General features: G+C 41.9%; 1 protein-coding gene across 2 annotated transcripts; it reads right to left on the bottom strand.

Moving 5' to 3' along the window:
• Positions 1-59,972: 59,972 nt before the first annotated feature.
• Positions 59,973-124,393, bottom strand: LOC114647664 (CMRF35-like molecule 3). Of its 2 annotated transcripts, XM_051924528.1 has the most exons (5): positions 123,913-124,393; positions 110,233-110,415; positions 84,218-84,367; positions 67,483-67,512; positions 59,973-61,152 (listed from the first exon to the last, which is right to left on the bottom strand). In XM_051924528.1, the coding sequence occupies exons 1-5, from the start codon at positions 123,950-123,952 to the stop codon at positions 61,109-61,111; spliced, it is 447 nt and encodes a 148-aa protein (XP_051780488.1). In that variant the 5' UTR covers positions 123,953-124,393; the 3' UTR covers positions 59,973-61,108. The 2 variants fall into 2 exon arrangements, with proteins under 2 accessions (XP_051780488.1, XP_051780487.1); XM_051924527.1 differs by lacking the exons at positions 110,233-110,415; positions 123,913-124,393 and adding an exon at positions 105,716-105,859 and having other exon boundaries at positions 59,977-61,152; positions 84,218-84,550.
• Between the last annotated feature and the right edge of the window lie 16,186 nt (positions 124,394-140,579).

Genomic DNA, 140,579 nt, shown 5'->3' with positions numbered 1-140,579 from the left:
CTCTCTCTTTGTCTCTCTCACACACTGTGGCCCCACCAGGTTTGCTAACACTACAGTCTACAGCCTACAGCAAATATCCCCCTCTTTAGCAAGGCAGTTTCCCCCCATTTTGAGAATCTCCCTTTCTACAAAACTGTATCTCTTAAGTATTATTTAGTAGTTTACATATTTAATAAACACTGTTTCAAAGAACAGATCACTGTTCTATTGTAAAAAATCAGGTCAGTTCACTCGTACAAATAATTGATGTAAACAGCTTGGGTTACAAATATACTGAAATATTTTAACCTATTCTGATGAAAAATCCTTGTTATCCAAAACACCTTAAAACATTTGACTTCATAAACAATTATGCTGACAAGAAAACTTAATGAACTTATTTTTTCAAGATATTAACATTTAATAGTTGTTCAACCTCCCATTTGTATAAATCTCTCATAGGAAACACCAGGAGTGGAGCAGCACTGTCTTTCAGCCTTAGAGTGTATTAGAGACCAGCCCAACCCCAACTCCGAGTTGCTCTCAAGTTTTCTCTAGGCCTCCAGACAGCCTTTGAATAACCCTGTACTGAAACACCAGTAAGATGTTGTGCCGCTACCATGCTAAGCTGGGAAGGAGCACTTAAACAGGTAAATGAACACTTTATTTCTTCTATGTCTTTTTCCATGTCCACGATAGACTGAGTGGTTATGTCTATCATTTCTTTTTCCCACCACCATGGAACTTGGCCTATCACAAGGCATCATTCATAGTAAGTGCTTGTGTGGATAGAAACAGCGTGTATGTGTGTGCACGCACGTGTGCGTGTGTATGTGACTTATTTGTCAGATTTCTGATAGCAATGCTGAATATTTTTTAGGAATTTGTTTTTAAATGATGGTGTTTTAGAATTGTCAACATTAATGGGTCAGCCTGTATTTAAATTAAACTAACATCACAGCACAGTATCAAGGTCACCATAACAAATTTATTACAAAATATTTATTAATAGAATGAACATGTTATGTAATTTTTTAACCCGCTTACTCCAGAGCCTATCCCAACTGCCATACGATGTGGTCACCAATTAAAAAGCACACACAGTTAGGTTCAGCATCTCAAAACCTGACTGACCAGTTCACTAAAAAGATGGCCTATAAAACTCCCTGCAGTAAAATGAAGAAAAGTGAGTTGGCTGTGTGAAATGAATAGTCTTGACACACACAAAAAGGTTTGGGGCAGCCAACCATATATTGTCCCTGGCTGCAAAAGGGTTTTGATATAGCACTCATGTGCACTGTTTTGAGTTGTCAACTGAACTGACTGGTGGAGGAAAGATGGCGGCTTTATAAGCCGAAAGGCTGAAGTGATGTCATCTGGCCAGAACCGGAAGTGATGTCAGTCTGAGCCCCAGAACCAGAAGTGACTTCAGTTTGGGGGCCGGAACCGGAAGTGACATTGAATCAGGCAGGTTTTCCCATATTTGGCCTGTAGCAATAACAGAGGTAGGTTTAGTGCACCCCGCCACCCCCTGGCCTGGCAGGTAATTACCTCCACTTGGTCCACTCAGCTCACTCCTAGTCGCACATGAGTGAAAGCTGTGAGTAAAGAATGAAGGACAGTTTTAGGAGAGATGCTGGATTTGGCACTTGGATTCTAGAAAGGTTTTAGTCCACATTTTCAGGTAACAGTTACCATACAATAAGAAAAGGACATACAGACATTGGATAAAAATAAAATAGCACAGCAAGACAGGAAAGGGAAAATAGTCATTTGTAATTGTTTCCATTTTCTGACCTTTTACAACACTATTACTTCTATTTTGAGTTTTTATGGACTTTGGGTTGGTGCAGATAATGAAAAGTGAAGGCAACAGACTGAGAAAAATCCTTGCAGGAGACCAGGTGTGATGATGCGGGTTCTGCTCCATGCTCCCATCTTCTGTTCTGGAGCCCTTGAACCCAACACCGTCGATAGTTATAACCGAGATGAGCTAGACAGTGAGGCAACAACATAGCAAGGGGATGATGTATAAATGTGCACAGTGCTTTTATTTAAATAAATCAAAACAACAAAACAAAGTCCACAAAGTGCAATAGTGCAGTGCTTCCAAAGTATAAATAAATAATCCATAAAAACAAAAGTGGAGGTAAAACAATAAATAGAAAAAAAAATCCTTTAAAAGTTGAGGTTAAAACATTGCTGGAGGCAGTCCTTTCAAACAATTAAGCCCAGTGCTTCTTTTACATTAGCGTCTCACCTGCTTCTCCCGTTAGAGCTCTGCAGCAGGAGAGACACTCTCTCTGTCTACAGCTGTCCGTCTATCTCTTTCACAGGTCCGGAGGCTTCCCGATCCCGGCTTCGGTAACGCTCTCATCCCAGGCCTGAGACTTGGAGTCCTTGCCAACCAGGACGCTCACCTCCAAGCCTCCCGACTCCCGCTGCCGTCCCGGCCTTGCGCGGACAGTCTTTCTTCTATTCACTGGTCACTCCCGCTACAAGCTCACTCAGCGGGAGCGACCACTACTACGACTCCCAGGTGTTGGCCTAACACCCAGGCTTCCCTTCAGCTGCCTGTGAACATTCACTCGCTCACCCGCTCGCACCGTCTCTTTCTCCTCTCCTCTCCTCTCCTTGTTCCTCGCTCTCCAGCAACCTCTGTCTTTTCTCTTTCTGTTCCTTTCTTTTTCTTTTGTTCTTGTTCTCGCCTTCTAGCCCGCTCGTGCTTCTATAAATGGCAAGAGGACATAGCAGCTGCAACCCATTAGCAGCCCCAAAAACAATCATGGATGTGGGCAGTCTCTCACCTGTGCACTTAGGCGAGAAACACCCACACCGCAGATCACCCTAAGACGTTACAGCCACAACCACTACGCCCCCTTGCTAAGCCTCGAACGCGGTGATTATTTATTTAAAAATGGCCTTTTGAACGGGAGCTGTAGACCCACAACACCACACCAGATTACAACTAGAACACTGGAGCAGAGTGGCACTAGTGGCCAAACTATTCCAATGAATGCCCAGAAGCAAAGTTTGAGTGTTGGCACCAGATTGACAACTAAGAAGATGAGATGAACACAAACTGCTTTGTCACCTTCTATTTTGCAGAACAGCCCACACAGTGAAACAAAGACAGAGAAAAGGACTAAAGGCTAAAGATGAAGACATGAAGAAGAGCTGAAGAGACAGCAAGAAAAAGACACTTACTGGGGTTTAAGTGAGTAACAAGTCCACAAGTCATACACTACTAGGACTAGTTGCAATATGTATAGATTTAAAAAAAAAAAACAAAAACAAAACTTTGTTTGGGACCCATGGTATTCCAGCATAAGGTAATAAGGTAACTGCAGAAAATTTACATCCTAAGAAGTGGAAACTGTGCAAACCAGTTAGGAATGCTAAAAATAAGGGCATTAATTTTGTGCTCATAAAGTGTAGATTCTAGGCAATAATTACTTCATTGGGATAATTAATATAATTAATACTATTATTAAGGAAAAGGTATAATGAGTAAATTAGTGAACTTTTTAAAAGAGCAGATGCAGCTGGTATACTTTCAAGTCATATGGGCTCCGATATGTACTGTAGGTATACTCTAATTGGGAAAACACAGAAGCCCTGCTGTGGGTGTCAGCTGTGGTACAGGCACAGAACCAGTGGGCCAATTCTGGACTAAGGTGTTTAGCACAGCATGTATGCATATGGTGATCAAACGATTCTAGAGGCGGCCTACAGGGGGAACGATGAGGGTTGCATAGCTATGATGTCTCCTGGTGGTGATGCCAATCAATACTGGTAAAGGCTGATGGCTGTCAAGGGTTACACCATGGGTAGAGAAGCACAACCCCAAGTGTATAAAGAGTAGCCACAAGGGTTGGTTTGTGACCAGTGCAAGCAGAGGCATATATGTTCTCACTTGGGCAGAGGTGGTTGGCACTGGCATCTGTGGTATGTTACTTTTCAGATTTCAAAGTTAATAGTACAGCTGGACATACTTAAGTGAATAGATTAGGAAAGTCATCTCATTAGCAGTTAGACAAAGAACCAGCCCAGATTAAGAAAAAAAATCACGCAATAGATTTAAACGGTAGAGGGCTAGTTTAATGGAAGGTGTAGACTTGTCTCATTTTGAACCACCAGATCTGATGACATACGAAAATTGCAAAAAGCTAAAGAAGCAGATGAAGCAAGCCAGAGCAGATAAAAGTCATCACAATTTTGCACACAGCAAAGCAACCACTGCAACGCAAAACACAAGTTATGCAAAAGACTCTTGAAAACAATTAAGGCTGTTTAATGATATCATAAAGACATTGAACAAAAAATCTATCAGAGGTGGAATGTTGTGGAGTGATATTTTGTATATAATTTGATAAATATTTTGTATGTCTTTATTTGTAAGTTCATCCATCCATCCATCCATTTTCCAATCCACTGAATCTGAACACAGGGTCACGGGGGTCTGCTGGAGCCAATCCCAGCCAACACAGGGCACAAGGCAGGAACCAATCCCAGGCAGGGTGCCAACCCACTGCAGGACACACACAAACACACCCACACACCAAGCACACACTAGGGCCAATTTAGAATCACCAATCCACCTAACCTGCATGTCTTTGGACTGTGGGAGGAAACCGGAGCGCCCGGAGGAAACCTTCACAGACACGGGGAGAACATGCAAACTCCACGCAGGGAGGACCCGGGATATTTGTAAGTCAAACAAATCAAATGCAATATTAGTATTTCAGAAGAGATGTTTTATTTCATTGATGAGAATAGCAATGCTTTCATGTTGTACTAACCAAATTCCCAACCAATCTTTAGGATTGACTGTTGTGATGTAAGATTTTGCATATAACTTGATAAATATTTTGTATGTCTTTATTTGTAATTTAGGCAAAGCAATGTAATTTAGTGTTACATTAGTGAGTGTTTACAAACCCCCCTTTAGGAATGGGTCTCTTTGAATTTTATGACAGAGTTGGGGGAGGATGTGCCATAAACCAGTCTGGCGAGTGTTTCTCTGCTAAAGTCTTTCAACCCCCACAAGAAAGCCATAAAGACATATGGTTTTGGGGGTGGCAGGTTTTAAGATGTTGTATTTCCCCATTGGTCTGAAGTATGGCTGTTTGGAATTGGCTTGGATCAGAAGCTTTTAAGTACCATGATGTCCTATTGGCTGTAGGGGTTGGACAGAGAATCTATAAATCTGCTTGTTCAACCACATTCTGTCTCTCTTACTAACTAAACTTATGATGAAGAAGTATCTCTCTTACCAAACTGATGAAGACCATCACACCATGAACTGAAGAAGACAACACAATGGAAAGCACAAGTCAACAGCCATATTGAGGCAGGCAATGCAGCCTGTTCTGAAGAAAAATGAATGATGCTTTAACTAGAGACATTTTAAATAACTACAAGTCTGTGTGCCGCCTGAAACTATACATCACTATTTAATCAGGTTGTATGGTTGCCAATATTCAAATTTACTTTGCATATTCTTATTATTTATGAATATTATCAATAATACATTATTTTATGTGTAACTTAACTCCTGCTTGTGTTTTTACTACACCTAATTGCCTATAGATATAGAAGAGAAGGTGGGAATAAGTTATATACTATAATACGTTATAAACAGTGGTAAGTCTGTGAGATTAGGCATTTTGACAAAGGCTACTTATTAATAATACAATAGGGGAAAGTAGAGCAACATATTACTCTACCAAGACAAAACACTGACTCAGGATGTGAAGTTTATTGCAGGGCTGGGGGAGTGGCCTCAAACCAATTTGGCAAATGATTCTGTGCAGGGCATTCAATGAAACATCCCCAGCGATAAGACTACCTACAGTAGCTGGCAAGCTTCAGTTATACAAATGGTTTTGGGGGCAGGTGAGAAGTCAGTGTATGCACCCATTGGTCTGAAATATTGATATTTGGGTTTGGTTTTGAATCAGAGGCCAATTTGCATCACAACAGCCTATTGGTGTAAGGATTTGGACAGAGAATGCATAAATTTGATCGCTTTACCTATCCCTCTCTCCTTCTCTCTCACACCATGGCCATAAAGAAAAGACCACAATGTTGAGCACAACTTGGCAGCCATATTAAGACAGGCATGAGGCCCTTTCCTGAACAAACCTGACTAAAAATGATGACTTGACCAGAGACATTTAAGTAACTACAAGTTTGTGTGACGCCTGAAATTATACATCTAGTATTTATCAAGTTGTACGGTTGCCAATATTCACATGTACTCTGCTTCATTATTATTATTATTTTTGGAATATTATCAATGATACATTATTAAGTTGTAACATAACTCCTGCTTGTCCTTTTACTCTATATAATTGCCTGAGCTTATAGATGTAGTAGAAAAGGTGTGGAGAATTTATGAAGTACAATACCTTAAAAACAGTGGTACGTCTATGGAATTTGAGTCATTCTACACAATGAACAATACAAAAGGGGAATGTAGATAAATATACTGTACAACTCTACCAAGACAAAACACTGTAACATCCCCATGGCCATGTTTAACAGATGAGGTGGTCTGCTTTGAATCTCAGGCAATGCATTTTCATTTCCACACTTGCCATCTCTATGATCACAGGTTCATTTTTGTCTCGTCTGTCCACAAGACCCTTTTCCAGAATTCTGCAAGCACTTTTAAGTCCTTTTTTGCAAACTGTAATCTGGCCACCCTGTTTTTGTAGCTAACCAGTGGTTTGCATCTTGAGGTCTGTTCATGAAGTCTTCTGCAGATAGTCATCTCCGACACGTCCATGCCTCCTGAAGACCGTTTCTGATCTGTCAGACAGGCATTTGGGGCTTCTTCTCTACCACAGTGAGGGTTCTTCTGTCACCAGCAGTGGACGTCTTCCTTGGCCTACCAGTTCCTTTGCGATTACTGAGTTCATCAGTGCGTTCTTTCTTCATCATGATATTCTGGACAATTTATTAAGGTAAGCCTAAGATTTTACTGATGACTCAAATGGTTTTGTTCTTGTTTTTCAGCCTTAAAATGGCTTCTTAGATTTTCATTGGCACAGCTCTTATCCTCATGTTGAAGAATGGCAACTACACACTCCAAAGGGTAGAAGCAAGCCGAGGATCATATGAAGCAATGAAACACATCTGAGGAATCACAAACACCTGGCACGCCAATTGTCCTAAACATTATGGTGCCCTGAAATGGGGGACCATGTAGAGAAAGTGTTGTCATTTCTAAATGCTGTGACCAAAATGAATGCAAATCCCCTTAAATGAAAGTCTGAAATGTGCACTTTAATCAGGTCAGAATTGTTTGATTTGTTGAAACTGTGGAGCAGAGGGGGAAATCAAGTTAAAAAAAGTGTTTTTGCTCCAAACATAGTGGCGGTCACTGTACAGCATACATTCTCTAAACATTTTCCCTTTCTGAATAGGCTATTCCTAAATTCTGAAACCAAGATAGCTATGAAAGCCAGGTAGCAGCACTAAATTAGAAATACACTTGTAGGTTGCCAAGTTATTTCTTCTTCTTCTTTTGGCTGCTCCCGTTAGGGGTCGCCACAGCGGATCATCTTCTTCCATATCTTTCTGTCCTCTGCGTCTTGCTCTGTTACATCCATCACCTGCATGTCCTCTCTCACCACATCCATAATCCTCCTCTTAGGCCTTCCTCTTTTTCTCTTCCCTGGCAGCACTATCCTTAGCATCCTTCTCCCAATACACCCAGCATCACTCCTCTGCACATGTCCAAACCAACGCAATCTTGCCTCTCTGACTGTCTCCCAACCATCCATCTTGAGCTGACCCTCTAATGTCCTCATTTCTAATCCTGTCCATCGTCGTCACCCCCAATGCAAATCTTAACATCTTTAACTCTGCCACCTCCAGCTCTGTCTCCTGCTTTCTGGTCAGTGCCACCGTCTCCAACCCATATAACATAGCTGGTCTCACTACCATCCTGTAGATCTCCCCTTTCACTCTTGCTGATACCCGTCTGTCACAAATTACTCCTGACACTCTTCTCCACCCATTCCACCCTGCCTGCACTCCCTTATTCACCTCTCTTCCACAATCCCCATTACTCTGTACTGTTGATCCCAAGTATTAACTCATCCACCTTCGCCAACTCTACTCCCTGCATCCTCACCACTCCACTGACCTCCGTCTCATTTACACACATGTATTCTGTCTTGTTTCTACTGACCGTCATTCCTCTCCTCTCTAGAGCAGATCTCCACCTCTCCAGGGTCTCCTCAACCTGCTCCCTACTATCGCTACAGATCACAATGTCATCAGCAAACATCACAGTCCATGAGGACTCCTGTCTAATCTCGTCTGTCAACCTGTCCCATCACCATTGCAAATAAGAAAGGGCTCAGAGCCGATCCCTGATGTAATCCCACCTCCACGTTGAATGCATCAGTCACTCATACCGCAGACCTCACCACTGTCACACTTCCCTCGTACATATCCTGTACAACTCTTACGTACTTCTCTGCCACTCCAGACTTCCTCATACAATACCACAGCTCCTCTTGAGGCACCCTGTCATATGCTTTCTCCAGGTCCACAAAGATGCAATGCAACTTCTTCTGGCCTTCTCTATACTTCTCCATCAACATCCTCAGAGCTAACAACATATCTGTGGTGCTCTTTCTGGGCATGAAACCATACTGCTGCTCACTAATCATCACCTCACTTCTTAACCTAGCTTCCACTACTCTTTCCCATAACTTCATACTGTGACTCATCAATTTTATCCCTGTGTAGTTACTGCAGTCCTGCACATCCCCCTTATTCTTAAATATCGGCACCAGTACACTTCTTCTCCATTCCTCAAGCATCCTCTCACTTTCCAAGATTCCATCAAACAATCTGGTTAAAAACTCCACTGCCATCTCTCCTAAACACCTCCATGCTTCCATAGGTATGTCATCTGGACCAATGGCCTTTCTATTTTTCATCCTCTTCATAGCTGTCCTTACTTCCTCCTTGCTAATCCATTGCACTACCTGATCCACATCATCCAACCTCTTCTCTCATTCTCTTCATTCATCAGCCTCTCAAAGTACTCTTTCCATCTGCTCAACACACTCTCCTTGCTTGTGAGTACGTTTCCATCTTTATCCTTTATCACCCTAACTTGCTGCACATCTTTCCAAGTTCAGTCCCTCTGTCTAGCCCACTGGTCCTTTTCTCCCTCTTTAGTGTCCAACCTCTCATACAACTCATCATACGCCTTTTCTTTAGCCTTCGCCAACCTCTCTCTTCACCTTGTGCCTTATCTTCTTGTACTTTTGTCTACTTTCTGCATCTCTCTGACTATCCCATTTCTTCTTTGCCATCCTCTTTCTCTGTATACTCTCCTGTATTTCCTCATTCCACCACCAGGTTTCCTTTTCTTCCTTCCTCTTTCCAGATGTCACGCCAAGCACCCTTCTTGCTGTCACCCTTACTACATCTGCTGTAGTTTCCCAGCTGTCTGGTTAGCTCTTCACTGCCACCCAGTGCCTGTCTCACCTCCTCCCTAAACTCAACCTTGCAGTCTTCCTTTTTCAACTTCCACCATTTGATCCTTGGCTCTGCCCTCACTCTCTTGTATTGTTGTCCGCATATTGATTTGGCAAAATTTTACACCGGATGCCCTTCCTGATGTAACCCTCCCCATTTATCCGGGCATGAAGAAACACACTGGTTTGTGCATCCCCTGTGGCTGGGTTGTTGCCAAGTTATTCAATGATATAAATACAATACAATACAATACAATGGTCCATCGTGGGTGCCACCCTGAGCTACTTAATGCTCAACCTCGGTCTCCAAAGCTGGAGCTACTGATATTTCATCATCCATGCATAAGAAGTCTTTGGTCAACACACCCTCCATTTCCAATCAGTTTTTTTATACTCCATGGACTTTATGTTTGTGACTGAAACTTGAGAATATGACATGGAATTTATACACCTCAACAATCTTTGTTCAATGGACTGTTCATTTGTTATTATATCACAGTTATCCAACTATGGTGGTGGTCTTGGAGCTCTGTATAGGAATAAGTTTGACTGTCAGCATGTGAGCACCTTCTCTTACATCTCTTTTGAGTTGCAAGTGATTAAAGTTGGCTGGATTTATACTTTCTACTGTGTTTTCATTTATCATTTACCAGGCCTGCTAGCTCATTTTTAATCTCAGTTTTTTTAACTTTTTATTTACAATTTACAATTTATTTTTGTATAGCCCAAACTCATACATTAAGTGCCACAATGGGCTTTAACAGGCCCTGCCTTTTGACAGCCCCCCAGCCTTGATTCTCTAAGAAGACAAGGAAAAACTCCCAAAAAAAACCCTTGAGGGGGAAAAAATGGAAGAACCCTTGGGAAAGGCAATTCCAAGAGAGACCCCTTTACCAGGTAGGCTGGGCGTGCAGTGGGTGTCAAAAAGACAAGTCAATATAATACAATACACAGAACAGAACACAAGTAATCCTCAATACAGTATAATGGTACAATGAAAAATATTACAAGTATAGAGCAGAATTCAACAGTAGATGATATCACATAATACAATTTGGATTTGTTCAGAGTCCTGGAGACCTCAGCCATCAAGCTGCCTCCCCCTATTGGCCATTCCACAGTTGAGTCAGAGCTGGGCCAGCCAATCCGATGAAAGAACCCCAGTTAACAGCGGTGTCACACATCAATGTCAGCTAGTCATGACATGTTAATAACACTAGAAGCTTAGTGTGTTTTAGGCAATATAACAGACTGTAGGGCCAATCACATTTACTTCTACACTAACTACTGTGCTGTCAGCTGGTGCTACTGTATAATTATGAACTTGTGCAGCGTTGTAACATTAACGGATGACAGCTTTTCTCACCTGTTTGAAATAAAGCTGATATTTTCATACATTACTTTGCATCCTCCTCCAGCTCCGCGTTCTTTTACTTAATCCTTCTTTAGCACCACTTTTGCCCTTTCTTGTATCTTTGGTGTCCATTGTAAAATGGTTAAATGCAGTGACTGAGTTAAAAAGATGGATGGATGGGTAATGTCAGTTTCACACATGTGGGGTTGTACCATTTGGGAGCGGTCACCTCCTTTTCCCCTAGAATGGATACCTGCCTGTCAAGCAGGATTATACCACCTGGGGAGGGGTCATCTTTTCATACTGTAGGTATGAGAATTTGAAAGGGTGCACACAGCAGCTAATTGGACAACTTTATAAAACTCTGCAAGCTGATACTAGTCTTTTAAAAAATAACTGTTGTAATGTACAATATGTTGGTTATTGTTTAATGATGCCTCCGTAGATAGATAGATAGATAGATAGATAGATAGATAGATAGATAGATAGATAGATAGATAGATAGATAGATAGATAGATAGATAGATAGATAGATATGAATGGCACTATATGATAGATAGATAGATAGATAGATAGATAGATAGATAGATAGATAGATAGATAGATAGATAGATAGATAGATAGATAGATAGATAGATAGATAGATAGATAGATAGATAGATAGATAGATAGATAGATAGATAGATAGATAGATACTTTATTAATCCCAAGGGGAAATTCACATACTTCAGCAGCAGCAGCATACTGATACAAAAACAATATTAAATTAAAGAGTAATAAAAATGCAGGTAAAAAAAGACAATAACTTTGATAACTTCAATTCCGAGTGGAATTGAAGAGTCGCATAGTTTGGGGGAGGAACGATCTCCTCAGTCTGTCAGTGGAGCAGGACATTGACAGCAGTCTGTCGCTGAAGCTGCTCTTCTGTCTGGAGATGATACTGTTTAGTGGATGTAGTGGATTCTCCATGATTGATAGGAGCCTGCTCAGCGCCCGTCGCTCTGCCACGGATGTCAAACTGTCCAGCTCCATGCCAACAATAGAGCCTGCCTTCCTCACCAGTTTGTCCAGGCGTGAGGCATCCTTCTTTTTAATGCTGCCTCCCCAGCACACCACGGCATAGAAGAGGGCACTCGCCACAACCATCTGACAGAACATCTGCAGCATCTTATTGCAGATGTTGAAGGACGCCAGCCTTCTAAGGAAGTATAGTCGGCTCTGTCCTTTCTTGCACAGAGCATCAGTATTGGCAGTCCAGTACAATTTATCATCCAGCTGCACTCCCAGGTAGTTATAGGTCTGCACCCGCTGCACACAGTCACCGCTGATGATCACAGGGTCTGTGAGGGGCTTTGGCCTCCTAAAATCCACCACCAGCGCTTTGGTTTTGCTGGTGATCGGTTGTAGGTGGTTTGAGTCGCACCATTTAACAAAATCCTTGATTAGGTCCCTATACTCCTCCTCCTGCCCATTCCTGATGTAGCCCACGATAGCAGTGTCGTCAGCGAACTTTTGCACGTGGCAGGACTCCGAGTTGTATTGGAAGTCCGACGTATATAGGCTGAATAGGACCAGTCATTATGATTTATTGAATGTAGACCGAAGGACAAATTAATCTTTTTCACCATTTAATATTGAATGCACAAAGTGAAAGGGGTTGAGTATTTGTGAATCCACTGTACATACACCACCACATACCAATTTTCTTCAGAAGACATTTAAATGCCAGACAAGTGAAAAACAAATTTCTTGTCATGGATTTCAACTTTCCTGAGTCAACTGACCATCCTAGTCTTACCATACACATTCCACAATGTACACCAAAGGCCTGCAAACATTGTCAATGAGAATGAAGTGTTACTAAAATACTGACACTGTGTTCATTTTAGCAACAGCACATTGACTCCAAGCTCTTGTGCTTGAAAGGACACAGGAAAGAGAACAAAAAAGGACTCCACGGTGCAGGTTGCTCATTCTGCTCCTCCAACCTTGGGGGCATTGAACTTTTTCAAGCAGGCTCCTTGGCTATCCTTCTTGAAACTTTTATGGCTAGTAAAGCCTTTTATAGATGGTCTGTATCCATGACAACATTATTCATTAAAGTTAATCTGCAATCTGATTGGCTGATACAAATAAGATAAAGCCACCTCCGCCTCTTTTGAGCAAAGACATTCCATTTGTTCTTTCAGCTGACCAGTTTTCAGGTTAATGGTATAGAGTTTACTTCTGTGCTGCCTTATTTCACAGTTTGACTGTATTTGACTTGAGGCCGTGCCTCAGCACACTTCTTGAGATAAGACAAACAGCTAAAACTTGGATTTCCTAAAATCTTTAAAGAAAAACTAAAGTGTGATTTTAATATGGGGATTTTCATCAGTAGAATAAAACATATGTTATTTTCAGTTGTATACACTAGAGATGTGAATCAGTATAAACCCTTAAAATCAAACATGGTCCCCACAAAAAAGTCGCATAGGTTAAGTCTTCTTCGCAAAAATACGAGGGTTCGACCATAGCTTAAACTAGCGTTTCTCAACTTTTAAGTATTTGCGACCCGAGTTTTCATAACAGTTTTAATCGCGCCCCCCTAACATTTTTTTGAAAGGAGCCCACTAATACCAATTTGTTCTTTTTTAATTAATGATATATTATAGATGCATATTTTCTTATACCTACTTAACTTTTATCGACATTTATCTAACTCTATATTTATTTTTCTAGTATCAGAATGTAGTTTAAGTTAATTTGTTTTGGTTTCAATTCATATTTTCGATTCTTGTTTTCTTTTTTTCACATCTTCGCGCCCCCTTTTTGTTACTTCGCGCCCCCGTAGAGGGGTACGCCCCACAGATTGAGAACCACTGGCTTAAACATTGATAATTACTAAGCAGTAGCATGAATCTGAATCAAAATACAGTGGTGTGAAAAACTATTTGCCCCCTTCCTGATTTCTTATTCTTCTGCATGTTTGTCACACAAAATGTTTCTGATCATCAAACACATTTAACCATTAGTCAAATATAACACAAGTAAACACAAAATGCAGTTTGTAAATGGTGGTTTTTATTATTTAGGGAGAAAAAAAAATCCAAACCTACATGGCCCTGTGTGAAAAAGTAATTGCCCCCTGAACCTAATAACTGGTTGGGCCACCCTTAGCAGCAAGAACTGCAATCAAGCGTTTGCGATAACTTGCAATGAGTCTTTTACAGCGCTCTGGAGGAATTTTGGCCCACTCATCTTTGCAAAATTGTTGTAATTCAGCTTTATTTGAGGGTTTTCTAGCATGAACCGCCTTTTTAAGGTCATGCCATAGCATCTCAATTGGATTCAGGTCAGGACTTTGACTAGGCCACTCCAAAGTCTTCATTTTGTTTTTCTTCAGCCATTCAGAGGTGGATTTGCTGGTGTGTTTTGGGTCATTGTCCTGTTGCAGCACCCAAGATCGCTTCAGCTTGAGTTGACGAACAGATGGCCGGACATTCTCCTTCAGGATTTTTTGGTAGGCAGTAGAATTCATGGTTCCATCTATCACAGCAAGCCTTCCAGGTCCTGAAGCAGCAAAACAACCCCAGACCATCACACTACCACCACCATATTTTACTGTTGGTATGATGTTCTTTTTCTGAAATGCTGTGTTCCTTTTACGCCAGATGTAACGGGACATTTGCCTTCCAAAAAGTTCAACTTTTGACTCATCAGTCCACAAGGTATTTTCCCAAAAGTCTTGGCAATCATTGAGATGTTTCTTAGCAAAATTGAGACGAGCCCTAATGTTCTTTTTGCTTAACAGTGGTTTGCGTCTTGGAAATCTGCCATGCAGGCCGTTTTTGCCCAGTCTCTTTCTTATGGTGGAGTCGTGAACACTGACCTTAATTGAGGCAAGTGAGGCCTGCAGTTCTTTAGACGTTGTCCTGGGGTCTTTTGTGACCTCTCGGATGAGTCGTCTCTGCGCTCTTGGGGTAATTTTGGTTGGCCAGCCACTCCTGGGAAGGTTCACCACTGTTCCATGTTTTTGCCATTTGTGGATAATGGCTCTCACTGTGGTTCGCTGGAGTCCCAAAGCTTTAGAAATGGCTTTATAACCTTTACCAGACTGATAGATCTCAATTACTTCTGTTCTCATTTGTTCCTGAATTTCTTTGGATCTTGGCATGATGTCTAGCTTTTGAGGTGCTTTTGGTCTACTTATCTGTGTCAGGCAGCTCCTATTTAAGTGATTTCTTGATTGAAACAGGTGTGGCAGTAATCAGGCCTGGGGGTGGCTACGGAAATTGAACTCAGGTGTGATACACCACAGTTAGGTTATTTTTTAACAAGGGGGCAATTACTTTTTCACACAGGGCCATGTAGGTTTGGATTTTTTTTCTCCCTAACTATTAAAAACCATCATTTAAAAACTGCATTTTGCGTTTACTTGTGTTATATTTGACTAATGGTTAAATGTGTTTGATGATCAGAAACATTTTGTGTGACAAACATGCAAAAGAATAAGAAATCAGGAAGGGGGCAAATAGTTTTTCACACCACTGTATGTCTTATGTTAATACGTTTTCTTGGATAATCACTTGCAATTAATGCAAGTATCAAATGATATCTTAATGAGATCTTAAAAAGTAGTTGTTCCCTGAAAAGTTTTGCTTATGGCAATTGAAAATTAATAATCAGTTATTACATGTTTTAGGACAGCATTAAGAAAATAAGGATGTACTGTAAATTTTCATATATGGCAATTTAAAAAAAATCTAAATTTGAAATATGTTTTAGCTAAAAGTAGAAGTAATCTTTGTCTTAGTTACATGAGTAAATAAGAAGAAAATGTGGGAGAAAAAGCTATATTTTCATGAAATATTCAATCAGAATAAAGCGAATAGGTTAAATAACCAACATGGTTAACTATTAAAATTAATTACAGTTGTTGAAAAAGAGAAATAAATTGCAAGTGATGTAAAAGCTTTGTTAAATGATGAGGTGATGGTGGTCATACTGACTCTCCGCGGTTTGAAGTAGGCAGTTTGTATACAGGGGCACAGCACTGTTAACGTTGAATCAGTACTATTTATACAAGCAAGTGACCCAAATAAATTAATATTGAATTTGGATATCTTGCAGCATTAAACCGCTCCACTGTCCACGTTTGTATTGGTCCCAAAGCGTATTTTGAGGTCCTAAAGCACAGGGGGCTGAAAATCAGAGGTGGCAGTGCTGAATTCTGGCACAAATCAAAGGTATAAAGTATTTTTAATAATGAGAAGAGTAGGGTTAAGAAAGGGTATTTAGTGAAGTATGAATATACAATGAATACATATATTTCTGAGATTTATATTAATTAAAAGGCTATAAACCTGCCATCTAGGTGTTGTTACATATTTTTCAAATTATGGAGAGTGATGAGCAGCAAACTTTAGAAATGCTTAAAACAAATACATTGCAGATAACATTAGTTCAATGTGAAATGAAGCGCGTCTTTTTAAACATTCATTGTACCTTATTCATTTAGGGACATGCACCATTATTTTATGTTTGATATCTTAATAATAATATTTTGTTGCCTGAAAAGTTTTGCTAATGGCAACTGAACATTGTCCATTATTACGTGTATTAGTAGAGCATTAAGAAAAGAGATAGTACAGTATATTTTCATAGATGGCAATTTTAAAAACATCAAAATTTGCAATACGTTTTAGTCGAAAGTAGGAGGAGTAAACTGGGATACTATGGAAGAGTCAGTTTTTTGGGTAAAACTCGGGAAGCAGAGGATGATGGTATGAGGAACCTTATCAGAACTTTGTGATGTTAAGAGTGGTGTCCCCCAAGGGTCAGTGCTGGGGCTGCTGCTATTTTTAATATCTATAAATGTTTTTGATAGGAATATAAACAACAAGCTGGTTAAGCTGGAAGATGGCACCAAAACAGGTGGATTATCAGATAATCTTGAATCTGTTGGGTCTTTACAGTGGGACTTGGACAGCATACAGGCTTGGGCAGATTTGTGGCGTTTGATATTATTTATGTTCACTTTCAAAAAGTGTTTGGTAAGACCCCGCATGAGTGGGTGTTCATGGTGTGGTGTGTAAATGGGTGAATGGGTGAAGAACTGGATAAAACACAGAAAGTAGAGGGTTATGGTGCAAGGAACCTTATCAGAATTGGCTGATTTTAAGGGTGGTGTTCAGCAGGGGTCAGTGCTGGGACCGCTGCTCTTTTTATTATATATAAGTGATTTATATAGGAATATAAGTAACAAGCTGGTTAAGTTTGCTGATGATACCAAGCTAGATGGACTGGCGCATCAACATAATCATTGCAGAGTGACTTGGATAACATACAGGGCTGGGAAGATTTGTGGCAGATGAAATTCAGTGTAAATAAATGTACAGTAATCCATCCATCCATCCATTATCCAACCCGCTATATCCTAACTACAGGGTCACGGGGGTCTGCTGGAGCCAATCCCAGCCAACACAGAGTGAAAGGCAGGAAACAAACCTTGAGCAGGGTGCCAGCCCACTGGAGGGCACGCACGCACACACACACACACACACACACACCAAGCACACACTAGAATCGCCAATGTACCTAACCTGCATGTCTGTGGACTGTTGGAGGAAACCGGAGTACCCACAAACTCCACGCAGGGAGGACCCTGGAAGCTAACCCGTGTCTCCTAACTGCGAGGCAGCAGCGCTACCCACTGCGCCACCGTGTCGCCCATGTATAGTAATACACATAGAAATTAGAAATGTTAATGGGAGATCTGAAAATCGAAAGTGAGAAGGATTTAGGACTCATAGTGGACTTGACATAATCAGCGGCCAGTGTTGAGAATGTCAGGTTATATAGCACCCTGATATGTAGAGTACAAGTCTAAGGAGGTTACGCTGAAGCTTTATAACACTGTGGCTAGACCTCATGTGGAGTATTATGGAGTTTTGGTCTCTGAACCACAGAAAAAACATAGCAGCGCTAGAAAATGTCCAGAGAAGAGCGACTAGGCAGATTCCAGGTTCTCAGGATATGAGTTATGAGGAAAGACCAAAGAAGTTGAACCTTTTTAGTTTAAGTAAATAGAGATTAAGAGCTGACATGATTGAAGCATTTAAAATTATGAAGGGAATTAGTCCAGTGGATCGAGACGGAGACTTTAAAAAGAGTTCATCGAGAACACGGGGACACAATTGAAAATTGTTAAGGGTAAATTTCTTACAAACGTTAGGAAGTTTTTCTTCACACAAATGACTATAGACACGTGGAATAAGCGACCAAGTAGTGTGGGAAACACAAAGATATTAAAGACACTTAAAACTCGACTTGATGTCATTTTGGAAGAATTAGGTGGATAGGATTGGTGAGCTTTGTTGGGCTGAATACTGTTTTTTGTCAAAAGTTTCTCTAACATTCTAATGTGTTTGGCGAGGGAAGATCCTATAGATTAGAAGTCTATAGGAATGTAAGAAAACAAATCATTTCAGATCAATGTATTATTGTAGCATATGGCAATTATTTTGCTGGCACCTTTATTGAAAATGGCTTACAAAACTAGGCTAAAGTGCAATTGTTTCTGTATATTTTTTATGATTGGAGCACAGCTTTTATAAGTGGCTTTATCAAACTTACACAGTCATTCAAAGATGAGGACTGAACTTGCTAATTTCTTTAGTTGCACTCACTATGAAATATTTTGTGACTCCTTTCTGATGAGGTAACCGCTACTAAAACATAAGCAGAAGGGAGGATTTGGAAAGCAACATACTAACAGGAGTGGGGATCCCATTAATAATCATAAGCAAGTTATAGAGTGGGAATCATTTTCTATATTAGGAGATTTCAGAAGTTAGTCCTGCATACATTGTGGCTGCTACTGTGTTTTTCTAAAATGATTTTAATAAATAATCATAAAAAATATTAATGACAATGACTGGCAGAATGACTCAATAAGCCGTACCAAGGAAAAAATGAATATTAATAAATGAACCTGCCTTTATTTATATTCGCTGAATTGTCCATTTATGACAGGTAGATTACTACTTCAAACCTGTAGAAGATTAAGTAGCATGAATTTCTTAAATACATACATATTGCAATATTGCATATTATATTTTTGGAAACTCGTCCATCAATCCATCCATCCATCCATCCATCCATCCATCCATCCATCCATCCATCCATCCATCCATCCATCCATCTTCTGCTATTTATCCAGGTCTGAGTTGCAGGGGCAGCAGTCAAAGAAGTGATGCCCAGATGTTCCATTTCTCTGTCCTCTCCTGTGACTCCTCTGGGGGTTATACTGAGGTGTTCCCAGGTTAGCCAAAACATATAATCTTTCCTACATGTCCCAGTTCTGCCCCAAGGTCTCCTCCTGGAGGCATCCTAATAAGATACCTGTGCCACCTCAATTGCTTCCTTTCGATATGGAGGAGCATCAGCGCTACTTTGAGCTCCTCCCGGATATCTGCACCTCTCAGCCTGTCTCTAATTCTACGTTTCATTTATCTTGGGTGTCAGAGCTTGAGTCACTTCACTCCCAAGTTGACCATGTTCCAGTAAAACCTACGAAAAACCAATATGGACATGTCCAGGAAAACCATTGTTGTGCTTGCTCCTTTGCAATCAATATTAGTAGATAACAATACATCGCACTGTATTTTATGTATTCTAAACATCATAGCACCAAATCCAAAGATAGAAGTTGGACAGTACTGTGTGAACGAAGTGGTAACAGGCAACATAACATGAAAGCTTTCACTATAGTTCAGTGTATGTCACCATTTTGGATTGACATTATAATCTGAAGTTGGACAAATTCAGACTTGACAGACCAGCCCCAAGGTTTTGAGTTAGAATTCCGAGTTGTGGGGGCATTCCGGTTGAAAATTCCGAGCAGGAACTCGAAAATTCTGACTTCCCACTTCAAATGGATAGCAGCATAAGGTTGTGCTTAGACATCCTACAAAGGAAACTTATTTCCATTACTTATATCTGCAGTCTAGTTCTTCTGGTCACTACTCATGGCTTGTGACCATAGGTGAGGGTAAGAATGTAGATAGACTTCACTTTTCAGTTCTGCTCCCTCTTCACCATGACTGTCTGGTACAACGCCCATATAACTGTGGACACTGATAATATCCACTTGTTGATCTCCCATTATCCTTCTTTCTTCAGTCATGAAGAAGATCCCAAGATGCTTAACACATTGACTTCTAGACCATTTATTACCAGGATGTTGCAGTACAGGTCTGTGCATATATGATAAATAATCAAAACTGTAAAAGCTGTAAAGATGTGTATTGGAAAGCAATGGTTTTACAGTAATCCCTCCTCCATCGCGGGGGTTGCGTTCCAGAGCCACCCGCGAAATAAGAAAATCCGCGAAGTAGAAACCATATGTTTATATGGTTATTTTTATATTGTCATGCTTGGGTCACAGATTTGCGCAGAAACACAGGAGGTTGTAAAGAGACAGGAACGATATTCAAACACTACAAACAAACATTTGTTTCTTTTTCAAAAGTTTAAACTGTGCTCCATGACAACACAGAGATGACAGTTCCGTCTCACAATTAAAAGAATGCAAACATATCTTTCTCTTCAAAGGAGTGCGTGTCAGGAGCAGTGACTGTCACAGAGATAGAGAGAAAAGCAACACCGTGGCACAAAGCTGTTGAAGGCGGCAGCTCACACCCCCACCGTCAGGAGCAGACAAAGTGAGACAGAGTTTGTTTTTCAATCAAAAATCAATACGTGCCCTTCGAGCTTTTAAGTATGCGAAGCTCCGTGCAGCATGTCATTTCAGGAAGCAGCTGCACAAAAGATCACAACGTGAAGATAATCTTTCAGCATTTTTAGACGAGTGTCTGTATCGTCTAGGTGTGCGAACAGCCCCCCTGCTCAATCCCCCTACGTCAGGATCAGAGAAAGTCAGCGCAAAAGAAAGAGAAATGTAAGCTGGGTAGCTTCTCAGCCATCTGCCAATAGCATCCCTTGTATGAAATCAACTGGGCAAACCAACTGAGGAAGCATGTACCAGAAATTAAAAGACCCATTGTCCGCAGAAACCCGCGAAGCAGCGAAAAATCCGCGATATATATTTAAATATGCTTACATATAAAATCCGCGATGGAGTGAAGCCGCGAAAGGCGAAGCAAATTAATTTAATGAAAAATGTAAAAAAAAAAATTAAAAAGAAAATATTTTCACCAGTATTTTGACCCAAAGTCTGCATTTGAATGATAGTCCTTGAAGCATGTCACAACGCAGAGTGCAGGCTTTGATATGCGCAACACATTTCTTTGTGCTGTACATTTCATACTTGTTTGCACAATGTGGGTGGCAGAATGTCCATATAGTAGTGCCCTGACAGTCGTGACAGATCGGAAGGCCTGTGATGAAAGAACTTGAATTACTGTGATTCTACATAATGATCGCACTTTTCACACTACCAGACAGTATCATAAAGACTGGCAGAGCTTGTATTATCTCATTAAACTATGGTTTTATTAAATTTGATCAAATCCATCCATCCATTTTCCAACCCGCTGAATCCAAACACAGGGTCATGAGGGTCTGCTGGAGCTAATCCCAGCCAACAGAGGGCACAAGGCAGGAACCAATCCCGGGCAGGGTGCCAACCCACCGCAGGACACACACAAACACACCAAGCACACACTAGGGCCAATTTAGAATCACCAATCCACCTAACCAGCATGTCTTTGGACTGTGGGAGGAAACCGGAGCACCCGGAGGAAACCCACGCAGACACGGGGAGAACATGCAAACTCCACGCAGGGAGGACCCGGGAACCGAACCCAGGGTCCCCAGGTCTCCCAACTGCGAGGCAGCAGCAATACCCACTGCGCCACCATGCCGCCCATTTGATCAAATCAAGTATTACAATTCTCACTAACTTTTGGAAAGTTTTACAATTAATCAAAAAGAGCAGTTAAATGTCTGAGGATACCAGAATAACATAAACAAGCTCAGGGCGAGAGAGAAATGAAAAGATCCACCATTGTCGTTCTCCCTAACAAATTACATCCAACCTGTTTGAATGCACTAGTGCATGTAGCAATGAAGTGCTTTGAGAGGCTAGTCAAGGATTCCATATGCTTGTCTCTGCCCCAAGAACTAGACCCATTACAGTTCACTCCAGTAGATCTACAGATGATACCATCACCTTTATTCTACATACAGTACTGACCCATCTGGACGACAGGAAAGGGAATTATGTGCAAATGCTGTTTATAGAATACTAGCTGTCCCCCATGGCTCTGCCCGCATAGTGGTGAAACAGGACAAACTTTAAAAATCAATACAAAAATTAAAAAGACATAATAATTTGTATTGAGAAGAATTTATATTGATGGCTTTCGTATCCGAGGGCCTCTTGACATACAATAAGTTTGGTTTTACTATCGGGGCAAGAATGTAGCTGTGAGCTCTTTGCCAAAAATGTAAAAATGTTGGCAAGGTATCTCTGGCCAAGCAGAAGGTAGGTACGCTCCAACGTCAAACATTGCCACAGTATCTGATCGTGTTCAGCTCTGATAGGAGAGCGCCCCCCGTGTGGGGAGAAGAACACGTGACTGTGATATCTCCGCCAATGAGCAGGTACCCTCTAAAACAAACTTAGCTGTGATCTTTCTCTCAAAAACATCAAACGTTACTCTTTAACAATCTATAGATGATAATGTCTGCCGAACAAACAGGTATCACTAACTAAGTGGAGGCAAGGTGAACTCCAACACATGGCGAGAGGTAGAGTGACTCGAACGGAGGCTGGCACGTGAGTGAGGATGGTCCAGCCTGGCTCCCTACTCCTGATGTCCTACCTTCCCCTTCCCTCGGCCCGCAACCTGTCTCTCGGATTCGTGTGAATAAATCGGTGCCACAACCGAACTATGAGAAGTCACAAAATCAACCGGAATGCTTACGCAAATTACAGAAAAAAAACCCGGTCTAAATCATCTAGTTTTCTCGTGAAAAGTGGACAGACAGACAGACAGATTTTATATACTGTATCTATTATAAAAAAAAATCCTGTGGGAGGGAATGACTAGGAGACGATATGTGATCTTCACGTTAAGATCACAGAAGACAAATAAAAGACCCGCGAGACGGCCAGCAAACAAAATCAGTAGTGTAAAGGCACGCAGCACACACAGATACAGGGGTCTCAGTGCATATAAAGCGTATAAAGGACAATACATTATAAATGAAACGTCGACGACTAAAAGATTGCATTAGCGCAAACAAAAGGAAATTAATCAGCAGAAACAGGTATAATTGAAAAAATAGCAGGACAAAGCGAGGTCAGAAATAAAAGGCAAAGAGCAGAAAACAGTTTTTTCACCTTTGCATCATTCAATGCACGAAACGTAGATTTACACAATAATGGACCATACGCTATGAGAATCTGTGGTCCCGCAACAGTTAAAGCAACGACAAGTTGAATGTCAAAGAAAACACAATTCGGTCAGGTGTATATTTAGGATCACGGAGAAGCGATCACAACGTGAGCAGCAGAGACATGAAGTGGCAAAAAGGACAGCAGATGACAAGGCTTTAAATTGATCAACGGGCAGCGCGACAGCAGCTGTCAAAGTTCACAACACGAGCAGCGTTATACATCCTTCAAGAAAGAGATTTAACCACGCCCGGGGCCGTAAACAAAGGACAATTATTGTTTTTATACCTTCACGCGAGACAAGGCAGTGAGCCATCATTTAAAACAAGTCCACAGACATCTAACCTAGCAGTTGTTGGATTGCTTTTGGCAGACAAGCATCATGTGCTCCCACCTCTTAAAACAACGACATGCGACAAGCAGAACAGGCAGCTCGCCAGCAGCAAAAATACAGCAGATGATCCAACGGCATATCCTTAGCGTGCGTTCAACCGCCCCCCCAACCCCCCCCCCCCCCCATACACAACGCGAGCAGCATTATACGTTTGGCGAGAAAGAGATGTAACCACGCACAGGGCCGGAAATAAAGGACAAGTATTGTTTTTACAAAAATTTTTAAAGTAAAAGTGAAAATAATGCATATGTAACAATTCCCATGAAAATAACAATCTCTTTAAATTGTATATCCGGTAAACCAAACACGGGGGTGGGCGAGCGAAGCGAGCAGGGGGCAGAGCCCCCTGGTATAGAATATAATTCAGCATTTAACACAAGAAACTGCTCTAAACTCATCTCCAAGCTCAGGGACTTGTGTCTGTGCAGCTGGGTTTTAAGCTTCAGGACAGACAGACCCCAGGTGATTCATGTTGGTGGCCACACACAACATTGTCCCTCATCCTCAGGGCTCCACAGGACTGTGTTCTTAGTTCTCTGCTGTACTTTCTCTCTATATACTGTACTTATGGCTGTACATGACAACATTGACATTGTTGTTGATGACACAGATATGGTAGGCCAAATTTCTAACATCAATGAGCAGGGTTACTTGGATGAAGTGGACAGTATGTCGCACTGGGTTCAGAACAATAGTCTGCACTCTTTAAAATAATGGCTCTTTAATGGCATTTTATGGTTCTTTACTGAGTTGTGTGGTTCCTCGTTGAACTACTTAATCCTGGAACAGGTTCTTTACATATGAAGTTGGTTCTTTGTGCTTTGAAAAACTTCCTAACATGTACATAAAAACCGAAATCTTTAAAGTATGGTAGGCAGCCTAGCAGGACACTAGCAGATTAAGAAATCCTGGACTTGGCCTGTGTGATTACATGAAGGAAGAGTCTTTTAAAATCACGACCCATTGGCATTTCTGAAATCTGTTACTATCTATTCATAGTTATTTACTGTATGGACCCACTTACAGCTCTAAATAAAAGTTCTTTTTGGAACTTTCATGTGGATGGGTCTTTAAGGCATTGCACCTTTAGTTTTCAAAGAGTGTACAGTACTCCTAAATTTCAGCAAGACAAAGGAGGTGATTGTGGACTTTGGGAGAAAGCAGTAGAGGCACTACTGCCCCCTCAGAATAAACAGGACTCGACTTGGGGGAGTCGGGGCAGTTTCTGATATCTCGGTGTCCACATCACAAAAGACCTGACTTGGTTCAAACATTGACACCTTGGTGAAGAAGACATGAAAATGAAAATGACAATGACAATGTTTTTACCACCTTGGACACCTCAGGAATTTTAACCCTTCCAGATACTAAAGAATTTCCACATTTCTACCATCAAAAGTATACTGATAGGAAGGAAGTATTAGCACAGCATGTAGCAGGACCACAAAGCTCTGCAGAGAGTGGTGCGGCCAGCTGATCACATCACTGGGTGTGCACTCTTTAACTTTTAAGGACATCTACATCAAGCCATGCTGGACCAGGTCAAAGAAAATTATCTGTGACAACCAGCCATCCCAACAATGGCCTTTTCTCTGTGTAGCACTCAGGGAAACCACAACATTGCCTGAAGACCAGTTCAGAGAAGACTGAGGAGGAGCTTCTTTCCACTGTTCATCCACATCCTAAATGAGGACAGTCTCTAGAGCTAAAGAATGCCCTATTGTCAGTTCCTGTATATCATGTGATTATATTATTTATTATGGATTTCTATAATATTAATGTAATGCACACTACTGCTGCCACTGTACATAATGATATTTATAGAGCTGTGTATTTACTGTTTATTTTCTTTTTGTATTCTTCTTCTAATTCACTGTCTTGAGAGTTTAGCAGCTAAGCATTTTACTTGTGTGTATAGTTGTATGTGACAATAAAATTTGATTTGATGGCTGTTATCTTGTCAACACTTCCTCACTCTGTCTAACTGCAGCAATGTCTTCACAAAATGTGTGCATTCTCTCACCTCTTGGAACATCCTGAATCATTTCTTTGTGATCAAATTTTTATTGCTAAAATTAAAACAAAACTACAGTAAAAGGAAATCAATGTTAAATGATTTTTGGCTATGTAGGAACAAAAACAAATCTCAAACCGTCAACCACCCATCCCACCCAACTCTACCTGAGACGACTAACTATACAGAAACATAACACAAAAAAAAAAAACAAAGTTGATGGGAAAACTGGAACAAACACACACATCCTACACAGGAGTGTGTAACAAAATAAGAGAAACGAGGAAAAGTGGACAAGAAAAACTTCTCTTTACTATCCTAACTGAATGAGGCCAGTTGTGTGGACAGCAGAGCTGGAAGAAATGTTGATCTGACGTGCAGAAAGTTTAAGAGTGTAAGATGGTAAAATGAAGATTTCCAGGAGAGTTGCAGGAGAGATGAGGATAGGAGATTCCAGCTAAAAGCAGCTTGCCGTCATTAAACAGCTGGTAATACATTCCATAATCACCACGACTAGGCTGCTGATTTATAGGAAGTGATTTTTAATGAGCAGACAAGTGAAAATGGCAGTGACCTTATTGGCCCCTCCTTTAGTATTCATTATTGTACACACCTGTATCTGCACCACTCCTTAGTAATCATCAACATCTGAGGTTTGATTTTTATAATCCTTACTAGCCATGTGCCCCCAACTACGTTGCTAGTGTTAAAGTTGTCTGTGAAGGGCTCCCTGTTTAAACGCGGCTGCCAGTCGTGAACTGGGCCCTTTGTCGCACAGCATTATGATTTTTTATAAGGGAAACAAAATTACAAAACAAAACCCTTGGACATTGATTCGATAGGAACGGCCTACTCGGAATCACTGTCCGAATAGTAATTATGTGGTGGTGGAGGAGCATTTCTGCTTCTCTCCGTTCACAGTCCGTCTCGTTTTCATGACGCTGTCGTTTCCTCTCACGATCTCTTCTCAACCTTTCTCCAATCTCACAGGTTGCTTTGTGGCAATCCAAAGAGTAAGGAAGAACCAATGCTTCTTTCTTGAACTCCAAACGCTGACAGATGGAAAATCACAGAAGTGTGCCCGACTTATATACTCTGACTGCCGACTCCAAGAAGTGAGTGAACATTCGATTTGGACGAAGTGCTGCCAACGACGGTCGATAGAAACACAAAAAACCAGTCTCGACAACGAAGCAGGTGTCGATGCCAGATCTAAACACAAAGCATGGTGTCGACGCCAGATCTAAACACAAAGAGTGCTATCGACAGTGTTTGTAAACAAAAGTAACAACCAAGGTGTTGTGTATTCAGCCAGTACAAACAGCACATAGTCTCCTTTAGTTCAATCCTCTTTAATCACCACACTCCAACCTCATCCAACGATCCTCCCCCTCACTTCCTCTCCTCCTCCATCACTCCTGCCCTCTACTGAATACAGCAGGAACACCACACAAGGCAGTGAATTTGTGCACAAACAAAGATCAAGATCCAAATGAAGATTATATATAAAGAAGATATATAATCTGATAGTATCCGTATGTATGGTGTTCGTGTCAATACGTCGACTCAATACAAGTTAGAAGCATGAGTAATGACGGCTAGGTATTAACAACGGTCATTGTTTAAATTTTAGCCGATCTCAGATCTAAAATGAGTGACGATCGCAACGCGGCCGCGGAAAAGATGCATAGGAGACAAAGTCACATGATTGACCAGACGTACACAACAAATGGATGAGCAGCTTGCAGCTGCAAATGCTACTAACACTGAAAGAAATCATGCAAATCGGACACAAAGGACAGATGAAGAACTTGTGCTACAGAATGCTACTAACGCTGAAAGAAATCGTGCCAGCCGTTTACAAGCGACTGAAGAAGCTCGAGCAGCCGCAAATGCAGCACGGGTTGAAAGACATTGAGCAGCCCGTGCCTTGTGACGTGAAAATGCTCAGCAGCACGGCATTGCCATGTGCAGTCACACAGATATTATTGAGGACGAAGTTCCGGAGCACCACTCTGGCACATTTGACAACCTGTGCAAACACTGCAACTCATTCAACTTCACCTGTGAGAACAAGCAAGGTAGAGAATACAATTGCTGCCATAAAGGTCGAGTTCGAATTAACCCTTACAGATACCCTGACAGGTTTAAGAACCTGTTGACATATTCAGACCCAGACTCCAAGCACTTCTTGGAAAATATCAGAAAGTACAACAGTGCATTAGCCTGTGCATCCATGGGCGCACAAATATCCCTGCCTCCAGGCCACGGTCCATATTGTTACAGAATACATGGCCAAATATACCATCAATCTGGACCCTTGCACCCCGGAGAAGGTGAAACACCAAAATTTGCTCAAATCAATATATTTGAACAAAATAACTTCAGGGACTTAAAAAAATAAATAATTCTTTGCAGAGAAAGTATTGATTTCACAAACGTAGAATTTGTAGCTTGATTCAATCGGGCTCCCAGTCGCTAGTATTAATATAATTCAATATTGTTCCTCCATCCTTCCATCCATCCATCCATTTTGAACCCACTTATTAAAATCAATTACTGTGGTCTTATCACTGGTGCTTTTGGCACATGATGGAAACCACACTATACCAGGCATCAATCCATCACAGACTCACTTACAAATGGTCAATATACAGTCTTCATTCTTTGTGCTGAGACTATATGATGTAGAGGTGCATCCCTCAGGTGATGGATGGGGGGAAGCTCTCAACATAGGGAGTTGCACTGGATAATGAAGATGAGGTGAACCAACATAGACTAGGAGATGTAAAACTCAAATCACCAATCCATACTGACTAATTGCATTAGCCCTGAATTAGAGCAGTGACCATTCTATGAGAATAGAAAACATTCATTTCAAACCTGGGGAGATGGAGCCCATAAAACCTTGGCTGGCAATTCCTCTAGGAGAAGGAAACTCTCATTTCGAACCTGGTCAGATGGAGCTCACCAGACTTGGTTGCCAGTCCATATTGGTGAAAGAAAACACTGATTTCAAACCCAGGATAGGCTGAAGGTTCCAAAATCAACATCCCAGACCGGTGGGCTATCCAGACACCAATGGCAGAGCAAGTAGAAGAGAAAAAATATCTTTACCAATGGTTGCAAAGGCAGAAGAGAGTACTCTATATGGATATCAAGCCAGCTTCAACAGAAATGAAGGCCTAGTAAGGCAACTGTTCTTAAGAAGAAGGTAAACTCAACAGTTGGAGATGAAAGACAACAGCCAATTTGGAGAAAATTGACTGTCTTCGCTTTTACATTAAAATAGCCATGCAAATCAAATTCAGAAGAAGAAGAACCTGTTTAGCATGCACTGAAAAAGGTCAGGTTTCAGACCACTATGGTGTCTTGGAAAATATTATATGCTATTATATTTGTGTATGCTATGTCAACCATCATGTAGCGTCATGTTCTGTGAAAGGTGTTCCATTGAATAAAGATGGATTGATGAATTGACTGAAGTGCTTGTCAAACTGAGCATTCAGATCAATACACACACAGTTGATGCTTTCTATTGGAAATGACAGCGCATTCAAGACATTACAGCTCCATTCATTAACTCCTGGTCTGCAGCAGAGTTGCACAATCTCATCACTCCTCTCCAAACGGCCTATTTTAGCTAGTAAAATGTTTTGCACTCTTACAATGAAATGATTTCCCATCCAGGGTTGTTTTTTGCCAAATCCAGCCAGGATCGACTCCTGAGTTAGAAATGTTTTCTCTCATCTTCTGTTCACTCAGACACTTTACTCCTCGCTCTTGCGTCCATGGTAACTTTAGAATGCTACAAGCTGATTGGTCAATAAGATTATCAATGACATTGTATCATTTGTATTTAGTTTCCTTTTTACAAGGACCAATCAGCTTCAGAAATGTTTTCGGCCAATTAAGATACAGAGTTACATTATAAAGCTCATTCTGGTTTTTCTTCCTGTGTCAGTGTGAGAGTGACCCGACAAGCGCAACATTACAAAATGCAATGCCAGCATCCACTAATGTACTGTACTATACACATTGAGGCAGCAACTCAGCTATGAAGAAACGTAGTGACAGGTTCTGTGGCCGAGTAAAAGAGGCATCCTGTTCAGTGAGTAGTTCAGTTTGGATAAATATAATATGCTTTTGTAAATGTTGTCCATGGTGATCAGGATCACTTCTGACATGACAACTTGCAATTGTAGGTTCATATGGTTATTACTGTCAGGTCTACAGAATACAGTGAAATTCATACTTGCTTGTGCTAGAGCACATACCACTCCCTAGGACCATTCTTAGTGAGATTAACAACTTTAAGTTAAATAACAGCCTTACCATAAAACCTCTGTTTACCTTATGTGAAAAGTCTCACAACTCAGTTTACAACACTGTATACCATTAAGAGATGTTTAACCTATTGTTCAACCAAATGCTAAAAGAAGAGTTGTGTGTTCATGACAATAGTGTGTGTGTCTATCTATGAATCTATGAACAACTCTTGGGGTCACTTTCATGTGGCCTTATAAATAGCTAAACAGCTCTTCATCCATCTAACCCTCCATTTTCCATTGACAGGGGAGGAATAAGTAGGGAGTAAGTCAAAATAAAGAAGAAAAAAAAACATGTTGTTCCAAAGATCTAGCTAAATGTAAGCGTTCAATTGTCTGTATAATAAATGGACATGCCTACGTATGCATCTTATAACATCCAATAACATTTTCTCCCACTCACATTACCTTCCATGAAGTCAAACCTCTACTCCAATCCATCGGACATCTCCAGAATGGATTATCATATAGTGCTATATAGTTATCTATCTATCTATCTATCTATCTATCTATCTATCTATCTATCTATCTATCTATCTATCTATCTATCTATCTATCTATCTATCTATCTATCTATCTATCTATCTATCTATCTATCTATCTATTGTATACTAGCTGTGCTAAGTAATCACATAATCAACATAGACACTCAGCATTAACATTTGCAGTGCACCATCTGTTGTAAATGCACTGCATTTGTTATTCCAACAGATGGCACATAAAAACATTTCTAGTAATAAAATGCATATATTTCTGTTATGTCTACTTTGGTATGAGATTTGTAAAAGCAATGTTAATGTTTGTGATGCGCCAACTGTTGGAATGACAAAGGCATAGCAACCAGATGGACATACAGATTACACAAGACACTTGTCCTTTTTCTTCAATCTGTAGTAGTCCAGAGTTGGTATTTCATGGCCCAATTTGGTCCTTTAATGAATGGCTTTCTTTCTGCCACTTGCCCTGTCAAACCTGCAGTACAAAGTCTCCTTTTCACAGTAGAAGCTGACACTTACCTTTTTCAACCTTCACTATTAATCTGTGCTTGAAGCTGTTGTACTATGATGTGCCTATCGCTCAAGTTGGAGACCGTCAGAAACTTGTTTTCTGCTTGGGTTCTGACTTTGAGTCTTTTAGATCTCTTTCTATCAGAGTTTCTTCCAGTTTCTAATTGCCTTTGGATTGTGTAGGACACCACTGGACTCACTGACACTTTGATTTTTTTTTTGCAATTTCTCTAAATGAATGGCCTACACTTCTAATTTGTTTCAATTTGCAAGGCTTAATTTACTTTAATTGCTACAGAACATCTGTAGGTTTTAATTTCTATCTATCTATCTATCTATCTATCTATCTATCTATCTATCTATCTATCTATCTATCTATCTATCTATCTATCTATCTATCTATCTATCTATCTTCTATCTATCTATCTATCTATCTATCTATCTATCTATCGTGGAGCATGGCCCGGACACAGACAGGCGGACACCGATGGTTCACCCAACACATGTTTATTGTACATTATATATTTACAAATAAGTGCACACTTCCTTCTCTATGCCTTCCTTAGGTCCGCCTCCACTCCTCTCCTCCTGAGCTCCATCTCCCTTCCTCCCGACTCCAGCCATCGAATGGAGAGAGGTGGACCCTTTTAAGCTCACCCGGACATGCTCCAGGTGCCTCCCGATTAGCTTCCGCCAGCCCTTCCTGGTGTGGCGGAAGTACCGGCTGCACACCCGGAAGCACTCCGGGTGTCCCTGGTCTTCTTCCATCCAGCACTTCCGGGTGTGGCGGAAGTGCTGAGGGCTCCACAGGCATTGGGGCGCCCCCTGGCGGTGACCACGGGCCCCTATGGGGTTGAGCATCTAAGCTCTGTTCCCGTGGTCAGGGCGGTCCCCCGGCATAAGCCCTCCTCTGGTCCTTCTGGTTGTCCCGGCTGGGTACCACCCCCAGCCACTTGCCACACTATCTATCTATCTATCTATCTATCTATCTATCTATCTATCTATCTATCTATCTATCTATCTATCTATCTATCTATCTATCTACGGAGGCATCATTAAACAATAACCAACATATTGTACATTACAACAGTTATTTTTTAAAAGACTAGTATCAGCTTGCAGAGTTTTATAAAGTTGTCCAATTAGCTGCTGTGTGCACCCTTTCAAATTCTCATACCTACAGTATGAAAAGATGACCCCTCCCCAGGTGGTATAATCCTGCTTGACAGGCAGGTATCCATTCTAGGGGAAAAGGAGGTGACCGCTCCCAAATGGTACAACCCCACATGTGTGAAACTGACATTACCCATCCATCCATCTTTTTAACTCAGTCACTGCATTTAACCATTTTACAATGGACACCAAAGATACAAGAAAGGGCAAAAGTGGTGCTAAAGAAGGATTAAGTAAAAGAACGCGGAGCTGGAGGAGGATGCAAAGTAATGTATGAAAATATCAGCTTTATTTCAAACAGGTGAGAAAAGCTGTCATCCGTTAATGTTACAACGCTGCACAAGTTCATAATTATACAGTAGCACCAGCTGACAGCACAGTAGTTAGTGTAGAAGTAAATGTGATTGGCCCTACAGTCTGTTATATTGCCTAAAACACACTAAGCTTCTAGTGTTATTAACATGTCATGACTAGCTGACATTGATGTGTGACACCGCTGTTAACTGGGGTTCTTTCATCGGATTGGCTGGCCCAGCTCTGACTCAACTGTGGAATGGCCAATAGGGGGAGGCAGCTTGATGGCTGAGGTCTCCAGGACTCTGAACAAATCCAAATTGTATTATGTGATATCATCTACTGTTGAATTCTGCTCTATACTTGTAATATTTTTCATTGTACCATTATACTGTATTGAGGATTACTTGTGTTCTGTTCTGTGTATTGTATTATATTGACTTGTCTTTTTGACACCCACTGCACGCCCAGCCTACCTGGTAAAGGGGTCTCTCTTGGAATTGCCTTTCCCAAGGGTTCTTCCATTTTTTCCCCCTCAAGGGTTTTTTTGGGAGTTTTTCCTTGTCTTCTTAGAGAATCAAGGCTGGGGGGCTGTCAAAAGGCAGGGCCTGTTAAAGCCCATTGTGGCACTTAATGTATGAGTTTGGGCTATACAAAAATAAATTGTAAATTGTAAATAAAAAGTAAAAAAAATAAGTAGGGAATAACTGAAATAAATAAACAAAATCTCTCTTGCTCCAAAGACCTTGCTAAATGCAGGTGTTCAATTGTCTGTGTAATAAATGGACCTGCCAACTTTTGCATTTTATAACACCAAATAGCATTTTCCCCCACTCACATCACCTACCTTGAAACTAGACCTGTGCACCAATCCATTGGATATCTCCAGATATGATTAGCCTGCAAAAGAAATCATTTTGGGGTTAGGAATCATGTACACTTTCCTTCTGGTGGCAGAGAAACCACTGTGCTGAAAGGTTCAGGCATCCATATCTGTCCTTGAACACACCACCTAATCTGTTTATGCACAGTTTTGTTTTTCAAGCTACAGACTTGAAATTAAACACATGTGTACTTATCACCATACAGTCTTCTTCCTCTTCATCTTTTCCCACTTCTATGTGGGGTCGATGTGCATGATCATCCTTTACCAAACAACTCAGTCCTGCGGCTCCTTGCCAGTCAAGTCCTTTTCCATCAGATCTTCTCATCATACAGTAAGTCAATTTTATGACATACCGCTTCGAGTCTTGTCTCCTCTTACGAGGGGCAGGATTGACTTGTGTGTTTGAACAAGCGGCCAAAAATGCTACACCATCATTTATTGACAAACAGCACCACGTAGGCTGTGATTATGGTGTGTTGATTAATGTGCTTTCTTTTCAAGCAAGAAATCTAGGTATGATTCCTGCCCATTACGTTCCACTTTTTATTTAATCAAGTGTTTAACTAACTTTTGTCTCCAGAGTTATTTATTGCAATTTGGAGTTCTTTGAAATAAAAGGAAAAACCAAGAGTATTGCATACGAAGAAGCTTTCCAATACTAACGATATAAATATAATATAAATAAACATACTAAATGCAGCAAGTCTGAAGGTAATATGCAATTACTTTTTTACATTTGTACCTTTTCCCAATCTTACCTTGGGCAACAATGGCTAACTGGACAAGTTTTATCCATCCATCCGTCCATCCATTATCCAACCTGCTATATCCTAACTACAGGGTCAGGGGGTCTGCTGGAGCCAATCCCAGCCAACACAGGGTGCAAGGCAGGAAACAAACCCCGGGCAGGGCACCAGCCCACCGCAGGGCATGCACACACACACACATCAAGCACACACTAGGGACAATTTAGAATCGCCAATTCACCTAACCTCAGTCTTTGGACTGTGGGAGGAAACCAGAGTACCCGGAGGAAACCCATGCAGACACAGGGAGAACATGCAAACTTCATGCAGGGAAGACCTGGGAAGTGAACCCGGGTCTCTTAGAGGCAGCAGTGTTATAATACGTTTTCTTATTAAGTTTAATTTCACTGTTCTCTGTGCCCACTGTTATGGACTCATTCATACAGGCAGACCAAGTGTGATACACAGGGGCTCAGCATCAGCATTTAGAATTGCAGAGCCAAGCACAGGACTAGAAAGCCAAAGACAACTAGAGAATTGAATAGTCAGCCTAAAGACAGACTAATATATTTCTGTCTTCTGTCAGCACACCATCCTCTTTCCTTGTTGGGAGAATGAGAACTGTATGTAGGCATTGTACTATTCCTGTATTTTTGAAGGTGGGGTTTGAGTCCTTTCCTGTCCTTGTTTGGAGTCAGAGAAGGAGCCTGCACATGGAGCAACCAGAATATAAGGATGGACCTATGGCCAACACACTTTGAAGCTGCCGGGCGGAAGATTATGTCTTCCGTCCGGTGAAAATCCTTTCAGCGTGGCGACGAAAGATGGCAGACTGCGTAGGTCAAGACCCCCACATTGCTTGATAGAGTCTGTTATAAACTTCCCGTCTGTAATGCCGCGTGAACCCGTTAGTAAAGTGAGCTAAATTATCCTTTATACTTCTCGTGTAATCTTGAAACCGTCATATTGCATGCTTGGGGGAATAATACCTTTTTTATTTATAATTATTTAAATTCAGGTTAATTAAAACGGCGCAATTGAAAAGAACACATTTCCAGAGAGCTAATGCCTCTTAAGGAAACAAAAAGCGCTTCCCACTGGACAGGTTTTATATAAAGCAAATTCATTGGTTCTCCTTTATTCTGAAGGAATGCAAGTCCTTCTTCAACAACACTTCTTTTAGTAATGGATATTTCTTTTTGTGACATATGCATTTCGATTATGTCTCATTTTCTGGACCATCTCTTTCAAAATACTTCTCCCTGGTGGAGTCAACATAGCCTGCCGCCCCATTCTGAGATTTTATACAAGATGAATCACAATAACAAGGCAGAAAACTACCCTGACCATACATCACAGTCAAGACTTTGCCACACATCCACTTTACAAGGTCAGTCAGTCACCATCCAACCCGCTATATCCTAACACAGGGTCACGGGGGGTCTGCTGGGACCAATCCCAGCCAGCACAGGACACAAGGCAGGAACAAATCCCGGGCAGGGCGCCAGCCCACCACAGGACCACTTTACAAGGTAGTTTGTCACTTTTATTGAGTACAGTGAACTCCTTCCTCACATGTGCCAAATAACATGCAACCTCTTTCCACTCCCTGAAACCATGATTAATATGGCTATGTGACAGCCAGGGCTGGTTTCACACTCTTTGGTAGCTTCAAGGAGCCTCTTGAACTCGGATTCATCATAAACTGAGATGAGCCGAGCATAGGAGGACACACACCATCAGCTAGGGATTTGTTGCAACATGGTAGTGTTCTTTTACTCTAAAACCAAAAAGCAAACAGTGTTCAAAGTGCAGAGCACAAAAAGATCTTCCAATAAATAATCCATAAAATCAGTGAATAGCTTGTGAGTTAAAAATTCAATAGCCAAAGATAAAACCAGGATAAAACACAGTCATTGGATCCTTGATATCTTAATATTTCTCCCTTCACCTGAGCTCAGATCACCTTCCTCTTTCCTGTCTCCCCAGTTCACCACATGACTTGCTCAGCTGGCAGAGGCACCAGCAGCTGTGGGCCTCCCTTCTGACTGCCTCTGTCAGCATCTGCCACAACGCTCATAGTTGGCTGTCCTCCCATCTTTTTTCTCACTCTCCTGTTGTTCTTCGGATCTCTAAGGAGGACTCGACCACCCTCAGGCACCTGATGCTGCGCTCATGGTCTTCTGTCTTGTCTCTCTTTTCATTCTGATCTGATCCCCTTTCTATTGTGCAGGCTCCTTTCCAATTGGGTGCAGATGCTGTCCTTGATCTACTCCGTGATGTGAATGAGGCACCTGACCGATCCGCACGCATTTGCATGTGAATCAATCAACCCTGGAGTTACGTGTGCACATTCATGAATTTCACCTGAAAACCTCACCTGAATTTCAGAACATAGTTTACAACACTATCTATTATTAAAAGACATTTTATTGAAATGCTAATGGCACTAAGAGTTATCAATCAAAAAGAGTTTACCAATTTACAGTGTTGTGTTCCACAGGCTTGTAAAAATGTTACCTGACCTGACAAATCTTTATTCTTCATCAACCTCTGTATATTATATTACGTCAGAATTTATAGCATAGAGCATAAATTGGTGGCTCCATCCTGCCTTGTGTCAAGAGTGCATGCTGGCGGTGATAGTTTAATGGTGTCAGGAGATTGTTATATCGGGACACATTAAGCTGAGTGTCATTTCAATGCCACAGAACTTCCAAATCATTACTGTTGATCATGTTCATTCCCTTATGGCCACAATCTATCCTTTATTTTTCAAATCATAATACTAGGGAGCAGGTTGAGGAGACCCTGAAGATGTGGAGATTTGCTCTAGAGAGGAGATGAATGAAGGTCAGTAGGACCACTAAGACAATACATGTGTGTGAATGAGAGGGAGGTCAGTGGAATGGTGAGGATGCAGGGAGTAGAGGAATTTAAATACTTGGGATCAACAGTACAGAGTAATGGGGATTGTGGAAGCGAGCTGAAAAAGAGAGTGTGGGAAGGATGGAGTGGGTGGAGAAGAGTGTCAGGAGTGATTTGTGACAGACGGGTATCAGCAAGAGTGAAAGGGAAGATCTACAGGACAATAGTGAGACCAGCTATGTTATATGGGTTAGAGATGGTGACACTGACCAAAAAGCAGGAGACAGAGCTGGAGATGGCAGAGTTAAAGATGCTAAGATTTGCATTGGGTGTGACGAGGATGGACAGGATTAGAAATGAGGACATTAGAGGGTCAGCTCAAGTTGGACGGTTGGTAGACAAAGTCAGAGAGGCGAGATTGCGTTGGTTTGGACATGTGCAGAGGAGACATGCTGGGTATATTGGGAGAAGGATGCTAAGGATAGAGCTGCCAGGGAAGAGGAAAAGAGGAAGGCCTCCGAGGAGGTTTATGGATGTGGTGAGAGAGGACATGCAGGTGATGGGTGTAACAGAACAAGATGCACAGGACAGAAAGATATGGAAGAAGATGATCCGCTGTGGCAACCCCTAATGGGAGCAGCCGAAACAAGAAGAAGAAGAAAGTAGTGGAAAAAGTGTGTTGATGAGAAGTTAAATTTGAAGCTCAATTGCTCATAGGATGCAAAAACATTATCTATGTACAAGTCTCTAAATGTTTTAACTACAGACATTTTCCAAGCATTAAATACTGTTTATATAAATACTGGAGGGTTTCCAAGTAGTTTGAAAGAGTTCTAATGCAGTAACCAGAGAGGCATTCTAGCTATAGTACGGCTCGTTATACAAGAAAGCTTGACGGTCCAAACGTCTTCATTTGAAAGATTTTAATGAAGTTTAAAGCAAACAGTTCCACCAATAAATCAGGAAAAAGTTTCATAATACACGTAAAAAAAATAAAAGGTAAAGTACCACTTCCGGTTAGCAGAAATGGCCCAAAAGTTGATAGAAATCTACGTTTTGTACCTAATACTCATAGGTTGCCCTAAGTGAAAGTGTACTCAAGTTATCATGTTTGCATATACACACACACACACACACACACACACACACACACACGCACACACACACACACACACACACACAGAGACAGACACACAGATATAATTCCAAAAATTGTATTTTCGGACTCGGGGAGATCCAAAACGTTGAGATTCATCAAAATCTTGAAATGGAATTTTTGGAGGATTCCAATACTTTCCCTACACTTCATATACGAGAAAGTCAGGGAGATCTAAAACATTGAGATTCATCAAAATTTTTGGACGATTACAATACTTTCCCTATACTTTGTATACGAGAAAGTAAAAAAAGGGTAAAAGGGAAACTTGTTGTCTATGATAATTATCTAGATTACATTTTTTAATTTTTTATATTTTCTACCTGTTATCTCTTTCACTGCATATACATACATACAGTCTGAAAGCTATATGCCATTAATGCTTCTCTCTAGAGGTCTAACTTCAATCTAGGGGCTATTCTATTGTTACACAGAGCTAGCATTAAGAACATTCCATTTTCTTTAACTTATAGGTTTTGTTTGTTTTTTTTTTTAATTTCGCCTTATCCATTTTCTTGTTTTCAGAATTTTTTAGTTTTTTATATACCCCATGGGTTTAGAGTGCAGGGTCTGCCATTTTACAGCTCTCCTGGAGCAATTGCAATTTAAGGGCCTTGCTCAAGGGCCCAGCAGAGTAGGATCTTTTTTGACATTAATGGAGAATCGAACCGGCAGCCTTCTGGATACTGGTGTAGATCCTTAGCCTCAGAGGGTTGAACTGAATCTTCTATTATCTATGTTAAAGCTACATTATGTTAAAGTTCTAACTAAACAAACAAAGGTAAATTTACCATTAATATTAACTTAAAGCATTTGGCTCTTATATAACATTACTAGGGGGCTCCGCCCCCTGCTCGCTTCGCTCGCCAACCCCTGGCGTTGGGACATGACAAAGAGTGAGATGTATGAATTAGATATAGAATAGTGTGCAGCTTTGGATGATGCGCATAGAAATAACAAATAGAGTGTTTGGCATATATTAATGTTTTATTGGAATATTTCTCTGTATACAACATTAGTAGTAAAGATGGTGTCTTGTCCTTGAATGAGTCTTCCTTGGCATGGATCATTTATAATTTTAACTTTAACGTCAGATGAACGGCAAACACGTGAGAAGGCAACATAAAGTTGTCCATGTCCAAAAACGGGTTCAGAGAGGTAGATGCCAACCTTGTCCATGGTCTGTCCTTGTGATTTGTTGATGGTCATGGCAAATGCAGGTTTAATGGGGAACTGTCGCCGTTTCAATGTAAAAGGTAATTCTAGGTCAGAACTTGTAAGGTCAATTCTAGGAATGAGAACAGTATTGTTAACATGTGATCCTCTAAGAACTGTTGCTTGAATAACATTGTGTGTCATGGTGTTGACGACTAACCGTGTGCCATTGCATAAACCCTGTTTTGTGTTAAGGTTTCTTAATAGCATGATTATTGTTCCGTTTTTAAGGGCAAGGTTGTGTTGTGGTAATCCGGCAGGGTTAATAGTGTTCAAATATTCTAAGGGGAAATTTATATGTTCATTGTCGTCATCAGAGTCAACTTTGTCAGAGCTTAGAAAGATCTGTGTCTCTCCAGGAAGTAATGAAATGACCTGGTTATTAATGTGATTAACATTAATATTTTTTGGACATAATATAGTGCGTTGTGTTAACAGGGGTATTTGGTCTAATGTGATTGCTGTTCCAAATATCTCTTTTACTAAGTCGTCTGAGATAAAGGATTGTGGAATCGAAATAATATCTGGGTGAAGTCCATCTGTATTTGTGAGTGTACCATTTCCCAGTTGTATTAGCCAACTGTTATATTCTGGATCTGGACATCGCATGTTTTGTACCAACTGTATTGTTTTAAAGCAATGCCAATTGTCTGCGTATTTTAAGGTGGACTGAACAATAGCTGAGCGCATGGCATGTGGAACAATAGCCAAGCATTGTCTAAAATCTCCTCCTAATAAAAGAACTTTTCCTCCAAAGGGAATATTATTATTCATCAACGTTTGTAGAAGTTTATCAGAGACATTTTCTCTCCCGGTGTTTCAGAAGCGCGTTTTATGCGCCGTCGTCTATTTTCTTGTTTCTTTCGTGTACGTGTGTTTGTTCCCGTTATCCTTTCCGAATCGTTTTGTACCCGTGAGCGTGTATTCATGACTTGTTTCTTTCTCAGCATGCGAAATATGGATAAGTAATAAGGAGGATCGCACTCACTGTTAATATGTATCCTTTTCTGCAGTTGAACGGTTAATAGTGCTTTATTGAAAGGACATCCACCTATGCTGACACCTATGCTGCCTAGTGTGAAGGTGTCGACGTTCACTTTCGAATATGTGGCTTTGGGTGTCACTTCTTATGGATGTGTGGGGGGGATCGTTGTTGCGCGAGCGTTTTCTTTCTTTTGTGTTCCTGTGTCTTGTTTGAATCCCCCTCTTTGTGTGTGTCCTGTCCCTTGCTTGTAGGGTCTGTGGGGTGGTTTTGTGTTCTTTTTTTTTGTCTTCCATGGGCTTGTTGAATCCCCCTCTTGGTGTGTGTCCCGTCCCATCCCGTGCCTGTAGGGTGGGGGGGGTGTGGTCGTGCCTTGCTGTTGTGCGCTCGTCTGTTCTTTTTTTTTGGTGTGTTTAGTTTCGTGTGCAATGTGTTTCGTGCTTTGCCCGCGTTTGACTACTTTTTTATGTGCCTTTTCCTTATTTCGGTGCTTGTTGCGCCTCATTTCTGTGACTCCTTTCTGTATGTGCTCCTGTTTTCTGTGCTCTTGTCCGCCTCTCGCGGCCCCTCAGCCGCCTTTGTCGCCCTCTTTTGTCTGCCTTTCTCCGACTCTCGCGGACTCTTTTTGCGCCTGCGCCTCTCGCGGACCCTCATCCGCCTCTCTCGCCCTCTTTTGTCCGCCTTTCTCGGCTCCTCAGCCGACTCTCGCGGACTCTTTGTTGCGCCGGCGCAGTACGTCTTTTTGCAGCTACGGCCCATGGCCGGATGTGCCTGCGTCCATCATCCGGTTTAGCATTCTCGGTTAGTAATATGGATAATATCATTTTTGATGAGAGTATTCCATTATGGATGGATGGATGGATAGATAGATAGATAGATAGATAGATAGATAGATAGATAGATAGATAGATAGATAGATAGATAGATAGATAGATAGATAGATAGATAGATAGATAGATAGATAGATAGATACTTTATTAATCCCAAGGGGAAATTCACATACTCCAGCAGCAAAAAATATTAAATTAAAGAGTAATAAAAAATGCAGGTAAAAAACAGACAATAACTTGAATAATGTTCAACGTTTACCCCCTCTGGTGGAATTGAAGAGTCGCATAGTTTGGGGGAGGAATGATCTTCTCAGTCTGTCAGTGGAGCAGGACAGTGACAGCAGTCTGTCGCTGAAACTGCTCCTCTGTCTGGAGATGACACTGTTTAATGGATGTAGTGGATTCTCCATAATTGATAGGAGCCTGCTGAGTGCCCGTTGCTCTGCTACGGATGTCAAACCGTCCAGCTCTATGCCAACAATAGAGCCTGCCTTCCTCACCAGTTTGTCCAGGCGTGAGGCATCCTTCTTCTTAATGCTGCCTCCCCAGCACACCACTGCGTAGAAGAGGGCACTCGCCACAACCATCTGATAGAACATCTGCAGCATCTTACTGCAGATGTTGAAGGATGCCAGCCTTCTAAGGAAGTACAGGCGGCTCTGTCCTTTCTTGCACAGAGAATCAGTATTGGCAGTCCAGTCCAATTTATCGTCCAACTGCACTCCCAGGTATTTATAGGTCTGCACCCTCTGCACACAGTCACCTCTGATGATCACGGGGTCCATGAGGGGCCTGGGTCTCCTAAAATCCACCACCAGTTCCTTGGTTTTGCTGGTGTTCAGTTGTAGGTGGTTTAAGTCGCACCATTTAACAAAGTCCTTAATGAGGTTTCTATACTCCTCCTCCTGCCCACTCCTGATGCAGCCCACGATAGCAATTGATTATGAGGGATGCCTGCGTAGCATTTCAGTCCTCATTATTTCAGATAAGGATTCACTCACTTACTCACTAAGCAGGACAGACGGGTGTCCACTAGATGCTGGAGGCTGATACTCCTTACCTGTGGCCCACCAAGTGTTGCTCCTCCTTCTTCTGCTCCATTCAAGGCATCCCTTCTCAGCTAATAACTCAGTGGGAAAAGAAGTGGAGATCTTCCCTCACAGATGCCCTGTGTTTAAAGTACGTTAATACTTTAGTCACCCAAGATGAGAAGACAAAACATAATGAAGCAAAGCAAAATTTATGAAGATCTGTGAATAACAGGGAAAAGGATGAATAATACAGAAATATAAATAAAATGTATTAAATGAGTTTCAAAATCTGGATGTAAAACCCCTGTTGCTATCCAAAGCATTCACACCAGGAAGAAATTAAAAGGAAGACACTTTCAATGAGGATATGAAAGATGAAGAACTGCATTGTTATGATTCTCTGTGTTTTAAAAATTCCTGAGCACTTGTGTCAATTTCTTGTTGTTCATAACTGTTCCCCTTTTGGGTTTTCTAAAGTGCTGCATCCAATTTTGTGCTCATTTTTTATTACTAATGTTACTTTCATTTATAAATTAAATAATCATGGAATTTCTGAATCCATTCTGTTTTTTAATAAATGGCACCATGAGGAGCTGCCGGTGAGGTGTCAGTTGTTGGACGCGGTGTTGGATCCCAGTGCATTGACACCGTGCTGCAAAAATGGCGCCATCCATCATCCATCTATCCATTATCCAACCCGCTACATCCTAACTACAGGGTGCCATCCATCATTTGAGACATAAAATTGAGGTCCTGACTCTCTGTGGTCATTAAAAGATCTGTAGGCATCCTTCGTAAGCAGTAGGGTGTTACCCGATGTCCTGGATAAATTGCCCACCACGGCCTAATCATCCTGGCCACCTTATCATCTCCTATCTGTAGTTGTCTGTCTCATGCCTTCACCACCTAAAAGCTAATGTGTGGTGAGTGTACTAGTGCAAAATGGCTGCTGTCGCATCACCAAGGTGGATGCATCACATTAGAGTAATTGAAATGGCTTCGCAGTCACCAGTAAAGCGCTCTGAGTAGTGAGAAAAGAGCTACATAAATATAAAGAATTATTATTAGTTGCGATTGAGCACCCCTCCAGAAACACTGTAATTAACAGCGCAGCAATATAAAAAGTGCCACATCATACAGCTCCTTCTCCGAGTGTATAGATATCCTCCAAAAATCAACCTTTTGTGCTTGTGTGTTTAGTTCTTGCACTTTAGATTCTCCAGTTCCAGACTTTAGGGTAGAGTGAGACTTGACACGTTCATTACTAGGTTAGTCTACTCTCGCACTTTCAGATTAACATACACACAGATATGCACATACACACTCACTCACACACACACGCACACATGCACACGCACACACAAACGCACACACATACTCACACACACACACAGACAGATCCTCCTCACACAACTACATATGAGTGATGCCTAAGTGCCACTAACTCGGTAGTATTCCACATAGGAGCCCATTCACAAACATCTGAATGAGTGATGCCTACAATGCTTGTCACTTCTCAGCACTCCTCAAAGCGGTTTACTATCTCTGGCACCAACAAATGTATGGATGTCCCTGAGATACACAAAGGCTCATACACCTTTTGATTATATACTGTACCACTTACCAAACAACAGTGTCTTACTTCTATCACATTTTTTCTTCCTGTTAAGCTGCACCAGCTGACCTAATATGCACTTTATTATTTGCATCACTCTAGATATAAAAATATAGAAATACTAGAGGGCTTAGCCCCCTGCTTGCTTCACTCGCCCACCCCTGGGTTTGGTTTATTGGATATAGAATTTAAAGAAATTGTTATTTTCATGGGAATTCTTACATATACATTATTTTCACTTTTACTTTAAAACTTTTGTAAAAAACGCTTCTTGCGTTGTGACGGGGACGGCTGAATGTGCACTAAGGAGAAAAGGTCTGATCATCTGCTGTCTTTCTGCTGCTGCTGCTGGCGCGCTGCGTGTTCTGTTTGTCGCACTGCGCGTCGATCATTTAAAAACCTGTACAGCAGCTGTGCTTTTGCCACTTTGCGTCTCTAACGCTTGCGTTGTTAAGGGGGGGGGGGGGGGGTAATGGGCTGAACGCACGCTAAGGAGATGCAGTAAGATCATCTGCTGGCTTACTGCTGCTGGCGAGCTGCATGTTCTGCTTGTCACTTGTCATTGTTTTAAGAGCTGGGTGCACATGAAGTCTGTCTGCCAAAAGCATTCCAACAACTGCTAGGTTAGATGTCCATGAACTTGTTTAAAATGTTGTCTCACTGCCTTGTCTCGCGGGACATGAAATTTTCTTCCGAGAAGATCATGTCTCATCTCCCTACTCTCCCTCCCAAGATTTTTTTTATAATAGAGAGATAAAAGAAACACAATTTTTTAAAGTATAATAATATCAACAGAAGAAAGTATAACAGAAAATAAAATGGATAACAAAAGTCTGTATGTATATACTGTATATATACTGTATATATATACTAGGAGGCTCCACCCGCTGCTCGCTTCGCTTGCCAACCCTCAGGCTTGGTTTTCCGGATATACAATTTAAAGAGATTGTTATTTTCATGGGAATTGTTGCATATGCATTTTTTTTCCCTTTTACTTTAAAACTTTTGTAAAAACAATACTTGTCCTTTATTTCTGGTCCCGGGCGCGGGTAAATCTTTCTTGCAGGATGTATAACGCTGCTCGTGTTGTGAAGGGGGGGGGGGGGGGCGGCTGAACGCACGCTAAGGAGATGCAGTCAGATCAGCTGCTGTCTTTCTGCTGCTGCTGTCGGTGAGATGTGTGTTCTGTTTGTCGCGCTGTACGCCGATCATTTAAAAGCCTGTACAGCAGCTGTCCTTTTGCCACTTCGTGTCTCTGCTGCTCGCGTTGTTTTGTGGGGGCTGAACACACGCTAAGGAGAAGCGGTCAGATCATCTGCCGGCTTGCTGCTGCTGGCAAGCTGTGTGTTCTGCTTGTCGGTTGTCATTGTTTTAAGAGCTGGGAGCACATGATGTCTGTCTGCCAAAAGCATTCCAACTGCTAGGTTACATGTCCATGAACTTGTTTTAAATGTTGCCTCACTGCCTTGCCTCGCATGACGTTAAAGTGTCTCTCGGGGACATCAAATTGTCTTCCGAGAAGATCACTTCTCGTCTCCCTAGTCTCCCTCCCAAGATTTTTTCTTATAATAGAGAGATATGTATGTATATATATATATATATATATATATATATATATATATATATATATATATATATATATATATATATATATATATATATATATATATTATATATATATCCATCCATCCATTATCCAACCCGCTATATCCTAACTACAGGGTCACGGGGGTGTGTTGGAGCCAATCCCAGCCAACACAGGGCACAAGGCAGGAAACAAACCCCGGGCAAGGCTCCAGCCCACTGCAGGGTGCACACACACACACACACACCAAGCACACACTAGGGCCAATTTGGAATCTCCAATCCACCTAATCTGTATGTCTTTGGACTTTGGGAGGAAACTGGAGCACCCGGAGGAAACCCACGCAGACACGGGGAGAACATGCAAACTCCACGCAGGGAGGACCTGAGAAGCGAACCCAGGTCTCCTTACTGCGCGGCAGCAGTGTTACCCACTGCGCCACCATGCCGCCATATATATATATATATATATATATATATATATATATATATATATATATATGACAGGAGGCCACAGCTATTACCCAGCCGGGATGCCAGCTGGATGGAAAGTCTTGGGGAAGGAGCAACCACAAGGCACTACCTTCCCTGGGACACTAAAGGGCAGCCCTCATGGGCAGCCTTGGCACCAGTTAATCATGATTAGCCATCTGGAACTACTCCCAGGTGTGATGGAAACCCAGATTAGGGTTCTACAGCTCCCTGTAACAGCCCCCATGGAACCCAACAGGGCTGTAGCATGTCCTGCGGGAATCTGTGGTGCCACAGCTGCCCAAGAGGGTTGCCATCTAGCATCTCTGGGAAGATATTGCCTTGTGGATGCTCTCTCCCCTGGCTCTTTCATCCAGTTGCCCAACACTGTACATACAGTATACATACTGTTTCTTTTCCCCAGTCATCCTCTGTTCTCAATCAGCCTTTCTTTGTGAAAGGCATACAATTTAACTTGAACCTCCATTTGAGTGACCCTGAAATGAGACATAATGCAAATTGAGACACCTTGAAGTGACCATACTCAAAAAGCAGATGTCAGAAGTAACATCGTCAGTAATTTAAATACATAAACCTGTCATACTGGTCTCTTTTAATTGATAAGTAAATGTAAAATTATCATAAAATCAAAGATTAACTGCTGATAGATGAGAAACAAGATGTTGCGGTATTTTCCAAAGGAGTAGGCCAAACCAAGAAAAAACACCAAAACTCAAACAAAAAAGATTACAAAAAAAAGTTTCAACTGAATTTATCAATTACAAATTCAAATTATGAATTCTCCAATAATTGAAAAATAAGTACATACTTAAGAATTAACCAAGGCATTAAGTTCAGGTATCTTACCCAAATACTGCAATCCTTGGCCCAAAATAAAAAGTTCAAAGGCCAGGTGGTTGCTGCACCTTGGAAAGGAGACAGTATATGGACCAGAAAATGAGATGTAGTCGATAGTAGAGCACAAAGTTCGATAACTGGAATGTTAACAAGTCCAAAACAAAACACAAGCAACTAAAAATATTCACACTTATAGTAAGTACTACAGAATGGTTTATTTAATCATTTTTTGAATGGTACTGCATTTCATCTGTAGCATCATCTCTTGAGAACTCCTGACAAAGGCCAGAATATTAGATGTTTGTACAAGAAGCCCGTAGGCTATTTGCACCTGTGTCACAGGCCAGATTCCAGTCATATTTTGCCCGTCCTTGATGCAGCCTCTCTACACTGGTGTGAGTGAGTGGACGAGTGTGTGCAAGTGTCATTGGTCCTAGCAATAGGCTGGCATCCCATCCAAAAGCTTTACCTGATATTGAACATTTCTGGGATCAGAGCTACCTTGTAGTTTCTGGTTACAAAATGAACTGTAGAGATGGGTTTATCACGGGCCCATTACAAATAGGGAAGTCTGGTGACTTTGCTCTTGTTTCTTCTCTTCCAGAGTGTCAAGATATAATTAAGAGATGTTTAAACGGCATTCCCAATAATAGACCAACGTTGGAGGAACTTCTTGTACACCCTTTTATATCTTCTGACTAGTACAAGTATCCTTAAGAGGACTATTTGGTCTTTGTCCTGTATCATCTAAGCCTGTTAAGGGTTAGTTATTTGCCTGTCTGGGATATACTGTGTCACACACGTGTGTTTAGGAGACAGCTAAAGGGCTTAAATACAGGCAGTTCCATGCCAGACCAGGGGGGGCGGAGTGCACTAATTTTCCCTCTCGATCTTTTGCAGACCATTCTAGGGAAATCCCGCCCGACTCTGGGGCAGCCACTGACGTCACTTCTGGTTCCGGTCGGGATGACATCACTTCCGCTACTGGCCTTTAAAGCTGCCATCTTGCTACCTGGAAGTCAGTTCTGTTTTGGACTCGGTTGAATGAACATGTCTCTGTTTTTTGATAGCTTTTGCAGCCGTAATCAATTAAATGGGTGGCTGCCCCAAACCTTCTCAATGTCTTTTGGTCGTTTTTCTGACAGTGGCGTAGTCGGCAGGATGGAGGAATCCCTGAAGAGAACGGGACCGGACCTGAATCATGTCCAGGTGGGAGAGTACCTGGGCCGAGCTTTCGGGTGGGGAGTGCGTCTCGGGTTTCGGAAAGAACCGGTGCAGACTCCGCTCCCTTTGTCTATCTCTGGGTCACCTCAATTGAATAGGGAGAGTGTCGTTGGGACACACAGACGTGGGCTGGTCTCTATGGGGGATACGATGGGGACTTATTATGCTCTCTCGGAGGAGAGAGCTGTCTGTCCCACCGGGGCTAAGGTCCCAGAGGAAGGTAGACATTCCCCAGACCAGCAGGTGAAGAAAATTAAAAACTGGGGGTTTAACCCTGAACGGTCTACCCAAGAACAGCTAGACATTCTATGGGAAGAGGTGGCAGGCTGGTTAAGGCCAGCTGAATGTAGATAGATAGATAGATAGATAGATAGATAGATAGATAGATAGATAGATAGATAGATAGATAGATAGATAGATAGATAGATAGATAGATAGATAGATAGATAGATAGATAGATAGATAGATAGATAGATAGATAGATAGATAGATAGATAGATAGATAGATAGATACTTTATTAATCCCAGGGGGAAATTCACATACTCCAGCAGCAAAAAATATTAAATTAAAGAGTAATAAAAAATGCAGGTAAAAAACAGACAATAACTTGAATAATGTTCAACGTTTACCCCCTCTGGTACCACATTTCAGTTAATGAAAAAAGTGGCCTGTTTTTTATTCATAAATAGCCTGCCAGAGCATTTTACCCAGCCGGTCTGGGGAGAATTTGCAAACATAAACGAGCTCATTGACCTCATAGAAACATCTAGGGCAGCCTTGCAATTTGAGAGGACTGAACGGTCCTTAAGCAGAAGCCGTAGAGATTACGTCCCTCTTACACTGCCCTCTCGACATAAACCGGAGTTTGCATCGGAGTCCCCGATCCCGCAGGCGCGGTCCTCGCTCGGAGGTGAGGCGGCATGTAAGTGGAGAGAGAGGGATGGGTTGTGTGCGCTTTCAAACCCCCTGGCTTTGACTCATAAAGGTGAGGTCATAGTAAATGGCTACAAGGTAGAAGCCTTATTTGATTCCGGCAGCAACATTTCTATTGTTGATTGCCGATATGTACTACCGCGACAGTGGTTAAAAACAAAGACCAGAATTACCTGTGTACACGGAGATGTCCGCGCCTATGACTCCGCCCGGTGTTTCATCTGCCACGGAGGAATACTACGAAAACTCGTTGTAGCTGTACTTCCAAATCCACCGTGTGCGGTGATTCTCAGGCGGGACTGGTCTGACATTAAAAGCGGTTCAGTACTGATCTCACCTTATTCAAAATTAGGCCTAGTAACCGATGGGAATACACCGTCTCAGGTTGTCTCCACACCGTGTACGCAGCCAGTGGAGAGAGATATGGGAAACCCAGAGGAGGACAGAGAGCTTCCCGGCCCGTCACGGACTGATGACCAGAGCGGGACGACTCTTCGCCCCTTGAGGTCAGCCCGGACCCTCTCTCAGATCTGAGCTTTCAATTCAGACAAACACCGGCATCATTTAGAAGGGAGCAGTGGAATGATGATTCCCTTAAGTTTGCGAAGAATGTAGTAGTCCTCGCCAACGGGCAACGCACCAATCAGCCCCTGCCACAAGGACCCCACTTTGTGTTAGAAAATGACTTATTATATCGGGTCAGTGAACATGAGGGGGGAGTGCGGAAGTTGCTGCTAATTCCACGAACTTTCCGGCGGCAAGTTTGTGAGTTAGCGCACGCCCATCTCCTAGGAGGCCACTTGGGCACCAAAAAAACTTTAGAGCGTATTAAGCTCCGCTTTTATTGGCCGGGAATTAACGAGGAGGTTCGCCGCTTCTGTGTTTCGTGCCCGGAATGTCAGCTGCAGCAAATTCCTAGGAGGGACCGTGCTCCTCTCGTTCCCCTCCCCTTAATTGATGTTCCCTTTGAAAGGATAGGGGTCGACATAGTGGGACCCCTGGAACCCTCGGCCCGAGGACATAAATATATATTAGTCCTCGTGGATTATGCGACCCGATATCCAGAAGCTGTCCCATTGTGCTCAGCTAATTCTAAAGCAATCGCACGGGCACTAATGGAGGTCTTTGCGCGAGTTGGAATCCCTAAAGAAGTCCTTACGGACCAAGGGACGCCGTTTACCTCAGAGACGTTCAAGGAAACGGCCAAGTTACTCAAAATAAAGCACTTGAGAACCGCGGTGTATCATCGTCAAACCGATGGTTTAGTAGAGAGATTTAATCAGACTCTCAAATAGATGCTTCGCAAGGTGGTCAGCGGGGATGGGAGGAATTGGGATCAACTCCTCCCCCTCGTACTCTTTGCCTACTGGGAAGTCCCGCAAGCCTCAACGGGGTTCTCACCCTTTCAATTATTATATGGGCGACAACCCCGGGGCATATTGGACATTCTAAAGGAAGGTTGGGAAGGAGAGGCCCTTCCCACAGCTAATATTTTGGAATATATTGCGCAGTTACGCGATAGATTTGCAAAGATTCGACCCATATTAAAAAGTCACATGCAAGAGGCGCAATCAGCACAGGCCCACTATTACGACCGTGGCACGACACTCCGGGAGTTCCAGCCGGGGGATCGAGTCATGGTATTGGTTCCCACCTCCCACTCTAAGCTACTTGCCCACTGGCAAGGGCCATACGAAGTTAAAGAGCGAAAGGGGCTCGTCGACTATTTGGTGAAACAACCCAATCGTCGACCGAGAGAGCGGATATATCACATGAACCTGCTGAAACCGTGGAAGGAAAGGGACCCTGATCCCACCTCCGGCCAGCCCCGCTCCCTTTTTGCTCAAAGTAATACCCTTAACTTCGGGTCTAATTTAAATAACCGACAGAGGCGGCAGCTAGAGACAGTTATCTCGTCCATCCCGGAGGTGGTTGATGAAATCCCCGGAAGGACTTCTCTGGTTGCCCATGACATTGTGACTGAACCCGGGGTCATAGTCCGAGGACGCCCGTACCACCTTCCCGAGGCAAAGAAAGCAGAAGTAGAACTGGAAATCAAGCGCATGCTGGATCTAGGAGTCATAGAGGAGAGTCATAGTCCCTGGTCCAGCCCAATTGTCTTGGTTCCTAAGCCCGACGGAAGTTGGAGGTTTTGCAACGACTTCCATCGACTTAATCAGGTCTCACTATTTGATGCTTATCCCATGCCTCGAGTGGACGATCTCCTTGAGAGGCTTGGACAGGCAGAATACTTGACCACACTTGACATGACCAAAGGGTACTGGCAGGTTCCTTTAACGGATTCCGCAAAGGGTAAAACCACGTTTAGCACCCCTAGTGGGCACTGGCAGTATCGTGTCCTTCCATTCAGGTTACATGGGGCTCCTGCAACTTTCCAGCATCTGGTGGACAAAGTGCTCCGCCCCCATAACACGTATAGTGCTGCCTACCTGGATGACGTCGTCATCTATTCCAGCACCTGGAAGGAACACCTACAGCACGTTGGAGCCATGTTACGGACACTAGGAGAAGCCGGTCTTCGCATCAACCCAAAGAAATGTTTCTTTGGATTGGAGGAAGCAAAGTATTTGGGCTACCTGGTGGGTTGTGGTACGGTGAATCCGCAGTGCTCTAAAATACAAGCCATTTTGACATGGCCCCGTCCGCGAACCAAGCGGCAAGTCCAGGCATTTCTCGGATTAGCGGGGTATTACCGCCGGTTTGTACCACGTTTTTCGGAGAGAGCCGTGCCCTTGACTAATTTGACAAAGAAGAGGGCTCCTAACACTGTGGTATGGACTGATATGACTGAGGCAGCCTTCAGTGACTTAAAAAGGGCCCTGACGTCGGCACCCATTTTAAAGGCGCCTGATTTTTCATGGCCTTTTATACTCCAGACGGACGCTTAGGACACAGGCCTAGGTGGCAGTGCTGAGCCAAAGTGTCGATGGTGCTGAACACCCCATCATGTTTCTGAGCCGGAAACTGTTGGATCGGGAGACCAGATACGTGGCAGTGGAGAGGGAGGCTCTTGCGATTAAGTGGGCGATCACACAGTTGAGATACTACCTCTTGGGTCGGGAGTTTACTCTAGTCACGGACCATGCCCCTTTACAGTGGATGGCCCTACACAAGGAGTCTAACCCACGAGTCATGAGGTGGTTTCTCGATCTGCAACATTACAAGTTTTCGCTCATTCATCGGAAGGGTTCTCTACATGCCAATGCCGATTCTCTCTCCCGCGTTCACGACCTCTCGGTGCAGGACGCCTGACCCGATGGGTCTGGGCTAAGGGGGGGCCCTGTCACACACGTGTGTTTAGGAGACAGCTAAAGGGCTTAAATACAGGTAGTTCCATGCCAGACCCTGGGGCGGAGTGCACTAATTTTCCCTCTCGATCTTTTGCAGACCATTCTAGGGAAATCCCACCCGGCTCTGGGGCAGCCACTGACGTCACTTCTGGTTCCGGTCGGGATGACATCACTTCCGCTACTGCCCTTTAAAGCTGCCATCTTGCTACCTGGAAGTCAGTTCTGTTTTGGACTCGGTTGAATGAACATGTCTCTGTTTTTTGATAGCTTTTGCAGCCTTAATCGATTAAATGGGTGGCTGCCCCAAACCTTCTCGATGTCTTTTGGTCGTTTTTCTGACAACTGTAAAATATAATTTATTAGAACTAGAGGCCATTAACAGATTTTGTAATTGAGACCAGAGACTTGTTGCTTTTTTCTGCCTAAGCCATTTCAAGGACACACTATCAGGTGTGAAGATGCGCAGCACTGAATTACTGGGAGATAAGCAGCAGGTGGAAGGTGAGAAAAAAATGAGGCATATTTTTCAATTTTTTTTCAACTTGTATGTTGATAAAATAATATCTCTAAAACGAATTATTTAAATATTCTAACCATCTAGATGAGAACAGGCCATTAAGCCAAACAAAGCTCTCCAGTCCTATCTACTTCATTCTTGTAAAATAACATCAAGCCAAGTTTTGAAGTCTATAAAGTCCTGTCTATCACAATACTCAATTATTCCATGTGTTTATTATTCACTGTTTAAAGAAAAACTTCCTAATGTTTGTGCAAAATTTCCCCTTAACAAGTTTCCAACTGTGTCTCTGTGTTTTTGATGAACTCATTTTAAAGTCACAGTCTCGATCCACTGGACTAATTCCCTTCATCATTGTAAACACTTCAGTCATGTTGCCTTGTAAACTTCTTTTGCTCAAACTGTAAATGCTCAGCTCTTTTAATCTTTCCACATAACTCATCTCCTGTAGTTCTGGAATCAGCCTAGCCACTCTTCTCTGGACATTTTCTAATGCTGCTATGTCTTTTTTGTAGCCTGGAAACCAAAACTGCACACATTACTCAAGATGACATATGTAATACATCCGAAGTTCAAAGCCTGCAAGGGGAAGCAAAAGTGTGTACACATGATCAGCCCCAATTAGGGCGAAACATGTTTCATGTACTCTTTGTATTATTTAGCAGGTACTATGAGCATATATCATGTCTTTGATCTTCTTCACGTAACTAGCTGCCTAACCACAAGCGTTATCTGGTAGGTAACTCTATCTAGAGTTCTAGCTAGCTAGCTCCCTGGTTGGAATAAGTTCTATTGCAATTGCGGTGTCTTAAGCAACCCAAAACTATATAGATATAATATTAAAGTCCCATAGTCCCTCTCATAGTGAAACGGCGGTAAGAAATCATATAAGAGAAAATAACTTAGCTTTCTTTAATGATGATTTATGTGGCATTACAGACGAAGGAAGCCATAGCAAGACTATTATTGAGGTGGGATCTCGATGTATACAGACTGCCATTTTCGTTGCTGCACTGGAAGGATTTTCGGGATCAGATGATGCTATCTGCCATCTGTCCGTCGGCTTCAAAGGTGTGCCGGGCAATGTTCCAAGGCTTTATACTCTTTCTCCATGTGCAGGCCCTTACTTAGGTAAATCGTGCCATTCCAGAGAAGGCAAAGAGAGGATACAATTTCATGCTGACTCTGTAAACACACAGGAATAGTACAATGCCCATTTTCGTAGTTGTCACTTTCGTGTCTTCTAATGCTTGCCTAGCAGTTCTAAATGATGAGCCCCTGTGTGCAAAATCTGGCCTTTAGCTGTACATGTGAGAAGAAGATTTATGAAATATTTTTGTACAGAGCACAGTGACATATTAAACATATAAACATATTCTGATTACAGAAACCACCCAAACATCAGATCGTTATCAGACCTATACATATATTCTGTATATACTCACTTTATTAGGTAGACCTGTTCAACTGCTTAGTAACACAAATATCTAATCAGCAGCAACTCAAAGCATTTAGTCAGGTAGATATTGTCTAGAGTTCAAACTGAGCATCAGAATGTTGAAGAAAGGTGACAGATGTGACTTTGAATGTTTTGTATGGTTGTTGGTGCCAGATGGGTTGGTCTGAGTATTTCGGAAACTGCTGATCTACTGGGATTTACATGTACAACCATCTCTAGAGTTTACAGAGGATGGTCTGAAAAAGGGAAAATACCCAGTGAGTGGCAGTTCTCTGTTCAAAAATGCCTTTTTGATCCCAGAGGTCAGAGGAGAATGGCCAGACTGGTTTAAGCTGATAGAAAGACATCAGGAACTCAAACACTCATTACAACCGAGGTGTGCAGAAGAGCATCTCTGAACACACAACAAGTTGAACCTTGAAGCAGATGGGCTACAGCAGCAGAAGACAACACTGGGTGCCACTCCTGTCAGCTATGAACAGGCAGCTGAGACAACAATTTGCATAGGCACAACAAAATTGGACAGTAGAAGATTGGAAAAACATTGCCTGGTCTGATTAGTCTTGATTTCTGCTGTGACATTCAAATAGCAGGGTCAGAATTTGGCATCAACAACAAGAAAGCAGGGATCCATTCTGCCTTGTAACAAACATTCAGATTGGTAATGGTGGTGTAATGGTGTGAGGGCCAGCCATCCGTATAATATCCCCAGACCAGCTGGGCAAAGTTTTTGGGAAGACTTTGTATGAATAGAAAGCAGATGACCTTCTGCACAATTTGGAAGGTGGTAAATTTAAAGGGTTGTAGCCATAAGGCCATCTGTTCCCAGGGGGCCATAGCCTGCCCTTGGATCAATCTCTCTGAATCGAATTCCCAATTTCTTATTTCTCTTACCTGCTGGTCTGGGGATAGCCCACTTTTAGCTGGATCCTCAATCCCAGTGGGTGGCTCAGCTCTCTCGTCCGAGAGAACATAATAAGCCCTTTTCATATCATCCCCAGACACCAGCCTACATCCGTGTGTCTCCTTCACATGCTCCTTTTGGTAAGAACTAAGCTCGGAAATGTATTTTTGGAGTGGAACCTGCACCGAGTCTTTCCTGACCACTGGACAAACTCCCCAACCAGAAACTTGGCTCCTGTACTTTCCTAACTGGTTCAATTTTAGGTCTTGTCCCGGTTTCTTCTGGGAAAAAATCCTGCTGACTACACCACTGTGATAATAATTGAGTCCAGACATCATAAAAAAAGTTTGGGGCAGCCACCCGTGTAATATCCTTGGCTGCAAAAGGCTTTTAAGTAACAGAGAGTCCAAAACAGAACTGATTACATGTGGCAAAGATGGTGGCTTTAAAGGCCCATATAGGAAGTGACATCATCAAAGGGGCTGGAACAGAAAGTGATGTTGTCTGGCCCGGACGTCACATCATCAACGTAGGCAGAACCAGAAGTGATACCGTTCGCACTGGAAGTTACATCATCAACTGCCCCAGAACCAGAAATGGCATCATCAAAGGCCCCGGGAACCGGAAGTGACATCTTCGGAGGCACCGGAACCTTGCAGGATTTCCCGGGAAAGGTCTGTAGGGAACTGAGAAAGACAGTCAGTGCACCCCACCGCCCCGATTGGATGTTTTATTTCAATTATGTAAGCCCTTTAGCTGCATCCTACTCACACATGTGTGACAATATATATATATGTACACACACAGAGTCATGCACTGACTTACAGCTTCTTTTTGGACTAGCCACTTGACTGTATGTTAGCCAAAAACATGTACAGGTCATTGCAATTGAGGGCTGGAGAGCTGGGTGTGGGTCGCCAGTATGCCATCATGGTGTGTCCCAACGACAGCATGGCAGGTCCATGTAAGGCAGTGTTTCACTACCACTAGATCATGCCACCAGTGCGCCACGGATTTCCATCACTGGTTTGCGCCTGCGTTGCTGCAGTTGGTCTCCAAGTGAGTCGCAGTGGATTGCATTAGCAATCATCAGCGCGATATGCTTCCCCGTTTTCCAAGTGAGTTTATTTCACCAAGGGAGACTCCTGATCACACTCATTTCACCAAGGGTTGCAATTTTGCTGCTAGTGGGTCTTCAATGAATTTAAAAAGGCAAAACTGGGGTGGGTGACTATGGGTTGAGAAACACTGGTGTAAGGAAGGCAGTATAGGCCGAATTGGTCACATGGAGCAGCGCTGAAAAAAACAAACTTTAAAGGGCCCTCCAAGAGTCAGAAAATATATGAGACCCTGTGAAATAATAATAATAATAATAATAATAATAATAATAATGATGAAAGATTTATTACTGCTTTTTTTTTTAAAACATCATGGCCCTCAGTCATAAGTACAAAACGCCTCTACTTGGTTGGCCATAAATCGGTGCATGACTGCATATAATTCAGGGTTACATTGGATTCCTCAAGCTGTGTTTCCAGGCAAATGTCTCTGTAAATTTTACTTAACACTCAGCAGGGTAGGCAACATACATGACCCCACAAAAGAAATCATTTGACCAGAAATGCATGGCAGGGACCTGCAGTTGAATGAAATGAAAGGGGTAGGTTGACAGGATGAGATGAATTCTTGTTATAAATATGCCACCCACTTGGTTCATCCTCAATCCACCCCATCTGATTATCTTTCATCATCAACCAGTCATCTTTAAAGTTAGTCTCCGATGTCATAAGAGGAATGTAATGCCGTACTGTAAAAGAGAAACTCAACAATATCCGATTTCAATTATGCAGTATGTTTTTATTAAAATATGCACAACCATTAGCCAGTAATGCTGGAATAAATGTATAAAAACAAATACGTACATGTATTTACAAATGCCAACTCAGCTTTATTTATGTAGATTTACAGTGTTTCCCAGCATTCCCAGGTATTGTTTCAACACAGTTGCAAATGAGATAAGAGATTTGACCAGAGATTTCTGGCTATAAGTAGTCACAAGGAGCTGCAGCCATTTGAAATGGAGTTTGAGGCTATATCCACATTTCTTCCTTTGAAAATGATCTCCGTCCACACTAAAACATCCAAAAACACTTATGACGTAAATGTCGGCCTACACTGGACATGCATACATTGTTGGAAAAATCCTTGAAAGGCTGGTGATGTCACCAGTCATGGAATTTATCGCCGGACTGTAGCGACTGGTAAGTTACCGTATATACTCGCATATAAGTCAGGTCTTGAAACCTAAAAACTTGATCATAAAATCAGAACCCTTCTCGCCTCCTCCAATCTCACATCAGTTTCTCAGACACATCAAATTTTGTTGCAGCAGCACAGTTACCAATTTCTTTCGCCACTTCAATGACTTTTAATTTAAATCCAGCTTCATATTTTCTTCTGATCGAGAGCTCCATCGTAGATAAGAGATGCTCTTTTGATAAAGGTGTATGACGGTGTGAGATACAAAAAACAAAAAACAATACAAACATTGCTTCGGAATAGTTCCAAATATTACTGTGTAGTCACGTAGGCACAATACATAGAAAAAAAGGGCAGTGTGCCCCGTGGTTACTCTCTCAGGCGGGCATTAACATATCGTAATCTTGTGGACCAATAGCGCGAGTTTTCCGCATTCGAGTTATATGACCAACCTTATAAAATACTGGAAATTATACAGTAAAATCAAGCCCCGATCTGCTGGAGAACTTATCTGCGAGTATATACGGTATTATTTGCACTTTTTAAAACTGTGCAAAATGCAATTTAGATTCATACAAGTAAACAAGTCACGTATGTCCGCTATGTTGGAATATTCCTTTTGTCCATGAGGAGTGATTAATCAGGGAATGAGACGTTATAATTAGCAGAATCCAGTCAGGGAAGGACAACGTAATGAGAATAAAAATATCTGAGTGCGTTTAGAGTCTACACTTTGAAAAGTTTATATTTTCATCTGTCCACTTTGCAACACTGAGGTGGCATTTTCAGAAATTTTGTTTTCAGGGTTTAAAAACATCTGGGTAGTGTGGACGAAAAGCAAAAAATGGTGACTACTGTCTATGTTCTTAAATGAAAACAGTAGCTTGGATGTAGCCAGAGAAGAAGAAATGAGAAATTTGTAAAATACAAAAATACAAATCTCTTTATTACATCATGTCGGGAGCTGGAGTTTGGTGAAGCCCTGTTGGTTTCCATGGGGGCCGCCAGGGGGAGCTGTAGAGCCCTATAGAAGACCTCCAGCACACCTGGCAGTGATTCTAGGTAATACTGATGAGCCACCTGGAACACTACCAGGACCTGAATAAGAGGAGCTGCCTCACTCCATTGAATGGCCAGAGTCGGGAGGAAGAAGGAGTGGAGGTTGATGGACTGTCAGCGAGAAAGAAATGTATATAGATTTGTTGCGGTGTTGGTAATATGTGCATGTTTTGCTGTAAATAAATACGGGTGTTGAGTTGAACCTGTGTCCTGCCTGTGTGTGTCTGAGTTAGGGCGGCTGTACGCCCCCTGCTGGCTTATTTCACCGGTGATACCATAGCAGGCCTTTTCTACACTACCTTGTTTTCATTCAGAAATGCAGAGATTTGTCTCCGTTTTCGACCTCTCATCCGCACTAGCCCAAAAACGCAGATTTTTAAAACTGCTCTCCAGAGCAGGGTACTTTCAGAAACGCACCTTCAGCATTGTATTGTGGACGGGTGAAAACTGCGTTTTCTGAAATCACGCTCTGACTGGTCCTTGCTTATTTTACAGCCCTTTCCTGACTGGATTCTGCTCTTTAAAATGTCTCAAATTCACGTATTGGTCCCCCTTCACAGAAGAAAAAATTATTCCAGTATAGTGGGCATAGAAGAGATGCTTTCCTTGTTGTTTGTTGAGCTGCTTGTGCGTATGCATCTTAATTGTGTCTTGTACAGTTCAGTTTAAATGTGCTTACACGCGTAAAAGGCAAATAATATACCAATCAGCATAGTGTTGTGATAAATCCCGTGGCCAGCAGTGTTACCGTTGTAGTGCAAAACTGAGCACCCTGTGAACATGAGATTTTAAATAACTCAGCTGAAGTTTCTTATCAATGGTTTTTATATAAACCTGATCTGTTCAGTAAGGAGCAGCAAATTCCGCAGCAAAATTAATAACAAGGTGCTTAATGAAGTTGGGGCGTGTAGAATGTAGTTGAGCTTATAATATTAAGGAAAGCACAATGCAGATGAAGCGAAGATATAGACACATGGACACATGCATTTGTTCATTTCCTCTGTTGAGTTAGTATTACAAATGTTGTTTGTGGGCAGCACGGTGGCGCAGTGGTAGGTCTGTTGCCTCGCAGTAAGGAGACCTGAGGTTCGCCTCCCGGGTCCTCCCCGCGTGGAGTTTGCATGTTCTCCCCGTGTCTGCGTGGGTTTCCTCCCACAGTCTAAAGACATGCAGGTTAGGTGCATGTACAGTGTGTGCTTGGTGTGAGTGTGTGCCCTGCGGTGGGCTGGCTTCCTTCCCGGGGTTTGTTTCTGCCTTGCGCCCTGTGTTGGCTGGGATTGGCTCCCGTGACCCTGTATTAGGATATAGCAGGTTGGATAATGGATGGATGGATATTGTTTGTTACCAGATGTGCTCCAATTACTGTCAGATCAGGTTGGGGACCATGCACTGGTACGTACAGCGTGTTGCCACACTCGCCACGTGACAAAACAGCTCAGGATCCCAGTTGGCAAACCCCTTGGCAAACATGCGGTCCTATCCCACCCTACAGAAATGACCATCTATCTTCCGCAGCCAGGTGTTATGTGGGCATCCTATTGGCCTGGTCCAGCCGCTCAGTGCCTCAGCAATAACGTATGGCTACAACGGGCACTGACTGGGGGCCCCACAATGTTTCTGATGCCTATATATGTTTCTGTTTTACTGTTTTAATGCACTATTTTGCCTGGAGGGCTGTGATGCTGTTGGCCCTGCCAGTGAGCCGGATCACCCTCGGGGAATCGCTCCACATGGCCGTAGTGCCATAACTGACACTCCTTTATGATGCAGGTAATGTGCCTCATTACCTCCGATTGCTGTGGACTGCTTGTAATTAATTCTCTTGTGAATGAACTTAGTGCTAAACACTTTTTTTTTTAAAGTGCATCTTTAACATGTGCAATTTTTTTATATTTAATGACAAGATGACCATTGCCAGTTCCGAAGATTGTTACTTTTGACTGTAATCAGAGCATTGACGTGACACGAGTTCAGTTCACTGCTACTCCTTTAATAATTTCTGTCAAGGGAATCTAATTTTCAAGGGGCTTTGAATTTTTCATTATACATTTCCATTCCAAGGTCACCGTCATATGCATTTTTGGGTGTTTCTGTGTGGACAGGGAGACTTTTGTAAATGATGTGAAAACTCCAACGTGGATGGAGATCATTTTCATTTAATACCTCCATTTTTAAATGAAAACATGATAGTGTGGATGTAGCCTGAGATTTAACCAAAACCCTCCTGCTGCTGCAATAGGTCAGCATAATCTAAACTAGACAACCCCTGAGCGAATCCTGTAATTGTTATTAAAATTTGTTGTAGTTTTTCAGTGATGCTGGAACAAACATATAAGCAGACAATTGGATATCAAGTCGGTTTTATTAATGTAGATACAGCTATGTGTCCGGGCTTTGCCTCAGGTTTTATTTACCTGGAAACTGAAAGTGGTAAAAACTTATTATGTTCTTATTTGCTTCAGTCCCATCAGCCCATCTCTCTCTTTCTCAATGCCTTCATTCTTTTTCCTTTTCCCAGATGCTTTCGATGTTTGGGTGTCAGCTTTTGTTTATTTAGGGTTATCTGCAAATTACATCCAAGCAGCTTCACTGATTGATTGAGTGATGCTGTGTTCAGTACGTTTCAGCTGGGTGTTAGTGCAGCACTTACATGTTTGTGAATGTGCCTGATAGCAGACTCATAAAGATGGTGGTCCTCCTCTATTCAACCAGTGCTCTGATGCTCTGCGATGTCCCTTTGATCATGGGGTTGGTTGCAAAGCTGGTTCAACACGACGGCAAAAGGCTAGAAAAAAACAAATGAAAATTTACTTTTTATGATTCAGTGGTGTTATTTACGTTAGTGTAGTCAAAGGTCTGAAATGTGCCATTGTGATCTGTGAGGTTTATTTCATATGCATTATTTTATTTAAACAGGTAATCGAGGTCATACTGTAAATCAATATGTCTAAAGTCACACAAAATGATCTGATAGGGAGAAAAATGTAGTGACATGTAAGCAACCTGACAGGGAGATGGGAAGAGACAAGTGGAGACACCTCAGGCAGGCTATTCAAAGAGAGCAGATGTTCCACGTGGGTTGATGGTCTGTTTGTGGTTAACGGTTATGGTGTGCTAATTCTATTTAAGCTATGCCAGCAAAGATTGTATCCATGTTTGGAAATTGCATACTCTTATTTTGGGAACCTTGGACTGTTAGAAAATATAAAGCCTCTGGCAATTGCCCTGAACATTAAGAGCTCACCTATGGACAGATGGAAGACATCACTCCTGCCTGTACCTAGAAACCATGCCTCCTGAACTCTGTCAAAGCAGGCCAGAGCCAACTGCAGGAACTCCATAGCTGCATGCTTTTGGGCAGCAGCTCTCCTTTGAAAATTGTATTATTGTTAGTGTCCAGTCAATATTTAATGAAGCAAAGTGTATTCTTTAGTGTTATTATTTTCTTTCTTCATCTTGGAATTATTGTCATACCACTGGGGAATTATATATTTTATTGTAATATATATATACTGTATATACACACACACACACACACAAATATACAGAGGGCTGAATTCAAAGACACCCCGAAAATCAAAGTGAAAAAATGATGCAGCAGGCAAGCTAGTTCATTTTGCAAAAATTTCATTGCAGCAAGTCAAAATCGTACTCAGTAGTTTGTATGGCCCCCATGTGTGGGGAGCATGCTCCTAATGAGACGAAGGATGGTGTCCTGGAGGATCTCTTCCCAGATCTGGACCAGGGCATCACTGAGCTCCTGGACAGTCTGAGGTGCAACCTGGTGGCGTCGGAATGGAACGAAACATAATGTCCCACCCAGAGATGTCTGGCAAGCATAGGAGCCAGTCAATGGTATCAATTCCTTCATCCACCAGGAACTGCCTGCATACTCTCGCCACATGAGGCAGGGCATCGTTGTGTACCAGGAAGAACTTAGGAGCCACTGCACCAGCATTTCGTCTGACAATGGGTCCAAGGATTTCATCCCAATACCTATATTCACACCAGTGGCTTGCTGGAGGTCATTTTGTACGCTCTGGCTGTGCTCATCCTGTTCCTCCTTGTCCAAAGGAGCAAATACCAGTTGGTCATGCTGATGGGTTAAGGACCTTCTACGAGGGGCCCTGTCCAGCTCTCCTAGAGTAACTGCCTGTGTGTCTCCTGGAATCTCCTCCATACCCTAGAGACTGTACTGGAAGACACAGCAAACCTTCTGGCAATGCCACGTATTGATGTGCCTGTCATCCTGGAGAGGTTGGACTACCTGTGCCACCTCTGTAGGGTCCAGGTATGGCCTCATGCTACCAGTAGTGACACTGACCAAAGCCAAATGCAAAACGAGTGACAAAACAGATGATGAGGGAAAAATGTCAGTGGCCTCCACCTGTTAAACCATTCATTCCTGTTTTGGGGGTCATCTCATTATTGCCCCTCTAGTGCACTTGTTGTTAATTTCATTAACACCAAAGCAGCTGAAACTGATTAACAAGCCCCTCTGCTACTTAACTGACCAGATCAATAGCACACAAGTTTCACTGACTTGATGCTATACTCTGATTTAAAAGTGTTCCTTTAATTGTTTTGAGCAGTATGTATGAGAGAGAGTGTGACTTTTGGTTGAGAAGGGTCTAACTGTAGCCTGAAATACCAATGACATAGGTCAAGTAGGGCGGCACGGTGGCGCAGTGGGTAGCGCTGCTGCCTCGCAGTTGGGAGATCTGTGGACCTGGGTTCGATTCCCGGGTCCTCCCTGCGTGGAGTTTGCATGTTCTCCCCGTGTCTGCGTGGGTTTCCTCCGGGGGCTCCGGTTTCCTCCCACAGTCCAAAGACATGCAGGTTAGGTGGATTGGCGATTCTAAATTGGCCCTAGTGTGTGCTTGGTGTGTGGGTGTGTTTGTGTGTGTCCTGCAGTGGGTTGGCACCCTGCCCGGGATTGTTTCCTGCCTTGTGCCCTGTGTTGGCTGGGATTGGCTCCAGCAGACCCCCGTGACCCTGTGTTCGGATTCAGCGGGTTGGAAAATGGATGGATGGATAGGTCAAGTAATGCCTACAACGTCAGTCATGAAATACCCTTTGAGTCAGATAACCCTCCCACAACCCTAATCTTGGGATTAATAAAGTATCTATCTATCTATCTATCTATCTATCTATCTATCTATCTATCTATCTATCTATCTATCTATCTATCTATCTATCTATCTATCTATCTATCTATCTATCTATCTATCTATCTATCTTAACCATAGTGCAATGGGGCCCTAATCTTAACCATAGTGAAGTGCAATGGGGCCCTAATCTTAACCATAGTGTAATGCGAAAGGCATTTCATGACTGACACTGAGACAATTTCATGATGTTGGGGCATTAAATGATTGACCTCATAGGTACTGCAGTCTGTAATTACACTCTGTTGTTTTGGTTTAGTAAAAGCTGCAATCATTAACAGACTTATTCCCAGGAAGCGTACGCCCCCTGTTGGATGCAGTTAAATTCAAATTCTGCTCATATGCCTTTGCAATAAATTCCAGGTGCTGCTTCAGAGGTTTGTAAATAATAATGTAATAACCATGCATTCAGGTTATACTTCCTTAGAAGGCTGGCGTCCTTCAACATCTGCAATAAGATGCTGCAGATGTTCTATCAGACAGTTGTGGCGAGCGCCCTCTTCTACGCGGTGGTGTGCTGGGGAGGCAGCATAAAGAAGAAAGATGCCTCACGCCTGGACAAACTGGTGAGGAAGGCAGGCTCTATTGTTGGCATGGAGCTGGACAGTTTAACATCTGTGGCAGAGCGATGGGCGCTCAGCAGGCTCCTATCAATTATGGAGAATCCACTGCATCCACTAAACAGGATCATCTCCAGACAGAAGAGCAGCTTCAGCGACAGACTGCTGTCACCGTCCTGCTCCACTGACAGATTGAGGAGATCGTTCCTCCCCCAAACTATGCTACTCTTCAATTCCCCCCCGGGGGGGGGGGTTGTTGGTTGTATGTAATCGTTAACATTTAACATTATACAAAGTTATTGTCTGTTTTTTACCTGCATTATTATCAATCTTTAATTTACTATTATTTATTGTATAATTATGCTGCTGCTGGAGAATGTGAATTTCCCCTTGGGATTAATAAAGTATCTATCTATCTATCTATCTATCTATCTATCTATCTATCTATCTATCTATCTATCTATCTATCTATCTATCTATCTATCTATCTATCTATCTATCTATCTATCTATCTATCTATCTATCTATCTATCTATCTATCTATCTTCAAACAAGTCCAGGGTTAATGGGGGTCAGAGTCTATATCTGCATCATCAAGCACAAGGAAGGCCATTCCCGGGATGGAATTATTTGTCCATCACAGGGCACTAATATTACTTATTAGGGTAATTCTCTTTAAAAAGGGCAAAAATAAATAAAGTGCACTTTACTTCTGCCACTTTGATGTTTTTTATAAGTTTCTATCCAGGAGTATATATGCTATGTATGTATATGCTCACAGGGAGCCAGGCATAAGGCAGGAGCCAACCTTTGACAGGACACTGGACAATCAGACAGCTCTGTTCTTACTATTATTAGTTTATTAGGCAAACTGTTTTGTATTTTACATTTTATTCTGCATATTGTCTGTACTATACTATACCCTTTTCAATGCACTTTGTACTAGTAAGAACAATAAAAATGCTTTTAATTATGCTGTATGGTAAAATGACAGAAAACCTGAATTGCAAATGAATAAAGTAATTTTCTCCTGTCATGAGTCTGCTTTTACATTTCTATGCTTTGTCCTAATATCTTGAATGACTGAAATAATTACTAGGGATCCTGGAGTGGGAGGATTCCTACTTTCTTGCCTACGGTGTTATCAAGTCTGAGAGGTTGCGCTTCAGTAGAAGAACAAGTGCAGGTAGAAGTAAGACCCCGTTAAACGGTACAGACTGTGGCCTCTTATTGCCCTCTAGTAGGTAATTACGGTCCTAATTTGCTCCTGAGAGTTGGGCTCTCAGGTCCAAATGAAATTCCACCTTCCAAGTATGTTTCTTTTTTATATCATCCAGACTGGAAAGGACAAGGGCTTCTCTAGCTCTTTAAGCAGTTTCTTAGACAAACGGAGACCAGACTGTTAATGGCAGTGCCCCCTCTCATCTCAGGGAGGTACCACATACCTAAGATGAGCATGGAAGTTAACCCCCTGGCGTACATTCATGACTTTTCTTTTGTTTTTGTTTTTTTTTTTTTTGTTGTTTTTATATTGTGCAGAAGAGTGGGCATCAGAAGTCATGTGATGTCATTAAGATGATAACTTAATCTCAGCACATTATTCTAGATTGTGGGTAAATGTTTTTCAATTATGTCAGTGATTTAGTGTCAGTTTGTCTGACTATTCTGGTGAAGACTTTCAGCATTGTTTTCCAACTATAGACCAGTAACTGAATGGAAGGAATTATTAAGGAAACGATTAAGCAACACATGCCAAGTGCAGGAGTTTTACTGAACAGTCAGCATGGGTTCAGACGAGGGAGGTCGTGTTTTACTAACATGCTGGAATTCTATGAGGAGGCAACAAAAGGATACGATCAAAGTGGAGCAGATGAGATTATTTATCTGGACTTTCAGAAAGCATTTGATAAGGTGCCACATGAGAGATTGGGCATCAGACTAAAAGGAATGGCGGTTCAGGGTGTGGTGTGTAGAGGGGGTCAGAATTGGCTCAGAAACAGGAAGGAGAGGGTGATGAGGGTGTGAGGAACCTTTTCAGAATTGGCTGACATTAAGAGCGGTGTCCAGCAGGGGTCAGTGTTAGGGCTGCTGCTGTTTTTAAAATATCTAAATGATTTGGATATTAATATAAGTAACAAGCTGGTTAAGTTTAGTTTGCAAATGACACCAAGTTAGCTGGATTGTCAGATAATCTGGAATCCGTTGAATCATCACAGAGGGACTTGAACAGCAGACAGGCTCATGCAAAACTATGGCAGATGAAATGTAATGTAAGTAAATGTAAATGGGAAGGAAAAATGTGAGGTTTGAATACACAATGGAAGGTCTGAAAATTGAAAGTCCACCTTATGAGAAGGATTTAGGAGTCATAGTGGGCTTGACACTTCAACTGACAGACAGCCTTCAACAACAACAACAACAACATTTATTTATATAGCACATTTTCATACAAATAAATTGGCTTAATTCAGAAGCCATTAAGAAGGCTAACAGAATCAGGTTATATAGCATCTTGATGTGTGGAGTACACGTCACAGGAGGTTCTGCTCAGGCTTTATAACACACTGGTGAGGCCTCATCTGGATTACTGGGTGCAGTTTTGGTCTCCAGACTACAAAAAGGACATAACAGCACAAGAAAATGTCCAGAGAACAGCAACTAGGCTGATTAGAGGACTACAGGGGATGAATTATGAGGAAAGATTAAAAGAGCTGAGCCTTTACCGTTTAAGCAAAAGAAGACTAAGAGGTGACATGATTGAAGTGTTTAAAATTATGAAGGGAATTACTTCAGTGGATCAAGACTGTGACTTTAAAATGAGTTCATCAAGAACACTGGGACACAGTTGGAAACTTGCTAAGGGTAAATGTTGCACAAACATTAGGAAGTTTTTCTTCACACAGAGAACCACGGACACATGGAATAAGCGACCGGGTAGTGTGGTAGACAGTAGGACTTTAGGGACTTTCAAAACTTGATTCAATGTTATTTTAGAAGGATTAAATGGATAGGACTGGCAAGCTTTGTTGGGCTGAATGGCCTGCTTTAGTCTAAGTTTTATTAATGTTTTAACTAAAAATTCTGATTAGTGTTTTGTAGGTGACATCAGATTAGTGTAGTGTAAACAGAAAACATATGAAAGTCCATTACAAAACTCCTAATAACCAATACAACTACATTAACAATCACTAAACCAAAATCACAGTCATAAAATTGTAGCACTGAATGAATAACCCTAACACTTATACAGGTTTTCAGATAAACTTTTATAAGGTCATTTCTAATAAATATGGCATCATTATGCTCATCGATCTGTGGAGTAGAACTAGAGCATGGAAACCAGCTTCAAGATTTCAGTCCATTAAAAGAAAAGAAAAATTGTCTTACTGCTCTTCCTGGGAGATTCAGTACCATGATCTGGAAGAAAAAAGAAAATTTCATTATAAAGTACCCAACAGCCATAACGTTAATAAAAGCAGAGATACCTTTATAAAAAGTGACTTAAGTAAATGTAAAGTTTGCCTATGAGCAAGCTAATTAAGTACAATGACAATGCCTTGTCATCTCACTGCACACACCGGCCATGCCCAACAAGGGAGGGGTGTTTGGGGAAGGGGGCTTAAAATGATATTTATGGGGACTTAGCCTGGTTAAATGCCTATCTGGAGCCGGGTCTGAGGAGACATCTTAGTGATTGTATCCTAATTCAGTCGAGAGGGCACTAATAGGAGAGCCGTTCAGTCTTCTTCCGCTTTAAGAAGGAGCTAATCCATTGCTGAAAGCCCCCATAGTGAAGTGAATTTTCATAACATGAACATCTTATTGCAAACAATTTAAATGGAAGACTCTTGTAAGCACTCTCTGGCCCCATCTTTGTTCAAATAGCACCTAAACTACATGAGAATTGATAAAATGTGTTTATTAATAACATTAGTCACCAAAATAATCCCTATAAGGAACTGACCTTCATTAAATAATGTTTAATAAAGCATTTACCTAGACTTCAGAACTTCTAGGTTCACAGCCTGTTGGTTCTTCTTGGGCTTTTCCAACTAGCTCGCCATCAGTTTTGCATTCTCACCAGGGTAATGGTGAGAAGTCGAATGAGCAACACACGTGACAAGGTGAGTGAACCACAGATTGTGAGTGCACAAGTGCACCTCGCTGGAGCCTGTGGGTCGGCTCCATCCCAATTTGCAAGATTCCATGAGGACAACACCTGAATGCAACTGTTATGAACTATTGTTTGAAAAGACAATACATTTTTGTTATAGAAATTAAGATTTCCTAGCTATATTTTTACTGTCTTGTATATGAAGTGGTCAGCACGGTGGTGCAGTGGGTAGTGCTGCTGCCTCGCAGTTAGAAGACCTGGGTTCACTTCCCGGGTCCTCCCTGCCTGGAGTTTGCATGTTCTCCCCGTGTCTGCGTGGGTTTCCTCCCACAGTCCAAAGACATGCAGGTTAGGTGCATTGGCGATTCTAAATTGTCCCTAGTGTGAGCTTGGTGTGGGTGTGTGTGTGTGTGCCCTGTGGTGGGCTGGTGCCCGGCCCATGGTTTGTTTCCTGCCATATGTCCTGTGTTGGCTGGGATTGGCTCCAGCAGACCCCCATGACCCTGTAGTTAGGATATAGTGGGTTGGATAATGGATGGATGGATGTATGTATGTGAAGTATAGGGAAAGTATTGTAATCGTCCAAAGATTCGATGTCGAGATTTTGATGAATCTCAACGTTTTAGACCTCTCTGACTTTCTCATATATGAAGTACTAGCAAAATACCCGCGCTTCGCAGCGGAGAAGTAGTGTGTTAAAGAGGTTATGAAAAAGTAAAGTAAAACTAACGTAACATGATTGTCAATGTAATTGTGTTGTCATTGTTATGAGTGTTACTGTCATATATATACATATACACACATATATATATATATATATATATATATATATATATATATACATACACACACATATATTTTATATATATATATATATATATATATATACACACACACACACACACACACATATACATATACACACATATTATATGTATATAATATGTGTGTGTATATATATATATGTGTGTGTGTGTATATATATATATATATATATATATATATATATATATATATATAAAGTATGTGTGTGTATATATATATATATATATATATATATATATATATATATATATATATATATATATATATATACTAGCAAAATACCCGCGCTTCGCAGCGGAGAAGTAGTGTGTTAAAGAGGTTATGTAAACATATATATACATATACATATATACACATATCTACATATACATATATATACATATACACATATCAACATATATATACATATATATATATATACACATATCAACATATATATATATACACATACATATACACATATACATAAACACACACATATACATCCATCCATCCATCCATCCTCTTCATATATACATATATACATACATACATACATACATACATAGTGCGTAATAACACGGGCTGTGATTGTTACATGGGAGGGAGACGACAAATCACAGCTTCCCGCTTTCTAATCGGGCCTGTGATTGGTGATTTGACTGATGCCCAGATCCCACAGTATGTCCCCTTAGGAGAGGCGTTAGGCAAGTGTAATTGAATAGTGGTGCTGCAAGTTTAGCTTTACACCTGTTTTTAAGGCTTATTGACTGAAAGGGGCTTTCATGAAAAAACTTAGGGCTTTGCTACAGGATACACCCTCCACAAGTTAAGGAAGTAAAAATAAAGGTATATATTTCTGTTTTATTTAAACCTTTTAAGTTTGTATGCGGGCGGCATGGTGGCGCAGTGAAAGGTGCCAGTTAGGAGACCCGGGTTCGCTTCCCTGCGTGGAGTTTGAATGTTCTCCCCGTGTCTGTCTGGGTTTCCTCCGGGTACTCCGGTTTCCTCCCACAGTCCAAAGACATGCAGGTTAGGTGCATTGGCGATTCTAAATTGTCCCTGGTGTGTGGGTGTGTGCGCCCTGCGGTGGGCTGGCACATTGCCCGGGGTTTGTTTCCTGCCTTGTGCCCTGTGTTGGCAGGGAGGATAATGGATGGATGGACATCTGTATGCATAGCCCTATTTGCCCGTTTTCGTTTTTTTTCTTTCTTCAGTAATATTTCCGTAAACCCGGAGCTTGTCAGTTCAAATCCTGGTACTGACACCACTGTGTGACCCTGAGGAAGTCATTTCACCTGCCTGTGCTGCAAAAAACAAAAGTAATGTAACAAATTGTACCTCAGATGTTGTAAGTTGGTGGAATAAAGGCATAAGTCAAATAGATAAATATGTATTATACACATAGGAACTATTCATTTATTTTCAGTTAAGTCATCTGCAGCAAACTTTTATAAATGAGGGTTTCTCCTTTTTAGATGGTGCAAACTGTTTCTTCTTCATTGAGGTTTTCTCTTGGAGAGCTTTTTTCATTTCATTGGAAATGAAAGCAGCAGCTGCCAAAATATGTAGCTTTCTTGTTAATTTTTCAACATTGTGTAAAAAAAATGTATAAAGTAACATAAAAGGTTTAAATACTGGTTATCCTTTTACACTAAAATATTACTAAAGAGATACAAAAAAAGTAAAATGGATATGTTCTTTTTCTTTAAGGAGATTAAATATTACTGAAGAAAGAAAAAAAAAAATTAAACAGCCAAATGGGGCTATGCATACGAACTTAAAAGGTGTAAATAAAACAGAAATATATATTTTATTTTTACTTGCTTAACTTGTGGAGGGTGTATCCTGTAGCAAAGCCCTAACTATTTTAGTGAAAGCCCGTTTCAGTCAATAAGTCTTAAAAAAACGTGTAAAGATATTGACAATAAGCTAAGCAAACCCAGGAAGACATGGAATCGTTTAAATCAAGTATCATTACATCTTCCTTTCTTAAAGAGAAGTAAGGCAGTACTTATAAGCTTACATATTTATATATAGACATACATATATATATATATCTATATCCGAAGCCGTGCAAGCACACTCTTGAGAATGCAACGTATAGTTGTACAGAAGAAAAGCAATCTTGCCTCAAATGAATGGCAACCGTTTGTAGGTCTATGAACTTAATTTAAACTTTAGGTTTACACGGTGCTTTCTTTCCGAAGTACCTGCACTCATGAATATGTCTGTATGTGTCAGTCGGTCAAATCCACGCACTTCGCACCGGCGAAGTACCGCTATTAAATTTTTATTAAGAAGAAAATAAAACCTTTTTAAATTGAGGGAAAATACACTAATAACAGTTTGTTAAGGATCTGTTTTTTTGTGAAGCTGCCTTTACTCGAGTGATCACTTCGACCTGACTTGGTGGCCAACTATAAGCGTTACCTGGTAGGTAACCACCCATACAATCAGATTGTGAATCAGACTACGAATGACGTGAATGTAATTACACACTCACTGCACTTGCTTACGGTAATCGAACCTCGGACGTCAGCGCTAGAGGGGTTGAGCAGCAGTGAAGTATTGCTTTTAAATTTTAATTAAGAACAAAAGAAAACCTCAGAGGTTCGATTCCCGTAAGGGAGTGAAGTGAGTGGCCGGTTACCTACCAGGTAACGCTTATGGTTGGACAGCAAGTGACGTAACATCAGCCACGGTGCCTTCAGTTGTGAGAAGCAGATCATAGAATGATTGAAAAAAGTTTTGCATTTACCTTTTTAGTAAAAGGCGAGCTTTTAAGCTTGAGAAATCACCCCGTAAATGCACACGTTTAATTGCACATGTGTTAATATGTATGCTTACACAGTATTAAAAGACAGTGAACAACGTCAGTTACCTTTGTTCCCGCGTTTGATAAAAGGCGAGCTTTTAAGCCTGAGAAATCACCCCGTAAACGCACACGTTTAATTGCACATGTGTTAATATGTATGCTTACACAGTATTAAAAGACACTCAAAAATTAACGTCATTTACCATCAGCCACGGTGCCTTCAGTTGTGAGAAGCAGATCATAGAATGATTGAAAATAGTTTTGCATTTACCTTTTTAGTAAAAGGCGAGCTTTTAAGCCTGAGAAATCACCCCGTAAATGCACACGTTTAATTTCACATGTGTTAATATGTATGGTTACACAGTATTAAAAGACAGTGAACAACGTCAGTTACCTTTGTTCCCGCGTTTGATAAAAGGCGAGCTTTTAAGCCTGAGAAATCACCCCGTAAATGCACACGTTTAATTGCACATGTGTTAATATGTGCGTTTGACTCGTGCTGTAAATCTCTTCCTTGTTTTTAGTTCACGTGATTACGTAGGAGGCGTGATGACGCGATACGTGACTCCGCCTCCTCCATTAGAGTATATGGACAAAAAACATGTTCCAGTTATGACCATTACGCGTAGAATTTCGAAATGAAACCTGCCTAACTTTTGTAAGTAAGCTGTAAGGAATGAGCCTGCCAAATTTCAGCCTTCCACCTACACGGGAAGTTCGAGAATTAGTGATGAGTCAGTCAGTCAGTCAGTCAGTCAGTCAATCAATCAGTCAGTCAGTCAGTCAGTCAGTGAGGGCTTTGCCTTTTATTAATATGTATAGATAAAGAAAGTATTGGAATCCTCCAAAAATTCCATTTTGAGATTTTGATGAATCTCAACGTTTTAGACCTCCCTGAATCCGAAAATACCATTTTTGGAATTATGTCTTTGTGTCTGTCTATCTGTGTGTCTGTGTATGTAATAGATTGGCAGTTGTTATTATTGTAATATTTTTGGGGTAAAGTATTTCAGTAAGAGTCTCATTGCACTGTGTATATAAGACAAGAAACTTCATCTTAGTTTGATCACTGTCTGTGTGAAGTTTGCACATTTTCTCCTAGTTATTAAGGGTTTCTCAAGGTACAATAATTTCCTCCTCCATTCCACAAGATTGCACATTGAACCAACTGGATACTTTGCTTTGGCTTCCTCTCTGTAACAAGTTTGTTCTGTGTAGGTTTCAGGTTGAGTGCTGCTGCTCTTTTCCATTCAGAGCTGGAACAGCATGTATGGGAGTAATGAGTGGTGTCCTCTGTGATCTGCTTTTAGAGCTGGGACACACAAAAGTTTATTATCTCATTACTTTCTCATATACGAAGCATAGGGAAAGTATTGTAATCATCCAAAGATTTGATGTCGAGATTTTGATGAATCTCAGTCTTTTAGACCTCCCTGAATCCGAAAATACCATTTTTGGAATTATGTCTGGATGTCTGTCTCTGTGTACGTGTTATGTAAACTCAATAACTTGCATACGCTTTCACTTAGAGATCAACCAAATTTGTTGCATACAATTATTAGGTACAAACTTTCAACTTTTGGACTATTTCCATTAACCAGAAGTACACCCCCAGTACACCCCCAAAATTCATGGGGGTTACGTTTCTAGAGCACCCGCGAATTGTGAAAAACCTTGAATTTTGGATGTGGTTAAAAAAATTATTATTTTCATAGTTTAAACCCTAAATATGCCAAAAAAAACATTTAATTTAATTTCAAACTCAGTTTAATACATTACCAAAAATAAAGAATGTAAAGGTAAACTTGTATACTGTACTGCTATGTCTCCCGCAGTTCAAGAATGTAAAATACCGATGTTACCGCTATATTTACTGTAATTCATGCAAGCTCGTTTTCATTGCCAGAAGCCTTAGACGGTGCAGCGCATTTCGGCGGCATCTTGGGGCTTTAACCCTTAAACTGCTACATACTTGGGGGTGAGGAAGACATATTTAAAAATAAGGTGCTTCAGTCTTTCCAAATAATAAAGTATGGTGCTAATAGAACTATAAGAAACATGTCACTTATGTATTAATAAATAAGGAGGTATTAAGCTAACTGAACAAGTGTAATCTAATACAGACAATATAAGCTGTAAGAGTGTATTCCTGTATGGCTAATGTACTATACTAACTTTTAAGGTAGTATAACCAATTATTATGTGTGATGATCATTATGTGCAAAATGTAAGCTATAATAAGATTCTTAAATTGCAACTGCCACATAGCCGTTGAAGTATTGTAACCCTGATGGTGCAGAAAGAATGAGGAAGTGAGTATTGTCTAAATCTGCTTAGGTTGCACTCATCCTGTGACAGTTAGCTGGGAGATTGCTGCAGTTGCTCTTGTGTGTGTTGATGCTCACAAGGACTATTACTTAAGACTGTGAATGTGCTTATAACTCTTTTAACTGTTAGAAACACTGTGTGTGCTCCTGTATGTTCAAATCCAAGGTGTGACCACAAGCTATAACGATCTGCTTGACCTCAAATTGAACTGCCATAATTCCTCTTTTTGTTTAGTAAACAAACTACTATAAAACTGAGCTAACTTCCATCCTTGGATGGGCTATTGCTGGTAACTGTCAGTGACACAAGCTGACAGGGGCTGCAGTGGTCTCTCTGCCACCAAGAATAAAGAAATTGCTTTTTTACTCTATATCTGCTGTCTGCCTTCTGTTTGCCTCGAACCTTCGTCCACAGGGGTTAATGCATCCTTGGACGGCAAATACTTTTTTGCTGCACTTCAAGTAAACGTCACAATTAACAAAGAAAAACTGAAATTTTAACAGAACACATTTTTTTTTCATGCAAAGAGCATCACAATTATTGCAACACTGATCATTTTACACACTGCTAATGAACTGTAAAAACTATTTAAAAAACTAATGGCACGACATGTACAAAGTGCAACTGACGCCATGGACGAAACTCAGTAAATCACTGAGCCAACTGCGCTTGAATTGGCTGCACGCAAACACACAGAGGTAAGCGCTGATGTTTGCAGGCTAGTCTAGTGCAGCGGCTCAATCCCAGAGAGAGTGAGGCTGCAGTGCTGCAGGGTGTCACGCTTGGGTCACAGAACTGCACAAAAACACAGGACATTGTAGAGAAAGGAACTTTATTCAAACACTTCAAACAAACATGTCTCTTTCAGAAGTAAAAGGAGCTCAGTATGCAGTTTGTTATCAATTAAATAATAGACAAACATTATAGGGGAGCAGAACCTCCAACAGGAGCAGAGAATGTCTGGGGGAGGAGAGAGAAACAAAGCAATCAGCCAAAAAGGACAGGTACTGTTCAGGCTTTTAAGTAAGCATAGCGCAAGAAGCCGCAATCGAGAAGACGGTGATTTATTTATTTTTATGGTGGAGATACCAGCCTTGACCCGATGCGCGCACTCACAAACAGAGACAAAAACAAAGCAATCCGGTAATCAAACAGCAAATAAAGAATGTAATGGAAACAAATGAAATAAGAAAACAACGATACCACCCCTGTTCCCCTTACGGTGATTACACATTAAATACAACAAAACACAAACAAAACACACACAGTAAATCATGAAAAAGTTCATGAAAAACGGCAATGGATGAAATGTAATGATGAAAATAGATCCGCACGTTGAATGGGAATGTAGAGATAGTCCTACCGGTAGTTTCTGAGATGGTGAAGACGGGCGTTCCTTTCTTTGCAGGATGGCCATGAATCCACTTACAGTCCACATGTACACAGGCAGAAGGCAGACAATCCAGATGCACGAAACGATCCAGGACAAAACGAATACGTACACGTAACCCAACAGAAGGCAGACAGACATTTTTTTTTTTGCTTTTGGTCACCGGCCCCCTTTTTAAAAGCCGCGCTGACATCCTTTGACCTCAACAGCCCCAGCACCCTCAGCAGAAGACCAATCAGAGCCACTGCAGGGACTGCTGGGAGTTGCAGTTTCAAATTCTATTGGCTACTTTCACCATCCCAAGTCGCGCTTTTCTCTACAGCTGCTTCCTGTTCTCTCTAAAGTACAGTATTGCCACGAAAAAAGCCATAAAAATTGCGGAGGATATTTGTGGTTTCCACTAACAATTATTAGTTAGGTTCTAAGGAAAAATCTGCGAATGACTGATGCTGCAAACTCTGAACCGTGACTTTGCGGGGGTCTACTGTAGTATTTTACCTTTTATTCATGCTGCTGCAGAGTCCAATTCATTCAACTTTGCTTTTGTAATAAATGTTCAACTTACTATTAATTTGATTTGTTTTGCTGTTGATGGTTCTTTAATGTACATAATATATATATATATACAGTAATCCCTCACTTATCGCGGGAGATAGGTTCCAAGGCCGACCGCGATAACTGAATTTCCGCGAAGTAGGGACACTATATTTATTTAATTATTTAACGTGTATTTGGACAATTTTAAACCCTCCCTGTATTGTTTACAACCCACCATTTACTCTATTAAAAACAGGGACAACTGCTAAGCAATATGAAATCGGTAGATAAGTTTACACTTACTGTATAGCGAAGTACACGTAGCAGCTTGTAGGTGGTCATGACGTCGTCGACCTTGTTGCAAAGATTCCTAAAGCAGATTCCATCCAGACTACTGCCTTATCACGTCCACTTGCAACTCGTTTTGCACCCTGGTTAAAGGACACTGCGGCCGTAGATCTTATATGCTTTTCCTCCTTTTTAAATAAAAAGAATCGATGTCCTGCAGCGGTGTAGCTGTTCCCTTCCTTCAACAGATCCAAAACTTTTACCTTTTCTGCAATCATTTGCATCTTCTGTTGGTGCTTGGACACGGCCCCTGAAGCATTAGCACGTTAATGATGAATGAGTGAGATGAGACTTCCTGGTTAATGCAACACTCCGTCGCTGAGCCAATCAGCAGCACACAGGAACTTAACTGCGTGCTCTGATTGGGTAGCTTCTCAGCCATCAGCCAATAGCATCTCTTGTATGAAATCAACTGGGCAAACCAACTGAGGAAGCAAGTAAAAAGACCCATTGTGCACAGAAACCCGCGAAGCAGCAAAAAATCCGCGTTATGAATTTAGATATGCTTACATATAAAATCCGCGAAGTCGTGAATCCGCGAAAAGTGAACCGCGAAGTAGCGAGGGCTTACTGTATAATCATTGTCTTGCGGTTTACTCCTCAAATATCTCAGTATAAGTCTAGGGGAGATCACTCCCAATTTTTTTATTAAGAATTTTTGGGCAACCTTAGTTTCTTCCTTAAATGCCTATTTTCAGCATCTTACATTTATTACGTTTTTGGTTAGAGTATTCTCACGAAGCCATTTTTTTTGTATAGGCTCTGCCATTTTGTGCATAAGTTGCTATGTCATGCTTTACTGTGTCACTGAAGCAACCATACAAATAGCTCCCGATTAGGTCATTCCAATGTCCAACTCTGTGGTTACCTTATAGAATCTTTTTCACTGGGTGTTTCTCAAATTTATTTTTTGGTTTTGACCCTGCTTTGATTCTACTACTATGAGTTTGTCTTCCCGTTGAATTAAGTCACTAGATTGGATTGATCTCCTGACATTGACCTTGATAATTTATCAGCTTTCTTTTCCCAGTCTTCATCACGCTGTGTCTGTTCACCTGCTGGTGGGAGAATGGCAGTAGCATTGAATGTGAAAATAACAGAAAAATGGAGATGATATATGTCATTAACATCCAGCCCCACCCCAAATATCCAGCCCCATTGCACAAGCTGCCACGAGGACAGTGTGTGAAAACAGCAGCATCAACTGTCTAAGTAACTGAGACTGGAAATTGTGCACCACTAATGTCCAGCTCTGGCTTATTGTGTAGGGTGCATTGAGGTGTACTTCAGAAGACTAAGTAGAAGACCAGGTGCAAACACCAGTGACGTTGCATTTCAAAATCGCCCAAAAAAAATTTTTGTGTGTGAATTTTAATAAAGTGGTTGTTCCTGAGGAAGTGGAAGCCTTTATTTTAGATCATTAATTTAGTATTGTCTCTATTGGCGTAGCCATTTTTTTCTGGTGGTAAAAATGAAGATCCAGACCTTTAATGACCTCTTGGGCATGGCCATCAGCAGTGTGTCTGTCTGCAGAGAGCGTGTTGACCTTGTCGAGAGGTGTACTTATCTCAGCAGTGATTTTCATGACTCTGTAGAGTCTTCCTATGAAGTGAGTAGATGAATTGGGATAGTATGGGGGGTCATGAGGTCGCTGGAAAACGGTATGTGGCGCTCCCCATATCTCTGCAAAAGGATGAAGGTCCAAATCGTTAGAGTCCTGGTGCTTCCTGTCTTGCTATATGGTTGCGAGACACTATCCAGTGACCTGAGATGAAGACAGGACTCCTTCTAGACTCTGTATCTTTGGAGAATCCTTGGGTACCACTGGTTTGTGTCCAATGAGCAGCTGCTCACAGAGTTCCAAATGAGACACATTACCTGCATTGTGAGGAAGGGTCCATTACAGGAGTACGGCCATGTGGCACAATTCCCTGAGGGTGATCTGGTTCACAGGATCCTCATTGTTGAGGACCTGAGTTGCTGGACCAGGCCAATGGGACACCCACGTAACACCTGGCTGCGGCAGATAGACGGTCATTTCTGGAGGGTGGGACTGGACTGTATGTTTGCCTGGGGGGTTGCCAACCAGGATCCCGAGTTGTTTCATTGTGTGGTGAGTATGGTAACATGCTTTACCAGTGCATGCACTCCAACCTGACCTGACCTAGTAATATACTGAACCGATTTTGAACCCTGGGCCTGTTTGTGTAGAGATTGCATGTCCACTGTAATTATGTTGTTGGATTTAAGTGCAGCATTTGACACCATTGACCAATCTATTTTACTGCACAGGCTAGAAAATGATTTTGGCCTTACAGACCCCGTGCTCACTTTGTTTAGTTCTTATTTATCAAATCGATTCCAATATGTTCAGAAATGTGCTGACAGTACTCCATCATTATACACAGAAGTTCAATATGGTGTCCCGCAGGGCTCAGTACTGGAACCTTTATTGTTTTCACTTTACATGCTTCCACTGGGATCTCTCATTAGGAAACATAATGTTAATTTTCACTTGTATGCAGATGACACCCAGTTATACCTTTCATTTAAATCAAATTAAGTTTTTTCCAATGTTGTCTTAAATTAGTTGTGTTAGTGAATTAAAGGAGTGGATGAATGAGAACCACTTGTCTTTAAATACAGATAAAACAGAGATGTTAAATGTTGGATGGAATGACGCTGATCACAACAATATTTTGTCATCATTTAACTCAGTTGGAATCCCCATTAATTTTACTGAATCAGCCCGCAATCTAGGAGTTATCTTTGACTCTAGCATGTCATTTAAAGCGCATATCACAAAGTTGTCCAAAACATGTTTCTTCCATCTTAAAAATGTTAGGAAATTAAGGCGCTTTCTAAATAAACAGGATTCTGAGAAATTAATTCATGTATTTATCTCTAGTAGGATTAACTACTGCAATGCGGTGTTCACTGGATGTTCAAACTGTTCTTTATACAGCCTCCAGTTAATCCAAAATGTGGCTGCAAGAATTATAACAAGAACAAGAAAATACAAAAACATAACTCCAGTTCTTAAATCCTTACACTGGATCCCGGTTAAGTTTAGGACAGATTTCAAAATCCTTCTTTTAACATATAAAGCATTAAATGGCCGAGGTCCGGTTTACTTGTCTGAACTTATCATGACTTACAAACCAGAGCACACATTAAGATCTCAAGATGCCGGTCTGCTTATGATTCCAAGGATTAATAAAATAACAATGGGAGGTCGAGCTTTTAGTTACAGGGCCCCTAAACTGTGGACTGGTCTGCCTGCTTATATAAGAGATGCCCCTTCTGTCTCAGCTTTTAAATCCCGGCTGAAGACTCACTACTACAGTTTAGCACAACCTGACTAGAGCTGCTGATTAACTGTACATACTGCATCTCTGTTGTTAGTCATTAGCACTAAAACATAAGTAACATGATAGTTAGAATTGGATACTAACCCTCACCTATTCTGTTTTCTCTTCTCGGTACTCAAATGTGGCACTTAGTGCCACGGCCCACCTGTCAAGTTGTTTTGCCTGCCTAAGGTAAAGTCATCCCTGATGGAAGATCGCAGGAATCGTGGGAAGGAGGGGTTCTTTCATCAGATTGGCTGGCCCAGTGCTGTTTCAGCCGTGGAATGGCCAAATGGGGGAGGCAGCTTGATGGATGAGGTCTCCAGGACTCTAAATATATCCAAATCTTCTTATGTGATATCATCTACTGTTAAATTCTGCTCCGTACTTCTAAAATTTTTATTTTTATACTGTATTGAGGATTTGTTCTGTATTAACCCCCTTCTTTTGACACCCACTGCACGCCCAACCTACCTGGAAAGGGGTCTCTCTTTGAACTGCCATTCCTAAGGTTTCTTCCATTTTTCCCAACTAGGTTTTTTTTGGGAGTTTTTCCTTGTCTTCTTAGAGAGTCAAGGCTGGGGGGCTGTCAAGAGGCAGGGCCTGTTAAAGCCCATTGCGGCACTTCTTCTGTGATTTTGGGCTATACAAAAATGAATTTTATTGTATTGTATGTTCTTCTTGCGACTGTATTGGTTTTTCTCCAACTGTGACAACTTTCCTTTCACCTTCCAAAACCATCTGTGCATGAGTAAGCAATGTCGAGGTTTGGTCCCTGCTTTGTCCCCAGTGCTGCCAGGATATGTTCTTGTCACCTCAACCCTGATTGAATGGGTCTGAGGAGATCATATTGCTTATTTTATAGGCATCATCCTAGGATCCTCAATTGGATAAGTGGGCTAGAAATGAAAGCTGGTGTACTAGAGGTGCAGTTTGTTTATGTGGTCCTATCCTGAATAATCACTAACATAGTAATAATAATTCTTTGCATTTATATAGCGCTTTTCTCACTACTCAAAGCGCTCAGCAATTGCAGGTTAAGGGCCTTGCTCAAGGGCCCAACAGAGCATAGTCCCTTTTGGCATTTACGGGATTCGAACCGGCAACCTTCCAATTGCCAGTGCAGATCCCTAATCTCAGAGCCACTACTCCACCTATGTACATGTAATTTATAATCTGTTTTTCTATCAGGAAAAGCTTTTGGATGAGTAAAATACAGTAAGAAATAATACAAAATATACAAGTTGTCGTGTCCCCTCTCAAGTTAAATTTGAAACTAAATAAATCCATAGGGTTGGTGAAAAAGGAGCTGAGCCATAAGGCAAAGCTCTCAATTTACCGGTCGATCTATGTTCCTACCCTCACCTATGGTCATGAGCTATGGGTAGTGACCGAAGAACGACATCGCGAATACAAGCGGCTGAAATGAGTTTCCTCCGCAGGGTGTCTGGGCTCTCCCTTAAAGATAGGGTGAGAAGCTCAGTCATCCGGGATGGGCTCAGAGTAGAGCCGCTGCTCCTCCGCATCGAGAGGAGTCAGATGAGGTGGCTTGGGCATCTGATCAGGATGCCTCCTGGATGGCTCCCTGGTGAGGTGTTCCGGGCCCGTCCAACCGGGAGGAGGCCCCGGGGAAGACCCAGGACACACTGGAGGGACTATGTCTCCCTGCTGGCCTGGGAACGCCTTGGGATTCTCCCGGAAGAGCTAGAAGAAGTGGCCGGGGAGAGGAAAGTCTGGGTATCTCTGCTCAAGCTGCTGCCCCCGCGACCCAACCTCGGATAAGCGGAAGAGGATGGATGGATGGATGGATAAATCCATATTTGATGTTGCACAGGATGTTCCTCTAATGAGTTCAAAAATTTGGCAGTGCTTTTTAGTGGGTGGTTTTGAAATTTCAAAACATTGTGCAATGTATTCTATTTAAGAAATCTAAATGAAAATATGTTTACTGATAGAATTTTATTGAAGAACTAGCAAAATACCCGCGCTTCGCAGCGGAGGAGTAGTGTGTTAAAGAGGTTATGAAAAAGAAAAGGAAACATTTTAAAAATAATGTAACATGATTGTCAATGTAATTGTGTTGTCATTGTTATGAGTGTTGCTGTCTTTTATATATATAATACACACACACACACACACATAAGAGACCTGGCAAGTGCAAGAAGTTTTTTTTTTTTGCATTAAATGTGCACATAAAAAGGAAGTGGAAATTCCACTTATTGTTGTAAGTACAGCTCAGTGCACTATTATAAAAGCATTTTCTTTGTATTTTTAGCTACCCAGATACAGTGCATCCAGAAAGTATTCACAGAGCATCACTTTTTCCACATTTTGTTATGTTACACCCTTATTCCAGAATGGATTAAATTCATTTTCTTCCTCAGAATTCTACACACAACACCCCATAATGACAATGTGAAAAAAAGTTTACACTCAAATAAGAAGAGCTACTGCCATACCCAGAGACAACCTTCTGGAATATAAAAACAAAGACAAGAACCGCATCCCCCTTGTTGTCACCTACAACCCACATCTTGAAACACTTCGAAAAATTATAAAAGAACTTCAGCCAATACTAAACAATGACCAAACACTGAAAAAAAATGTATTTCCTGAACCTCCCTTCCTGGCATACAAACAACCACCAAACCTTCAATTGTCCGAAGCTCCCTAAGTGAACCAACAGAAAATGGCACATCTCCATGCCTACAGAAAAGATGCAAAACGTGTGCCCACATTTATGATACAGACCGTATAGTTATACCACACTGCCGACTTGAACATCACATAAAGGGATCATTTTCCTGCAGATTATCTAATGTAGTCTACTTAATTTTCTGCATGAAATGTCCTGACACTGCACTCTATGTGGGAGAAACTGGACAAACACTCCGACAGAGAATGAATTTACATAGGTTCCACATTAAACGTGGCAACACAGATGTTCCTGTAGCGGCCCACTTCAACAGCCATGGACACTGTGAGAGGGACTTTAAAGTCACAGTGCTTATGGGCAACTTCAAAACACAGCAAGAGAGAAAAGAATGGGAAGTTAAACTCATGCTAAAATGTAATATATTACAACATGGCTTGAATAAAGACAAGAGTTTTATGGCCAGATATGAGGATTGTTTACATCTCTCAGAATGACAGACAACCTGTCTACAGATCCACATTGTTTTGAAAAACTCATTACAAACTTCTATAGTACTAGGGTGTCGTACCGTGTTAGCCATTATGAATTGTAACAGATTGAGGTATGGTCCACCTCTTGAACCCTCAGGTACCACTCTGAACACCAGGTGAAAGTATAAGTATTATTTATTTTATAAATAAACCGTGCACAAAGCACCCTCCACTCCACACTCATAAACTACAATAATTCTCTCTCTCCAACAATAAACCAATCCTCCTCGCCCAGACACTTTGCCACCCTACCTCCCAGCTCAGCTCAGTGTCTGGGCTTTCCCACAGTCCTTTTATATCCCCTGACCCGGAAGTGGTCCCAGCCCGGGAGCACGTCGTTCCTTCCTGTCACGTGATGATGACGCACTCCCGGGTTATAGGGCACATAAGAGCCCGCTAGCCCCCCTACAGCGACTCCCGGTGGCCCCCAAGGTATCCAGCAGGGTTGTGTATAAACACTACATAGTCCATGAGGCCCTGCTGGAACTCGGGGAACGATCATGCTGTCCGGAGGGCTCCTCCTAGCGGCCTGGGGGTGGCGACCGGAGTCTGTAGCCGGTCGTCCATCACAGAATGTAGAGAAAAGCCAAGCAAAATGACACCTTTTATTGGCTAACTAAAAAGATTACAATATGCAAGCTTTCGAGGCAACTCAGGCCCCTTCTTCAGGCAAGATGTAATGTGATTTTTAGTTAGCCAATAAAAGGTGTCATTTTGCTTGGCTTTTCTCTACATTCATAATGGCTAACACGGTACAACACCCTAGTACTGGAGAGATCTTAAAATGGCTGTGCACCGACGCTTCCCATCCAACCTGATGGAGATTAAGAGGTGCTGCAAAGAGGAATGGGCCAAACTGGCCAAGGATAGGTGTGCCAAGCTTGTGGCATCATATTCAAAAAGACTTGAGGCTGTAATTGCTGCCAACGGTGCATCGATAAAGTATTGAGCAAAGGCTGTGAATACTTATGGACATGGGATTTCTCAGTTTTTTTATTTTTAATAAATTTGCAAAAACCTCAAGTAAACTTTTTTCACGTTGTCATTATGGGGTGTTGTGTGTAGAATTGTGAGGAAAAAATGAATTGAATCCATTTTGGAATAAGGCTGTAACATAACAAAATGTGGAAAAAGTGATGCGCTGTGAATACTTTCCGGATGCACTGTACAACTACTACCTCAAAAATAAGTCTGACCTAAAAAAGGAAGTAGGCAAAGTTCTATTAAATCTGCATGAATTGACTAACCTTGATGGAGAGTGAGTTTGACCTCAGTGTAGTCATCCATCAGGGTCCTCTCCACTGCACACCAGTACGTCCCAGCATCACTCATTTGCAGCTCCTTGATGGTCACGGTGAAAACTCTCGCCGAGGTGTCATCATACAGAGAGTATCGACCTTCCATCACCAGAGTGTTGGGGTTCTTTGTTTTGATCAGGGCATTGTTCCACGTATATTTAAAATTAGTCAGATATTTCTCATAATTTTCAAATCCTTGTTCATATCTGCAGTCAATCGTCACACTTCCTCCTACAATCCCATGTACCACAGTCACTCCATCGCCGCTTATGACTTGTAAAACTGCAGGAGACAAAAACATCAGCACTGAGTTTAGTTAAAGAGATTAAAGGCTCAGCACTGGAGTGTTGCTTCCCCAGTACCTATTATGGAAACTATCACCTACAGCAATATGTTTTTAACTTTTAAACATGATAGACAACCCACAAGGAACACTGGTGAGGTTATTTTGAGATTTAAAAGTTGGCACTGGTCTTGTAATGTTGCGTCACTCAAGCCACGGTCCTTCTTTACCTTACTCCCAGTGCTGCTGGGATAGGCTCTGGCCCCTCAAGACCCAGAAATGAATTAACCAGGTTTGAGAAGGTTAAGCTGTGTTAGTTCAATTCATTTTAGTCTGTGCCTTTGTGATCTGTGCACTGCCTTAGAATTCCATGGACTTTACTTCAGTTCATTTGACACTTGCATCACTAAAGCTACTCAACAGTCATCCATTAATATCATTGTAAAGTGTTCTATAGATTGCCAGTTGTTAGTATTGTAATATTGTCACTTGTGTGGGTAAAGTATCTCAGTAAGAGTCTCATTGTACTATGTACACAAAACAAGAAACTTCACCTTGGTTTGATCACTGTCTGTGTGAAGCCTGAATGATTTCCCCAAGTTATTAGGTGTTTCTCAAGGTACAATAATTTCCTCCCCCATTCCACAGGATTGCATGTTTGGCCAACTGGATGCTTTGCTTGGGCTTCCTCGCACATGTTCCTCTCTGTAACAAATGTGTTCTGTGTAGGTTTCAGGCTGAGTGCTGCTGCTCTTTTCCATTCAGAGCTGGAACAGCATGTACAGTGGGCCAAAAAAGTATTTAGTCAGCCACCAATTGTGCAAGTTCTCCCACTTAAAAAGATGAGAGAGGCCTGTAATTTTCATCATAGGTATACCTCAACTATGAGAGACAAAATCAGAAAAAAAAAATCCAGAAAATCACATTGTCTGATTTTTAAAGAATTTATTTGCAAATTATGGTGGAAAATAAGTATTTGGTCACCTACAAACAAGCAAGATTTCTGGCTCTCACAGACCTGTAACTTCTTCTGTAAGAGGCTCCTCTGTCCTCCACTCGTTACTTGTATTAATGGCACCTGTTTGAACTCGTCATCAATATAAAAGACACCTGTCCACAACCTCAAACAGTCACACTCCAAACTCCACTATGGCCAAGACCAAAGAGCTGTCAAAGGACACCAGAAACAAAATTGTAGACCTGCACCAGGCTGGGAAGACTGAATCTGCAATAGGTATGCAGCTTGGTGTGAAGAAATCAACTAGGGGAGCAATTATTAGAAAATGGAAGACATCTAAGACCACTGATAATCTCCCTCGATCTGGTGCTCCACGCAAGATCTCACCCCGTGGGGTCAAAATGATGACAAGAACGGTGAGCAAAAATCCCAGAACCACACGGGGGGACCTAGTGAATGACCTGCAGAGAGCTGGCACCAAAGTAACAAAGGCTACCATCAGTAACACACTACGCCACCAGGAGCTCAAATCCTGCAGTGCCAGACGTTTCCCCCTGCTTAAGCCAATACATGTGCAAGCCCGTCTGAAGTTTGCTAGAGAGCATTTGGATGATCCAGAAGAGGATTGGGAGAATGTCATATGGTCAGATGAAAAAACTCTACTCGTCGTGTTTGGAGGAGAAAGAGTGCTGAGTTGCATCCAAAGAACACCATACCTACTGTAAAGCATGGAGGTGGAAACATCATGCTTTGGGGCTGTTTTTCTGCAAAGGGACCAGGACAACTGATCCATGTAAAGGAAAGAATGAATGGGGCCATGTGTCATCAGATTTTGAGTGAAAACCTCCTTCCATCAGCAAGGGCATTGAAGATGAAACGTGGCTGGGTCTTTCAGCATGACAATGATCCCAAACACACTGCCCGGGTAACGAAGGAGTGGCTTCGTAAGAAGCATTTCAAGGTCCTGGAGTGGCCTAGCCAGTCTCCAGATCTCAACCCCATAGAAAATCTTTGGAGGGAGTTGAAAGTCCGTATTGCCCAGAGACGGCCCCAAAACATCACTGCTCTAGAGGATATCTGCAAGGAGGAATGGGCCAAAATACCAGCAACAGTGTGTGAAAACCTTGTGAAGACTTACAGAAAACGTTTGACCTCTGTCATTGCCAACAAAGAGTATATAACAAAGTATTGAGATGAACTTTTGTTATTGACCAAATACTTTTTTTCCACCATAATTTGCAAATAATGTCTTCAAAAATCAGACAATGTGATTTTCTGGATTTTTTTTCTCATTTTGCCTCTCATAGTTGAGGTATACCTATGATGAAAATTACAGGCCTCTCTCATCTTTTTAAGTGGGAGAACTTGCACAATTGGTGGCTGACTAAATACTTTTTTGCCCCACTGTATGGGAGTAATGAGTGGTTTCCTCTGTGATCTGCTTTTAGAGTTGGGACACACAAAAGTTTATTATCTCATTACTTTCTCGTATACAAAGCATAGGGAAAGTATTAGAATCCTCCAAAAATTCAATTTCGAGATTTTGATGAATCTCGACGTTTTAGACCTTCCTGAGTCTGAAAATACAATTTTTGGAATTATGTCTGTGTGTCTATTTGTCTGTGTTTGTGTGTGTGTGTGTGTGTATGTAAAACATGATAACTTGAGTACACTTTCACTTCGGTCAACCAAATTTTGCATATAAGTATTAGGTACAAAATGTAGATTTCTATCAACTTTTGAGTTTTTTCCACTAACTAGAAGTGGTACTTTACCTTTTATTCATGCAGTTGCAGAGACCGATTTATTCAACTTTATTTTTATAATAATAGTTTGATATCTTATTAATTTGATTTGATTTGTTGTTGATGGTTCTTTAATGTAGATAATGTAAAAATAAAATCATTGTCTTGCAGTTTGCCCCTCAAATATCCATCCCCATATCTGAGCATACGAGAAAGTCGAGGGGAGACCACTCCCGATTTTTTTAATATATGAAGTAGGGCTGTTGCTTAGTTTTTGTTTTTAATTAAACACAGTAAAGTTTCACTATCTGTGGATTCCATTCCCATGGTTTTACTTATTTGTTGTTAGAATAGTTTAACTCATTTTGCGACACCTTCGGTCTACTCGTGCCTATTCATGGCAATGCACAGTAGAAATAAAATTCCAAGAGGTGATGTAGATCAAAGTGTGTCTACACAACGCTGAGAGGAGTGGGTAAGCAGTTGATACTGTCACAGATTTGACTCTGAGACATAGAAAGTTTTGGGGCAGCCACCATATAATTGGTATCCCGGCTGCAAAGTCGTAATATTATATACAGCACTGATGTGCACAAAACCGAGTCCAAAACAGAACTGAGGGAATAGGGAAAAGGTGAAGGCTTTTAAAGGGGAAGACAGGAAGTGAGATCATAGGGGTTGGGCTCATGAAGGTCTTCAGCCATTGGTTCGAGCCCGGACGTGACATCACAGGGGCCAGAGCCGACAAGGTCTCCTTCCATAGGCTCGGTCCCAGAAGTGACGTCAAGAGACCCAGGTGGAATCTCCCGTGAATGGTCTACAGGAAAGGGAGAAAAGAGTCAGTGCACTCTGGCACATCCCGGTATGCCTCGGAATTGCCCTTACTCGAGCCCTTTAGCTGCCTCCCATGCGCACGTGTGTGACAATACCCAATTATGACTGAGACTTGTGGAAGAAAATTAGACTTAGGGGTCACATAGTCACATAGTGTTTGGGTATGATTTCAATATTCAAATATAGCATTCATCTTAAAGATACAACATAAAGGGTTATTAAATGACAGAAACCTGTTCAGGTATATCAGGAAACAAAGATGTAGCACACAAAGTGAACTGAAAGATGACTAAGAGATGAGTAAGAAATCAGCAGATGTCCTATAAAACAACCAGAATGGATAGTTGTTACATACAAAGACATTTCAAGGGTGGTGGCTCAACCCAAAAGCTGTAAGAAGAACCAGAATGTTCATTTTATATGAGTCATTTGGGTGTAAGCCAACGAATCAACCACAGTAAGATCTATGCATTGATTGACACAGTATGTAAATTCAATAGTTTATAAAATGAACCTCTATCCTTTGTTTCTCTGATCATTCTGACCCTAATGTAACAGACTGCCATGATGAATGCTCCCTCAAAGGCATTTGTTGAGGAGTAATTAACCCTTAACTACTCATGCTGCTGTATTTTGTTCACCAATCTGTTATTTTTGTCTAATGTCCTTTTACATGAACTTACCAACAGCATCCACCATCTCTCCTCAGCTTGATTCACTACAAGTACAGTGTCATAATGGTTTCTTCTCCAGTGTGCCCCCAGCCGGTTTAATGAATGGATGCACAGTCGTAAGTTCCATATGGTGCATTTGGTACACTTTGCAGGTACTTATATATTTATGACAACGATGAGATGTTCTTCTTGCAGTGACTTTGACTGCAAAGAACATTCAACAACCGAAGTGATACAAATCCTACAGTGGATGAAAGTGTGACTTGTGACGAATGAGCGTGGATCAGGTTTATTTTCGGATAGTCCTAGACTGTGACATACTATTCAGTAATATGATATTAAATTACAGTACTGTGCAAAAGTTTTAGGCAGGTGTGAAAAAATGCTGTAAACAAAGAATGCTTTCAGAAATATCAATAATGATTGTTTATTGTTATCAATTTACAAAATGCAAAATGAGCGAACAAAAGAAAACTCTAAATCAAATCAATATTTGGTGTTCCTACCTTTTGCATTCAAACCAGCATCAATTCTTATAAGTACACTTGCACAAAGTCAGGGATTTTGTAGGATTCTAGTCAGGTGTCTGATCAACCAATTCTACCAAACAGGTGCTAATGACCATCAATGTCACACGTAGGTTGAAACACAATCATTAACTGAAACAGAAACAGCTGTGTAGGAGGCTTAAAACTGGGTGAGGAACTGCCAAACTCTGCTACCAAGGTGAGGTTGTGGAAGACAGTTTCATGTCATGGCAAGATTGAGCACAGCAACAAGACACAAGGTAGTTCTACTGCATCAGCAAGGTCTCTCCCAGACAAAGATTTCAAAGCAGACTGGGGTTTCAAGATGTGCTGTTCAAGCTCTTTTGACGAAGCACAAAGAAACGGGCAACGTTGAGGATCGTAGACGCAGTGGTCGGCCAAGGAAACTTAGTGCAGCAGATGAAAGACACATCAAGCTTATTACCCTTCGAAATCGGAAGATGTCCAGCAGTGCCATCAGCTCAGAACTGGCAGAAACCAGTGGGACCCAGGTACACCCATCTACTGTCCGGCGAAGTCTGGCTAGAAGTGGTCTTCATGGAAGAGTTGCAGCCAAAAAGCCATACCTCCGACGTGGAAACAAGGCCAAGCAACTCAAGTATGCACAAAAACATAGGAACTGGGGTGCAGAAAAATGGCAGCAGGTGCTTTGGACTGATGAGTCAAAATTTGAAATATTTGGCTGTAGCAGAAGGCAGTTTGCTCGTCGAAGGGCTGGAGAGCGGTACAATAATGAGTGTCTGCAGGCAACAATGAAGCATGGTGGAGGTTCCTTGAATGTTTGGGGCTGCATTTCTGCAAATGGAGTTGGAGATTTGGTCAGGATTAATGGTGTTCTCAATGCTGAGAAATACAGGCAGATACTTATCCATCATGCAATACCATCAGGGAGGCATATGATTGGCCCCAAATTTATTCTGCAGCAGGACAACGACCCCAAACATACAGCCAAAGTCATTAAGAACTAACTTCAGCGTAAAGAAGAACAAGAAGTCCTGGAAGTGATGGTATGGCCCCCACAGAGCCCTGATCTCAACATCATCGAGTGTGTCTGGGATTACATGAAGAGACAGAAGGATGTGAGGAAGCCTACATCCACAGAAGATCTGTGGTTAGTTCTCCAAGATGTTTGGAACAACCTACCAGCCGAGTTCCTTCAAAAACTGTGTGCAAGTGTACCTAGAAGAATTGATGCTGTTTTGAAGGCAAAGGGTAGTCACACCAAATATTGATTTGATTTAGATTTCTCTTTTGTTCATTCACTGCATTTTGTTGATTAATGAAAATAAATGACATTTTTGAAAGCATTCTTTGTTTACAGCATTTTTTGACACCTGCCTAAAACTTTTGCACAGTACTGTACATTAAAAACATGTACAATTTAAAATTATTGCAATATTTTATATTGCAACCTCACAGCATGCATTTAAATAGCCATTTTAACAGTAGTGCATAAAGTACACTGTGTGAGTACTTAAGAGATGAGAAATGGTGCGAGTAGTTAAGGGTTAAATGACGCAGCGAACAGCTTTTCTCCTGTCTGATTACTGACTCAAAAAGGTTTTCCAGACTTTTCCTAATAGAGGATCAGTTTCTTTCTTTAATTAAGATGTTGATTTCTACCACGGACTGGAGCCTTCAGTTGTTCTCTACCAACAAGGAATTCCCGGTAACTGCAGGTCAGAAGCTTGCATTAAGAAAGTCTTTGATCAAAGTGTTGCAGTGTGTTAAATCCTCACTCCGCTAGTGTTTAAGATATCAACATGCTAAGCCTGCTGTCCAAGGATCTGGATTAATATCTTTCTAAACAAGCTCACTGTTAGGTTAGAGAATGTCTCATTCCAAAGGTTTTTAATCTTGTGTCTGGTTATTTTGAATTTGAATTTGGCATAGACCGTTGGAAGCTGATAAACAAGTTTTGATTTGTCTTACCAGCATTCCAACTTGCTCAGTGACTTTGATTTTAGCTTATCCTAATCAATAATTTCACCTCCTGATCATGTAAACACTTTCTTGGTTAGCTCAGGTTTCTTACTTCTTTCATGATCATTACAATGTTAGGCTTTGCAGCTTGGAATTAGCAAATTTTGTTCATACTTGCTTTTTGCTTTCCCTACACATACCATTCATATCATGCAGTATATACTGTAGTCATCAAAATATTGATGTTTAGACTTCAATGGTTTTACACATTTTAGACGTCCCAGAACACTGTTGGACCGATGTGCTACCATACAAATCTGTGAACATCATAACTCCAAATGAAATAGCTGTAATGGCATCGCATTCAGAAAATGGTGCCATCTAGTCTTCAAAAATTGTGATATCAAGTTTATGTTTTATAAGGCCGCTTGCATCACTGTTCTCCTGCAGTGGTAACGAGACCTGGGTTACCTAGCATTGACCCCCCGAAACCTCTCACCTTACATTAGTATTGGTTCTGGAAGATTTCATGTTTCAACTGGAAGGATTTCCACACTAATTCCAGCATCCTCACAGAGGCAAAGATGGCCAGCACTGAAGCCATGATCCTACAGAACCTGCTCTTCTGGATGGTCCACTTCATCAGAATGCCTGGCTCCCATCTTTCCAGACAAGTCCTTTTCTCACAGGTGATTTATGGGTGAAAACTCAAAGTAGTCTGAAGATGTGGTCCAAAAGCACCATCAAAGCCCACCTTCTCAAAGGCTACATCATTATTGCCAGTTGGAACACCCTAGCCACTCCATGACTCAGCAGATATCACTTCACTTTCAGATTGAACACCTCTTTGATGAGGAAGGCAAATGCACAGACTAGTATGAGAAGATTTACAGAAGATGATTCCAGGTGGTAATCCTTTACCCAACTGGATGGATGACTAGACTCCTTAGCCATTTCATGTCCCATTCATGGGCATCATTTTTGTTTTGAAGGACCAGTAAGAGACCTATACCACAAATAGGTAGCTGGAACCATTACATTCACTCCCCTCTTCTTGCAGTCACTGTTATTAAATATTTTCACCCCAGTATTATGGAGCAAGCAAGTTAGCCACAAATAATTTCATCTCTGGTGATGAGTCAGCAAAAAATGTGTTTTGCAACCAGCAAAATTGGTGCTACTGACAGAGGAAGAACCATGTTTAGTTCCTCTCTCCACTCATTGCTGCGTCAGTTCTGCATACATGTGCCTGTTATTTTGTGTTTAACTGCTTTAAATATTTCCTGAGCGAAAATAAAAAAAGTCAATGTGTTTATCAAGCATCTCACGGTAGGAAAACGAGCCTATGTGGCTTAAAAACTCCAGAGTGATGCAAATGTGGTCCTATGTCCTACTCTTAGAGGTAAATGCAATTGATCAATTGTCCTAATTTGGGAAACTACTCCTAACTTCACCAGCAATTAGCAGAACTCGTGATCTATCCAAACATACTAGGAGTTGCCAGAAGATGGTGTTCAGGCAGAGATCAGCACACAAATCCCAGGAAAGGTTTTGGAAATGTTTTGGAAACACTGGACAACAATGAACTTGGATTGAGCTCTGTCAATTTGACCGAGATGGAATAATATTTGTAACAAATCATGTATGTTACGTGATCACTCCATCTACACAAAGAAGCCATGGGCTGTCAACTGAAGTAAAAGCGTTGGTAAAGTCACATTTTATTACCCACAAGGAAAAGACAGTTTTGCAATAGCAATGATTTGGGTATGTCACAATCAAGCATTTCTCAAATTTTGTACCAGACCTTTAATTCCTTTCCAGTAACGTGTGAGGTAATACACAGATTTATACATTTCACCACCACTCCACATGAGGTAATGTTAAAGCAAGCTGCATTCATTCAAATCTGTGGTCTTCTGAGAGTTGTTGGTTTGATTGACAGCACAACCATAAAGATCATTGCCCCAAGTGTGAACAGGCTCACATATGTAGGGGATCATAAATAAAACAGCATCACATTAGGAACACAGGTGGGGGGCTAATTGGGTGGTTGACAGTGAAACATCACACAGGTATGCTAAGCTCCATACTCCACTAAAGCCCAGCAAGGTTCAGGAAAGCAGGCAGAGCCTCTCATGGTCATCTGATAAAGAAAGCCACACAGAAGATAAGAGGCAAGCACAGAGAGAGAGATATGGCACTGCATTGTGGGAAATGTAGAAAACAGGTGAATATGACTTCAAAATCAGTGCCAGTACTTCCATGGGACATTTCAGTAACTGGTACTTTATGAGGTGTTTCTCATGGCCATAATAAGGGGAAGGTGATTCTTTGGAAAGTATGGCTGTGGATCATTTACTGTTAAATATAGGTGTCCGTCAACTTTACACTTATTCATTGTCTCGGTCTTTCCAACTCAATGCACATTACAATATTATTCTTGATGCTTTTATGAAGTCACAAAAATTACATGCAGCTTAGCACAATATACTACCTTATTATGGTGTTATTGTTCATCTTCATCTACTCCTCCTCCTACTGCTACTACTTTAACTAATTGTATTATCATTTTGTTAAAACCTTACTGTTAGTAACAGAAAACTATTAAATGTCATCATGATTTCCAAGGAAACTACAAAACACCTTTATGAGTGGCATTTTGCGACTTGGGGTACCTTAAAATTGTGAAGTCATTCGTTCATTCTCAAATGTGAACTCCTACTCCAAGCTTCATAACTATTTCTCATGTCCTTCTCGGAGGTTGGATAAATTCTGATCCCAGCTAGCATAGACAGGAGAAAACCCTGGACATTGCAGATTTACATTCCAAATATACAAGCTATAAAAACCTGGACATTGACACAAATAGATGAACAGACACAGGCTTGGTCCGTAATAGAAATAAAATCCTGCAGGACTTCTTTATATTCCCTGCTTTGTACCCCAATAAATAGAAGTCATTGACAATATACTATCAACCCAAATGTGCTTCACTCTCTCAGAATATGGAACCAATGTAGGAAGCACTTCAAGATAGAGAAGCTTTTATCTGTGGCATCTCTGCACGAGAACCACCTTTTCCCACCCTCTCAAACGAACGCAGTTTTTAATGTCTGGAAAACATTTGGGATTAAATCACTTAGAGATCAGCACATAGACAACATCTTTAAATCCTACAAACAATTACACTCCAAATTTAACTTACCAGCAACACATTTCTTTCACTACCTCCGATTTTCCTCTCCTCCCACCTACCTCTATACCGGAAAAAATACTGACCAGTCTTAAGGACTCAGACAGTATTTCTGTACTATACAGTGCATCCGGAAAGTATTCAAAGTGCATCACTTTTTCCACCTTTTGTTATGTTACAGCCTTATTCCAAAAATGGATTAAATTCATTTTTTTCCTCAGAATTCTACACACAACACCCCATAATGACAACATGAAAAAAGTTTACTTGAGGTTTTTGCAAATTTATTAAAAATAAAAAAATTGAGAAAGCACATGTACATAAGTATTCACAGCCTTTGCCGTGAAGCTCAAAATTGAGCTCAGGTGCATCCTGTTTCCCCTGATCATCCTTGAGATGTTTCTGCAGCTTATTTGGAGCCCACCTGTGGTAAATTCAGTTGACTGGACATGATTTGGAAAGGCACACACCTGTCTATATAAGGTCCCACAGTTGACAGTTCATGTCAGAGCACAAACCAAGCATGAAGTCAAAGGAATTGTCTGTAGACCTCAGAGACAGGATTGTCTCGAGGCACAAATCTGGGGAAGGTTACAGAAAAATTTCTGCTGCTTTGAAGGTCCCAATGAGCACAGTGACCTCCATCATCCGTAAGTGGAAAAAGTTCAAAACCACCAGGACTCTTCCTAGAGCTGGCTGGCCATCTAAACTGAGCAATCGGGGGAGAAGGGCCTTAGTCAGAGAGGTGACCAAGAACCCGATGGTCACTCTGTCAGAGCTCCAGAGGTCCTCTGTGGAGAGAGGAGAACCTTCCAGAAGGACAACCATCTCTGCAGCAATCCACCAATCAGGCCTGTATGGTAGAGTGGCCAGACAGAAGCCACTCCTTAGTAAAAGGCACATGGCAGCCCGCCTGGAGTTTGCCAAAAGGCACCGGAAGGACTCTCAGACCATGAGAAAGAAAATTCTCTGGTCTGATGAGACAAAGATTGAACTCTTTGGTGTGAATGCCAGGCGTCACATTTGGAGGAAACCTGGCACCATCCCTACAGTGAAGCATGGTGGTGGCAGCATCATGCTGTGGGGATGTTTTTCAGCAGCAGGGACTGGGAGACTAGTCAGGATTGAAAAGTTTGCTACTGGAACAAACTCTACCCACCAAGCAAATGAGGATTACCACGCCGAGGACATTCCTTAAAGAGGCCCTCATGCTGCACCATCTCAAAATTCCACTAAAGTTAGTCAACAGAAATGGAATAGGGAAGAGTTTAAAGAAGTCATGGAAGCCTTCTACATTGCTTCCCTCAACTCAAAAACATCCATAATTCAAGACACCTATGGCTTCTGGTGTGCCAATAACCCTATAAACAGGCTGAACCTAGAATGCAATAAAGTTAAAAATGTCCGCTGTGATATCATTTTAAGGAAAGATTCACCAAAATGGAGCCGCAAACTATTCAAACAACAGTAAAGCAAAGAGATGAGAATGCAAAATCTGATGAGATAGATGTGAACACAGGCTCACAGGAGCAAAATGAAGATAAGAGTCATGAAAATGAAAAACATAGTGAGTCAGGCAACCAAGAACTGCCATATAAGGATAAACACAAGAAAAGTGAATGCAATGATAAAGGGAAAGATGACTGCAGCAATGTACAGAGACATCCTGGATGAAAACCTGCTCCACAGCACTCTTGACCTCAGACTGGGGCGACGGTTCATCTTTCAGCAGGACAACGACCCTAAGCACACAGCCAAGATATCAAAGGAGTGGCTTCAGGACAACTCTGTGAATGTCCTTGAGTGGCCCAGCCAGAGCCCAGACTTGAATTCGATTGAACATCTCTGGAGAGATCTTAAAATGGCTGTGCACCGACGCTTCCCATCCAACCTGATGGAGCTTGAGAGGTGCTGCAAAGAGGAATGGGCGAAACTGGCCAAGGATAGGTGTGCCAAGCTTGTGGTATCATCTTCAAAAAGACTTGAGGCTGTAATTGCTGCCAAAGGTGCATCGACAAAGTATTGCGCAAAGGCTGTGAATACTTATGTACATGGGATTTCTCCGTTTTTTTATTTTTAGTAAATTTGCAAAAACCTCAAGTAAACTTTTTTCATGTTGTCATTATGAGGTGTTGTGTGTAGAATTCTGAGGAAAAAAATGAATTTAATCCATTTTGGAATAAGGCTGTAACATAACAAAATGTGGAAAAAGTGATGCGCTTTGAATACTTTCTGTAAAACCATTTTACAGTCCCTCCCTTTCAAAGATCCAAGAGAATATTGGGAAAGGATCTCTCAGTCAATATATCAGAAAAGGAGTGGAAGGTAGAAATGCACAGAATTCACATGAGCTCTATATGTGCAAAGCGTACAATTATTCAACTATAATATTCAATTATATATCAAGCTCATCTGTCTCACTTAAAATTGTCCAAAATATTTCCTGGGTAAGATCCAACCTGCAAACGTTGCAATCAAGTTCCAGCCTCACTGGGCCACATGTTTTGGGCCTGCACCAAATTAACATCATTCTGGACCAAAATCTTTAAATGCCTTTCAGACAGCCTTGGGGTCACAATCCCTCCTAATGCACTAACAGCTGTGTTTGGTGGGCTCACAGAGGGGCTTAAAGTGGAGAAGGACAAACAAACTGTGATTGCCTTTACTTCACTATTGGCGCATAGACTTATCTTGTTCAACTGGAAGAATCCTAACTCTCCTATTTTAAGTCAGTGGGTAACTGATGTTTTATATTATTTGAAATTGGAAAAAATCGAATCTGCTCTTAGAGGATCTGTACAAATGTTTTTCAAAACCTGGCAGGATCTGATCAATAACATTTTAGAATAAGCTTTTAAACTGAGGAAGTGGATTCTCTCCCCTCTTTTTTTCTGCATTTATCTTTATTCAATTATTAATTTATATATTTAATTAGATTTACTAGCTTAAAGTTTTACTCTGTTGGCCTAGCTCTCTTTTTCAGGGGTGTAGGTTGATTTATTTCAAACCTATTTTTTTAAATTTGATTTATTTGTATGGAATGTTATTTGATTTTAATAAAAGCAATAAAATCAAAAAAAAAGATTTACATTCCAACCCTTTTCTTAATTAGTGACCAGTTTTTGCTGCTAATTAAGTTCTTTCACCGATCTTTTTATTTGACTTGTTTTTAAAGATTCAGTCCTCTGAAACACTTCATTTTTAACTTTTTCAGCACCAAAACAGAAATGAGACGTGAAGTGAGCCAACAGATGACTATCTAAGTCGAGGACCTCAAACTCCAACAAGTTTCACTCTAAAGAGTTTCTTATTTAGAAGACGATTCTTGCCATTAATTAAACATGACTTGTTGGCTGCTCTGAATCTGCCACAGCAGACATTTCCAAAACTGTTTCTTATTTCTAAGAGCACTGTTGTGGCGGAGGGCCGGGACCCATGCCTGGCCGGGACGCCCTTTGACACTGGGACTGGGGGAGCAACCATGGGATGCACACTACGTCCCCCGGAATGCATTTGGGTAGCCCACCTGGGTTACATCAGGGCCACAGGTGTGGGACTTCAGGGCTTCATGGCCACCACCTGGAGGGGCTGCACGGCTTAACGAGTCCATGTGGGCTGGAATGCAGCCACACCCGGAAGTGCAGCCTAATTAGACCAATTACCACCATGGAGCACTTCCGGGATGGGCTATAAAAAGAGCCTGCGGCCACAACTCAGGGTGCCAGAGTCGGGACAGGATGACGACAAAGCTGTCAACGAGGAGTGGAGGATTTTAGAGTTTGTGCTTTTGTGGGACTGTGTTGTGGCGGAGGGACATGGGGAAGACGTGGCCCCCAACTGAAGAAGAAAATAAAATCCTTTTTGGTTTATTTTAACGTGCCTCCATTGTGAGTCTGTGTCGGGTTGGGTGCATATATAGTGCCTTTATCACACTGTCAAAATGTTTTGTGGACCTGAGCAGATCAACATTACTGAGACCTTCATCCTTCTTAATTTTAGAACATTAGAACAATCTAGATGAGAACAGGCCATTCAGCCCAACAAAGCTTGCCAGTTCTATCCACCTTACTTCTCCAAAATAATTTTGAAATCTAAAATCCTACTGTCTACCACACTATCTGGTCTCTTATTCCAGGTGTCTGTGGTTCTCTTTGTGAAAAAGAACTTATTAATTTTTGCACAGAACTTCCCCTTAACAAGTTTCTAATACTGTGTTCTTGATGAACTCATTTTAAAGTCACTGTCTCGATCCACTGGACTAATTCCCTTCATATTTTTAAACAGTTCAATCAGGTCCCCCCTAAATCTCTGTTTCCTTAAACTGAAAAGGCTCAGCTCTTTTAATCTTTCCTCATATTTCGCCCCCTATTGCCCTAGAATCTGCCTAGTTGCTCATGTCTTTTTCTATCAATACTATGTCCTTTTTTGTAGCCCGGAGAACTAAACTGCACACAACACTCCGAATGAAGCCTCACCAGTGTGTTATAAAGCTTGAGCAGAACCTCCTGTGACTTGTACTGCACACATCAAGGCGCTATATAACCTGACATTCTGTTAGCCTTCATAATGGCTTCTGAAAACTGTTATAATCAGGAGTCCACTACGAGTACTAGACCCTTCTCATAAATTGTACTTTCAATTTTTAGACCTCCCATTGTGTATTCAAATCTAACATTTTTACTTCCCACATGTAATACTTTACATCTACTGACATTAAATTTCATCTGCCACAAATCTGCCGAAGCCTGCATGCCATCCAAGTTCTTCTGTAATGATAAAACAGATTCTAAATTATCTGCTAATCCATCTAACTTGGTATCATCTGCAAACTTAACCAGCTTGTTATTTATATTCCAATCCAAATCATTTATATTAAAAATAGCAGCAGCCCCAGCACTGCCCCCTGCTGGACACCACTCTTAACATCTCCCGATTCAGTTCAGATAAAGTTCCCCTCACCATCACCATCTGCTTCCCGTGTCTGAGCCAATTCTGCACCCATCTACACACAAAAACTTCGAACTCACACTTCAGATATTGTATGATGGACACAAGTTGCCGGTCATGTGTTCGCTTGTTTTTGCATCTCATTACCGTTTGGCTGCTAATTAAGGAAAAGGGAGACATCTGAGGGGTCTGTATCTTAAATAGCAAGTCACTTAAATTAAGACACAAAAGTTCATTAGCAGCAAAAACTGGCCACTAATTAAGAAAAGGGCCAAAATGAAAACCTGAAGCCACAGTAGCACCTCAGGACCAGAGTTGTAAACCCCTGTTGTATACCAACACCTTTCATTACCCATCTTACTATGTCAACAACTGAAGTTTATAAGCCTTTCAAGTTGTGGAAATAAAAATAATCAGATTTAGGCTGGATCCTCATAATAATAATAATAATTAGAAGAAGAAGAAGAAGAAGACATTTACAATGACAGAACAAGTAAAAGATTACCATGCCGCATCAGTCATCACACAGGTAAACAAGGGCTGTGTCCCTCAGTAGGGAACCAGGCTGGGGTTGAAAAGTTTGCTACTGGAACAAACTCTACCCACCAGGCAAATGAGGATTACCACGCCGAGGACATTCCTTAAAGAGGCCCTCATGCTGCACCATCTCAAAATTCCACTAAAGTTAGTCAACAGAAATGGAATAGGGAAGAGTTTAAAGAAGTCATGGAAGCCTTCTACATTGCTTCCCTGAACTCAAAAACATCCATAATTCAAGACACCTATGGCTTCTGGTGTGCCAATAACCCTATAAACAGGCTGAACCTAGAATGCAATAAAGTTAAAAATGTCTGCTGTGATATAATTTTAAGGAAAGACTCACCAAAATGGAGCCGCAAACTATTCAAACAACAGTAAAGCAAAGAGATGAGAATGCAAAATCTGATGAGATAGATGTGAACACACAGGAGCAAAATGAAGATAAGAGTCATGAAAATGAAAAAAATAGTGAGTCAGGCAACCAAGAACTGCCATATAAGGATAAACACAAGAAAAGTGAATGCAATGATGGAAAGAATCCTTAACAAATATGAAATACAGTGATCCCTCGCTATATAGCGCTTCACCTTTCGCGGCTTCACTCCATCGCGGATTTTATATGTAAGCATATTTAAATATATATTGCGGATTTTTTGCTGGTTCGCGGATTTCTGCGGACAATGGGTCTTTTAATTTCTGGTACATGCTTCCTCAGTTGGTTTGCCCAGTTGATCTCATACAAGGGACGCTATTGGCAGATGGCTGAGAAGCTACCCAGCTTACTTTTCTCAATCTCTCTCTTGCGTTGACTTTCTCTGATCCTGACGTAGGGGGATTGAGCAGGGGGGCTGTTCGCACATCTAGACGATATGGACGCTCGTCTAAAAATGCTGAAAGATTATCTTCACGTTGCTATCTTTTGTGCAGCTGCTTCCTGAAATGACATGCTGCACGGTGCTTCGCATACTTAAAAGCTCGAAGGGCACGTATTGATTTTTTTATCTGTCCCTCTCTCTCTCTCTCTCTCTGCTCCTGACGGAGGGGGTGTGAGCTGCCGCCTTCAACAGCTTTGTGCCGCGGTGCTTCGCATACTTAAAAGCCAAACAGCCCTATTGATCTGTTTCCTTTTCTCTATCTATGTGACATTATCTGCTCCTGACGAGCACTCCTTTGAAGAGGAAGATATGTTTGCATTCTTTTAATTGCGAGACGGAACTATCATCTCCGTCTTGTCATGGAGCACAGTTTAAACTTTTGAAAAAGAGACAAATGTTTGTTTGCAGTGTTTGAATAACGTTCCTGTCTCTCTACAACCTCCTGTGTTTCTGCGCAAATCTGTGACCCAAGCATGACAATATAAAAATAACCATATAAACATATGGTTTCTACTTCGCGGATTTTCGTATTTCGCGGGTGGCTCTGGAACGCAACCCCCGTGATGGAGGAGGGATTACTGTAGCCAAAGAAACGTCAACAGGCCAGAGACCACTACAGTAATCCCAAAAATAAAAAGTGATCAGCACTCAAAATCAGCCATAGGAACATCAAACAAAGCCATCAGCCAGACAGAAGACCAACTCCCAGAAGCGCTGTTCCTCACAGACATTAAGCACCTACTCTGTGAAGCTGCCTCTGCCATTACTGAATCAAAAGACATCAAACAAAAGAGGAAGTGCAAACTGAAAAAAGACAACCAACCAAAATGGAAAAAGAAAATTGAATTTGAAATATGCAAAATCGGGTAATAATCTACATTAAATGAGATAAAAAATGACAAACTAGTTAAAAAGAAACAAACAACAACACTATTCAAGAAGTAAACATCAAACAAAAACACCAAAGACCAACAGCCATTGAAAAATTGAAACAACTACAAGCAAAAGCCCAACGAATGAAAAAGTTCAATAACAAAAGTTCTTTCACCAGAACAGAACAACAGAACAGTTCTTTCATATAACAGAACTTAAGAAAATGTAAAGAAATTCTATACAGAACTAGGAAAATAGTCTATTTTAATCAAAGAACCCCATAACAATTGATGAAGTACAGAACTTTTGGAGCAACATCTAGGGAAAAACTAAAGAGTTACAAAAAAAATGCTGAATGGGTCGGGCAAATAGAAACAGAGAACACCCAAACCAACCAACAAGAATAGCCATAAATAACCCTAGAAGAAATGAAAACAGCAATACAGAGATCCAGAAACTGGAGAGCCCCTGGGAATGACGGAATAGCAAACTTATGGATCAAGAACTTACCATTGTCGAATATAGGGGCGCTCTCGTCCCCTTGAACCCTTAGATGACACGTCAGACACCAGGTAAAAGTCCAAATAATTATTATTTATTATAATAATAGTGTGCACCAAGCACCCTCCACTCCACAATACTCAATAAATCCATCCATCCATCCATTTTCCAACCCGCTGAATCCGAACACAGGGTCACGGGGGTCTGCTGGAGCCAATCCCAGCCAACACAGGGCACAAGGCAGGGAACCAATCCCGGGCAGGGTGCCAACCCACTGCAGGACACACACAAACACACCCACACACCAAGCACACACTAGGGAAAATTTAGACTCACCAATCCACCTAACCTGCATGTCTTTGGACTGTGGGAGGAAACCGGAGCACCCGGAGGAAACCCACGCAGACACGGGGAGAACATGCAAACTCCACACAGGGTGGACCCGGGAAGCGAACCCGGGTCTCCTAACTGCGAGGGAGCAGCGCTACCACTGCGCCACCCTACTCAATAAATCAATAATTATAAATACAATACACAATAAACAATCCTCCACTCCCAGACGCTTAGTCACCCTGCCTCCCAACTCAGCTCACTGCTGGGATTTTCCACAGTCCTTTTATACTTGTTGACCCGGAAGTGTTTCTGTCCCTCAGTCTATGTGACTCTTAACACTTCCGGGTCAGGTGAAAACTCCTTTTCTTCATCCCGGAAGTATGTCATTTCTTCTGTCCCTGTGACTAGGACGCACTTCCGGATTATAGTGCACATAGCAATGCCTGGGCCTCCCTGCAGCTTTCCCTTGCGGTCCCCATGGTATCCAGCAGGGCTGTGCAGTAAAACTCCAATGTCCATGAGGCCCTGCTGGAATTTGGGGCACCTCCATGTTGCAGAGAGGGCTCCATCTGGCGGCCTGAGGGTATTATCTGGCCGGCCATATCCCACACCATCCTTAAATCAAGATCTGAGAGATGCCTTCAATGGGTGCATCAGCAAACCAGAAACCTGCCCTGAATGGCTCACAACTGGTACTATCAACCTTCTTCCCAAAACAGAAGACACCAAAACCCTGAAAACTATCGCTCGATCACATGTCTCCCTACAACCTTCAAGAGTTTACCATCCATCATCACAGAGAGAGTTTACAAACACCTGGAAGACACTAACCTAATTCCCATATTGAAAAGGAAGCTATGGCTGCAAAAATCAGGTTTTTAATAAACAAGACCATTACTGAGCAAGTGAAAACGAGAAAGAAAAACCTTACAATAACCTGGATAGACTACTCTGTGCTCCATGATTGGATATTAAGATGCCTTGACATTTACAAAATGTTTGAGAGTAAAACGTTTTTAACAGTAAATATGAGCCAGTGGAAAACAACCCTTATTCTAAACCATACAGATGGAATTCTCTACTCAAGACAGATCAACACCAACAGTGGCACATTTCGGGGAGATTCTCTCTCTCCCTCCTTTTTTGAGTAGCTCTTTTTCCACTATCCCCTCTCCTGAAATACACACCAGCTATGGTTATAGAGGGTGTCCCAAAATTCACGCAAGATTTGAATTTGGCGCCATTTGTGCGGTAAAGTGTTGCCAATGAAAAAAAAAGAAAGCGTGACAGCTCACAGTTCAGGGTTATTAAAAATGGAGCGCTACACGAAAGAACAACGTCTTTTCATTGTTGAGCAATATTTTAAAAATAATGAAGGTTTGGCAGCTACAGTTCGCAATTTTCGTACAAAATATGGTCGGGATAGTGATTTAACTTCATCAACTGTGAAGAGATTAATTAAAAAACTCAGGGAGACTGGATCAATTAGTGATCTTAGACACTCTGGCCGTCCTTCAACAAGTTGTTCAACACAAAACATCGAAGCAGTTCGTGAGAGTGTTGATGAGAGTCCAGGAACATCAATTCGGCACCGTGGTCAAGAATTGAACCTTTCCAGAAGCTCTCTACAGCGTATTCTCATGAAAGATTTGCATCTTCATGCTTACAAAGTTCAATTGAGTCAAGAACTGAAGCCTACTGACCACGCCCAGTGAAGAGAGTTCATTGAATGGATTTTGGAACAACAGGAAGTGAATATGAAATTCAGCGCTGCATCAATGAAATTCAGCCACATTTATGCAAAACGCTCATGGAAAATTTCGACAAAAGAGTGCGTATGTGCCAGCAAAGCCGTGGAGGCCATTTACCCGATATGCTGTTCCATACACCGCGGTGGGTTGGCACCCTGCCTGGGATTGGTTCCTGCCTTGTGCCCTATGTTGGCTGGGATTGGCTCCAGCAGACCCCCGTGACCCTGTGTTCGGATTCAGCGGGTTGGACAATGGATGGATGGATGGATGGATGCTATTCCATACATAACCCTATACTGTATACTTTATGAATCAATTAAAAATTTACAATTTTTTTAATTAAAAACCTGTGTTCTCTATCAAAATTACTTCTTGCGTGAATTTTGGGACACCCTCTACTACAGGCTCATTCACTACTAATCATCTATTTTGGATGACCTGAAAACGTTTGCCAAGAATGACCGTGAACAAAACTAGCCTTGTAACCAATGTGAAAGGCTTCAGTGACGACATCAAAATGGAGTTTGGACTAGATAATTGTGCCAAAGCCGCATTCGAAAAAGGAAAACTTACTACCACCAAAAACATCCAAATGGATTTTTCATCACCATCTAAGACCTTAAACATGAGTGAATGAAGGAGATGGGATACACCATTATCAAAATGAAAGAAAACATCAGAAAGGAGTACTATTGAAGAATACGAATGAGCTACCTCATTCTACTCCTAGGCTCAAGAAATGGACCCGGTCATTATGTTGTATTATGGCATGAACTCAAGTGTTGTAATAATAATAATAATAATAATAATAATAATGGGCAGCACAGTGGCGCAGTGGTAGCACTGCTGCCTCACAGTGAGGAGACCTGGGTTCGCTTCCTGGGTCCTCCCTGCATGGAGTTTGCATGTTCTCCCCGTGTCTGCGTGTGTTTCCTCCCACAGTCCAAAGACGTGCAGGTTAGGTGGATTGGCGATTCTAAATTGGCCCTAGTGTGTGCTTGGTGTGTGGGTGTTTGTGTGAGTCCTGCGGTGGGTTGGCACCCTGCGCAGGATTGGTTCTTACCTTGTGGCTGGGATTGGCTCCCGTGACCCTGTGTTCGGATTCAGCAGGTTGGAAAATGGCTGGATGGATAATAATACATTTTATTTATATTTCATGTTCAAGTTCCTGATGCCAACAGAAATTAGGTGTTGTATAAAAGACTCAATTGATTGGCAGAGCCATTAACTTACCCAGTCTAACCACCAATCGGGGGTTTTGATTGGATGGTAAATTTAAGTCAAGATTTTGTCTACATAATATGAAGTCCAGAGAACTTTTAGGCTTCCATCTGATCTCTCTTCATCAACCGAATGTTAGACTTTTACTTTTTAATAAATCAAATATTAAAAAAAAACCAGAAGAAGCATGATATTGCAAAATTAGAACAAAGAGACAAACTGAAAGATGACATGCCAGCACTTACCTGCATTCAGGCAGGTGACAAAGTACAGAGTGAGACTCATGTTAGGCTTCCTGACTACCCTGCCAGGTCTTCCATGGCATCTGCCATGCAAAGGATGAGCATAGCTTCTCAGGCATCACATTCAGGGCAGATCGACAGCTGAGGTCCTCTGCACCTCAGGAAGTGTTCAGGAAATGCTTATGATGTGAAAAATTGCATTTTAGGGAAGTGAAGAACAATTTTATAAAACAGGGTGGTATGCTTCCTTTTATAAAATAAGCATAAAACAGAAAAAAAAATAGGTGAAATGATTGAGGGGTACCACAGTGGTTTGCCTGGCTGCTTCACTACGCTAGAGTTTTGGGTTTGAATCCTGCAATTGAACTTTGTCTGTGTGGGCTTTTTCCTCCCATCTCAATGTTAGGCTATTTCATCACGTGAGAGTGACTTTGATGTTTGAATGTTTATTGTCATGTGTACAGAGGACAGTGACGTTCAGAAATGTCAGCCCAACATGCAACACATAATCACTCTCCAGCATCACGATAAAGCACCAGTATTCAAATGTTGACTTTTCCTTGAAACTTTTGGATTCTTTCTTCCCAAATGCCATTCTACTAATAAAACTGTGTGTGTGAGTGTGCTCTGCAATGAAGTGATGCCCTTGCAGGTCTTGCTATCTGTCTTGCATGCAGTGCTGCCAAGGTAGACACCATCTCACAGCGACCTTGATCTGAGCTAAATACGTGGAAATGGACCATTAAAGGAAATAATTAATGGATGATGATCACCTCTTATTTTATTGTGAATATCATCTTAAGCCGCATTAAAACTTAAGTACTGTAGAAATAATTATATATTTCTAGAAAGTGCTTACTACCAGAAAATATGACTCACTGGGAAGTGCACAGTAAGTCAGTGATGGATACTGGCTCCAGGAAAGAGAGATAGTACTTTGTTGCGCCCCCCGAAATGCCATCTTGCACCCTCTATGGGTGTGTGCATACCACCTTGGGAAACCCGATCTATCTATCTATCATATAGTGCCTTTCATATCTATCTATCTATCTATCTATCTATCTATCTATCTTTCATATAGTGCCTTTCATATCTAATTATCTATTGTGAGGGATGGCGTAGTTGGCAGGATTCTCTGGCCGTCGGTTTCGCAGAGGACCTGAATTTAAAAAATTTCTGTGGACAGAGAACCCCAAGAAGACAGCGTCAGGACACACAGAGAAAACCACCATACTCAGTAGGCTGCGCTGCATAATAGAAAGCCTCCGTAAACATCGGTACGTGATGGGGAAGAAGAATGGGGATCACCCAAAGGAACAGACCCTAAATGACGGCGAGTGGTTATGGACATACCTGACAGGAAGCGAAGAAGACAGAGCAATGATTGATGCCGAGAGGACCCGGGCATTACGGCAGTGGGATGGCTGTCGGGCTTCGGACGTACAGGACAACCTCTATAAACTAAGAGGACGCAATCAGAGTCCGGAGGTATGTGCCACAACAAAAACGTCCGATTCACCGGGACCTTATTTTAATTATTTTGCAGGAGCCTGTCTTCTCGATTCTGACGACGAGTCAGAGATATACTTCCCACCTAGGCAAGATGGCCACGATGACGAGGAGTCTAGCCCATTTACGAGTATTCTATTCGACGAGAATAGTCACGTGGACTATCCTGGAGCAGGCCTGGAACACCTAAAGGACTACAGCCGATAATATGACCATGAGGGTCACCTCCCATTTGCCGAAACTGGGCACGTGATCTCCCCAGATGGATTATGGGAAGGAGAAGGTCAACAACAGTCCATAGGTGAGGTCGTCGTTTCCCCGACAGAATCGAGCTCCCAAAAGGGAAAGGGGGAGGTAAGCGAAGCAGCGCTAGCCTTAAATAAAGGTAATGAGGGACGGGATATGACTGAACGGTCCGCCGCTAAATTAGAAAAGGCGGATGGCAGTCAGCCAGTGGCACCACCCCGACCCTCTAAAATGCAAGACTCTAATTTCCAAGAACCTGTGCGCAACCCAGCCGAGCACGTGTCAGGAGCAGACATGCTCATTGGCTCCCGGCCGGTAGGTAAGGTGAACAAGGAAGTAAGCTTTCCTCCGGCCGAAGTAAATAACATTTTGTACTTGCAGGAACTCGAGAAGTTGCTTGAGCCCGTACACAGTTTCTTCCAGGTATTGGTGGATGTGAAGAAACGGGTGGAGGAAGCTGGGAGCAACGGCTGAAGCGCCGCTGAAAAGGATAGAGGATTACCTACGGCGATTTGGTCGGGAGTCTCCCATCATGATTGATGCGGTGGTACAGGTGAGTGTGACCGGTACCGTACAGCATACAGGGACGCAGTGTGATCTGGGCCCGCATTTAATAAGTAGCGGGTGCCAAATCACTGCGTGCCCTACAAGAGAGTACGGAGCCGGAACAGCTGGATGGTGTTGCTTCTCGGAGCGATTCGATCCTGAAGACCCTGACCCGTATTATAAATAAGTCGAGAGGGGTGCAGACAGTAAAGGGGCTCTTTTTAATAAATAGAGAGACTCAGACTGTGGGAAAGCCCCAGAATAAGCAGGAGATCCCAAAAATAAAATGCGGGTCTCCTGACAAATTAGGAAAAAAGGCTGAGAGCACCAAGGCGGCCATAAAACCTCCCTTGGCAGAGAAAAGGGCGGAGACAGAGCTGAGATTAAGCAGCTTCTTTTATCAATGACCTGGGAGTTCTTCTGGTGCCAGGGAATAGCCTGTTGGAAGCACTTCTGAATCAAACAGAAGTCTCAGACAATAGGGATTATAAATCCCCCTGGTGGACCTCATGGTACTACAGGTCCCAGCATGCCCTGCGGGTGTCCATGTGGTAATCTCAGCCCAGGGATTGCAATGGCATCCTGGCCAGGTAAGGATCCTTGTTCAACCCTGGCCAGGATGCAAGTCCATGTTTGCCATCCATTACAGTAAGTATAATTTGTAACTAAGGAACTGGACCACCTGGATCATCTTGCTGATATGATGACTACATGAACCAACCAAGGTTGCATACTTCATTACATTGCTTATATTTACTACTATTGGTTTTTAAGTAAAGGCTTCAACTGATATCTTGGAATACTAGGGAGCTGAAAGATAGATGGATTATTCCTTGTCTAGCAATGGTTTCTCAAGGACACATGAGGATGCTCTTGGGAAGTCTTCTATGGGTGGTAAACTGAGTTGAAGTAAAGAAGGGAAAGTTAAACACAGTCCCAGTCAGCAAACAGCCTGCTGATAGAGGTCCCTAGACTTGAATATGTGGGCAACATACATGGACAGTGAGACAGGTAAGAGGCTAGAGGTAACAGGTAGAGAGCTGCTTTTGACATTTCTTCATAAACCTCCATTTTGAAAAGAACCAAAGAGGTTAGTTGGTACCTGTTGTGATGTGAGATTTTACATATAACTTGATAAATATTTTGTATGTCTTTATTTGTAATGTAGGCAAAGCAATGTAATTTAGTGTTTACCCACACCCACCCCAATTAGGAGTGGGTCTGTTTGAATTTTACGACAGGATTTGGGGGATGTGTCTTAAACCAGTTTGGTGAGTGTTTCTTTGCTAAAGTCATTTCTACCCCCGCAAGTAGGCTAAGGTGTACTTTAACATATGGTTTGGGAGCAGGTGCTAAGATTTTCTATTCCCCCATTGGTCTGAGGTATGTCTGTGTGGAATTGGCTTATCTCAGAGGCCTTTAAGTACAATGATGTCCTATTGGCTGTAGGGGTTGAACAGAACATCTATAAATGTACGTGTTTAACCTCACAATCTCTCTTTTACTAACCAACATCTGAAAGAAACATCTTTCTCTTGCAAACCGTTGATGATGTAGAAGTATCTCTCTCTTACCAACCAACATATGATGAAGAAGTATCTCTCTCTTGCTAACCTGTGATGATGAAGACAACACAATGAAGAGCACAGCTCAACAGCCATTTTGAACAGACATGTGGCTGAAAGCTGAGCACCAATGATGCCTTAACTAGAGACATTTAAGCAACTATAAGTCTGTGTGCCGCCTGAACTACATATCACCATTTAATCATGTTGTATGGTTGCCAATATTCAAATGCACTTTTTATTTTGTTATTATTTATGAATATTATCAATAATACATTATTTAAACTGTAACTTAACTGCTGCTTGTTTATTATTGTTATATACAATAATACCTTATAAACAGTGGTAAGTCTGTGAGATTAGGCATTCTAAGGCTACATATTAATAATACAATAGGGGAAAGTAGAGCAATATATATATATTACTCTACCAAGACAAAACAGTACCGTTCATGTTAGATGCATCTGATAACACGATAAAACAAATCTGAATAAATTGACTGACCTGGATGGATTGTGAGTTTGACTTCGGTGTAGTCATCTTTTAGTAACCTCTCCACTGCGCACCAATACGTCCCGGCATCACTCATTTGCAGCTCCTTGATGGTCACAGCGAAAACTCTTGCCGAGGTGTTGTCATACAGAGAATATCGACCTTCCATCACCAGAGTGTTAGAGTTTTTTGTTCTGATCAGGGCGTTATTCAGTTTCCATCTAATGTTAGTAAAGTATTTCTGAAAATGTTCAAATCCTTGTTCATATCTGCAGTCAATCGTCACACTTCCTCCTACAGTCCCATGCACCTCCGTCACTCCGTCGCTGCTTATGACTTGTACAACTGCAGAGACAAAAACATCAACACTGAGGTTGATAAAATAGATAAAAGGCTCAGTACTGGACTTTTACTCGCTCCATACCTATTATGGAAGTTATCGCCTACTTCGGTTATGTTTTTAACTTTTAAGATCAATAATTCATTCCTCAGAAAATGCTGGTGAGGTTATTGGGGGGGTTCAAAAATTGGCCCTAAGTGTTCGTGAGCTGGTCATGCAATGGAGCGGTGATCCGGCCAAGATGTTTCTTGCCTTGCACTCGCTCCTTCTAGGATAGGCTCCTGCCTCTCAAGAACCCTGAATTTGAATAAACAGGCTTGTGTCATGTACCCTAGCTGGGGTTTGAATTCTTGTTTAACTTGAATTCTTGTGTTTTTTGTTCATTCTTTGTTCCATTTATTTATGTTAATGTTGCTTTTATTGAGAGAGAGAGGTTAGGAGCACGCGCTGATACAGTGCATTGCCGAATCCACCACATGACAAACCAACCCAGGATCCCAGATTAGGACTGGAGTGCAGCCATGCAATGGGTGACACCTCAGCACCACACTGGCTCAGATAGAATGGACCAGCGTGAGGTTTTTTTTTTTGATCGCTGGAGTGCCAATTCTGCCACCAACCCCTAAGTTATTACCTGCAGATTGGAGGGCCTACATGCAGGGCTGGATGCAGATTAACATCATACCCAGGATTGGAGCAATTGCAGATTAAGGACCTGGCATTTTACAGGATTCAAACCGGCAACCAGCACAGATTCCTAGCCTCAGAGCCACCACTCCACTTTTATTGAGTACTAGCTGTACTCCATGGGTACGCCCACATAGTAATGAAACAGGACAAACTTTAAAAACCAATAGACGTTAGCAGTATGTCTGAATGGAAAGCGTTCCCCATGTGGGGATATAAGCACATGGCCGTGATATCTCTGGCAATCAGCAGCTACCTTCTAAAACACATGGAGCTCTGATCTCTCTCTCTCAAAAACGTCAAACGTTCCTCCTTAACAATCTGTAGATGATAATGTCTGCTGAACAAACAGGCATCGCTAGCTAAGCGGAGGCAAGGTGTACTCCAGCACGTGGCGAGACATAGACCAACTCGAACAGAGGCTGGTGAGTGAATGAGGAAGGCCCCAACCCCCTGCTCTCAGCCCACAGCCACTCTGTTGGATTTGCATAAATACAATAAATGAGAGAAGTCACAAAATCAACCGGAAAGTTCAAGCAAATTATAGAAAACAACCAGAACTAAATCTGTTAAGTAATTCTCTCGTGAAAAGCGGACAGACATACAGACAGAACACAGTTGAACCATGAAATTTTTAAAATCGCTTCTTAGTGAGCACCTATGGGCCAAGGGTAACCTACATTCCAAATTTCAAGTCCCAAATCCTCATGGTTTGGGAGATTTCGTGATGAGTGAGTCAGTGGTATTTGGCTTTTATATATATAGATTCACATTATTCTTTATATATAAACCGGCCTTAAGTTTGAACTATGCTGTCCTGACAGCAAAGGATAAGTAGTTAATTTATAACCATAATAAGTGTAGCACTTTAAAAAGTTGAGTTACAAGGTGAAAATAGCAATGTTCATGATATAGTTAAAATTGGATCAAAACAATTTATTCTTACAGAAGCCAAGAGAGGATGTGCAATATCGTTATTTTTTAAAATTGTTTCCTCAAGATAATGGACTAATTTTATCGAGATCTCGAGAAAACAAGATCTTTTTATGAAATAATTGTATCTAACATTTAATGTTTAGCTTATTGAAGCCACAGCCTATTTGAAATGGCAGAACTGCAGAACAGTATTGATCAGCGCATCACACTTTTGTTCAATCAAGGGCTGACGCAGGCTGAAATATGTTTATACCTTAGTTTAGAAATTAATAACGTTAGTGTCCGTCATTTAAGAAGACAGTTAGCAAGGCTTCAGCTGTATAGGCGACTTAATCTAAGCGAGCCTGATGCCAGGAGCAAAGGTTAAGTTTCGTTTTCTCGAGATCGCGATAAACTTATTCCGTTGTCTCAAGAAAGCAAATTTTTGTTTCCTTGACATCTCGATAAAATTATTCCATTATCTTGAGAAAACAAAGTTTGTTTTCTCGAGATCTCGATAAAATTAGTTTGTTATCTCGATATTGCACGATATGGCATAGTCTCTCTCGGCTTCCATACATTCTATTGTGCATGTTGTTAAGTTGTTATGTAATTATATTTAGAATGCTTTAAACTTAAAGTTAACAAGGTATTTATGTTAGCTTATTTTATTGATTTGAATGGTAGCTAATTATAAAATATATATTATAAATATAAATGATTTAGATAGGAATATAAGTAACAAGCTATTTAAGTTTGCAGATGATACCAAGATAGGTGGATTAGCAGATAATTTGGAATCCGTTATATCATTACAGAAGGACTTGGATAGCATACAGGCTTGGGCAGATTTGTGGCAGATGAAATTTAATGTCAGTAAATGTAAAGTATTGCACATTGGAAGTAAAAATGTGAGGTTTGAATACACAATGGGCGGTCGGAAAATCGAGAGTACACCTTATGAGAAGGATTTAGGAGTCATAGTGGACTCTAAGCTATCGACTTCCCGACAGTGTTCAGCAGACATTAAGAAGGCTAACAGAATGTTAGGATATATAGCGCCTTGATGTGTGGAGTACAAGTCCAAGGAGGTTATGCTGAACCTTTATAATGCACTGGTGAGGCCTCATCTTGAGTACTGTGTGCAGTTTTGGTCTCCAGGCTACAAAAAGGACATAGCAGCACTAGAAAAGGTCCAGAGAAAGATAGGGTGAAAAGCTCAGTCATCTGGGAGGGGCTCAGAGTAGAGCCGCTGCTCCTCCATATCGAGAGGAGTCAGATGAGGTGGCTCGGGCATCTGATCAGGATGCCTCCTGGACGCCTCCCTGGTGAGGTGTTCCGGGCACGTCCAACCGGGATGAGTCCCCGGGGAAGATCCAGGACATGCTGGAGGAACAATGTCTCCCGGTTGGCTTGGGAATGCCTCGGGATTCTCCTGGAAGAGCTAGAAGAAGTGGCCGGGGAGAGGGAAGTCTGGGCATCTCTGCTCAAGCTGCTGCCCCCGCGACCCGACCTCGGATAAGCAGAAGAGGATGGATGGATGGATGGATAGATGGATATGGCTTATGGTTTACAAAGCCTTCAATAATCTCGCTCTGTCTGTCACCTTACACTCCAAAATTGTAACCTTAGATCTATATATGAATTTCTGCTTAGAATTCCGAGAGCTAAACTTAAAAGAAGTGGTGAGGCGGCCTTCTGCTGTTATGCACCTCAAATCTGGAATAGCTGACCAATAGAAATTCGCCAGGCTGATACAGTGGGGCACTTTAAAAAACTCCTAAAAACATATTAGTTTAGCATGGCTTTCTCATAGCTTAATGATAGTGTAACCTTGATATTCTGTATATGCATTAAATTATCATTTTTTATCATGGCTCCGCAAGCCGTACTAACCCCTACTTTCTCTGCTGTTCTTTTTCCATTTATTTGTGGTGCCGATCTGCACCACCATCACCTGAGGGCACCATGCAGTCCTTACATTGATGGATTGAAGGCCAGAGGTCCACATGGCCATCATCATCTAATTCTTCCACGTGAAGCCTGAAAACCATGAGGACTGATTGAGATCATTGATGTTAGGTAGGGGCGGCACGGTGGCGCAGTGGGTAGCGCTGCTGCCTCGCAGTTGGGAGATCTGGGGACCTGGGTTCGCTTCCCGGGTCCTACCTGCGTGGAGTTTGCATGTTCTCCCTGTGTCTGCATGGGTTTCCTCCGGGCGCTCCGGTTTCCTTCCACAGTCCAAAGACATGCAGGTTAGGTGGATTGGCGATTCTAAATTGGCCCTAGTGTGTGCTTGGTGTGTGGGTGTGCTTGTGTGTGTCCTGCGGTGGGTTGGCACCCTGCCCAGGATTGTTTCCTGCCTTGTGCCCTGTGTTGGCTGGGATTGGCTCCAGCAGACCCCCGTGACCCTGTGTTCAGATTCAGCGGGTTGGAAAATGGATGGATGGATGGATGGATGCCCAGTGGGGACTGGGTGGTCTCGTGTCCTCAGAGCCCCTGCATATTTTGTTTTTTTCTCCAGCCCTCTGGAGTTTTTTTTGTGTTTTTTCTGTCCTTCCTGGCCATCGGACCTTACTTTATTCTTTGTTAATTAGCAATTTATATATTTTTTCTTTTTTCCTTCTTCATCTGGTAAAGCACTTTGATCTACATCATTTGTATGAAAACATGCTATAGAAATTAATGGTATTGTTGGCGCTGAGGCTAGGGATCTGCACTGTGTGGACTATGGCCGGCAGCTTATCCTGGCCAATACCCCAAGCCGCCAGGTGGAGCCATCCCTGCAACATGGAGATGCCTCGGGTTCCAGCAGGGCATCATGGACCTTGGAGTTTCCCTTCACAGCCCTGCTAGATACCATGGGGACCGCCAGGGGTCACTACAGGGAGGCCCGGGGACTGCTACCTGCCCTATAACCCGCAAGCAATGTTCCCTCTAAGCTGAGCGCGTGAGCAATCGCTCACACGAATTCAGAGCATCGCTCATACTTATCACACGATCGCTCACTCCGACTGTCGGAGTTGGTGCTCATAAATTTTTGACTTAAACAAAATGTTGCTCATAAACAATGTTTTTTGCTCACTATATGCTACTACTTAGAGGGAACATTGCCCGCAAGTACGTCTTAGTCACAGCAACAGAAGAAATGACGTACTTCTAGGATGAAGAAAAGGAGTTTTCACCTGACCCGGAAGTACTGGGTAATGACATGGACTGAAGGATCAGAAGCACTTCATGGACATGGTCATGGACTATAAAAGGATTGTGGGATATCCCAGCAGTGAGCCGGAGTTGGGAGGTAGTGCGACAGAGCTGCTGGGAGGAGTGGAGGAGTTGGTATTGTATGTGATAATAGATTTATTATTGGAGTGTTGTGGAGTGGAGGTGCTTGGTGCACATTATTATTATAAAATAAATAATATATTGGACTTATATCAGGTGTCTGATGTGTCATCTGAGGGTTCAAGGGGACGAGAGCGCCCCTATATTCCACAGCTGGCAATCGGAAGGTTGCCGGTTCGAGTCCCGTAAATGCCAATAGGGACTCTGCTCTGTTGGGCCCTTGAGCAAGGCCCTTAACCTGCAATTGCTGAGCGCTTTGAGTAGTGAGAAAAGCGCTATATAAATGCAAAGAATTGTTATCCTGTTTTCAAACCTTCAGAGTTTTAATTTGTAAAATCCAATTGATAACCTTATGTCTTTTGGTATATGGAGAATTATCACCAGTGCTTGAAGTGAAACCAAAAAATATCATACTGCTTGGGCTGGGTGGACATTAACTGCAATCAGCACTAGTACTGACCAGTATGCTACCAATAGGCACCAGTACTCGTGGCCCACTTCAAGCACTGATTACCACAAGGCATCCCTCCTATGTCATTATGTTCAAAAAACACACAAGTAGAATTTCTGTTTGAATCAATGGTGGAACATCCTAAATAAAGGTGACACCATTCCATGTGATGGCCCGCGATTCATCAGGTATCCCTTCACTCTGAGACTGACCACCTCTTTTTACATAGCAGACAAAAGACACAAACCAAAAGAGAATGAAGAGATTCACAGGATGTGACTGTACTGTCTCAAGATCTGTGGACTCCTCAGCCATTTAAGGTCATCCTGATATCCATCTGAGGTTTTCATTCTTATTTTGAGTGACCTCTTGTGGTATAGCCGGTCCACAGCTCTCTTAGAAAAGGCCAGTTTTTTAAATGAATAATCACCGTACTCGCGGCGTTGCAGGGGGGGGGGCGTGGAAGTGTGGCTGAAGCGGTTCCCGGGTGGATTCGTGCTGCGGTCGTTTTTCACCTAAGTGCACAGGTGAGAGATGGTCCGCAGTGTAATTGTTCCCGGGATCTGTTGATTGCCACAGCTGCCACATCCATTATATAGAGAAGCCCAAAATGGTTAAGGGGAACAAGAGAAAGAAAAAGAAAAGAAAAGGAAACAGCAGTTGCAGGAGGAAGCAGTGAGCGAGTGAGCGAGAAAGCTGGTGCAGGAGAGCGAATGACAGCAGGCTCGCAGCAGCTGAGCAGGAGAGTGGGAGTGACTGGCAGGTGGGAGATTCTCCGCGTGAGGCCGCAGAAGGCAGCGGGAGTCGAGTCTTGGGACGTGGTGTCCCCAATGTGAGAGCCTTGACCGTTGGGGAATCCCAAGTCATTGTCGGGGGAGCCGACCGGAGCCAAGGATCGGTAAGGCGACTGACAGTAGTAGAAGCAGGCACAGAGAAGGTCAGCTGCAGAGAGAGCGTCTCGCCTGTTGCAGGGCCCGCATGGGAGAAGCAGGTGACACGTTAATGTAAAAGAAGCACCGGGCTTGTCATTGTTTTTAAAAGACTGCTTTCTGCATTGCGTTTTAACTTCGATTTTTAAAGGATTGTTTTGATATTGTTTTACCTCCACGTTTTGTTTTATTGGATTATTTATTTATTGAACTTTGGACACTGCACTGTTGCACTTTGTTTTCGTTTGGAAGAATAAAGCACTTTGCACTTTTATACATCATCCCCTTGCTCCATTGTTATTGCCTCACTGTCTAGCTCATCTCGTTACATTATCAACGGTGTAGGGTTCAAGGGCTTCTGAACAGCGGATGGGAGCATGAAGCAGAACCCGCATCGTCACACCTCTACACTACTTTTCAGTGACTTTTAATTCATCTTCTTCTTCTACTGCTCCTCTTAAATATGGTGTTCCTCAGGGATCCATTTTGGGTCCTAATTTATTCTCCATATACCTTCACCCTATTGGAGCTATTTTTTAGGAAATTTAACATTTCTTTTCACTGCTATGCTGATGATACTCAGGTTTATATTCCTGTCTGCAACTCTACAACAAATCAACTCCACAACTGTCTGCCTGAACTAAGATCTTGAATGGCTAATAATAATAAGCGGTGCTTATAGTGAGTCCATCAGCTAAAGCCTAAATTGGTCTTGGACTTCTCGGCTCTTTCTCTGTCTTTTCCAAACCTCAAGTCCGCAATCTTGGTGTTACCTTTGATAGTAACCTCTCTTTTGAGAAACCAGTAAATTCTGTAGTCAAGAGTTGCTTTTTCCAACTTCATCTATTAGGTAAGATAAAGCCTTTTTTATCTTCTAGGGATCTTAAGATAGCTACTCATGCGTTTATTTTTTCTCACCTCGATTACTGCAACTCGCTGTATTCTGGGATTAATAAATCCCTGATACACACGTTACAGTTGGTCCAAAATGCTGCCACTCACTTTCTGGTTGGAGCAAGAAAGTATGACTCTGTTTCTCCAATATTAGCTTCTTTACACTGGCTGCCTGTCAGTTTTCGAATTGATTTTAAAATCTTGCTGCTAGTTTTTAAATCTTTATATGGGCTTGCTCCTGCCTATTTATCTGAACTGTGTGTTTTACATCAGCCATCCAGAGTGCTTAGATCTTCTGGTCAGCTGTCTCTGGTTGTCCCTCGTACCAAGAGTAAAACTAAGGGGGACAGGGCTTTTGCAGCTGCTGCGCCTCGCCTGTGGAACTCTTTACCTCATTATATAAAGGAGTCGTCAACAATTGAACTGTTCAAAACAAGACTAAAGACTCATTTCTATTCACTTGCATTCCATGACCTTCAATAATACTGATGGTTTCTTCTTTGTGATTATATAACATTACTTCTATTTATTATGTATTTTATTTTATGTTCATATATTTTATTTCTATTTATGTTTTATGTCAATTTGTTTTGTTTTTCTTTTATTCTATTATTGTAAAGCACTTTGGCCACAGCATTACTATGTTGTTTTAAATGTGCTATATAAATAAATTGACATTGACATTGACACCACTAATAACAGGAAGAGTCTCATTCACTCCACTCTCGTTGCTGTCTCATATTGTCACCCCAACATTATAATGAAAATTGAATTGAATTGAAAATTGTAGTGATGAACTAGCAAACAAAGATTTATTAGCATCCAGGCAATTTACACCATTGAAACAGAAAGAAAGATGTGCAATCGCTGCTGTGGTAAGCCAGCCCCGAACACAGACAGACTGACAGTGAAAGTTCCGAAACACACAAGTTTAGTTATCACAGTCCAGCACACAACACAGTGCTCTTGCACCAAACACCTTTAGTTCAGTCCTTCCTCTCCTCTCCGGACTTCTCCTTCCACCTTTCCACCTCTCCTCCCGAGCTTCACCTTCTTTCTCCCGACTCGACTTGCCTGCTCGAGGGAGGTGGCTTCTTTGATAATCACCCGGATGTGCTCCAGGTGCTCTGTGACTGCCTTCCGATGGCACTTCCTGGTGTGGCAGAAGTGCCGCATGAGCACCCGGAAGCACTCTGGGTGTCCCTGGTATTCCTTCCGGCATGAGCAGTATGACATCCAAGGTTCCTCCACCCTCTGAGTGCCCCCTTGTGGTGGCCACAGGCGCCAATAGGGTTGAGCTTCCATACAGACCAGGACGGCTACCTTCTCATGGTCCAGGAAAGGTGTAGTCCCTCTCCTGCTCCTTCCAGGCATTCCAGCTGGGCACAACCCCCGGCCATTTGCCGCACTGCCTAGAAGAGTTTTTTGGTGCTAACTCCACATGCATCTGCCTGTATTTTCATGTCTCTCTATTATAATGAAAAAATCTTGGGTCGAGACGTGATCTTCTCGGAAGACACTTTGACGTTCCGCGAGACAAGGCAGTGAGACAGAAGGACAGGCGCTGTACAGGCGTTTAAATGATCGACACGTAGCGCAACAAGCAGAACACGCAGCTCGGCAGCAGCAAGCCAGCAGCTGATCCGTCCGCATCTCCTTAGCGTGCGTTCAGCCCCCATTCACAACGCAAGCAGCAGAGATGCAAAGTGGCGCCCTGGGGGGGGAGGTGGTGGGCAAGCAAAATGAGCAGGGGGCAAAGCTTCCCTAGTTTAATTAAAAATAATGTTCTCTAGTGAAAAAAAATAGATCTCCTGACTCATTCCTGTCACATTTGCTTGAGCTGTGAGACGTGTGTTGTGGCTGTGAGGAAGCACCGGCCAGCACAGCTTGAGACACACGAGGATACCAAAGAAAGTGTAGGACGAATGCCAAAAGAGATATCAAATACTCAATTATTTGTCTTTGATGGGTAACGTAGTAGTAAAAAATAACCTGACATGGACTGGATCCACTCCTACTCCACCTGTGCTCGTGTGAATCCGGCCGGGCTGAAGTGCAGACAGGTCAATGGAGTCCTCTGCGACTGCAAGATACCTGTCCACCTGAAGGCTGTGGTGGTGTGAAATTTTGTGTATAAGTTGATAAATATTTTCTATGTCTTTATTAGTAACTTAGAGCAATGTAATATTAGTGGTATATCAATGATAAGAACAGCAATGGCTTGATGTTTAGGAAACCCCCTTTTAGGACTGAGTCTTTGTAATTTTATGACAGGGTCGGGGCAAGTGCCTAAAACCAGTTTGGCCAGTGATTCTCGCTCAATCAAACCACACAGGAAAGGCAGACTACCTCGCTGGCAAGCATCAACCTCAACAAATGGTATTGAGGGCAGGTGTGAAAGCCATTTTGTCGCACCAGAATTCTAGTGGTCTAAAGTTGCCTGTTTAGTTTTAAATCAGAAGCCATTAAGTACCACAACAACCTATTGGCTGTAGGGTTTGGACAGAGAGTCTATAGATTTGCTTGCTTTACCCCTCCTGCTCTCTCTCTTTTACATCATCAAGATGAAGGAGCATCTCACACACCATGAACTGAAATGAAGACCACACTGAGAAGCACAAACCGGCAGCCATATTGAGACAGGTAGGTGGCCTGTCCTGAAGAAAGCTGACCACAAATGAGGACTTAACTAGAGACATTTTAAATAACTAACAAGTCTGTGTGCCACCTGAAACTACACACCAGCATTTATCAGGCTGTATGGTTGCCAATATTCACATGTACTTTGCTTATTGTTATTATTTTTATAAATATTATCAATAATACATTATTTAAGTTGTAACTTAACTCCTGCTTGTCTTTTACTCTACTAGGGGGCTTTGCCCCCTGCTCGCTTTACTCGCCAACCCACTGTTGTGTAAAGTGGGGCTGAGCGCACCCCAAGGAGATGTGACCGCTGCTCCGAAACCCTCTCTTAAATGGTGATGCAATAGGAAACAAATAACAGTTATTATTTTTACCTCCTCTTTGCTCAATCAGCTGCTGGCCTGCTGCTGCTCCTGTGACGCGTGATCTGCATTTTGTGCGACGCTTTGAACGTTTAAAAGCCTGAACAGCAGCTGTCCTTTTGTCTCACTGCTTTGTCTCTCTTCTCCTCCAGACATCCTCAAAGACTATGCGATTTCTTTTTTGCTGTTCCGTTTTTTCACCAAGTAATATTTTCCTTTTGTTTGCGCTAATGTGATCGTTACTCCAATTTTTTTGAGACTTTGGAATTTTCCAACTTCTATTATCTCTAACCTGATGCTCTGCATGTGTTTCATGGGACTTGAGACTTGACCGTCTCGCAAGACATGAAAGAGTCTCTCTGTCTCTCTTCAAAAGATTGCGTCTTGTCGCAGGAAAAAAGTCTTGTCTCGTCGCAAGACTTTTTTTTTATAATAGAGAGATGTAATTGCCTGAGGTTATAAATGTAGGAGGGAAAGTGGGGAGAAGTTATAAAGTTCAGTGCCTTATAAACAGTGCTAAGTCTATGGGATTGGAGGCATTCTGACAAACGCTACGCATTATCCCTTAAACCGCAGCAACTGGCTCTAGTCGGTACCCAATGCAATTTGCCAGCATGCCGGAGCTGATCAGTCCATGCCATACACTTGTTGAGTAGCCAGCTCATGACCACTGGCGCCCCCTAGAGAATCAGCATCACTATCCCGCTGCACTAGATGAGCCTGTAGGCATCAGCGTTGGCCTGTGTGTGCTTGTGTGCAGCCAGTTCAAGCGCAGTTGGCGCAGTCAGTGATTTACTGAATTTCATCAATGGCATCGGTTGCACCTTGTACATATTGTTCCAGTAGTTTTTTTTATAGTTTTTACAGTTTATTGGCAGTGTATAAAATGATCAGTGTTGCAGTAATTGTGATGCTCTTTGCATGAAAAATATGTGTTCCATTAAAATTTCATTTTTTCTTGGTGAATTTTGACGTTTCCATAAAAAGTGCAGAAAAAAAGTATTTGGCATCCGGGGGTGAATTAACCTTCAAGTATACAGTATGGCAGTTTAAAGGTTAAAGAATACAAAATGGGAAATTAGAGTAATATAGAGCTCTACCAAGGCCAAAGTCTACAAGAGCATCGTACGTACAGTCGCCCTCTACGGATCTGAATGCTGGCCGGCCACCATCAACCACAAGCAGGCCTTGCACGTTGTGGACATGCACATGCTCCAGTGGGCGCACGGCCTCACGCAGCTCGACTACATCATGAATGAAGAAGTGAGAAGAATAACGGGTGTGGTGCCAATACCAGAGAAAATGCAGGAGATGCTGGGATAGTGTTATAATATGTTTTGTTATAATATTAGGTTTAATGTCACTGGACTCATTCATACAGGCAGACCAAGTATGGTACGCAGGGGCTCAGCATTTAGAATTGCAGAGCCAAGCACAGGACTAGATAAGCCAAAGACAACTGGAGGATTGAATAGTCAGCCTAAAGACAGAATAATATACATTTGTCCTCTGTCAGCACAAAATCCCCTTTCCTTGTTGGGAGAATGAGAACTGCATGTAGGCATTGTGCTATTCCAGAATTTTTGAAGGTGGGGTTTGAGTCCTTTCCTGTCCTTGTTTGGAGACCAGAAAGAGAACCTGCACGTGGAGCAACCAGTATATAAGGATGGACCTACTGCTAATACAGTTTGAAGCTATGTCCTCCGTCTGGAAAATCCTTGCAGCGTGGTGATGAAAGATGGCAGACTGCGTAGATCAAGACTCCCACATTCTTGATAGAGTCTGTCATAAGCTTCCCGTCTGTAATACCGCGTAAGCCGATATTAAACAAAGCTAAGTTATTCTTATACTTCTCATGTAATCTTGTGACCGCCATATTGCATGCTGGGGGGGATAACACCTTGTGAGGGATTGCCGGCCATTTATTCCGGCCAACACCTCCAAGCCGCCGGATGGAGCCCTACCTGCAACATAGGGATGCCCCGAGTTCCAGCAGGGCATCATGGACTATGGAGTTTTAATACACAGCCCTGCTGGATAACGTCGTGGCCGCCAGGAGTCACTGCAGGGAGGCTCACAGAGTGCTACGTGCCCTATAACCCAGAAGTGCGTCATAAACACATGACCGGAAGGAACGACGTGCTTCCGCGGTGAAGAAGTGGAGTTTTTATATGATCTGGAAGTGTTCCTAGTCACATGGACAGAGAGGGCGAAACACTTACAGGTCAAGGACTATAAAAGGACTATGAAAAATCCCAGACATCGAGCTGAGCTGGGTGGAAGGGTGGCAACGCGTCTGGGAGAGGAAGATTGGTTATTATAGTGTATTGATTATTGATTGTATGAGTAGTGTGGAGTGGAGGGTGCTTTGTGCTCATTATTATAAAATAAATAATAATTGGATTTTTACCCAGTGTTTGGAGTGGTACCTGAGGGTTCAAGAGGTCGATAGGGGCCTTGACTGCGACACCCTTTTTAATTTATAATTATTTAAATTCAGGTTAATTGAAACGCCGCAATTGAAAAGAACACATTTCCAGAGAGCTAATGCCTCCTAAGGAAAGTGATAGCTACGTCATGCAAAGCACCGAGCAGTCGGTGGCCAAGACGGTCCCGTGGTCGACCCAGAAAACGGTGGCTTGATCAGCTTAAAGAAGACACGTGACTCGCTGGGCGACACCCTCGTTTGAAAGAAGTAGAGATCGACGTGCAGAAAAGCGAACTCTGCGCTAAGTAAGAAGAAGGACCGGATCGACTTGATTCCTAATGCTAGCGGAACTCAGGTCTCTGAGAATGGATTGACTGGCAGAGTCATTAGCTTACACAATGTTCCTTTCAAAAGGTGAGGTTGTGATTGGATGGTAAATTTAACCCAAAACCTCATTTACATATTTGATTGACGCTTTTATCCAAGGTGACTTACAGAGAAACAATTGCTGACATTTCTTTTGTTTTTCAGATGAAGTGACCTTCTCGTAGTCACACAGTCCCAGTGTGCAGAATTCAAGCCCACAGCTGCAGGCTTTACAGTCAAAAAACTTTAACTACTCGGCCACACATGCCCGCTTGTACACAACTTGAAGTCCAAAAGTGCTTATAAGGAGTTTTAGGTCTCCAGCTGATTCCACCTTATAAACAGAAATCTAAAAGAATTTGAATCTACAGTACTCGTTTACTTTATGATCAATTAGCATAGATTAAAACATGAAAGAAGGAATGGTCATGCAAAATAAGAGCACAGAAATACATTAACAATGGCACACCAGCACTAACCTGCATTCAGGCAGATGAAAACGTACAGAGTGGGACTCATGTTAGGCTCCTGACCACCCTGCCAGGTCCACCTTGGTATCTGCTGAGCAAATGATGAGCACTGCTACCAGGTAACAGAACCTGAACGGAAATGCCAGACCTGAGAGAGCTGCGCTCTTCTGTAAATCAGGAAGTGGTCAGTCAATCTTTGGTGATGTGAAACGTCTCATTTTAGGGAATTAGAGAATAGTCCTGTGTAAACAGGGTGGCACAGCTTTTTTTGTAGAGTAAAAAAAAAAAATCATATTAGATATAACAGCTAATGTGTGGTGAGCGTACTGGCGCCATAATGGCTGCCGTTGCATCATCCAGGTGGGTGCAACACATAGGCGGTGGTTGAAGTGCTCCCCATTCTTCATGTAAAGCATTTTGAGCAGTGAGATAAACGCAATATAAATGTAATAATTGATGAGCCACAGCATGAAGTTATGGGAAAAAGTAGTGGAAGCCACAATTAAGAAGTGAGGTGATGATCAGTGAGCAGCAGGATGGTTTCATGCCAAGAAAGAGCACCACAGATGTGATGTTTGCTCTGAGGATGTTAATGGAGAAGTTTAGAGAATGCCAGAAGGAGTTGCATTGTGTCTTTGTGGACCTGGAGAAAGCATATGACAGAGTGAGGAGAGAGGAGCTGTGGTATTATATGAGGAAGTCAGGAGTGGCAGATATGTACGTAAGAGTTGTACAGGATATGTACGAGGGAAGTGTGACAGTGGCGAGGTCTGCGGTAGGAGTGACGGAGGTGGGATTACATCAAGGATCGGCTCTGAGCCCTTTCTTATTTGCAATGGTGATGGACAGGTTGACAGAAGAGATTAGACAGGAGTCCCTGTGGACTGTGATGTTTGCTGATGACATTGTGATCTGTAGCGATAGTAGGTAGCAGGTTGAGGAGACCCTGGAGAGGTGGAGATCTGCTCTAGAGAGGAGAGCAATGAAGGTCAGTAGGAACAAGACAGAATACATGTATGTGAATGAGAGGGAGGTCAGTGGAAGGGTGAGGATGCAGGGAGTAGAGTTGGCGAAGGTGGATGAGTTTAAATACTTGGGATCAACAGTACAGAGTAATGGGGATTGTGGAAGAGAGGTGAAAAAGAGAGTGCAGGCAGGGTGGAGTGGGTGGAGAAGAGTGTCAGGAGTGATTTGTGAAAGACGGGTATCAGCAAGTGTGAAAGGGAAGGTCTACAGGACGGTAGTGAGACCAGCTATGTTATATGGGTTGGAGATGGTGGCCCTGACCAGAAAGCAGGAGACAGAGCTGGAGGTGGCAGAGTTAAAGATGCTAAGATTTGCATTGGGGGTGACGACGATGGACAGGATTAGAAATGAGGACATTAGAGGGTCAGCTTAAGTTGGACGGTTGGGAGACAAAGTCAGAGAGGTGAGATTGCGTTGGTTTGGATATGTGCAGAGAAGAGATGCTGAGTATATTGGGAGAAGGGTGCTAAGGATAGAGCTGCCTGGGAAGAAGAAAAGAGGAAGGCCTAAGAGGAGGTTTATGGATGTGGTGAGAGAGGACATGCAGGTGATGAGTATAACAGAACAAGATGCAGAGGACAGAAAGATATGGAAGAAGATGATCAGCTGTGGCAACCCCTAATGGGAGCAGCCGAAAGAAGAAGAAGAAGATTATTATTACTAATATTAGTTTGTGGTAAAGGAGAGCTTTACTCTACTGCTTCACTACTGCAGAAACATAGCATGTCATCTAACCAACCCACTTACAAATCAAGTCCATGGTCATGGATGGGTTGGGGCTGAAGCCTATCCCAGCTAGCACAGGGCACATGGCAGGAATATACACTGAGGATGGTGCCACTCCATCACAGATTGAACACACACTCACAGCAAAAACACACTTAGGGCCAATTTAGTGTCACCAACTCACCAAACCTCCATGTCTTTGGACAGTGAGAAGAAACCCACACAGACAAGGGGATGACATGCAAATCCTGCTCTCCTTACTAAGAGGGCAGCAGAGCTACCACTGTGCCACTGTGCCAGCCTGACCCAGAGTCTTGAGTTCATATCCTGCACCTGAGCATTGTTTGTCTGGAGTTGGCACATTCTTCACGTATCTTTCTGGGTTTCTCCTCCCACATCTCGCAGACATGTATATTATCATCACCTACACTACATAGTACAGTGTGTGTGTGTGAGAGAGTGGGTGTGTGTGTGTGTGTGTGTGTGTTTGGGTATGTGTGTGAATGCTGGTTTATTTCTGCTTTACCGCACTCCATATGCCTGGCTCTAAGCAAAACGAGGACAGCTGCTTTAAGTAAAATGAGATGTCTGAGCAGCGGCTGTAAGCAACCAAGTTTGTACGGCTCCTCATGTCAACAGCTGCTTTAAGCAAACCGAGACTTCTGTGGAGCTGCTTTATAGTGCCATGTGTGTATGGCTTCACCCACACATGGACAGCTGCATCAAGTAAATTGAGACTTATACATGGCTCTTTTATATCGTCCCACCTGTACAGGTCACCCACAAATGGACAGGTGCCTTAAACAAATGGAGACATCTACATAGCTGCTTTAGAGTGTCGTCCATGTATGGCTTCAAGCAAATTCACACTTTGTAGAGCTCCATCTGTATAGCTCACCCACTCTTGGACAGCTTCCACAAGCAAAGAGACGTACTAGCTTGACATGGGCAGACCAATTGGTTGCCTTCAGACCTGAATGTTAGTCTACATCTGTGCTACTTACCAAAGCAGATGACCACTCAGTGAAGTGCTTCTTGTTGAACGCGTCTCTTCTCATCTGCTAAACCCTTGTGGGAATATGGCAGTCACTCAAACTAAACGCTTTTAACTACCAAACTATACAGTGCATCCGGAAAGTATTCACAGCGCATCACTTTTTCCACATTTTGTTATGTTACAGCCTTATTCCAAAATGGATTAAATTCATTTTTTTCCTCAGAATTCTACACACAACACCCCATAATGACAACGTGAAAAAAGTTTACTTGAGATTTTTGCAAATTTATTAAAAATAAAACAATTAAGAAAGCACATGTACATAAGTATTCACAGCCTTGGCCATGAAGCTCAAAATTGAGCTCAGGTGCATCCTGTTTCCCCTGATCATCCTTGAGATGTTTCTGCAGCTTCATTGGAGTCCACCTTGTGGTAAATTCAGTTGATTGGACATGATTTGGAAAGGCACACACCTGTCTATATAAGGTCCCACAGTTGACAGTTCATGTCAGAGCACAAACCAAGCATGAAGTCAAAGGAATTGTCTGTAGACCTCCGAGACAGGATTGTCTCGAGGCACAAATCTGGAGAAGGTTACAGAAAAATTTCTGCTGCTTTGAAGGTCCCAATGAGCACAGTGGCCTCCATCATCCGTAAGTGGAAGAAGTTCGAAACCACCAGGATTCTTCCTAGAGCTGGCTGGCCATCTAAACTGAGCGATTGGGGGAGAAGGGCCTTAGTCAGGGAGGTGACCAAGAACCCGATGGTCACTCTGTCAGAGCTCCAGGGGTCCTCTGTAGAGAGAGGAGAACCTTCCAGAAGGACAACCATCTCTGCAGCAATCCACTAATCAGGCCTGTATGGTAGAGTGGCCAGACAGAAGCCACTCCTTAGTAAAAGGCACATGGCAGCCCGCCTGGAGTTTGCCAAAAGGCACCTGAAGGACTCTCAGACCATGAGAAAGAAAATTCTCTGGTCTGATGAGACAAAGATTGAACTCTTTGGTATGAATGCCAGGCGGCACGTTTGGAGGAAACCAGGCACCGCTCATCACCAGGCCAATACCATACCCTACAGTGAAGCATGGTGGTGGCAGCATCATGCTGTGGGGATGTTTTTCAGCGGCAGGAACTGGGGGACTAGTCAGGATAAAGGGAAAGATGACTGCAGCAATGTACAGAGACATCCTGGATGTAAACCTGCTCCAGAGCGCTCTTGACCTCATACTGGGGTGACGGTTCATCTTTCAGCTGGACAACGACCCTAAGCACACAGCCAAGATAGCAAAGGAGTGGCTTCAGGACAACTCTGTGAATGTCCTTGAGTGGCCCAGCCAGAGCCCAGATTTGAATCCGATTGAACATCTCTGGAGAGATCTTAAAATGGCTGAGCACCGACGCTTCCCATCCAACCTGATGGAGCTTGAGAGGTGCTGCAAAGAGGAATGGGCGAAACTGGCCAAGGATAGGTGTGCCAAGCTTGTGGCATCATATTCAAAAAGACTTGAGGCTGGAATTGCTGCCAAAGGTGCATCGACAAAGTATTGAGGAAAGGCTGTGAATACTTATGTACATGCAATTTCTCAGTTTTTTTATTTTTAATAAATTTGCAAAAACCTCAAGTAAACTTCTTTCACGTTGTCATTATGGGGTGTTGTGTATAGAATTCTGAGGAAAAAAATGAATTTAATCCATTTTGGAATAAGGCTGTAACATAACAAAATGTGGGAAAAGTGGTGCGCTGTAAATACTTTCCGAATGCACTGTATGTAGTTAATATTGTAATAAAGCTAAATTAATAAAACACTAGCTGTGCCAACTCTCTAAGATGAGTTGAAATCAACATAGACCTCAGCTTTCACGTTTGCAGTGCACCATGCAATGCATATGTCTCTGTTATATGTAATTTGGAATGGGATTTGTAAAACCTGTGCTAATGTTTGTGATGTGTCATCTATTGGAATGATAAATGTGATACATTTTATTACTAAAAATGTTTGTGATGCACCGTCTGTTGGAATGACAAATGCAATGCATTTTATTACTACAAATGTATGTGATGTGCCATCTGTTGGAATCACAAATGCAATGCATATATCTTTGTTATATGCCATTTGGAATGTGATTTGTAACAGCAATGTTAAATGTTCACGATGTGCTATCTATTGGATTAACAAATTCAATTCCTATGCCTCTGGAATATGCCATTTGGTATGGGATGTGCAAAAGCAGTGTTAATGTTTGTGATGTGCCATCTGTTGGAATAACAAATGCAATTCATTTTATTACTAAAAATGTTTTGATGCCCCATCTTTTGGAATGGAAAATGTAATGCATTTCATTACTACAAATGTTTGTGATGCTCCATCTCTGTACAGTGTCTCTGTTATATGCCATTTGGTATGGGATTTGTAAAAACAGTGTCAATGTTTGTAATGCGCCATCTGTATGCATGACAAATGCAATGCATTTTATTACTGCAAATGTACTGTATTTGATGTGCCATCTGTTGGAATGAGGACTGACAATTGCAATGCATATGTCTCTGTTAAATGCCATTTGGCATGGGAGTCGTAAAAGCAATATCAATGTTTGTGATACGCCATCAGTTGGAATGACAAAGACAGAACATCTGGATGGACAAACAGAGAGACTCTCAGACACTTATTTTATTGAGGTGGATAATTAATCTAGTGCTGCTGTTTGATAATAATAATTGCACAATTGAAATATTTAATCGAAATTAACTGCACATTCATTGAAACTTTATGCATTTTCCTTCAAGCATTTAAATATATTTTTCTATAAAGCAGAACTAACTTAGTGATTATTTTCTAATGCAAACCAGTTTGCTCAGGCATATTCAATTATTTCAGTTAGTTTATTGATAGTGTTGTGTGACAAACAATTGAATAAAATGTGAATTGCTAATCAGTCAACAGCTAAACTAATTTTTTTTTAGCCTCACCACAATGCAAATTAGTCAAGCACTTTGATTGGTTCTGTTAATAATGCTGTCTTTAAAATGATATGAATATAAACAATAAAACTTTATTGATTTTCTTACTATTTATTCAGCCACTTGCTCAAGCATACCTGTTTATTTAAACTACTCGGTTCTCTTTATTTTAATGATAATAGCAATTTGTTACTCACAAGGGACAGAGTGGCGAATGATGCTAGATATGTATTTCTTCTCTTGTAGCTTCCAGTACTCTAATGGAGCACCAAGTCAGAGTCAGTTTGTTGTTCAACTCCATATTGTTCAACAACTGTGAGGAGGAGAAGCGAGGTGTCACTAGTCAGGGACATGAGAAGAAATGTTTGGTAAGGGGTGCTACTGACTACCAGGACTAACCTGCTTATCCAGGGCACAGTTGTGGGGCAGCTCAAGTCTTTCCCAGCAATCATTGGGCAAAAAGCAGAAACAACAGGGCACCTGTACATCCCGGGATGAACACAAAGACACAAACACAAACACACCTATCAGCCACAACATTAAAACCACTGACCGGCAAAGAGAATGACATTGATTATCTCAAAACAATGACACCTGTCCAGGGGTGGGACATACAGTATTAGGCAGCAAGTGAACAGTCTTAGTGCTTATCTGTCTTAGTTTTATTGTTTTCCATCTGAGAGGTAAAATTTGCACTACAAATACGTACAGATATGGCTTGTTTGAACATCCTTTCTTCAGTATGGCCTGCTTCCACCACAATACAACATGGATGTTAGGCTTAACTGGTGACTTTAAAAGTGGTTCAGTGTGAATGAATCTGATGTTAAAATCATTATTGTCACATGTACAGAGGACAGTGACCAAAAACACTGTCAATCTCCACAATGGTGATCAGCAAGTATCATGAGTGCAGTGCTGCCAAGATAGACACCAGCTCACTGTGACCCTGATCTGGATAAGATGAACAAAAAAACAGATGTGTAGTCTGCTCTACCTTCATTAAAGGAAATATTATTTTATTTGAAACACCATTTTAAGCTATAGGCACTCAATTTAAAAAAATACATTTCTACAACATGCATGCTGACAAGGAAATTCATTCACTAGAAAAGACATGCCAGGTCAGGGGTGGGACTTGGGTCTTGTGATTTTAGAGAGAAGAACTGATGGAGAACTACTGTTTGGCGTTAGCTGTTCACCTTCATGAACCCAGTAGCAAAAAATAAAACCCATCCTGAGTCTAGATAGATAGATAGATAGATAGATAGATAGATAGATAGATAGATAGATAGATAGATAGATAGATAGATAGATAGATAGATAGATAGATAGATAGATAGATAGATAGATAGATAGATAGATAGATAGATATGAAACTATATAATAGATAGATAGATAGATATTTTTTTTTAAAATAAACTTTATTTAGCACAATAACAAAAACATGAACACAGCAGTAAAATGCAGTTAATAAACATGTTGCATTACTCCACTACTATTGCCCCGTACACGCCTTCTACTCCACACCTAATATTACAGAATTTCCATAATACATAAGTAATTCATCATTTGTTCATTACACCACTACTCCCTGTATATGCCTCCTAATCCACACATAAATATAAATAATTGTCCCTAATAAGTACACATTTCATAATCAGTTTACTCCCCCTGTACTCGTCTCCTACTCCATACATCACTCTGCATTATACACACAGTACTGTATTCCTCAGGACGTCTCCTGTTCTAGGCTTACAACCATCCAGTATGTAAATATTGTGAAGGACATTTGGAGAAGTCACCACCCAGTCACCAACTTGTCCCTCTCAACAGAACATAAAACACCCCTAAGCCCCCATAAATCACAGAAGGTCTGCATGTCTCCAATGAGGAGGTGGTATGTGAATTCCAACTTCAATCGGCACTTCACCAGTACTTTAAACATTAGGAGCACATCGGTGGTCTTTGAGGTTTTCTCTTTGTTCCTCCTGGTTTTGAGGATTGAGATTTTTGCTTGGCCCAGAAGATAATTGCCCAGCACACACTTGTTTCTCTGTCTCAGAGTATACTTAACACCAAAAATAAAGCAAACAGGTGACAATGACAGTCCTATTCTATCAAAGAGAGTCTTGAGAAATGTAAAAAATGGTTCGAGCCTTTTGCAGTTAAAAAAAAGGTGAAAGACAGTTTCTCGCTGTTGACAAAACGGACAACAGTCTGATGTTTCCGGTGAAATAATCGATAAGAAGGAGTTGGTGGCGAGAGCCCCATGAAGAATCCTCCATTGTAGGTCGCCAATTCTTTTTTGCAGTGGGTGTTTGTAAAAAGTTCTCCACGCTGGAATTTCATTCACTCCAACATGCAGTTCTTGTCTCCACCGTGTGTCTGGCAAGTCTCTAAGAAATCTGTAGAAAGTCACCTTAACACACACCTGGTAGAGCTCATTTTTTCCCATCGTGTCATACTGCTTGTCTATTAAGTGCCAAATCTCAGAATGATAGATAGATAGATAGATAGATAGATAGATAGATAGATAGATAGATAGATAGATAGATAGATAGATAGATAGATAGATAGATAGATAGATAGATAGATAGATAGATAGATAGATAGATAGATAGATAGATGGATGGATGAAAGGCACTATATGATGATAGATAGATAGATAGATAGATAGATAGATAGATAGATAGATAGATAGATAGATAGATAGATAGATAGATAGATAGATAGATAGATAGATAGATAGATAGATAGATAGATGGATGGATGAAAGGCACTATATGATGATAGATAGATAGATAGATAGATAGATAGATAGATAGATAGATAGATAGATAGATAGATAGATAGATAGATATGAAACTATATAATTGATAGATAGATAGATATGAAACTGTATAAGATAGATAGATAATAATTCATTATAACACAAAGACCACCTTTACTCCCTCTTTATACTCCTCCTACTCCGCACATTAATAAGAACTTTAACAGTTAATAATTCATTATAACACAAAGACCACCTTTACTCCCTCTTTACACTCCTCCTACTCCGCACATTAATAATAAATTTAACAGTTAATAATTCATTATAACACAAAGACCACCTTTACTCCCCCTTTACACTCCTCCTACTCCGCACATTAATAACTACATGATGTTGATGCCCACCATTACTTATTGTTAGTCTCAGTTGAACACCAGTTCACCCCCCTCCACAGCACACAGTACCTGTCGTGTCCCCCACATGTCGCTAAACATTTCTAAATTATTTGTTAGTTTATGGTACATGAAATCAAGTTTCAGTCTACTTTTAATTAAAACTTTGAAGAGCAGCAGAGCGTCAGTCCCCATGAGGTTCTTCTCTTTGTTTCTCCTTGTTTTTAAAATTGCTAACTTGGCTTGTCCTAAGAGGAAGTTTCCAATAACACATTTATTCTTATTGTTTTGATAATAATTAATACCAAAGATAAAACAAATATCTGAGAACTTAAAACCAAATCCACCAAGAAGAAAGTCCAAGAACAGGAACAAAGGCTTCAGCCGTACACAGTGAATGAACAGATGAAAAATGGTTTCTCTCACAGTACAGAACGGACACTGGTCAGTCTCTGAAACTTTAATCGTAAACAGAAACGAGTGTGTGGCTAAGGCCGAGTGTGTAATCCTCCACTGCAGATCTCCAAGTCTTTTCTGCAATGGCAGTTTATAATAAGCTCTCCATGAAGGTGAGATGTTCTCAGAGACCTGCAGTTCTTTCCTCCACAGTGTGTCTGGTAACTCCTTCATTAGATTATAAAATGTCACTTTGACACACAGTTTATATAGGTCTTTTTTGGTAAACAGTTCAAAGTCTTTCCCTACTAGAGTACCAAAACGGAGAAGGTGCCCAGGCCTGTCAGTGTGGTCAGTGACATTTGGCCTCACAATAATGGCAGGTGATGCCATCTCTGCCTCTAGTGTGTCCTCACCTTTGAAATACTCGGCACACACAGAACTCGCTCCTGACCTCCTCAGTGCTGTTTTTACCTGGCTGAGAAAAAGTTCAACCAGGCGTATTGATCTGATGCCCAGGACTGTCGCTAGGTGGGCTGGGGTGTGCCAGCACCTCATATCTGTGTTAATTAGGTCACTTAATTTGAAAAGTCTATTGTTCAACAGAATAGATACAAAACAATCTGAAAACAATAATGGACATTCTATCATAGGGTTCCACACTAAAGGTTCTTCCATGAACCAATAAGTACTCTCCAGATTTAGCCTGGTCCTCCTGAGTTTTCTGTGCCAGATTTGAAGTGCGGAATGATAAAATTTTGGCAAATCAGACCGAACAAACACTGCATTGTTTAAGAAGAAAAAATGTTCCGCGAAATTTAAGCCTCTTACTCTACGAAATAAAGCAAATGTCAGCTGTCTCCACGGCAGGTGCTCGGGTCCGTATAAGAGCCGATGTAACATTTGGAGTCGAAATGCCTCCATCTTGCTTAACAAGTCAATGAGTCCCTGACCGCCTTCTTCAACAGGCAGATACAGGACACTACGCTTCACCCAATGTATACCATCCCAAAAGAACTCTAAAATAATGCTCTGGATGGTCTTGATGATAGATAATGGGGGGTCAACACACTGTAACTTGTGCCATAACATGGAGGCTATCAAATTATTAATAATGAGGACCCTGCCACGACAGGAGATCTCTTTTTGAAGGTATCTCCATTTGTTCAGCCTGGCTTGAACTTTTTCTACCCAGTCTGCCCAGTTTTCTTCAGCGAAACCTCCCTGTCCCAAAAACACCCCCAGGTATCGGAAGACTCTTCTATTCCACTGAAGACCACCAGGCAGGTCTGGCGGGTCCCCATTCCTCCAGTTGCCAATTAAAAAAACATTGCTTTTGTCCCAGTTAATCTTTGCAGACGACAGTTGCTCAAATTTATCCAGGCAATATTTCAGTGCCGTGATGTCTCTAGGATGACAGATAAACACTGACAAATCATCTGCATACGCGACCACCTTAAGGTTTAAGTTCGGGCACTGAGGGATGTTCAGACCTTGAAGGTGGATGCGAAGCTGCTGCAGTAGTGGCTCGATGGACAGCGAGAAGAGCATACCGGACAGAGAGCAGCCCTGACGTATCCCTCTGGTTACTTGGAGAGGGGCTGTTAATGCTCCATTCAATTTCACAACACTAAAGACGTTGTGATATAAAAGTCCAATGTGCCTAATGAACGAAGGTCCAAAGCCAAAAGCCTTCAGAACTGCTAATAGATACTTGTGGTCCACCCTGTCAAACGCCTTCTCTTGATCCAGCGATAAAAGTCCAGCGTCAAAACCAAAGAGTCTGGCCGCATCAATCACGTCTCGAACCAAGAAGATGTTGTCCAGAATACACCTGTTGGGGACACAGTATGTCTGCTCCGGGTGCACAATACTCGCCATGACTCTTCTTAACCGATTAGCCAGGGCTTTGGAAAAGATTTTATAATCCGCACATAGCAGGCTGACAGGACACCAGTTCTTTAACTCCGTGAGGTCTCCTTTTTTTGGGAGTAGTGTGATCACCGCTCTGCGACAGGAGAGGGGCATTTCACCCACTCGCAGACTTTCACTGAAAACCTCTGCCAGATCAGCACCAAGGTGAGACCAAAAGGCTTTAAAAAATTCAACAGGCAACCCATCAATACCTGGGGATTTACCAATGTTCAGTTCATTCAAGGCTGTAGTCAAGTCCTCCAGAGAAATCGTAGTCTCCAAGAAGTCCTTCTCTCTATCCGGAATCTGAGGCAAGTCTTGGAGAAAAACTGACGTCTCTAAAGGTACCTCTGAAATGTCCGCAGAAAACAGTCGCTGATAAAACTGATGCGCCCAGGCTCGAAGGGCTTCAGGCTCCAGCAGTTCTTGACCTTTGTCATTCTTTAAACAGTTAATAATCCTACTTTGGCCAATGGTTTTTTCCAAACTAAAAAAGAATTGTGTGGGAGCGTCCATCTGGGTGAGCGACTGCATTCTCGAGCGGACGAGTGCGCCGTTGACCTTCTTGTCCATGAGGTCTAACAATAATTGTTTCTTAGTTTTAAGGGACTCAAACGTGTTGCTGTCAAAGTTAGAACATAAACCTGAATGAAGGTCTTCAATTTCCTTCTCCAGCTCCGAAATGGCCGCATTCACATCTCTAGTGGTCTGCTCTGTGTATTGTTGGCACAATACGCGTATTTCAGTTTTAGTACAATCCCACCATTGCCTCAGTGAGCTGAAATTCTTCTTTTTGCATCTCCATTGAGTCCAGAAATACACAAAACAGTTGATAAAGTGGGGGTCTTTCAGTAGATTACTATTAAAGTGCCAGTAGGACTTGACAGAATGTTTAGAGAGAACAGAAATTTGAAGGAAAACAAGAGAGTGGTCAGATAAGGCAGTTGGAAGAATGGAGCAGTTAGTAATGAGATTCCTATGATGTTTTTGGATGTAAAATCTGTCAAGTCTAGCCATAGAAAGCAGCCCAGCTGAGCCCTTCACCCACGTGTACTGTCGGACCCCCGGATGAAAATCTCTCCAAATATCAATGAGATTATTTTTGGTGACCACAGAACCCAATGCGATGATGGACCCCGGATGAGGTTCTAGCCCATTCTTGTCCAGCTGTGCATTATCTGTGCAATTAAAATCACCCCCCACAAACACCAGCTCATCATCCTCACACGTCTTCAGCACATCATTTAATACAGAGAAGCAGTGAGTTCTCTCAGTCCCTGAGTTTGGGGCGTACACATTAATAAACACCCACTTCTTGTCCTCAATAAGTGCTTCTACTTTCAGCAGCCTCCCTTGGATTAACTCCGAACAAACCGCCTTGTCTGGTACAAAACTTTTTGAAAACAGAATTAGGACACCGGCACTTATATTGGACCCATGACTTAAATGTGCCACCCCCTGCCACTCTCTGTGCCAGTTAGACTGATTTGCCACGTCAGTGTGTGTTTCCTGAAGGAAGGCCACGTTCATCTTTTTTTGCGCTAAGTGCTCAAATAGCGCCGTTCGTTTCACCAAATCTCTGCAGCCGTTTACATTTAAAGAGCACAAGGAATAGACAGGCATAATACAGGAGAGGAAAGTAGCAGTCAACAACACTGAGGTAACCCAAAAAACGGGGAATTGCATTAAAACTGCCATCATGATTGCTCTTCAAGGGAACGTTTCACTTTACTGATAATATTTTTTAAGCGGACTCTCTCTTTGGAGGTCAGTCCTAGTTCAGCAGCCCGACGACGCACTTGTTTCGCTGAGCTCAGAAATTGATGAAGATCAGGAAAGTGTTCGACAATCCTGACCCCTCGCTTCCCTTCTAAAAATTCTAAAAACTGCAAAATATTTTCTGTGCTGTAGGCCTCGCTTAAGCTCGAGTGAGATGACAGATCCACCCTGATTGACGGGTCAGATTCATTGCCGTCCTCCCCTCCATCTACTGTCACTGTGCTGTCAGTCTGCTGCAGAGCACTAGCGGCGGCCTCTACACCTTCAGTTTTCGTGCTCTTCTTAACACGTCCACCACTGGTTGTTTGCTCTTTTCTCTTTCTGGTTACCGGCTTAACCACACTGTGATCACCGTTACCGTCTTCAAAGAGCATTTCTCCATCGGCCTCCGTCACTTGTGTTTCTTCAGCAGTCAATGACTGCACAGTCAGCTCGCTCTTCTCCGCCCCCCCTTGAGAAGGCGCAGCGCTTGGGTCCGTCTCTGCAGCGGCAACACTCTCAGTGGGTGTCTTTTGTAAAAGCGCTGCAGAGTCATCTGTATAACATTCGACCTCTGGTACAACCGTAGACACCACCTCCTCCTCTTCATGGCTGACTTCAGCCTTCTTATTCCCAGTACTTTCACTAATTTGCCCGTCTTCGGCCGCTGCGCCCGTAACTATTTCAGTCCTCGGGTAGTTTTCTATCGCAGGCTCTCTGCTTGACACTTCCGGCTCCCCTGCTTCATGTCCTGGGCCTACAGTGACACTTTGTACGGTAGTTATCTCACCCTGATCTTCAGCCACTTCATCAGAATCGTAACTTTGATCTTCCATTTCTGACTCACTAAACACCGACTCATTTTCTTCATTGTCCGAAGTGTTATTACGGGGCTCTCTGTGCTCGCCAGACGGTCCCGGCTTATCCGGGTTGACGGTCATCTCACCTCGCTTACACAGACTCGCTTTGTGCCCAGTCTGACCACACTTAAAACATTTCATTAGTTCTGTAGTGATAAAAACTATATACTCATAATCCTCTACTTTAAATTTCAAGGCCACATCAAGCTCCTCACGCGAGTTATTTAGCAGCATGTACACCTGTCTCCTAAAAGACACGACGTGCTTCAAATCAGGAGAATGGCAGCCAAGCGGAATCATAACTAAGTCCGATAGGACTTCACCATATCGACGAAGTTCATTTAATAAAACCTCATTTTTCAAAAATGGTGGAACATTTGAAATAATATCCCTTTTAGCAGGATTCGATAAAGGCAGCACCGGCACTAGTGAGCCGTTTATCACCAGGCCCTCCTGCACCAGAGTATACACCATAGCTTCATCGTTTAAAAAGATCACAACCGTTTTATTCATGCGAGACGCGGACTTTACATTCTTACTACCCACTCTTTTCGCCACCTCAACAACACACGCCTCAACAGAGACCATCGGGTCCACAACCACCTTAATTCCGTTTTTACGGGAAAGGTGTTCAAAATGTCGCGGGTTAAGCCCTGGAGGCTTTGCTCGGGACGCGGCCATGGCGGCAAGCCGCAGCCGCGTCCAACTATTACAACACTCACTAACAATAAACAATAGACTTTTAAATAAATGGTAAAAAAAAAATCTGTATACATGAAATTGATAGTAAAAAAAGATAGAAAAAGAAAAACTAGAAAATACTCACAGAGACCCTCCACGAACGAAGCCACCAAACAACCACGCCCACCCCAGACCAGAGTAATCGACAGACAGAGGTTCAATAGATAGATAGATAGATATGAAACTATATAATAGATAGATAGATAGATAGATAGATAGATAGATAGATAGATAGATAGATAGATAGATAGATAGATAGATAGATAGATAGATAGATAGATAGATAGATAGATAGATAGATAGATAGATAGATAGATAGATAGATAGATAGGATTTTTTTTATTTTTTTTATTTTTAAAAACAAACTTTATTGAATAAACACAGAAAATAAATCATAACAGTAAACCAAACTCAATCTTAAGTCATACAGAAAACATATACACACATTCCTATTTATGAATATTCAGTTTCTAAACATTACATACTCAAATTGTTCTTTAGAATAAAATCTATATATATATTTATCTAATCCCTCCCATTGTTTCCACCCTCCAATCCCACTTATCCTTCGTATTCTTTATTATCCCAAAGTTATAAATAAGTAAAAAAACAAAACACCAAAATCAGAGCACAAATTGTAAATCATAATCTTCATCACATTTACAAAGTACATTATTTACGCACCACACTTCTTTAAACTGTGCTAAATTATTTGTAGACTTATAAAAATTAAAATCCACTAATATCCTACTTTCACACACTTTTCTAAAAAAGACAATAACATCTTCAGTCCCACTCCCAGTAATTTTGTTTTTACGTGTCTTCCATACTGACAGTTTTGCCTGCCCGATAATAAAATTAATTAAGTTCATATTTTCTCTTGTTTGTCTTGTAATTCTCACCCCAAACACAAACACCGTGCCATTATACGGGACCCCCAGCCCTTCTACTATTCTTTCTATAACACTAAAGAGGGTCTTGAGTCTCTCACAGTACATAAAAGCATGAAACACAGTTTCCCTCAGACCACAAAAAGGACAGCAATCAGAAACCCCCGGACATATAATCGATAAGAAGGAGTTCACCGCTAGTATCCCATGCACCAACCTCCACTGCAGGTCTCCCACCCTACTGGCCAATGGTGGCTTGTACAACGACCTCCAGGCGGGGTTCAGTCCTTGAGGAGCTCCGAGTTTGACTCTCCAAGGTGTGTCATGTCTTCGTGTCCTTAGCTGTTCCTGGTTGTTCACCTTCACGCAGATCCTATAGAGCTGCTTCCCTGGCACCGTAGGCAGAGATAACGCCTCAAGAGACTGTAATGCTAAAACATCGGTCTCACCGTCCCTCAGTTCAACAGCTGGAGAAACAGTAAGCGTTGGAAAAGGTGTTTCATCATTTGGTTTCAATCGTGAGGTGAACATTCTGTGCAGGAGTGTCATGGATTCCCTGTCCAGTGATGATTGTATCCGACACAGAAACTTCTCCATGAGGCGCACTGAATGCACTCCTGTCTCCTCTGCTACCACCTGTGCACTTTTCAAAGTGTAATTTTTCCAGTCAATGATGTCCTTTATTGTGGTTATTCTATGTATTATGAAATGATGAATAAAGTTTTCAGAAAGTCCTGTAGCAGTGCCAACAGCAGGATTGTAGAGCAGCGGTTCATTAAGGACCCAAAAAGAGGAAAGGTCATCACAGTCCTTTTTGATCGATAGCAGTTGCCACGCTGCTAGAAGGCTTTTATAAAACTCCGGCACATGTAAAGTCCCAATCTTATCAAAATGGCACAGCAGTAAACTTTTACCAAGTCCCATATGCCTGGTCTGTTGAAATAAAAGTACGGCCAAGTTCATCCACTGGCTCTGCTCAACAGGGTACAGCAGTTTCTGAATGGTCTGAAGGCGGAAAGCAGCAATCCTGCTGGTAATGTCAATAAGTCCTTGTCCGCCTTCATCCAACGGCAAGAATACCACTCCCTTCCGTATCCAATGGGTACCATTCCAAAAGAAATCCATGATTGCTTCTTGTATCTGCTGAACAAGCACAGGTGGAGGTTGCAGACAAATACATTTATGCCACAGGCTGGAGGTCACCAGGTTATTAATTACCAGCATCCGTCCTCTATAAGATAACTG

This window comes from Erpetoichthys calabaricus, chromosome 3, assembly GCF_900747795.2.
Source record: "Erpetoichthys calabaricus chromosome 3, fErpCal1.3, whole genome shotgun sequence".
Lineage (NCBI taxonomy): Eukaryota > Metazoa > Chordata > Cladistia > Polypteriformes > Polypteridae > Erpetoichthys > Erpetoichthys calabaricus.
The sequence above is the reverse complement of the archived record's forward strand: the minus strand, read 5'-3'. Positions and strand labels throughout refer to the sequence as shown.

Bases quoted from the DNA above. Each gene is read 5' to 3' on its own strand.
- LOC114647664 (XM_051924528.1), bottom strand. From the start codon at position 123,952: ATGAGTCCCACTCTGTACGTTTTCATCTGCCTGAATGCAG. The intron at 110,416-123,912 runs GTTAGTGCTGGT...TTGTCTCTGCAG, and splicing joins TTTCATCTGCCTGAATGCAG to TTGTACAAGTCATAAGCAGC. The intron at 61,153-67,482 runs GTAAGACAATTT...GTTTTTTTCTAG, and splicing joins TGAATCTCCCAGGAAGAGCA to CCTTTTGCCGTCGTGTTGAA.